At 43.0% G+C, this 102,276-nt stretch overlaps 1 protein-coding gene across 2 annotated transcripts; it reads left to right on the top strand.

Moving 5' to 3' along the window:
- The first annotated feature begins 27,072 nt into the window (after positions 1–27,072).
- On the top strand, positions 27,073–64,517 carry LOC120917246 (alcohol dehydrogenase 1-like). Of its 2 annotated transcripts, XM_040328401.1 has the most exons (9): positions 27,073–27,162; positions 32,754–32,855; positions 36,786–36,927; positions 42,706–42,793; positions 44,298–44,517; positions 45,761–46,021; positions 49,353–49,488; positions 60,194–60,332; positions 64,272–64,517. In XM_040328401.1, exons 1-9 carry the CDS (start codon positions 27,145–27,147, stop codon positions 64,294–64,296), a joined length of 1,131 nt encoding a protein of 376 aa, XP_040184335.1. In that variant the 5' UTR covers positions 27,073–27,144; the 3' UTR covers positions 64,297–64,517. The 2 variants fall into 2 exon arrangements, with proteins under 2 accessions (XP_040184335.1, XP_040184344.1); XM_040328410.1 differs by lacking the exon at positions 32,754–32,855 and having other exon boundaries at positions 27,116–27,162.
- The last annotated feature ends 37,759 nt before the right edge of the window (positions 64,518–102,276 follow it).

Here is a 102,276-nt window from a genome sequence, read left to right as displayed (position 1 = left end):
ATCACTATGCCAAGGCAACGTAGAATAGAGTTCTGCACAATAAACAGTGGCCCAGATTCAAGTAGAATTGCGCGATATTTGCAGGGGAGCAGGGCAACGATTTTGCCCTGCGCCCCCGCAAATATTTTGCGCTGCCCTCGATTCACGGAGCAGTAGCTCCGTGAATTGCTAGGGCGCGCCGGCAAATTTGCCCGGCGTAAGCGCGCGCAAGTTAAATGATCCCGCCGGGGGCGGGAATCATTTAAATTAGGCGCGCTCCCGCGCCGAGCGTACAGCGCATGCTCTGTCGGGAAACTTTCCCGACGTGCATTGCGGCAAATGACGTCACAAGGACGTCATTTGCTTCTAAGTGAACGTGAATGGCGTCCAGCGCCATTCACGTTTCACTTACGCAAACGCCGTGAAATTCAAATTTCACGGCGCGGGAAGGCCGGCTATACTTTAGCATTGGCTGCCCCTACTATTAGAAGGGGCAGTCTTGCGATAAAAGTAGCCGTACGAAAACTCCGTACCTGGCTTGCGCGGCGCCCGCGCAAGCTTGTGAATCAGTGGTAGTATGCAATTTGCATACTACACGCTGATACACAATGGGAGCGCCCCCTAGCGGCCCCCGCAAGAATGCAGCCTAAAATCTGCGAGGCATAAGAGCCTTATGCCGCGCAGATTTTAGCCTGCAGTCGGTGTAGCGAGGTTCCTGAATCAGGAGCACTCGTTACACCGGAGCAAGTAAGCACTTGCGCTGCGTAACCTATGGTTGCGCGGGCGCAAGTGCTTCTTGAATCTGGGCCAGTGCATATAAGCCTTAACTGCAATGTAAATAATATGACTATAACTAGTTTAGAGTGTACTCTAGTTGAATGGCTAGAGTATGGTGCAGTGTCCCCTAAGAAGTACTTCTTTACATAAGCAGTAGGTAAAGGTCTCTGTGTAGCAGATGTGAAGGAGTCTTTAGTCCTGACTCAGCTGGCTAGCGTTGGGGCCCTGGTGTACCGTTGGTGCACATGAGAATAGTCCCAGTCAAGCCTGCAGGCAGCAATAAGACTGGTCAGTTCCTAAAAGGCTCAGGGCCAGATTTTCAGTGGAGATACGACGGCGTATCTCCAGATACGCCATCGTATCTCTGAGTTGCGCCGTCGTATCTATGCGCCTGATTCATAGAATCAGTTACGCATAGATTTCCCTTAGATCCCACAGGCGTAAGTCTCTTACGCCGTCGGATCGTAACGGCATATTTACGCTGGCCGCTAGGGGCGTGTACGCTGATTTACGCTTCGAAATATGTAAATCGGCTAGATATGCAAATTCAGGAACGGCCGACGCAGTACAGTTACGCCGTTTTACGTTAGGCTTTTCCCGGTGTATAGTTACCCCTGCTATATGATGGCGTAAGTGCGGCGTACCAATGTTAAGTATGGCCATCGTTCCCGCGTCGAAATTTGAAAAAGTTACGTCATTTGCGTAAGTCGTCCGTGAATGGGGCTGGACGTCATTTACATTCACGTTGAAACCAATGACGTCCTTGCGGCGCATTAGAAGCAATGCACACTGGGAAATTCCACGGACGGCGCATCACGTCAGGTCACAGAACATTACCATAAAACACGCCCCCCTGTCCCACATTTGAATTAGGCGGGCTTACGCCGGCCGATTTACGCTACGCCGCCGCAACTTACGGAGCAAGTGCTTTGAGAATACAGCACTTGCCCGTCTAAGTTGCGGAGGCGTAACGTAAATCGGATACGTTACGCCGCCGCAAAGATACACAGATCTACGTGAACCTACCCCTCAGTGTCTCTACCAGGTGTTAGTAAACCCTAACAGCAGCAGCTCACCGATCAAAGCGATATTGCAGCTCACTATCTAGTCACACAGCGATTAGGGATTAGCCGAACACCCCCCCGTTCGGTTCGCACCAGAACCTTCGAACGGACCGAACGTTCGCGCGAACATGTAGAACCCTATTGAAGTCTATGGGACTCGAACGTTCGAAATAAAAAGTGCTCATTTTCAAGCCTAATATGCAAGTTATTGTCATAAAACGGGTTTGAGAACCCGCGTCTTGCCCCAGGGAACATGTATCAATGTAAAAAAAAGTTTTAAAAATGGTCGTTTTTTTCTGGAGCAGTGAATTTAATGATGCTTAAAGTTAAAAAAAAATTTAAACATTTCTTTAAATATCGTACCTGCTGGGTGTCTATAGCAGGGCAATTTCAAGTCTTGAGCCACTAGCCAGGCCTCAAGGGTTACTCGCCACCAGTTTTCCCGCACAACCCCTTCCATGCCCTGCCCCTAATTCTGCCGCTAATCACGCCCTCATAAATTATCTCCTGAAATGACACTTAAATGTTTTATGCAGAATTAAGTTACAAAAATAAATATTAACAACTTTATCAGTTCCCCTCAGTACAGCCTCACAGTGCCCACCATTGCAGCCTCACAGTGCCCCACATTGCAGCCTCATTGTGCCACCACTGCGGACGCACTGTGCCTTGGCTCCCCCACATTCCAATCCTCGGCTCCCCCACACCACAGTCCTCGGCTCCCCCACACCCCAGTCCTCGGCTCCCCCACACAGGGCCGCTGTTAGAAATCATGGGGCCCCGTACAGCCTACCTGACGGGGCCCCCTTAAACCACGCCCTTGACCCCACCCCTGGCCCCCGGCTTGAAGTGATTTACATATGTGTGCGGAGCCACCGCATGCATTTGCAATTAATAAGCATGAAGGAGTGGGGGCAGTTTAAATTTCTTTTAAATTGTATTTTATTACACATAGAAAAACAAATCTTACACTGTATCTTTACTTTTTTTTCATTTTTACTTTCACAAACAAGGGATGAACAACATCCCTTGTGATAGCATGGGCCATGACATGTCCTCTTTATAGAGAGATCTGGGGTCTTTTAGACCCCATATCTGTCCTCTGGCCTCCAAAGCACAAGATCAAACCAAGATCAGTTTGATCAGATACTTGTTCAAGCCGTTAATGGCTTTTTAAAATGAGCCCGAAACCGAAAGTGATAAAATCCTCATCACTTCCAGTTTCTGACATCACACGTGGGAGGAACGACATCCATCCTTCTCACTGTGTCCCAGTAACCGGATGCTACTGGTCACATGTTAAAAGCAGTAAGGTGGAACCCCCTTCCACTGCCTGTAAAAGTTATCCAGGGGCTTCTTAGCCACTAGGATTACTTTTACTTTGTGCAGAATTGCTGGTGTTAAAAAAATTATATCTTGATCATTGCTGTAGTGATGACCAAGATATCACCCTTCCAATCCAGCGAAGTACTGATACGTCGCTGGATGGGAAACAGTTCAAATTAAGTGTAAATTAGCATCGCACTGTTTCTTGTTATCATCAGCATTACCATTTTCACACAGGTAGCAGTAGCACTGTAATCAGGTGCTCTATCATGTCTCTGTTATTGCTTTTGGGTGCTGACTTTGTTAACTTATTGTTTGCTGTACTTACTGTATGTAACAGCCATAACAAAGTCAGCACCCAAAAGCAATGTGACAGAGAGCCATGATAGAGCAGCACCTGATTACAGTGCTACTGCTACCTGTGTGAAAATTGCAATGCTGATGATCTGCTGTGGTGTGAGATACATAATAGGACACAGTGAGTATTCTATGCTCTAATACCCACTCACTGTGTCCAGTGCAGCCACGCTGTCCTCCTGCTTTTCTCTGTCAGACTCTCAACTTCTTCACATCTTGTGAGGATTGCAGCCGGGAGAATTGCAGTATCACTCCGCCAGCCGGGACTATCAGAATAGTGGGGCGGCATTATGTACATGTGCCCAGAAAAAAAAAAAATTGCCCCCACTGCGCTCCTCTCCTCTTAACTTCACCCCCTCACTGTCCTACCTTACACAGATGGATCGGAGGGAGGCACAGCGTGTCACACAGGCAGTAGCTGCAGGGAGGGAGGCGGGACATTTCTGAATGAAGGATAGAGCTGGCCGAGTTTAACAAACAGGTGATTGGCTGCTAGAATGAAGGACGGTCCTAGCAGCCAATTACTAGTTTGTCAACCTCAGCCAGCTCCACCCTTCATCGAGAACTGTCCCGCCTCCCACTGTCGGCTCTGTAAGGATTACAGAGTGATGGCGGGAGTAAGAAAAGGCTCCTAAATTGAGATATCACGGCGGTCCTAATGGAAGAGTGTTAGTGATGCCCGCCCTATGGCATAGGCGATTGCTGGGGGAACAGCTCCCGATCAACAACAGCCGCCGGCGGTGCGCGCCCCCCCTCTCCCAGGCAGCCCAGCTCCTCGCCAGACCTCTTTTTCCACTCGCAAAAAAAGTAATTTAAAACTGCTTGTGGCTTTAATGTAATGTCTGGTCCCTGCAATATGGATGAAAATCATTGAGAAAAATAGCATGAGTTTCTGTCCCAACAGAAACAGACAGTACACACACCACGTAGCTTTAGGTGCGCACTGCAGAGGACACAGACAGTACACCACATGGAAGTACTTGCAGCAATATACCCTGCCTGTAGTATTAATATGAGCAGATCTCTGCTTCTAGGAGTAAATATGAGAAACACCAGCTTTACGTTAGGTGCACAATGTGCAGAGGACACGGACAGTACACACACCACGTAGCTTTAGGTGCACACTGCAGAGGACACAGACAGTACACCACGTGAGAATACTAAATTAGGAAGAGCGGATCTAGCTAAACTATACAGTGTAATAAATATATATACAACACCTGGGATGCATATATATCCTTTACACACTGTAATTCTAACTGACTAGCCTGCCTGCCTGCCTGCTCTATCTAACTCAATTGAAATGACACTGTCTCTCTCTGTCTTTATCTTTAGCCACTGCCGCAACACACTACACAAGGCCGACTTGTAGGCGGCCTTTTATAGTGTGGGGCGTGTACTAAACCCCCTGAGCCATAATTGGCCAAAGCTTTGGCCAATTTGGCTCTCCGTTTTTTGCAAGCTGTGATTGGCCAATCATGCGGGTCATAGTGCATGCTTGGCCAATCATCAGCCAGCAATGCACTGCAATGCCCTAACAGCGATGAGTCCATTATCTGCTCTTCAGGGGTGTCTGTTGATACCCCTGAACTCAGAACTCTGGATCCCACTCAAGCCACTCATATGCAGCAGTGATGGTGCACAATGGAAAGCGATATGGCCCCCTAAGCCGTGTCTTCTACAGCCTGGGAAAATGCAGCTTTTCCCCTCTTCTTGGCAATCTCCACTCTGGGGAATGTAGTTCCAAAGCTTTTGATCGCCACAGGATAGTCTCTGTTCCGGATTACAGTTCCCACAGTGCAATGCAGCTTGAACTCAGTCTATTCAACTCATGCTGCTCAGCAGCCCCCACCTCTTGTTGAAACAGCTGCAGGGCAACAGCTACAGAGAACAGCTACAGCCAGTGTTTCGTTCACCCTCCATTCTTAACCAAACACCTGGCTACACTTTTTTTTAACTGAATAACTAAATCTGCTGTAACCATTTCTTCCAACACTACATAAAAAACGCATCAATGTTAAAAAAATGTATGCTATATCCATAACATCTCACTGCTGTAGTTATCTAAATGTAATGTAACCTGTTTAACCCCCTGTGCATAAAATAAAGTATTATTAATGTGTACTACATCCATAACACCTCAGTGCTTTAGCTTATTATCTAACCTGTTCAACCTACAAAGAATAAAAAAAAAGTGTTTTGTGTCTTATTCATCTCTTTTCATCTTTAAAGTGTAACTATTCTCCCTTCCCCTTGCTTACTCATTGTCTCCCCAATGCAGACATACTGTATGTCCACCCACCTCTGGATGAAGTGACCATTTCCATGCGTGCAGATGTTTGCTGGGAAAATCTACCTGCCAGTTTTGTACACAATCGATACTGCTGGAACATAAAGCTCTGTCCAGAACAAACAGGACAGGCTCTACCTCCTGATGGATGTAATTCACAGCTGTAGCATAGTCTGACTCAACTTGGACCAGATGACCAGTCAGAAGGGATGAAGCAACAACTTGCTTCATCCCTTCTGACTAGTCATCTGGTACAAGTTCAGTCAGACTATGCTACATATTATAAAAAAAATTTTAATCCGAGACCTAGTTTGCACTATATGCAAAGTGAAGTTTGACAGAAGCAAAGATAGGGGCAGATTCAAAGAGCGAGTACGCCGGCGTATCTGCTGATACGCCGGCGTACTTTCAAATTTCCCGCGTCGTATCTTTAGTTTGAATCCTCAAACCAAGATACGACGGCATCTGGGTAAGATCCGACAGGCGTACGGCTTCGTACGCCTTCGGATCGCAGATGCAATCCTTCGACGTCCGCTGGGTGGAGTTTGCGTCGTTTTCCGCGTCGGGTATGCAAATGAGCTTTTTCCGACGATCCACGAACGTACGCGCGGTCGTCGCATTCTCTTACGTCGTCTGTAGTCGACTTTTTCCGGCGTATAGTTAAAGCTGATATTTTGTGGCGTATAGATAGACTTGCCATGTTAAAGTATGGCCGTCGTTCCCGCGTGGAAATTTGAATTTTTTTTTTTGCGTAAGTCGTCCGTGAATAGGGATGGACGTAAGTCACGTCTAAGTTAAAAAAATGACGTTGTTGCGACTTCATTTAGCGCAATGCACGGCGGGAAATTTAGGAACGATGCATGCGCATTTCATTCGGCGCGGGGATGCGCTTCATTTAAATGAAACCCGCCCCCAACCCGCCCAATTTCAAATACGCCGCCAGAAAAACACTACGCCACCGTAACTTACGGCGCAAATTCTTCCTGGATTCAAATTTTTGCCAGGTAAGATACGGCGGCATAGCGTATCTCTGATACACTGCGCCTGTCCAATTGTATGTGAATCTACCCCATAGTGTCTTCTGCTCTTTTTTGCAGACCTCATAACATCATATTCCATCTTCTAGCACTGTGTCTGGACCTGGTTATTGTAAACACAAACATTCTACAGGTCCAGACACAGTGCTAGAAGATGGAATATGATGTTATGAGATCTGCAAAAAAGAGCAGAAGACACTGGGCCAGATTCAAGAAGCACTTGCGCCCGCGCAACCATAGGTTGCGCGGCGCAAGGGCTTACTTGCTCCGGTGTAACGAGTGCTCCTGATTCAGGAACCTCGTTACACCGACTGCAGCCTAGGATGTGACAGACATAAGCCTCCTTATGCCTTCACATCCCAGGCTGCATTCTTGCGTTGGCCGCTAGGGGGCGCGGCCATTGTGATCGGCGTATAGTATGCAAATTGCATACTACCACCGATTCACAAAAGTTGCGCGGGCCCTGCGCACGCAAGGTACGGAGTTTCCGTACGGCGACTTTAGCATAAGGCTGCTCCTGCTAATAGCATAGCTAATAGCATATATAGCTGCGCTTCCCGCTCGTGAAATTTAAATTTCACGTCGTTTACGTAAGTGAACCGTGAATGGCGCTGGACGCCATTCACGTTCACTTAGAAGCAAATGACGTCCTTGCGACGTCATTTGCCGCAATGCACGTCGGGAAAGTTTCCCGACGGAGCATGCGCTGTTCGCTCGGCGCGGGAGCGCGCCTAATTTAAATGATTCCTGCCCCCGGCGGGATCATTTACATTAGGCAGCCTTACGCCTGGCTGTTTAGCATATCGCCCGCGCAATTTACGGAGCAACTGCTCCGTGAATCGCGGGCAAAACGCAATATTTGCGTGGGCGCAGAGAAAAATATTTGCTCTTTGCCCACGCAAATATTGCTCGGATCTACCTGAATCTGGGCCAAGATCTTTGCTTCTGTCAAACTTGACCTTGCATATAGTGCAAACTAAGTCTCGATTAGAAAAATTGTTTGTACCACTAGACAACTAGTGTTGCTCACGAATATTCGCATTGCGAATATTCGACTCGAATATAGCATATTCGAGAAATCGCGCTATATTTCGAAATTCGCGGTGAATATTCGCAATTCCGAATATTCGATTTTTTACAATTTTTTTTTTGAATCAGATCACATCCTAGATATCTCCATCGACGTCTAAAAGCATTGCTGGTATCATTAGAGACCCTGGGCCGAGTAGCTGAAGCGTTCATTGAATTTTCCAGAAAGATCGCAATGCGATTATTCGGCAAACGCAATATCGCGCGATTATTTTCCTCGCCCCGATCTTCCGCATCAGAGCGATTTTTACAGTTTCATTTTTAAAACAGATCACATCCTAGTGATCTCCATAGACGTCTGAAAGCATTGCTGGTATGATTAGAGCCATTGGGCCGAGTAGCTGAAGCGATCATTTTATATTGCCGAATATTCGCAATGCGAATATTCGGCAATAGGAATATTGCGCGATTATTTGCTCCGCCCTTTTGCATCAGAGCCAATCAGAGTTCTCCTTCCACACTCGTCACAGGTTAGCAACCAATAGGAACCTGCCTGCATGGACATTATATAAGCTCACTCCCAGCACCATTTCATTGCAGATTCAGAAGCTTGCTATAGAGTGTGGAGGCTGTTTCTGTGTTCCTGGTTTCCTGGTTTCCTGTGTCTTTGTTCTTGATTGATTTAGATCATCACCAGCATTGCTATTTAGTGATTCCAGTGGATCTTTTCCAGTATATCAACTGCTTTTTTCAAAGCAATAGACCCAAGAGCTTTTTTCAAAGCTACGTTTTGTGCTGTTTTGTGCTGTTTTTTTCATTTGTGTTACTGTTTGATCCTGCAATCCTCCCTGTTCAGTTATATTTGCAAGAGATTTCAGAACACATATTGATCTGAGCTTTATAAAAGAGCTTTTCTAAAAGCTAAGTTTTGTTCATCTTGTGTTACTGTCAGATCTTGCAGGTTCACTGTTCAGTGATATTTGATAGGCATCTCAGTTCAAATTTTGTTTAGTTTTCCCTAAAGAGCTTTTATAAAAGCTAAGTTTTGTGTTCAGTTTAGTTAAATTTTGTGTAGTAAGTGTACACACTGTTAGTGTACATTTATTTCATCTAGCTTAGCTTAGTGTGTGTTTAGTGTCTGTGTTTTGTGTTTAAAAAAAAAAAAAAAAAAAAAAGTTAGTGTTTGTTTAGTGCTTTTTTTTTTTTTCTTTAATTTTGTAGTCCTTGTCTGGTGTACTACTTTTCTTATAGTTTAGTAGCTGTCTGTGTACGTCTTTGTCTGCGTGCCTGTCTTGTAAAAAAAACACAAAAACACATTTTGTTCACATTTTCCCCCCCAATAAAGTTTAACCCCCCCACACACATATCAGCAATTATGAGCGGCATCCGTGGCCGTGGCAGTAGGGGTAGGGGAGTTACTCCCAGTGCTGGATCGCTGCCAGCACGGGGTACCTCTCGTGCCCCTACTAGTGGTAGAGGATCGGGTGCAAGGGGAGTACGCCTGATCCGGGAGTTCTTCCCATCGGGCAGCCGCCCGATATTGCCATCTCAGGCTCAAGTAGTGGTGGACTACATGGGGCACAGCAGTGCCACTGAGTCGTCGGTCCCGACTCACAGTAGTACCACCATTACACCGTTGCCTGTACTACCCCCCCCCAGCCCCCAAGAGTCCAGCATCTTACTGTTCGACAGCGACAGTGATAGGGATCTCTTGGGGGAGGCCATGCATCAGGCAGACCTCCAGCTCTGTCCTGATGGTCAGGACCTTTTTGAAGGGATGGATGAGGAGGATGGGATACCTGCTGGCAGTATCCCAGAGACATCCCTTCAAACTGGTGCTGCTGTTTTGGTGCAGGAAACAGCAGCACCTAGTCAGACCCAGGCGTGGGTGAGGGGACAGCGGAGCCAGGCTAGAGGCTCCATGTCACGTGGTTCCCTCAGACCAACACATCTCAGCCCTTGGTCTGACATCTCTGGGGGCGAAGAGGGTGACCCATCATGGTTGCCATCTGACGCGTCGGCTCACTACGTCAGTGACGACGGGGAAGGTAGGCACCCTGGTGAAACGGTGCGCCAGGTCACCACCAGGGAGACCATCGTCAGGGTCTCCACTGGTGATGGCAGCAGGAGGTGTCAGGAGGAGGAGCAGCAGCAGCAGCAGCAGCAGCAGGCAGCTCCACCTGTGCGCACCGAATCCCAGCAGGTGCAAGTAAGCGTCACCCCATCTGACAGGAGGGCGGTGCTGAAGTCACCTGTCTGGAATTTCTTTACCCTGGTGGCAGACAACCCTACCGTGGCCATCTGCCGGATTTGTAAAGTGAGGGTGAAGAGAGGGAAGTGTTTGGCTCGGGTGGGTACCACAGCCCTGAACCAGCACCTCAGGATAAACCACTGGGCGTTGTATGAGGAGATGAAGCGTGGTGGTGGTAGCAGCGCCACCACCACAAGTGAGCAGGGTACAGCAGCCCCTGCCACATCTTCATCTGTTTCCAGCAGGTCATGCCCCCCCGCTCCCTCTAGTAGAGGTACTGGTACCGGCAGCCAGACCTCTACTTCCACAGCACCCTCCACGTCTGTGTCCCGCACTGCCGTCCGGCGCCAGGCGTCGATTTCAGACGCCTTTGACCGCACCACTCCCTTCCCCCCTGGAGACCGACGTGTGCGTTCCCTCAATGGGCTCCTGGCAAGGGTTATTGCCCAACATCTGCTGCCCTTCAACATAGTTGACAGCAACCCCTTCAGGCAGATGTTGGAGCAGGCCCAACCCCAATGGCGTGTCCCCAGCCGCCATTTCTTTGCCAGGACTGGTGTCCCTGCCCTACACCAGCACATTGTTCAGAATGTAACCCTGTCGCTGGATCACGCTGTCAGCGACAGGGTTCATCTGACAATGGATGGCTGGACCAGCAGGCATGGGCAGGGACGCTACATCAGCTTCACGGCCCATTGGGTTTCCCTCCGAGGCGTCGGTGAGGGATCGTCGGCAACCGATCTTGTGGTGCCGCCCCGGGGTGTCCAGGGGAGAACTGCTGGTCTCCCTCAAGCCACTGTCTCCGCAGCTGCTGAGCCTCCCAGCAAGCGCCCCCGTAGCTACTCAAGTGTGGGGCACGTGCGCTGTCAGGCCGTGCTCCAGCTTGTTAGTTTAGGGGACCGGAGACACACTGCAGAAGAAGTGCTGAAAGCACTTCAAGCTCAGGTCCAGAAGTGGCTGACACCCCGAAGGCTCCAGCCAGGTATGGTTGTCTGCGATAACGGCAGCAACCTACTCGCCGCCCTCCATGCTGGCAGTCTGACGCACGTGCCCTGTCTGGCACATGTCCTCAACCTGGTGGTGCAGAAGTTCCTGCGCACTTATCCAGGGTTGAGTGACATTGTGGCAAAGGCGCGTAGGATTGCCAGCCACTTCAGGCGCTCCCCAACCGCTACCGCGTCCCTGTCCAAATTGCAGCGGAAGTACAATCTGCCCCTTCACAGGCTGATTGTGGACAGTGTGACGCGGTGGAACTCCACCCTCCACATGCTGAAGAGGTTGTGGGAGCAGCAAAGGGCGGTGAGGGAGTACCTGATGGAACTAGGCACTCAGAGGGCTTCACCACAACTCCCTTTCATCGCCTGTGCGGAGTGGGGGCAGATAAACCAGGTCTGCCAAGTGTTGTCCTCCTTCGAGCAGGCGACCAAGATGGTCAGCAGTGAGCAAATTGGCCTCAATAGCGTGCTGCCAATACTGTTCATGCTGGAGAGGACACTAGATCGCCTGCTCGAGGCTGGGGAGAGTGCCTTGGTGGAGCAGGAGGAGTCAGCAATGCTCCACCGAGACCAGGGCCAGGACCAGGAGGAGGAGGAGGAGGAGGAGGATGATGATGAAGAGGAGGAGGAGGTGGTTGCTGGTGTCGTCCCGGAGTCAGGGCCTGGTCAGGAGGGAGAGCCGGTGTTGGGGGCACCGATAGTCCGGGGGTTGGGCATGTCTGAGTTTGACCAGCAGCGCCTCAGGGAAGAAGAGTCGCACCTCATTCACCTGGCCAGCATTGAGGAGTCACAGCGGGCTGTGCTCTTCCCCATGGCTGCCCACATGCTCAGATGCCTCAGGAGGGACCCCCGGGTTAAGACCATCAAGACGAGGGATGATTTCTGGATGGCCACCCTTTTGGATCCCAGGTGCAAGGGGAAACTGGAGCAGTTCATCCCAGCCAGCCGGAGGCAGCACCGGATGGAGGAACTGCAGGCAGCCATTGTCAGACGGTTGGAGCAGGCAACTCCCCGGCCTCCAGTTCTCCCCCCTCATCTCACCCAGCAGGTGGCTGCACCCAGCTGCAGCCGAGCAGGGGACCTAATGGAAGAGATGAGGATGTTCTTCCAAACCGAGCGACCCAGTACCACCACCAGCAGCAGCAGCAGCAGTCACCACCAGCGGCTGGCCCACATGGTGGCAGACTACATGGCGTCCGTCGGTGCTTCTGACAGTATGAGCACCGACGACCCCATGGAGTACTGGGTTGCCAGATTGGACACCTGCCGCGAGCTCGCTCAGTATGCGCTGGAGTTATTGTCTTGCCCCCCCTCCAGCGTACTATCTGAGCGGACATTCAGCGCGGCAGGTGGGGTGGTCACGGACAAGAGGACCCGTCTGTCCACAGAGTCCGTGGACAGACTCACATTCATAAAGATGAATGAGTCCTGGATCGGCGGTGACTTTCTGGCACCCGTCGTCGGTTCAGGGCGCTGAAGGGTCCCTTGCCATGCATTCCCTGATGAAGCCCCGGACCTGATGTATTTACAGTGCTGAATATAACTATTTCAACATCAGAGAAAATCAATGTTAATATTTGGTACAGTAGGCTTTCTTTGCAATTACAGCGGTCAAAAATTTCTTGTAGTTTTACACCAGCTTTGCACACACTGGAGGAGGGATTTTGGCCCACTCCTCCACACAGATCTTCTCTACATCAGTCATGTTTCTGGGCTATCGCTGAGAAACACGGAGTTTGAGCTCCCTCCAAAGATTCTCTATTGGGTTTAGGTCTGGAGACTGGCTAGGCCACGCCAGAACCTTGATATGCTCCTTACAGAGCCAATCCTTGGTTATCCTGGCTGTGTGCTTTGGGTCATTCTCATGTTGGAAGACCCAGCCTCGACCCATCTTCAAAGCTCTAACTCAGGGAAGGAGGTTGTTGCCCAAAATCTTGCAATACATGGCCCCGGTCATCCTCTCCTTAATACAGTGCAGTCACCCTGTCCCATGTGCAGAAAAACACCACCAAAGCATGATGCTACCACCCCCATGCTTCACATTAGGGATGGCGTTCTTGGCATGGTACTCATCATTATTCTTCCTCCGAACACGGTTAGTGAAATTATGATCAAAAAATTATATTATAGTCTCATCTGACCACATGATTTTCTCCCATGACTCCTTTGGATCAGTCAAGACAATTATGTCAGCAGTTATTTCACACCCTATATACTCTTATTAAGACTGCTGTACATCATGGCAACTCCTGCCCATGTGATATGACTCTGTATCAACTACTACTGTTAATACTACTACTGATACTTCTGCTGCTGCTGCCGCCCAGTCAATACACCTATGTCAGCAGTTATTTCACACTCTATATACTCTTATTAAGACTGCTGTACATCATGGCAACTCCTGCCCATGTGATATGACTCTGTATCAACTACTACTGTTAATACTACTACTGCTGCTTCTGCTGCTGCTGCCGCCCAGTCAATACACCTATGTCAGCAGTTATTTCACACTCTATATACTCTTATTAAGACTGCTGTACATCATGGCAACTCCTGCCCATGTGATATGACTCTGTATCAACTACTACTGTTAATACTACTACTGCTGCTTCTGCTGCTGCTGCTGCCGCCCAGTCAATACACCTATGTCAGCAGTTATTTCACACTCTATATACTCTTATTAAGACTGCTGTACATCATGGCAACTCCTGCCCATGTGATATGACTCTGTATCAACTACTACTGTTAATACTACTACTGATGCTTCTGCTGCTGCTGCCGCCCAGTCAATACACCTATGTCAGCAGTTATTTCACACTCTATATACTCTTATTAAGACTGCTGTACATCATGGCAACTCCTGCCCATGTGATATGACTCTGTATCAACTACTACTGTTAATACTACTACTGCTGCTTCTGCTGCTGCTGCCGCCCAGTCAATACACCTATGTCAGCAGTTATTTCACACTCTATATACTCTTATTAAGACTGCTGTACATCATGGCAACTCCTGCCCATGTGATATGACTCTGTATCAACTACTACTGTTAATACTACTACTGATGCTTCTGCTGCTGCTGCCGCCCAGTCAATACACCTATGTCAGCAGTTATTTCACACTCTATATACTCTTATTAAGACTGCTGTACATCATGGCAACTCCTGCCCATGTGATATGACTCTGTATCAACTACTACTGTTAATACTACTACTGCTGCTTCTGCTGCTGCTGCCGCCCAGTCAATACACCTATGTCAGCAGTTATTTCACACTCTATATACTCTTATTAAGACTGCTGTACATCATGGCAACTCCTGCCCATGTGATATGACTCTGTATCAACTACTACTGTTAATACTACTACTGCTGCTTCTGCTGCTGCTGCTGCCGCCCAGTCAATACACCTATGTCAGCAGTTATTTCACACTCTATATACTCTTATTAAGACTGCTGTACATCATGGCAACTCCTGCCCATGTGATATGACTCTGTATCAACTACTACTGTTAATACTACTACTGCTGCTTCTGCTGCTGCTGCTGCCGCCCAGTCAATACACCTATGTCAGCAGTTATTTCACACTCTATATACTCTTATTAAGACTGCTGTACATCATGGCAACTCCTGCCCATGTGATATGACTCTGTATCAACTACTACTGTTAATACTACTACTGATGCTTCTGCTGCTGCTGCCGCCCAGTCAATACACCTATGTCAGCAGTTATTTCACACTCTATATACTCTTATTAAGACTGCTGTACATCATGGCAACTCCTGCCCATGTGATATGACTCTGTATCAACTACTACTGTTAATACTACTACTGCTGCTTCTGCTGCTGCTGCCGCCCAGTCAATACACCTATGTCAGCAGTTATTTCACACTCTATATACTCTTATTAAGACTGCTGTACATCATGGCAACTCCTGCCCATGTGATATGACTCTGTATCAACTACTACTGTTAATACTACTACTGATGCTTCTGCTGCTGCTGCCGCCCAGTCAATACACCTATGTCAGCAGTTATTTCACACTCTATATACTCTTATTAAGACTGCTGTACATCATGGCAACTCCTGCCCATGTGATATGACTCTGTATCAACTACTACTGTTAATACTACTACTGCTGCTTCTGCTGCTGCTGCCGCCCAGTCAATACACCTATGTCAGCAGTTATTTCACACTCTATATACTCTTATTAAGACTGCTGTACATCATGGCAACTCCTGCCCATGTGATATGACTCTGTATCAACTACTACTGTTAATACTACTACTGATGCTTCTGCTGCTGCTGCCGCCCAGTCAATACACCTATGTCAGCAGTTATTTCACACTCTATATACTCTTATTAAGACTGCTGTACATCATGGCAACTCCTGCCCATGTGATATGACTCTGTATCAACTACTACTGTTAATACTACTACTGCTGCTTCTGCTGCTGCTGCTGCCGCCCAGTCAATACACCTATGTCAGCAGTTATTTCACACTCTATATACTCTTATTAAGACTGCTGTACATCATGGCAACTCCTGCCCATGTGATATGACTCTGTATCAACTACTACTGTTAATACTACTACTGATGCTTCTGCTGCTGCTGCCGCCCAGTCAATACACCTATGTCAGCAGTTATTTCACACTCTATATACTCTTATTAAGACTGCTGTACATCATGGCAACTCCTGCCCATGTGATATGACTCTGTATCAACTACTACTGTTAATACTACTACTGCTGCTTCTGCTGCTGCTGCTGCCGCCCAGTCAATACACCTATGTCAGCAGTTATTTCACACTCTATATACTCTTATTAAGACTGCTGTACATCATGGCAACTCCTGCCCATGTGATATGACTCTGTATCAACTACTACTGTTAATACTACTACTGCTGCTTCTGCTGCTGCTGCTGCCGCCCAGTCAATACACCTATGTCAGCAGTTATTTCACACTCTATATACTCTTATTAAGACTGCTGTACATCATGGCAACTCCTGCCCATGTGATATGACTCTGTATCAACTACTACTGTTAATACTACTACTGATGCTTCTGCTGCTGCTGCCGCCCAGTCAATACACCTATGTCAGCAGTTATTTCACACTCTATATACTCTTATTAAGACTGCTGTACATCATGGCAACTCCTGCCCATGTGATATGACTCTGTATCAACTACTACTGTTAATACTACTACTGCTGCTTCTGCTGCTGCTGCTGCCGCCCAGTCAATACACCTATGTCAGCAGTTATTTCACACTCTATATACTCTTATTAAGACTGCTGTACATCATGGCAACTCCTGCCCATGTGATATGACTCTGTATCAACTACTACTGTTAATACTACTACTGATGCTTCTGCTGCTGCTGCCGCCCAGTCAATACACCTATGTCAGCAGTTATTTCACACTCTATATACTCTTATTAAGACTGCTGTACATCATGGCAACTCCTGCCCATGTGATATGACTCTGTATCAACTACTACTGTTAATACTACTACTGCTGCTTCTGCTGCTGCTGCTGCCGCCCAGTCAATACACCTATGTCAGCAGTTATTTCACACTCTATATACTCTTATTAAGACTGCTGTACATCATGGCAACTCCTGCCCATGTGATATGACTCTGTATCAACTACTACTGTTAATACTACTACTGCTGCTTCTGCTGCTGCTGCTGCCGCCCAGTCAATACACCTATGTCAGCAGTTATTTCACACTCTATATACTCTTATTAAGACTGCTGTACATCATGGCAACTCCTGCCCATGTGATATGACTCTGTATCAACTACTACTGTTAATACTACTACTGCTGCTTCTGCTGCTGCTGCTGCCGCCCAGTCAATACACCTATGTCAGCAGTTATTTCACACTCTATATACTCTTATTAAGACTGCTGTACATCATGGCAACTCCTGCCCATGTGATATGACTCTGTATCAACTACTACTGTTAATACTACTACTGCTGCTTCTGCTGTTGCTGCTGCCGCCCAGTCAATACACCTATGTCAGCAGTTGTTTCACACTCTATATACTCTTATTCCTACTGCTGTTCATCATGGCAACTCCTGCCCAAGTGATATGACTCTGTATCAACTACTACTGCTAATACTACTACTGCTGCTGCTGCTGCTGCTGCTGCTCAGTCAAGACAACTATGTCAAAAGTAATTTCCCACTCTATATACTCCTATTACCACTGCTGTTCATCATGGCACCTCCTGCCCAAGTGATATGACTCTGTATCTACTACTACTACTACTACTGCTGCTGCTGCTGCTCTGTCAAGACACCTATGTAAAAAGTTAATTCCCACTCTATATATACTCCTATTACCACTGCTGTTCACTGATACCACTGATAGTTAATTTATCCCTTAACTACCCCCATTTGTGAGGGTCGGGGTTTTCCTTTAAAGTCCCATGCAAATCAATGGAAAATGTATGTTCCCACATAACTTCTGTACGCCTGGAGATATTTCAATAATACCCGCTATACATATTACTTATATGCCAAATAAAAATATATAACAGTTAAATTAACCCTTACCAACACCCTTATATAAAAGATGGGTATATTTATATTACTATGATTTTCCTCCCCAAAAGGTTAAGATAGGAAGACCGGGCAACGCCGGGTATTCAGCTAGTAATAGTATAAAATGTTTTCGGTTATTATTAAGCTAGATGTGTTGATGTTGATGTTGATGTGTTAGATGTGAAGTTAGATGTGAAGTTAGATGTGTTTAAAAAACTAACAATTTCAATAAGAAATGAAACCTTTGCAAAATATAACATTTTTTATTAAAAAAAAAAAAAAAAAATTAGGACATTAACTTCTGAAGCTCTGTCACCTCATCCATGTTTTTCGCCAGTTGTTGCACCAGTTGTTGATTTTGGCGCATCAAAAACAGTATCTGCTGCTCATTTGCCATTACTCTCTTCGTGAGGTTTTTCATGGCAGCTTGCTTCACCTCTAGCTTTTTTAGAACTGTTAGGATATAAGAAAAAAACATTTGGATTTCAAAGACCGTTACGAAAGATTATTTTCAGCCATAAAAATAATAAAGTCTGACTTAAGAGACTCTATGAAAGAGGATCTGGCAGAGGCAATTCTCTTCCTTAGAACTCTACATTGCATTTATTTGCATTTGCTAAGCCTAGAACTACATTTCAAGATTAATATAAACCATTTCTAGGTTTTTCATATTTTTTTTTTTGGGTTCATTATAGATAAGCTTTGTTTTGGTTCTAAAACAGCCAAATAATGTGGTCTGTATTTTTGAACTGTTAAAGATCATGTTCCTGATGTTTAAGCCTGCTGCTACTATCCAGTCACTTGATTGTTTTCATTGTGTTTGTCTTTTGCTTAAACTGTGCAATACAGTAGACTGTTGGCTTCCCAGCCAGTAGTCCTGTGGTAGTTTGCGTTTCTTTCCCTCAAGGAATCTATAAAATACATTTGCATATTAATACAGAGGAGTCGGAGTCGGGGAGTCGGGGAGTCGGAGTCTGAAGTACATAAAACTGAGGAGTCGGAGTCGAAAAATTTATCTACCGACTCCACAGCCCTGCTTTAAATGCTGTCCATTTTTAGAGCTACATTTTATTGTTGAAATTTTATTAATATATGTGCACATATTTACCCTCCTGATTGACGGTATAATTAACCGTCTCATCCTGCTCCTCTTCCTCGTCACCCACTACTCCACCAGAAGTTTCGGGGGGGGGGTGCAGCTCCTCCTCTTGCTCCTCCACAGGAACTGGGGGTGGTGATGTGGATGGCCCTGGCTGCTCCTCCTCATCCCTCTCCTCCTCTTCCACATCCTCCTCCTGCTCCTCCTCTGCGGCCTGTCGCCTTGTGCGCTTGGGGCGCACAGTTGGTAGCGGAGCTCCTATAATAACACAATGTTCATATATTATAAAAATGTTTTCTAATGACGTATGCAAATTCTGTGTACTCTACTGTATTGTATATGAATACAAATTAATTTATATAGACAGTTAACCAATGGGACAATGTTATATTAAAGGGTCTTGTGGGCACTACAGGGGACTGAGCGTGAGCTGGGCTGCCACCATGGTAAAATGAGCTGTTTTTGTCTCCTTTGTTTTGTTCAGACGATCTCATGTTAAAAAAAAGTACTTGATGGAGTACACAGGATTACTATAACAACCCCACGCCTAACACAGGAATTTAGTGGGAATCTATATATATAAAACTCAACGTGTGTGTGCATGTATGTATGTATGTTCCACCATCACGTCCAAACGGCTAAAGATATTTACATGAAACTTGGCACACAGGTTACTTATATGTCAGCCACAAATATAGGATTGGTGGTTTAACCAATACACACCCCCATTTGCCTTGGTCAGGGTTTTTCTTTAAAGTCCCATTCAACTCTATGGGAAATACATGTTATTTCATAACAGCTGTAGATATTTCGATAACACTTGGTCACATGTTATCTATACGTCCACTTAAAGTATAGGATCGTTAATTTATCCCTTAACTAACCCCATTGGTGAGGGTCGGGCTTTTTGTTTAAAGTCCCATGCAAAGCAATGGGAAAAGTATGTTCCCACATAACTTCTGTGTTCCTGTCTGCTGTCCCATGTTTTTTTCCAACAGTACTATGAATACCTTGGCTGGTGGTGATATATGTTACAACAACATGGCGTCTTGGTTAACAACATCTGACCTTACATTAATTACATATGACCTTCCATAACTGTCCCCAAGGGACCCGGGCTGGCTCAACGCGATTGCCACTGCGCTGACAAGCCATTCACCTCTGCAGCTAGGGGTTCGGATCCCGCTCTCGGCTACATGTGAATTGAGTTTGGTGGTCTCAGCTCGGCCCCCGGTGGGTGTGCTATGCGAGGTAAGCCTGCGCTTAGTATGCCCACCTCCCTCCCACAAAAACCACCACACTTACACACGCACTCGCAATTGGGTTAACATGCACGCACTCTGACCATGCGGTCTCTAAAAAGAGAGGCGAAGGACTAACGGGGCTGGTTGAGCGGGCAAATCCTCTCACTCCCTTATAGGGAGTCCCTCTGCCCCGTGGGGCTTCGAAGCGGAGCAGGTAGGACGGTCTGTGTGGGAGGACCCCCTCACACCCGCCATTGCCACCCGGGGCATGGAGAAAGGTGGCAGATTACCTCTGGGGGAGGCCTGCCTACTCCCAACTCCTGCAGTCCGGCTCCTCTCTCGAGTACACGCACAAAATACACTTTAGGGAAAAAAAAACATAACTGTGACCAATAACTTACCAGGATGATATTTATTCCGGATACGCCTGACCCGGTTCATCTGGCGCCTCTTCAGGTCGGACCACTTTTTGAGGATCGCCATGCGAGTGTGTTCTTCGCCTAGTTCCTCAATCAGGGAGCTTATAACTCCCTGTTTTTCTTGCTGCCTCCGCAGCTCATCGTATCCTGTTTCCAGGAACTTCTGCAAGATGAAGAACAAAGTATATTGTAATACTTTTGTTGACAGCCTTATGGATATATGACATAAATGTATGCTATTCAACAATTGGAAGCATTCTCGCCTTATTAATCAATGACAGGGGTAACATGACAGATTTTATATACTGCCATTTCCGTCGCCACCTTTTTTACATAAATATAGCAGCCATTATCATTTGCATAATTATGAATATATACTAACTTTTAAACTAGACTAAAATGCAGTTGAAGATAATGAAATAACAGTGGTCAAAATACTTACACAAATCAGCAACTTTTCCTCAGATACAGTGAAATTACTTCCAACCATCTTGCTCTGCGATTGCGTTGCGATCATAAAGTTGGAAACTGGCAAGGGTCCAGGAAATGGTCGCGTGTTGTTCGCGTGTTGATTGCGCTGCTTGGACCGAGATGGGTCCATATGGCTTCGGCTGTATGGACCACAGTAACTCTTTTCCCTGTCAGGAGCCTAACGCCCCGGGGGGTCAGAGACGGGACCTTTTCGGAGGACCACTGACGTATGCAACCGTCGCAGTTTTTTGTGATGTCACTCTTTAGGTGTGTGCAAATTTTTCCTTGCACCGGGTGGAGTTTTTGGGTTGTGTTTTGCACGCCACAGGCTTTTCAACAGAAAATAACCAGCTGGAGGCAGAATGGTTGCAAAACACTACGGGTTTGTTACCTAACTCTGGGTTTCAAGACCAGTCCACCTCCAGCTGTTGCAAAACTACTACTCCCATCAGCCACGGTCTTTCAGTGCATGCTAAGAATTTTACTTTTGCTGCATCTAGGGTGCCACAGTTTAGAGACCCGTGCATAAAGGCCTGAAAAATGTGGGCCTGCAGAACTTACAATACTAGAAGTGCCAGCATTCCCAGGCATGCTGGAAGTTGTAGTTCTGCAACATCTAAAGGGCAATATGTATTCGAACGTCCTTGGGCCTTGAGGACACTGAAGTCAGGACGTTCGCATACGTCCTATGTCCAAAAAAATTTTAAATTCATTATGCTAAATAACAAGGAAAAGTGCCTAAATACACATTTGCCAACCAGGGTGTCTGCAGCTGTCCAGGCATGCTGGGACTTGTAGTTTTGTAAAAGCAGGAGACACATTTTTGGTTAAATACTAATATCTGATCATATATACTAACTTTTAAACTAGACTTAAATGCAGTTGAAGATGATGAAATAACAGTGGTCAAAATACTTACACAAATCAGCAACTTTTCCTCAGACTTTGAGAAATTGCTTCCCACCATGTTGCTGTAATATTGGGAAACTGGCAAGGCTCCAGGAAATGGTCGCGTGTTGTTCGCGCAATTGCGCATGCGCGATCGAAAAATCGCAATCGCAATATGTATTTTGGTTAAAATATCATACATATTCGATTTCAGAGTGCTGCTACAGCAGTTTTCGAAATATCTGCAATAAATTTCGCATTCGCATGTTGCGATATTTCGATAAAATATCAGGAATATTCTGAGCCAATCAGAGCGCTCCTCCAGCATATCTCGAAATTGCGCAATAAATATCGCATTCGCATGTTGCGATATTTCGATAAAATATCACGAATATTCTGAGCCAATCAGAGCGCTCCTCCAGCATATCTCGAAATTGCGCAATAAATATCGCATTCGCATGTTGCGATATTTCGATAAAATATCACGAATATTCTGAGCCAATCAGAGCGCTCCTCCAGCATATCTCGAAATTGCGCAATAAATATCGCATTCGCATGTTGCGATATTTCGATAAAATATCACGAATATTCTAAGCCAATCAGAGCGCTCCTACCGCAGTTATTAAAAAATCGCAATTATTTTCGCATTCGCAATAGCGAAAAATCGCATTCAATTAATTTCGATAAAATATCACGAATATTCGAATTTAGCGAATATATCTCGAATATTCGAATATATATTCGAGATATATCGCGAAATCGAATATGGCATATTCTGCTCAACACTATAGACAACTACACTTCTGTTCGCCTCTCGACACATTGCAGACAATGAGAAAGTTTTATACCTTAAGCAAGGGTGTGAACCTTTAAGAAAAATTCCCAGAATTACTCATGTCCCTGCAGGCTGTGCTCTAGAATTATCAGGATTGAGTACACTGCCACAATACAGTTTCAGTGGTAAAAAAGAAAAATCCGTGGAGGCCCGTGTAGAGAAAAATGCCTCATTGAAATTTCCTCACTCCGGTTCACAGATATGCGATGCGGGAACCAACGCGATTCCAGTGCCGGTTCCCGGATCGCATCTCCCTCTCAGGCAGTTCACACTGTGAACCGCTGCAGGTGTCAACACAAAGTTAATGGCACCCCCAGATCGGTTCACGGATCGCAGTGCGAACTGTGAATTCGGACAGGAATCAGATTGCATAAGTGTGAACACCCATGCTATCCAATTCCAGTGTGGGGGGAAAAAAAGGTTCCTGCTCTATTTCCGTGCAAATCCAATGCAAGTTCAGCCATACAACTGTATGGTTGAACTTGCATTGCACATACATCGCATGTGATCGGCACAGCAATGCAGTGCAAATCACATGCAATGTCTGACATTGCATATGTGTAAATGAGTGATGGGAGAGTAGTCTGACAAGGATATGAGATGCTAACACGTACCATGCAATATCCAAATCCACAGCCAACTGCTTAAATTACGTTATGGGCCGTTCGCTCCAAATTCGAGTAGCGTGTCACGCCCCATAATTCACTGTTGCATCGCAGTGCATTGCTGGCTTATGATTGGCCAAGCATGCACTATGACCCGCATGCTTTGGCCAATCACAGAGCGCAAACAATGGAGAGCCATAATTGGCCAAAGCCAGGGTGGCTTTGGCCAATTATGTCTCAGGGGAATAAGGGCATATTGAATAAGGGCATATTGTTGCTGTATATGCAAACATAATCTGAGATCCTCCATTAATTTAACACAGAATGATAGGCAAGGTATATTAGCCAGATTGAACTTGCATGTGCATCTATCTTTAAAGGCCCTTCATCAACCCACCATAGAATTATTGTTTGTGCAGGGTCTAACATGTTAAAGAGAAGCATGAGTTCTGATAAATAAGTTAATGACATGCAGCTTCTGCTCCATATTTTAGGATCTTTAATTTTCCTATAAACTGCCAGGAATCCAGACTGTAGATGAGCTTGCCTAAACGCAATGCACAGGCCCCAGTTAATCAATAGACTTATGTTAATAAGCTCTAGATGAAAATCAAAAAGTACTGCATCGTGTACAATTTGCACATTAACCTTAGCTAATCTTTACATGGCAAAAATTATGCAATTACAGTTTTAAGATATAGCTTCCAGGCATCCCTGGGTAATATACGTGTAGCGCTACCCCCTCAGAAGCCGCTGGTTAGATTTGGGATCTACTCTCGCTAAGTGATTCACCCCCTTTAAGTGGCTCGAACTCTCCCTTGGCACACCTGTCACAGGCAATGGTATTGTGTCCCCTACTTGGCTGGGGCCACAATAGCACACATGAAATACGCAACAATAATAATATACTGATGTTACCTTATGTAGATTTGTTACTTCGGAAGTGAACACACCCGACACAAACCATGTAGTAAAAAAACAAAGAAGTAGCTTTACTCGGTATATGTAGTAAGGAGGGTAAGAAAAAGGGTGTCAGGGAACTCCTGTAAGACGTTTTGCACATAGACGTGCGAAAGATACGGGCACGCGCGCACACGTATGAGCCTAATTCAGTTTGTCGCCAGACAGCCGATTTAAAGGGAGTCTGGGCTCTTGTGCCTTGCTGACTGATCTTCAGCTTGTTCCTGAATCCTGCTCTGATCCTGTATGTCTTTCCAGTATTCTGACCCAGCTTGCTCTTGACCTTGGCTCTGTGTTCGGTTCCTGTACTGTTGTCCATCCCTGACCCGGCTCCATTCCTGACTCTGGCTCTGTCTATGATTCGGTACCTCACTGCCCGCTTGCTGACGAACCTGGCTATCCCTGAGACCTTGCTCCTGTCTATGTTCCTGGTTGCTGTTAACCCTTGGTTACCTGCCTGGCTATCACCTGTTCCTGTGCAACTCATCACAGTCTGCTCCAGGCTGCTGAACCCTGCCAAGCTGTTCTCCCGGGACCCCCGGCTCCAGGCACTCGTGTCCCTCTTGTCCTTCGGCTTCCTCTGTCTCACCTTCAGCAGAGCCAGGACAGGAGATATAAGAGAGGCCGACCTCATCAAATCAGTCTCCCATCCGATCCCTGACAAAGGGTAAACAGCAGTTTAAGCATACAATATTACATGTACAAGAATGACCCTGCAAGCGTCCCTGCAGTAGTCAGCAAATAAACCGAAAGAAAAGAAAACCCGGGTAACTAAAATGAGTCTCTAAACAATTATAAGTGATCTATACTCACAAGCTCCCCCTAATGGGCAACTCTGTAAAACACGAGTGCAGGAAAATTAGCTTCAAAGTGTTCCACAAGGACGGAGTCTATGGTGAAGCGTTGGTGCACTTATATAAATTGTAATCCAAAAGGGGAGAAAGAAAGTTGAACTCAGTCTAGGGGTATGAGGGATACAACTGCGGATGGACCGATTATCCCATCAGCGTCCGTCAATTCTTCTAACGTAACTTTCAGGCCTTAGGCCTTTCCGATAGATCGGTAACCAACTCGTGGCCTCAGCTCAGGAAGTTCTATAGTTTATAGGCTGGGGTAACAGTAAAAGTTGGGCATGTGCCTTCTCACCCGAACGGGCTCAGTCCGCCTGAGGCCTTCATGAAAAGCACGTCAGTCAATCTCTTCTCCGCAGTACACGATCTCCGGCTCTCCGCTGCTACAACTCCCAGCTGGCGAGTCCCTTACGATCCCTTGGAAGCGCAAACTGGAGGCACTTGGTCTCTCTCCACTGGGGTGACCGGTCCTTCTGTGGATCCAGGCCCAGGCTTCAGGCCTAAATCCTCAGATGTGGTACTCTCCACAGCTCCGCAGAGGGAGAGATGCCGGTCCCAAGAGAGCAAACCCAGCTCCTCCCTTCCTTTAAGTCACCTCTCCCATCAGGCTATGCGGAGGCGTCATGTGCTCCAAAAAGGCATGGCATGTAGTCTCTTCCTATTAATTGTCAATGGAGTCCGTTTCTCCTAATACCTTCAGTCCCACAATACATTGCTTGGGAGGAAACAAATATAAACACATATGTACAGTATAGATGGAAACCAGTGAGGATTGAAGTCTGCATCGCTATCAATAGTCTATGATGGCATGACCCCGCTACATACAGTATTGTGGTGGCGGCCTATGTATGATTGACACAATGATGCTATGGAGTAATTTAAAAAAGTGAAGTTTGCTTTAAATATCCAGTGATGCAAAATAAATAAAATTTTTGGGCCAGATCCACAGCCAGCCAGCGCAACGTAACTTTTTCCATTTAAGTTACACTGCCGCAAAGTTACCAAGTTAGGTGCCGATCCACAAAGCACTTACCTGGAAATTTGCGGCGGTGTAACTTAAATCCGCAAGGCGGGCCAATTCAAATGGGCGAGTCCCATTTAAATTAGGCGCGCTCCCGCGCCGGACGTACTGCGCATGCTCCGTCGGGTAACTTACCCAACGTGCATTCCACTAACAGACGTCGCTCCGACGTCATTTGCTTAGACGGTAACGTAAATGGCGTCCAGTGCCATTCACGGACATCTTACGCAAACGACGTAGAGTTTGAATTTTCGACGCGGGAACGACGGCCATACTTAATAGGGCTTAGTCAAATAGGACTCAGCCCTATTTTTACACGGCGTAACTCGACGTAAACGACGTAGAATTAGCGCGACGGGCCCGCCGGAACGTTCGTGGATCGCCGTAAGTGTTCATTTGCATATTCTAGGCTGGCTGCAATGGCCTCGCCACCTAGCGGCCGGCCTAGAATTGCATCCTTAAGATCCGACAGTGTAATTCAATTACACATGTCGGATCTTCTGCCTATCTATGGTAAACTGATTCTGTGGATCAGTTCCATAGATAGAAACAGGGATACGACGGCGTATCAGTAGATACGCAGGCGTATCCCTTTTGTGGATTACCCCCATAGTTCTTGGATGTTAGAAACAAACTTAACCTCAGCTTCCTTCACATTGGTAAATCACTCCTATGATGCCAGTTTCTATGATGTATCTATGATGTGTTATAATTTGGTGTACAGTATATGCTAGAATCACAAAATGTCTTGTTTGTTTTTTTTAGTTTATTGCATTAGTTTTGACTCTGGTTAAATAAAAATACTCTGATAAAGCAAAGTTCATATCCACAAAGAAAATATCTGCTTGGATAACATCCAGTCAGTTAATGTTAATCAAAGTGTATAGGTTGATCTAAGAGATCAAATCCAAAGTCTTCTTGCAAATGTGGGAAAACAATGCAATAAATGATTATGTTGCAAAAGTTCAATTAAGGGCAAAGGTAACATTTTTTTTTGGATGTAGCAATGAGTGGGAGTGTCCTGATAAAGCAACTGTTATAATGCACAAATTTGGTTGAACGTTTCTTTTGCTAACAAGAAGACAGTATTTTAACAATGAGTACTACAGCAAAGGTAACAATTTTGCTTTTCAGCTTTATTATATACCTCTCATAACTTTTGCTTGATACTCTTATGCCGCGTACAGACGGTCGTTTTTTGTGATGAAAAAAAACAACGTTTTAAAAAACATCATTTAAAATGATCGTGTGTGGGCAAAACGTCGTTTTAGGTCTTCAAAAAAACGACAAAAAAAAATTCAAACATGCTTGAATTTTTTGTGTCGTTTTTCAAAACGTCGTTTTGTGCTACACACGGTCAATTTCTGTGAAACAAAAAACGACGTTTTGAAAAACGACACAAAAAATTCAATGACGTTTTTAAACCCGCGCATGCCCAGAAGCTAGTTATGAAGTGAGCTTCAATGGGAAAAAAGTGGTGAACGTAACCTCGCTTTGCTAGAGCATTGTGAAAAAACGATGGTGTGTAGACAACGTCGTTTTTGAAAATGAAGTTTCAAAAACGTCGTTTTATTTCATGATTTAAAACGTCGTTTTTTTTCATCACAAAAAACAACCGTCTGTACGCGGCATTAGAATTAGTTATGACATGTGAACATCACTGTAAATGTTCAGACCTCCGTGGCAAAAAAATAAAATAAAAATCCTAAATTTAAATCAGGTCTTAAACTTGTATCCAGTAAAAAAGCTAATTAAGGGCCAGATTCACGTAGAATTGCGGCGTAACGTATCCTAGATATGTTACACCGCCGCAAGTTTTCATCGCAAGTGCCTGATTCACAAAGCACTTGCGATGAAAACTACGCCGGCGGCCTCCGGCGCAAGGCGGGCCAATTCAAATGGGCATGTGCCATTTAAATTAGGCGCGCTCCCGCGCCGGACCTTCTGCGCATGCTCAGTTTCGCAATTCCCGTCGCGCTTTGCGCGCCGTGACGTCATTTTTTCGAACGGCGACGCGTGTAGCGTACTTCCGTATTCGATTGCTGAGTAAAGTTAGGGCACCCAAAACGACAACTAACTTTGCGACGGCAAACTAGACTAGCGGCGACGTAGCGAACACGAAAATCCATCGTGGATCGCCGTAACTCCTAATTTGCATACCCGATGCTGGTTTACGACGCAAACTCCCCCCAGCGGCGGCCGCGGTACTGCATCCTAAGATCCGACAGTGTAAAACAATTACACCTGTCGGATCTTATGGATATCTATGCGTAACTGATTCTATGAATCAGTCGCATAGATAGAAACAGAGATACGACGGCGTATCAGGAGATACGCCGTTGTATCCCTTTTGTGAATCTGGCCCTAAGTACGTATTTAACATCTTTAGTTCTTATAAAAATAAATCATTTTTTTTTCTCTTATATTTTCCCCTTTTTGTCACTCAGTACACTTTCCCATCAGAACTGATTTCATACACTTTATACCTCCGTACCACTTTACCCTTTTTCCTCCCTTCTTTGCCTCTTCTTTCCCCCCTTACCTTTGAAAACTCACCTTTGGTCTCCCAATCTTTCTAATATCACCTACCACACTTGCAGTGATACCCTACCTTTTCCTAAAAGCACACTATAGGTTAAGCTCTACAAATTCTTTTATATTACAGAGTTGTATGATTCCCATTGTGCTAATAATGAATAAAGAATTCCCCAAAAAATGTATTTTCACGGGAATAATATTTTTCTGTTTTGAGAAAAGTTTTTCATGTGCTAGTAATAATCTGGAAATATCTTGAAATGGAACAAATGTGATTTAACTGATTTGTCATTTTAACATGGTGTATTTTCACTTTACGTTTTCATTTCTGTCTATGTCCTCATTTGAAAAAAAAAAAAAAAACATTCTCATAATATCTATTGATTGCAGATTGAGTTTTGTGTGTAATAGACAAGTGTTTTTTTTTTCACTTTAAAAACACTGAATATAGCTAGTTGCTAAGGAGCGGGCCGGGAAGCCAGCTTCCGTGTCCTTAGCATCTGGGTTCCCCGCTGCTTTGCCAGCAAAGAATTTGTGAAGAAAATGGTGTGGAGTCCCCCTCATATTCATACCAGGCTTTTCGGGTCTAGTATGGATTCGGAGAACCACATGCCAAAATTTAAATCCATACCAGACCCTTATCCAGAGCATGCAGCCTGGCAGGTCCGGAAAGGGTGGGGACAAGCGGGTGCCCCCCCTCCTAAACCATACCAGGCCACATCACCTGAACAAGCCAGGGTACTTTTTTTAGAAGGGGGGAGATTATCAGAATCTAGAAGCCCCCTTTAACAAGGTGGTCCCCAGATCCTGCCCCCCCCATATGACTGAGTATGGGGTACATTTTACCTCTACTCATTCACCAAAAAAATGTCACTTAGAAACAAAACATTAACACAGTTTTTGAATATTCCTTTATTAAAAATCCAAAATCAATGTCCCCCGATGGCTCCCAATGGCTCCCACTGCTTTCAATCAGTCAGTGAGCCAATGAGGAGAGAATGGGGGCTGGAGCCAAGCCACGGTTCTGTGTGTCTTGTGGACACATAGAGCAGCTACTTGGGAGTGAGCATGCAGCGGTGCCCCCAGGGAAAGCAGCTTCCTCTGAGGGCACTGCTTGAGGGGGAGGAGCCACAGTGGGGGCCCTGAAAATAAAAGGATCAGAGCAGGTAAGTATAAGATGTTTGTTATTTAACTGCATGCCGCTGCATGCAGGATCACGTACTGTATATATACTTGATCCTGCACCTCCGGGTAGCAGGTGCGAGTGTGCACCCCCGGCGGCTCGCTTATGTTGTGATTATTCACAGCGGGAGCCTATGGGCGGGTACAGCGGACCCAATATCTTCCCCTAGTACAAGCCCCTCCCACACAGTTAGAAAACACCAGTTAGGCACACATTTAACCCTTTGATCGCCCCTGATGTTCAACCCCTTCCCAGCCATTATCATTAGTTCAGTGACAGTGCATGTTTTTAGCACTGATCACTATACTAGTGTCACTGGTTCCCAAAAAAGTGTCAGTGTCCGATTGTCCGCCGCAATATCACAGTCCCGCTGTAAGTCGTTGATCACTGCCATTACTAGTAAAAAATAAATAAAAAATTCCCGTAGTGTAGACGATGTAGACGCTATAACTTTTGCACAAACCAATCAATATATGCTTACTGGGATTTGTTTTACCAAAAATATGTAACTGATTACATATTCACCTAAATATATGAAGAAATTGTATTTTTTTTTTTATTGGATATGTTTTACAGCAGAAAGTAAAAAATTACTAGTAAAAAAAAAAAAAAAAAAATGCCATAAAATGAATTTCCTTATTTTGTAGATGCTATAACTTTTGCGAAAAACAATCAATATATGCTTATTACGATTTTTTTTACCAAAAATATGTAGAAGAATATATATCAGCCTAAACTGAGGAAGAACATTTGTTTCATATATTTTTATATATCAAAATATTGTATTTTTTTTTCAAAATGATTGGTCTTTGTTTAGAGCGCAAAAAATAAATAAAAATGCAGCAGTGATCAAATACCACCAAAAGAAGGCTCTATTTGTGGGAAAAAAGGACATACTTTTTATTTGGGTACAGTTTTGCATGACGGCATAATTGTCCGAGACAGGTTATATGGAGTCATGACGTATGTATCATATATGCTTCTGCTTCTTTACACACAACAGTCACTTTACAAACCCTTCTAAGGGGCTTGTGATTGATTGATGATTGGCGCCAAGAGGTACAGGTCCCTGTCCCGCTCTTTATATGATAGGGCAACAACCCACCTGCTGGATGTCCTTGACTTCTGATTCTTATGCCAGAGGCCTTTACATGAAATCCCCAGCAATTAACCTTTATATTCTAAAGAAAGGAATGTCCACACAAATGATATAGTTTCTGCACATTACTGGTGTTTTTGTAATGAACAGTGGAAAATCACATCACATGGGCATACTATCCTGGGTCACTTGACATCAATCAGACATATGATGGACAGCAGTCATCATGTGAAAGCAGCACATTACATATCACTCTTAAGCCATTGTCCCTTTTGCAAAGTCTTGCTCCTTCCCAGGTTCATTAATACTCACTCAGAGGGCTCTGACTTGCCATAGGATCCTGGGGCCAAATTCTCAAAAATCTTGCTTAACGTAACTTTAGGGAGTTAAGTTACACTGCCGCAATTTTCCGAAATTAAGTACCGATTCTCAAAGCACTTACCCGGAAAATTGCGGCAGCGCAACTTAACTCCGTCCGTCGCAAGGCGTTCCTAGTTTAAATGGGCGATTCCCATTTAATTTAGGCGCGCTCCCGCGCCGGACGTACTGTGCATGCGTGTGACGTCATTTTTCCCGACGGGCAGCGCGCAAACGTAATTTACGGCGGGCTTTGTGGATCGCGACGGGACAATAAAGTTGCGTCGGGAAAAAAAAAAAATATGCGCCGGGAAAAAAAATTCAAATTTAAAAAAAAATCGCGGCGATCGAAAAAAAGGTCTGATTTTACATGGTGGACTAATTTTCCACATTGTAAAACCAGCCCTAGTTTTGCGCAAGCAAATCGGAACTTACGCAGAAACCACAATGCTTAAAAGCTTTGTGGATCTGCTTAAGTCCTCATTTGCATACGCAAAGCGGCATTTCAATGAGAAATGCCCCCAGCGGCGGATGCGGTACTGCATCCTAAGATCTGACAGTGTAAGTGTCTTACAGATGTCAGATCTTCTGCCTAACTTTGGAAAAATCCTTTTGAGGATCGTTTCCAAAGTTAGGCACAGAGATACGCAGGCTGAACAGCAGTTCTGCCTGCGTATCTCTTTTGAGAATTTGGCCCCTTGTATCCATCTCTTGATTCCCTGGATGTTGTTCCAGAGACAGGACGGCTGCATCTACTTCTCTAGCTCAGTACACTTCCCCCAGGTCCTCCAGGGGGATAGAACTCACTGCTATTGCCCTAGCCTCAAATGCCTTTTTGCAACCACTCTTAGCCCCCACCAATCATAAGGAGACAGGAAAAATACAGCTGATTGATGTCTGATGGAGCCATGGCTGTACAGACAATGCAAATAGGGCAGTTGTCTGTGCCCATTGCAATCCTTATCAATGTCAGTTGAAGAGATAAGGGGCAAAGCTGCTACCTTTCCTAGAACCACATTCTGCCCTAATCTATCTCTGGTTCTGCCCATTTCACCATTGTGGAATACAGAACACCTGTCCTTATATTATAAAGATGAGGAGTGGGGGGGGGTACTGTTCTGTAGTTCAAATCAGAAGCGAGCAGCCTAGTGTTTGCTGAGTGCGTGAAATCCTAGGACATGCATTGTATAAATGGCAGGATCACCAGGTAAATATATATTGAAAAAAATACAGCTAATAAATCTAAGAGCTGGTAAGCTGAAATTTAATACATTTTTGTTCTCGGGTTTGGATGACCTTTAACAAAGTTAAGTTATGTAAATAGAAAAATGTGCTGTGGAAACTAAAGAAAAGCTAATTTTACAACAGTTGTCCTCATGTAAAACATTTCTGGTGTTGCCTATAAGTGTTCAAATACCTGTGCTTTTAGGGTCTAAATTTAAGACTAAGATCAGGTTTTATTTTAGAATGATTCTTTATACTACTTTACTGAATAAGCTCTTTTATAGCAGGGTGTATGTTTTGCTTATAGGTTATTAAATGTAAAGCTGCTGTGGCTTGGGCCCTAAATCAGCCACTGGAAATTGAGGAGATTGAAGTACAACCACCAAAAGCAGGTGAAGTCCGGATTAAGGTAAAGTTTTCTTTCTATACATGGGTTAACTATTTAGTCTTTAGTCTTTCTTTAATACTGATATCCTGTAGGGAGATTTTCAACTGGACTTCCTGTTTCCATCACTGAATTAGTTGTGCAATATACTGCTCCCTTTGTCCCAAAGTCCAACCATAGCTGCTAAAGCACTAATGTCCCGTATACCCACAATGTGGCAGATCCACAAAGATCTGCCCCGGCGCATCGTATCCGAGATACGCTACGTCGCCGTACCTTACCTGGCTTTAAATCGAATCCATAAAGAATTTGCGCCGTAAGTTACGGCGGCGTAGTGTATCTCAAGCGGCGTAATGGCGCGAAATTCAAATTGGAGATTACGGGGGCATGTTTCCTTTAAATGAAGCGCGTCCCCGCGCCGAATGAACTGCGCATGCGCCGTCCCTAAATTTCCCGCCATGCATTGCGCTAAATGACGTTGCAAGGATGTCATTTTTTTTAATGATTCACGGACGACTTACGCAAAAAAAAAAAAAATTCAAAATAAACGCGGGAACGACGGCCATACTTAACATGGCAAGTCTAACTATACGCCGCAAAACACCAGCTTTAACTATACGCCGGAAAAAGCTGACTAGAGACGACGTAAGAGAATGCGACGGCCGCGCGTATGTTCGTGGATCGTCGGAAATAGCTAGTTTGCATACTCGACGCGGAAAACGACGAGAACTCCACCCAGCGGACGTCGAAGTATTGCATCTAAGATCTAAAGGCGTACGAAGCCATACGCCTGTCGGATCTAACCCAGATCCCGTCGTATCTTGGTTTGAGGATTCAAACCAAAGATACGGCGCAGGAAATTTGAAAGTACGCCGGCGTATCAGTAGATATGCCGGAGTACTCGCTCTGTGGATCTGCTCCAATGAGTTTATTGGACGAATGATCGTCCGTTTTTTTTCCATCATGCTAATCTCACGTCGAAACTGATGAGTTTACTAATGTCGCGAAAATTCTCGTACGGCAGAATAAAAATTCGGAAGTGATGTCATGTGTTGTAATGCAAACAACAAGCTGTACTCATTAAACGAAAATCGTACAATCTGGCATCGTATGAAAAAAAATTCTGTGCATATCCGATAGAATAATATCAGATGAACTGTCATGATCGGCTCTCAAATGCTCTGTACTAATGATCCGATTATCGTACGATCGATTCAAAAGCTGCATTTTTCATACGTTTTTCGGATTGTGGGTATGAGGCATAAGACTCAACAGTGGAAGCTGGGGTGTAGGACATGACAAAGTGCTTCGATCTCCTACTGCCTTCCTAATATTTCCTGAATCTTTCCTCCTTCTGCACTTAAACACTCCTCCCTTAAAAATAACAGAGAGCACCATCCGGTTTGGTACCCTTCCCTCTGCTACACAGCTCATTTTGCCGTTTTCTGTGTGTCTTTTGGTTTTTGGCCTTTGCCTCTCCTGGCACCCAGCCAGGACTCTTCCAAGACTCCCTATTGGTCAATATTACATGGAAGTCCCATTTGGAAAGCTTAAGAAATCAACAGGGGTTTTGAGAAAAGTGCAGCTTTAAAAAGAAAACCTGATATTATACAATAGGTTAAAAAAAAAGAGCACTAGTTACCATTGTATAGTTTATTCAGTAAAGCAATGTGCAGTGAAGGTGTGTGAAACGCATTTGCTGAACTTTTTGAGCTGGCGGCATTTTATGTCATGTTCTCGTTTTTAAATTAATTTTAATAAAATAATAATTTTATGCTGAAAGTGCCACCACTCCTTTCTTCATCAATGTGCAGTCAGTCCACCTAAGATACTTTGATGACACAGTTTGCTTGACAAATGCTTTTTTTGTAGAATAACTCTACAAAAAAACACTTTTAGAGCATGTAGCCCTGTACACACGGCCGGGAAACCCGTCAGGAAAAAACGTTGGTTTTCCCGATGGGATTCATGGCAGGCTTGCCGTGCATAGAGACGGCCATTCAAAAGAACCGCCGTTCTTATGAATGGCAAGAACGCAGTGAGTCATTGACTACGACGAGCCTGCGCTCGTCACATTCGATGCCGTCGCCGCCATCTTGTTACACCCCACAGTAAACTTGTATGCTACTGCGTATGCGTCGACCTCTTATCGAGCATGTGCGAGTTTAGCATGGAACAGGTAAGCATACAGACGACCGGTTTTCTCGGCAGGAAACACTCTGCCGTGAATCCCGACAGGAAAATAGAGCGCAAGTTCTCTATTTTTCCTGTCAGAAAAACTGCTAGGGAGCATACACACGGCTGGGATTCCCGGCCAAATGCTCTCCTGGCAGTTTTCCTGGATTATCTATTCACAGGGAGACTGAATAAAACAAATGATATCTAGTCCGGCGTGTGGAACTTTATTTTTTTTTGTTCCCATTGTGTTATATGTGGGGCTGGGAGAAGCCAAGATTGGAGTCAGCACCTGGTTCTGAGTAACTGGAGCATGAGTATCTTGAGTATTGAAACAGTGGCATCCTTTTAATAGGAAAAGCTGATGTTTTCTTGTAACTTTGGATTCTTAGATCTATAGATGCAATGATTATAGTGACATGAACTTTTCTGTCGTTCTCTGTTTCTATCTATATATATTGCACTCCCAAATCTTCACAGTTGAGTCAGAAAACGGTCCAGTGCTTTTTTTTGTTTGTTTTATTGAGGGATTCAAATTTGGATAGGGACTGGGAAATTAAGGGATGCCCACTTACCTTAAAATCAACTTCAGGGACAACTTCTACTATATACCGTCTATATACACTCCTTCTCTTCCTCCAACACTAACTTGCCTGCAGAACTCCAGCTCAAACACTCATGGTTAATCCAACAAAATGCAGTCATATTTTAAAGCAATAACCCTTTACAGGCAGGAACCTGATGCCCCCTTTAGGTGTGTAGCATACATCCCTGTGGCTACTGATCCTAGCACCACCTCTTCATGCACTGTCAACCTGCCTGGCTGCAGCTGTCCCTTTTACTAGCCCTCTTGGCTAATTTCTCCACAGTCCTCTCCAGACTAAAACACTCACCTGCCCACCTGGCTGACTCCTCAGGAGATCTCCCAGACATGCTGAACCTCTCCAGCTATCCTCTCATTGCTCCTGTGCCTCCATCTGACCCAGATTAAACCCAGGCCTGGCTCTCAGCCAAGCCAAATTTACCTACACTAACCATTAACTATGTACATCTAGCACACTTGAGGGTGCTACAAATACAGTTTCTATTTTAAACTAAATAGGTTGTTTTACAAGATGAAGGTTTACATATAGTTTAAAGCCGAGGTTCACCCAAAAGTGAACCTCCGCTTTTCGGAACACTCCCCCCTTCCGGTGTCACATTTGACACCTTTCAGGGGGGAGGGGGTGCATATACCTGTATAAAACAGGTATTTGCACCACTTCCTGGTATAGACTCCCACGGGAGTCCGGCCCCTCCGCGTCACTCCCCCCCCCGCTGTGTTCTGGGAAACACTCGGCTCCCAGAACACAACGGGGGCCAGTGGGAACCACGCAGCGCGACTCGCACATGCTCAGTAGGGAAACGGGCAGTGAAGCCGCAGCGCTTCACTTCCCCATTCCCTCACCGAGGATGGCAATGGGGGAAGCCGAAAGCCGAGCTGACGCTCGGCTTCGGCTGCCGACGTCGCAGGCGATCTGGACAGGTAAGTGTCCATTTTTAAAAAGTCAGCAGCTGCTGTATTTGTAGCTGTTGGCTTTTAAAAAATTTTTTGCAGGTGAACCACAGATTTAAGTTATAAAGTATGATGCATAAATGGTTTCTGAACAGTAAAATATTTCAATGCAATTTATACCATACAATGTAAATCCATATCTAAACATACTGTATGCTTATTTTGTAACCAAGCTTTGTTTAAAACCAACTTTTTTCTTTATTTTTGTTTTATAATATGTTTAGATGATAAGTACAGGAATATGTCGGACAGATGACCATGCAATCTGTGGTACATTTTCAGGGTTGGATTTTCCTATTATTTTGGGCCATGAAGGAGCTGGAATCATTGAAAGTGTTGGAAAAGGAGTAACTGGATTAAAACCAGGTATTTAGAAACATACGTTTGTTTACAGTTAAAAATGTGAAATTAAAATAACTATTATTTTACTATTATTTTTGTTATTATTCAGGATTTATATAGTGCCAACTTACAAAATAAGGGTGGCAGTACAGTTACAATACTACTCAGTACTGGAGGGTTCAGAGGACCCTGCTCCATGAGAGCTTACAGCCTCTAGGGACAAGCGATACAAAATATATTAATGGGATATTAATGAGGGATGAGTTGATGGAGACAGTAAAAATTCATTTTTAAAGTGGGATAGGCTTCCTTAAAGAGATACGTTTTCAAGGATTGCCTAAAGGTGGACAGGTTAGGAGATAATCGTATGTTTTGTGGTAGTGAGTTCCAGAGGAAATAACAGGCTTCAGAGGAATCATGGAGGCAAGCATGGGAAGAGGTGACAAGGGGACTAGAGAGAAGGGGATCAATCATATCAAAGGCTGTAGAAATGTTATAATAGTATGAGTATAGAGTAGATAGAGTAGTGGTGAATGTTTTTTGGCAGTTAGTAAGTTTTAGAAAGGCAGTTTCTGTGGAGTGTTGTAGGCAAAAAATAGATTAACAGGGGTTGGGACAGTGAGGAAGTGGCTCAGATTGTTGTAGAATAGGCATTCTAAAAGTTTGGAGGTAAGTGGGAGCAAGAGTTTTAAAATGTTTGGACAGGAAGGGTTTTTTAAGAGTTTTTTAAATATGGAGATGACCAGTGCATTCTTTAGAGGGGTGGGCAAGATTGATGAGCTGAACCCGCATTCAGAGGGTTCGGTGAATGTAACTAAATTTCAGGTGTCGAATCCAAACCACATTAAAGTCTTTGGGACCCGTATTTAAAAAAAATTGTCAGGGAGGAAGTGTAGAGTGAAACATTAACCACTTCCTGACCGGCGACCAGCCTCCGTCATTGTACTGCGACAGATCGGCATGTTCCTGTGAATCTCCGTCATTGTACGTCGGCTCGGGAACTCTAGTTTGTGACTAGCAGGGAAATAATCAACAGGTGGGGCGGACTCGATGTCTGCCGGCCACCCATGATCGTTCCCCGCAGTGACAGAACAGGATCTGCCTGTGTAAACAAGGCAAATCTCCGTTAAGACAGGGGAGATCACACAGATCCTGTCTTTCTGCTATGCAGGAAGACGGATCTGTGTGTTTCCCCAGGCAGCCCATCCCCCATGCACTTGGAACAGACCTGCAGGGAACACATTTAACCCCTTGATCACCTCTGATGTTAAGCCCTTCCCTGGCAGTGTCATTAGTACATTAACAGTGCATATTTTTAGCACTGATTACTGTTATAATGTCACTGGTTCCCAAAAAAGTGTAAAAATGTCAGTTATGCCCTGTACACATGATCGGACCTTTGTCTGACTTAATTCACATCGGAATTCAGACGGAATTCAATCGGAGGAAAAGAGAACATGTTCTCTATGTAATCTCCGATGGAATTTCTCCAATGGGGCATACACACGGTCGGAATTTCAAATGGAAAAAGTCTGTCTCACTTTTTCCATCAGATATTCAGATCGTGTGTACAAGGCCTTAGGTGTCCTATCTGTCTGGCGCGATGTCGCAGTCCTGCTAAAAATCGCAGATCACCGCCATTACTAGTAAAAAAATATAATAATAATAATAATCAAAATGACATAAATCTATTTCCTATTTTGTAGACGCTATAGCTTTTGTGCAGACAAATCAATATATGCTTATTCCGACTTTTTTTTAGCAAAAATATGTAGAAGAATATATATTTGCCTAAACTGAGGTAGAATTTGTTATATATATATTTTTTAGGGGGGATATTTATTATGGCAAAAAGTAAAAAATATTGCTTTTTTTTTCAAATTTTACACTCTTTTTTTGTTTATAGCGCAAAAAAAACCAAATGTGATCAAATACCACCAAAACAAAGCTCTATTTGTGGGGGAAAAAAGGACCTCAAATTTGTTTGGGTACACAGCATTGCACGACCGCGCATTAGTTAGTTAAAGCAACGCAGTGCCCTATCGCAAAAAAAGGCCTGGTCATTAAGGGGGAAATCTTCCGGTCCTTAAATGGTTAAAGAGAAGATACTGTATACAGCATGTGTAGTGTGTCACATCAAAAATTAGACTGGCTAAATTATGCTAAATATTGGGTGTGGCTTATAGGAGCATGGTTAAATAGAGTTGGAGCCTACATAATGTATGTACTGCACTCACAACATAGAATGCAGAGTAAAGAAATTAGGTCTATGTACTTACTACACATCACATTAAGTGCAGCAGTCAAGACAATGCAATTTACAACAGAGTGCACCATTTACATTGCAAGTCAGCAGCAGTAAAATATGCCGTATTGTCAGCTGTGTGCCCTGGAATCAGTGGTCCCTTGGAAAAAAACCCCCTTGATTAGTATGAGTAAAAATTCCCAGTGTTGCTTGTGGGGGAAAAATACCTGATGTAGTAGAAGGAAAAGATGCCCATATTTGGTGGTGAGTAAGGGAAAATATATCTGGAGTTAAAAATCAGTGGGAGGACAAAATATCTTAAGTTGGTATTTAGTGGGAAGAATTTTTTTCCAGTGTTTGTGTCTGTGGGAGAAGAATGCCCTGATGCCAGTGTTCAGTGGGGAGCAGGCAAAATACTTTGATGCATTGGTGTCAGGGGGGAATGGTAGGAGGCATTGGTGCTTAGTATGGGTTGAGGGAGCTTCACTGTTGCTCAGCAGGGGGTGGTAAAAAAAACTGTGCTAAGCAGAAGGTGGAGGAACAATAGGGCCAATGTGGGAAGGAGGGGACAATAGGGCTTAGCAGGGGGGACATTAGTGCTTACAGAAGTGTGGGGGGTGCAATAGTACCCAGCAGGAAAGTGGAAAAGAACAATATGGCCCAGTGGGGTTCGGTAAAAAACAATGGTGCCCAGTGGGAGTGAGGCGAAACAAACATGACCATGGAGGGTGGAACAATAATAGTGTCAGTGCACTGCATACTAGCACATTATATAGAAAATTGGAAAGAAACTGCGCTAAATACTAAAAAGAAAAAAGAAAAAAAAGCTGCAACGCAGTTACAGCCTGTTCAATCTGAGAGCTGCAATTACCATGTAAACAATAAGTACAAAAAACAGAATAAGAAAATATATAACCTCTTAACCATGTGAAACACGTGATAAAATCACAAAGCAATAAACATATCAACATTTTTTTTTACATAAATAATGCGTGATGGCATATGGTGTATATCACTAATATGCCAAAAACAGGAGATTGGTTGCCATTTTAGAGCACTCTTATACCAATCAATAGATGTGAGTCAGTGATAACATTAATAATGTGAGAATATAAACATCAAAATGAATAATAAAAACAAAATTAGACATTCAAATTGACCCACTAAAGCGAAAACAAAATTAAATTGGAAAACTATAGAATGTTATAACAAATAAAGTCCATAAATGTTTAACAAGTGAAATGCTAAACACCCGTGCTCTGTGCCAAATTACAGAATATGTTGAAAAACGTGTCCAGAGAAAAGTGATGCATCCTCCACCAAACAATGAATTGGCTCCTTACCAGATCGCCATGATCGCTTTTGACAGGGGATCATGAACAGCATATAATGGATTAACACTTCCAGCCATGCAGTTCAAACAGATCCGATCTTTAAATTGAGTCTCATCCAATAGTGATTGCAGGTCACCAGCATAAATGCCCACCATGTAAAAAACAACAACAGCTCCACATAGCGCATTAAATGAGTAGAAAATGTTATTAAAAAGTTGTATTGCACTTACAAGTATGCAGTAAAATAATGCCTCAATCCTGGTGTGCCGGCCGGTACACAAATTTACAGACACCCGTCCTACTGGGGGATTGTTTGGAGCTCTTGGGTGAGGACAATCGGCATGGGTTCCCCCTCCAAGAGCATACCAGGCCCTTGGGTCTGGTATGGATTTTAAGGAGAACTCCCTACGCCGAAAAAACGGCGTGGGGGTCCCCCCAAAATCCATACCAGACTCTTATCCGAGCATGCAGCCCGGTCGGTCAGGAAAGGGGGTGGGGGCAAGCAAGCGCCAATTTAATAAGTGCCAATAGTCGGAAGAGACCCCCGAAGTCGGAAGAAGACCCCAGGAGCTGCCTTATAAATTACTTTAAAAACCTGTCTAGTGTGTTTTTTTTTATTTACACTTTCTTCCCCAGGTGAATGGGTAGGGGTGCAATGTACCCCATACTCATTCACATAGGGTGGGGAGCCAGGATCTGGGGGCCCCCTTATTAAAGGGGGCTCCCCGGATTCCGAATAAGCCCCCCGCCCACAGACCGCGACAACCAACAGCCAGGGTTATCGGGAAGAGGCTCTTGTCCTCATCAACTTGGGGACAGGGAGCTTTGGGGTGGGGGGGCCACATGCGACATGAGCTCCCAATGTCGGAGCGTTTGTCGCACCAGTGTGAACCTAAATGATTCATTTGAAAAGTGATTCTTATGCCACGTAGACACGATTGGATTTTCCAAGGTTTTTCAGACGGAATTCCACTCAAGCTTGGCTTGTATACACACGGTCACACAAGTTCTCTGAACTTTCGTTTCGTCAAGAACGCGGTGATGTACAACACTATGATGAGCCGAGAAAATTAAGTTCAATGCTTCCGAGCATGCGTCTAATTGTTTCAGAGCATGCATTGGAACTTTGCGTGTCGGAATTGCTACAGACGATCGTATTTTTTTCCGTCTGAAAATTTGAGAACCAGCTCTTTTGTTGGCGGAAATTCCAACAGCAAAAGTCCGATGGAGCATATACACAGTCGGAATTTCCGTTCAAAAGCTCACATCAGACTTTTGCTGTCGGAATTTCAAATCGTGTGTACGGGGCATTACGGGTTTTAGGGGAAGTATAAAGATAGCAGTTCTTGTATCAAGCTTTGGAATAATGTTGTAGCCCTTGTTATCCTAAGCATCAGTAATAGTTAAGTTGCACAAGTGTTTGTCTGGAATGAAAGTGTCATATTTTTATCAACACTAAAGCTAAAGAGTGGTAAGTTCCCATTCAAAGTAAGAATAAGACTGTGCATGATCAACGTTTGTTTCCTCTCAAGTGAAGCATCCAGCAAGGCCAATATTGCCAAATGGGTTTCTACTGATCTTGCTTTAAAAGCAGCATATGAATTGGATAGATTATTTAAAAAAAAATCAAGCACCAAAAAATGAATATATGGCTAAACGTAGGCTGATCTATGGCTGTCAAGGCCAAAGGGCCAGTTCAGTCTGTTTAATCCTTGTCAAGTGCACCGTAGTTTTATAGATAGGCATAATAGTCCGAAGGACCGTTGTCATCGGTTAACCGATGAAGCTGACTGATGGTCTGATGTGCCTACACACCATCAGTTAAAAAACGATCGAGTCCAACGCGGTGATGTAAAACACATTGACGTGCAGAGAAAAATTAAGTTCAATGCTTCCAAGCATGCGTCGACTTGATTCTGAGCATGCGCAGGTTTTTAACTGATGCTTTTGCATACTAACCGTCGGTTTTGACCTATCGGTTAGGCATCCATCGGTTCAATTTTAAAGCAAGTTATAACATTTTTGACCTATGGGGCCCACACACGATTGGTTTGGACCGATGAAAAGGTCCTTCAGTCCAGTTTCATCGGTTTGGACCGACCGTGTGTATAGGGCTTTAGATCTAACAAACTTGATTTGGTACATTAACATGTATATAAAGTTAATAGTACTGTTTATAAATTTGAGCTGAATGTACACATGTATATTTGTTATTGTTTTTAGGAGATAAAGTTATTCCACTTTGCCTTCCTCAATGTGGAAAGTGCAGCTCTTGTCTCAATCCAAAGAGCAATTATTGCTTTAAATCACAGTAAGTATTCAATAAATAGAAAACGTTTTCTTTCGAAATGTCAGGGTTTTTTCTATTTTAAAATATAAAATATGAAATTGCCTGGTTCTCAGAGGAACTCAATATCACAGGATCACATCAATGTTTACCAGTCTCAGGGCAGGAAAACTGGTTTTGTAAGACACAGAAACCCGAGTTTGCTTTTCCCATATTGCAAGGACACATTTAAAGCGGAGTTCCGGCCACAATTTCACTTTTTAAATATAAATACCCCTGTAATACACAAGCTTAATGTATTCTAGTAAAGTTAGTCTGTAAACTAAGGTCCGTTTTGTTAGGTTGTTACAGCATTTAGACACTTTATAAAATAGAAATTGACTGGGGCCATCTTAAGTGTGGGCATCATGAAGCCAGACTGTATGACTTCCTGGATTTCAGCCTTTCAGGTCTCGCACATGCTCAGTGCTGCACAAGCAGTGTCAGATCAGGTTTTAGCACCTGTGCTGTCCAAGTCACATGATTCTTTGAGACTGGGGAGTGCACAGACTCCTGGAAAGTTACACCCACTACATTCCCAGGAGTCTGTGCGGTGTAGGTTAGGAAGCATTAAGCACCTAGGTGCAGGAAGTGGGAAGATTAACTATTCTGCCTAGCAACAACACTTTGAAGGCATCTAAAAAAAAAAAAAAATTCGTAAAGGACTAATGACATTTTTTTTAAAACTACTGATGTAATGTTGTATTTATTGGTGGAACTCCACTTTAATTCAGTTGACAATGTGTTATAATTGTGCTCAAACACCACCCATATAAAGAGGAATCCTTTTTTAAATTAAAACTGGTTCAGACAATATGTAGGCTGTTTATGGGAAAGACAATTACATATCCTCTTCTCTTTGCAAGGCATTAACAAACTAACCTGTTTTATGGCAGAGAAAATCAATTTCGGACTCGCTATTTACTCAGATAGCCTAGACAGGACACTTTTTGTAATATGTCAGTTTGTGGTATTGTTCAAGACTAATAAACTAAGAGAAAAGCCAAAAATTACACCAGGGAACCCCGCTGACAGCTGATGACTCATCGGTTGTTAAGGAGCGGGCAGCCGCTGTGTCCTTAACAACCATGATGTTCCTTAACAGCGTCTATTTATTAATGTAAATAAATACGCTGGCTATTGCCAGGCTGTAAATTACAGCATGTTTCCACTACTAAAATATCACAAGACTTCATAAAATAACTCACACTGTATTTTAGTAGCTTTTTTTGTGCATGCCAAAAAACGCTGAGCGGTATTTTACCGCATTTTTTAGGGGGAAACATACCACTTTGTGAATGGAGCCCATTGATATCTATAAAAAGGTATCCCAGGTTTTATCAATAACTAAAAAGAGTTACGCTTTAACTATCAAGAAGATTAACAAGGGCTTAGATTATTCGGTTGCTATAGCATTAAACCTCTTTAAACAATGGCATGTCAATGACATTTTTTATGATCCACTGTTTTCTTTTAATTTTAAAAATAGCTTTTCTGAATCACAAAATGTAATGCTTGACAAGACATCAAGGTTTTCATGCAAGGGAAATGTTGTATATCATTTTCTGTGGACCAGCACCTTTTCCGAATATGTTGTGACGCCTGCTCAGTCAGTTGCAAAGATTGATGATGGAGCACCCATGGATAAGGCCTGTCTTTTTGGATGTGGCTTTCCTACTGGATATGGATCTGCTGTCAATACTGCCAAAGTAAATCTATTAATGTTTAGATTTGTTTGATTTAACGCAATTGTAAACCTCATTTAATGCATGTATGCCTATGAAAGTGTCCAGACATTGCTAGCATAGTAAATATTTCCTACATAAACAAAGAGCACACAGAACACAGCAAACAGTGCTAATGAAAATTCAACAGGGATCCCCTAGGGACGAATCCATAGTGTAATTTTCATATTCCTTCAATGCCAATGTCTAAACTGTCCTAAATCAAAGTATACCGTATATCTCATCAGTTGTGTGAATAAGGTATATTTTTATTGATCAATACTTTTGATGATTGGTATCGTATCATTTTTATGTTGGGCACATGACTGTGAGAATTTTGCAGCTTCTGGAACAGGTGGTCAGAAGAGTGTAAGAATATGCTGCAGAAGGGGAATAAGAAATTAGTGTTAGGTTAATGTTGACATCAGGGGATTTATCTTAAAGGGGTGTTCCAGGCTTTTTTTTATGTTTATTAAAAGTCAGCAGCTACAAAACGTGTAGCTGCTGGCTTTTAATAAACATACACTTACCTTACACTGGCGCCTCCACTGCAACTGTGGGCACCCGGCCGTGACAGCTTTCGGCTTCACAGCCGGGCACCCACTACGCATGCGCGAACGGCGCAGCGCTCCCTGATTTTTACAGGCGATCGCCTGGGACCTGTCACGTGTCCCAGGTGATCGCCTACAGGGAGGGGCCACTAAAAGGCGATATGACGTATCGCCTTAGTGGTCCCTGGGCGGAAGGAGGAAGTGGGACAGGAAGTCCCACTCCTCCTGAAGCCCCCACTCCCCCCCCCCAAGAAAATTACATGCCAAATGTAGCATGTAAAGGGGCAAGGAGTGGATTAAGCGGAAGTTCCACTTTTGGGTGGAACTCCGCTTTAACTTCTAATTTTAACGTTGCCATTAGGTGTCAGGAGGTTAGTGTTGCGCAACTTTTAAGGTCGGGTTAAGTATTCTGGCTGAAGGGCTAGTGCTAGGGCTTGGAAAAGGGTTACTGTAAGTGTTGCATGGGAGATTAGAAATTAAGGGATTCCTTCCAGTTAAGGTTAGGTTTTGTTCAGGTGTTGGGAATTTAGGGCGCAGAGAAATATAATACCAATGAAATTCCAATTTCATCAAATAACTAAACAGACACTTCAATGGCATAGTATAAAACACTGAACTTATTTTTGTCTGGACAGCTTACACAAACGGAAACGTTGAACTTTTTGTTTACTAAACAGGTGGAGCCTGGTACTACTTGTGCTGTATTTGGATTGGGTGGCATTGGGCTGTCCGCCATAATTGGATGTAAAGTTTCTGGAGCATCAAGAATTATTGCTATTGATATAAACAGCAGCAAGTTTGAAAAGGCAAAGCTGTTTGGAGCCACTGACTGCATCAATCCCAATGATTATGCAAAGCCGATTCAGGAGGTGATCATGGAAATGACAGGAGATGGAGTACATTATTCCTTTGAATGTATTGGCAATACAAATATTATTGTAAGTAGTTTTAAATGTGATTTGCCTTTAATCAAAGGTCCACTGGGAAAATTACAGATGAAATTATATTTTCAGCTCCCGTATTACCGCTGATAGGAATCCTTATTCTGCTTTGATCGAGAGAACAAAGCATACCCGGATTATACTATTGTTCCTTGTGGATGGGAGGCTATCTGCTGGTGCTGGTGTATGCTACGAATCCCGACCATGCTGATCAGACAAGAGCGTACATCCGCCTATAGCCGATAATGTCCTTGCAGAGCGAACATATCCCCTCTAGACGATCGTCTGTGCTAATACACAGAGGCCCTTCGTCGGCAGATATATCCCCACTCTGCAAACGTCTCTCTCCAACCTCAAGACGTTTTCCACTACCAGACGGGACTCAACCAGCATCAGTCTGCCCCAGTCAGCTCTTTAGAGCGGGTTGCGGGAGAACTAACACAGGGTGACACTATGACAATACATATTAAATACATCTTCATAAAATATCCACAACACTCTTTGCAGTCATTCACTCTTTAGATCAAATCAGTTACAATTTGGTTTATGATCGTTTGGTATGCATTACTGCAGACTAAACTGCTTTACTGTAAACAAATACAACAGGGTTTGACAAATTTGCTTGGAATCTAGGAGCCAGCTAAAAAAGTTAGGAGCCAGATATGCGCACCTTCCCACCAAGCTTGCGTGCAAAAGCGAACGTATACGTGAGTAGCGCCGGAATATGAAAGCGGGGGTTCAAACTACACATGCGAGGTATCGCCGCGATTGGTAGAGCGAGAGAAATAATTCTAGCCCTAGACCTCCTCTGTAACTCAAAACATGCAACCTGTAGAATTTTTTAAATGTCACCTATGGAGATTTTAAAGGGTAAAAGTTTGTTGCCATTCCACGAGCGGACACAATTTTTAAGCGTGACATGTTGGGTATCAATTTACTTGGCGTAACATTATCTTTCACAATATAAAAAAAAAATTGGGCTAACTTTACTGTTGTCTTATTTTTTCATTAAAAAAGTGTATTTTTCCCCCAAAAAGTGCACTTGTAAGACCGTTGCACAAATACGGTGTGACAGAAAGTATTGCAACGACCGCCATTTTATTCTCTACGGTGTTAGAATAAAAAATATATATAATGTTTGGGAGTTCTAATTAGAAGGAAGGAGATGACAGTGAAAACACAGGGGAAGCTCCATTAATCTTGCCATGCCAAAGGCCACCACAAGATGGCGCCAGATCACAGAAGGAAGCATAGGTCTGCAGAAGGCCGCAAAGCCGCGGCGGGGGAGGTGGGGGCACACGGAGACACAGGATAGGGTCTCCGTGCGCCACCACCTCCCCCGCGAGCGATCGCGTCGGGCCGCGCAGGCCGGTAATTGAGGCCGCGGCTTTGCGGCCTTCTACAAGCCTATGCTTCCTTCCCCAGGCTCCAGGTCGCTAATTTTAGTCGCAATTGCGACCTGGCGCCCGTATTTCGTCGAGCCCTGAAATACAAAATATAAATGTTTAAGGTAGCAGTACATACAGCAGGGATATGCAATTAGCGGACCTCCAGCTGTTGCAAAACTACAAGTCCCATCATGCCTCTGCCTCTGGGTGTCATGCTTGTGGCTGTCAGAATCTTGCTATGCCTCATGGGAGTTGTAGTTCTGCAACAGCTGGAGGACCGCTAATTGCATATCCCTGACATACAGAATACTCATTATTTTTGTGTCAGGGAACTTTTGGAGCTCCATGAGCCTGAGCATGGTGGGTGGTGTGGTGCAAACTGTGAGAATAAAGCCTCGTACACACGATCGGACATCAAACAAACTTTCCCTTGGATTTTTGTTCGAAGGGAGTTGTTCGTTCACACCCATAGCATACACACGCTCTGACTTTTTCGGCAACAAACACGAACGTAGTGACGTTTCAACGTACTGATGAGAGTTTAAATGAGGAAGTTCAATTCTCCAGCGTCACCCTATGGGCTCCTACTGCTAATCGAGAGTTAGTAGAGGTTTCGTCTGTGTGCATTCGCGATTTTCAGTTCCGTGCAATTTTGTTCATTTCTGAACGTCTGTTCGTCAAGCACACATGTTGCGCAATGGGGTTGTGCTAACTTGACCCACAAAAAAATATATAAAAATATGTTTGATTCATATAAGCAAAATACACTAATCCAAAGTAAAGACACTTGTTTTTACTCTGTCAGTATCACCAGCAAAGCAGCTTTTAGTATTATCACATTATAAAGAAGAAGAGAATGTGCACTGCTTTTCTTGATTTCAGAACTTGACGCATCACAAAAGTGCTCTTTCAAATAAGAAAGCTAGTTTTACCAGACAGAACGCTTCCGGCTGGTCTTTGCTTCTGAGAATGCGCGTTTGTACTTTGTACAAAAGTCCAATTGCTTTCTGTACACATGGTCTGACTAGGCACCATCGGACTCTAGTTGACATAAAGTTTGTCCGTTCGCAGACCGAACTTTTTGTCCAATGAAACCCGAAAAAGTTTGTCCGATGGAGCGGTCGGAGTATTTTCAAAACTTGCTCATTTTGAAGTTTGCTGGCAAAAACTCAGACCGTGTGTATGGGCCTTAATAAGGACAAACCAAGGTAATCATAACATCATTACTAGTAATACATGGGCTGCAAAAAAGCAATCTTTACAGCAATTTTACAATACCTGGGCAAAAAATGGGCAATTGTTACAATATGCAGGCAATAAGTGGTTAATTGGTATATTACATATTATATTACATATTACATATTACATGAAAAATACATGTGCAACAAGTAGCAAATTGTAACAAAATGCAGGCAACAGATAAACAATATTTGCAGTATAGGGCCAATATGTACTACTATATGCTGCCAACAAATGTGTTTACAATCAATGAGCACCAACAATAAATCTGTACAACGCACAGGGGTTGACAATAACAGTAACAAAAAAAATGGAGCCCTGCCTGCCCTCCTTCTTCTTTCCTTACTAAAGGCTTGCAATGTGCATCCATCTGCAGTTACTAGAGGTAATGCTGGAGAACAGAGAACAATATTTTGACATTAGCATGACTCTGTATATCAGTAAGCTTCATGACAATGTTGTATAGCCTGTTGGGCATTTTCTGCAAATTCACATAGTTTTCCTGTATCACTTCAGAGAAAGGTGGATTCATTCTTGAAGGGTATAGCAATGCAAGCTACTATCCAAATTTAAAGGCTGATTATATAACCAAATTAAAATAATTCCTCACCTATATTGTTTAATGTAAATTATAGGTATTTGAATATTAGTTCAAAGTTATACTAATCTTCATTATGATTTTCTTTATCCTCTTATACTAGGTAGCAGCACTGGAGTGTACTCATCCAGGATATGGGACTAGTGTGGTTATAGGTGAAGCTCCCCCAAATACAAACATCACATTTGATCCTCTTCTGCTTCTCACAGGGCGCACATGGAAAGGCAGCTTCATTGGAGGTACAATTTACGATAAACCATTGATGAAATTAGCTATTTTCAGATGTTTTGCACTTTGCACTTTGTAAAATGACAAGCATAACAAGAAGCCATATTTGTGACTAGAGATAGGCTGAACACCCCCTGTTCAGTTCTCAGCAGAACTTCCGAACTGGGGAAAAGTTCTAACCCGAACGGCGAACCCCATTGAAATCTATGGTAGCCGAACAGGAAAAAACAAAAGTGCCCATTTTGAAGGTTTATATGCAGAAAGTTGACCATAAAAGGGGTCTGGGTACTGCCCTGGGGGACAAATATCAATGCACATTTTTTTTTTTTTTTAACAATAATTTTTTCAGGAGCAGTGATTTTAATAATGCTTAAAATACAACAATTAAAATTCCTTTAAATATAGTGCCTGATGGGTTCCCCTTAGTCTGCCTGTAAAGTGGTGCATCTATAGCATGTATAGAACATACTGCAGCAAAAATTACATCTCTAAAAAAAAAAAAAGAATGAAATTACATTTAAATTCCTGGAAATACAATACCATTGCTGGCAATAGAAAAATGTTAAAAAAAACTGTATGGGGTCCCCCCCCAAAATCCATACCAGACCCTTATCCGAGCAAGCAGCCTGGCAGGTCAGGAAATGGAGGGGATGAGTGAGTACCCCCAACACCCCAAAGCAGCTTGTCCCCATGTTGATGGGACAAGGGTCTCTTCCCCACAACCCTAGGTGGTGGGTGTGGGAGTTTGTGGGCAGGGGACTTATGGGAATCTGGAAGCCCCCTTTAACAAGGGAGCCCCCAGATCCCACCCCCCCATATGAATGTGGATGGGGTACATAGTACCCCTACCCATTCACCAATAATGTGTCAAAAAGTAATAAAAACACAGAGACAGTTTTTGACAATTCCTTTTTTTAAAAATAAATAAACAGTGTCCCCCCCGATGTTAATTCATTGTCTATCGCTCTGACTAACACACCTGAAAAAATAAAAATAAAAAAAAACCTCCCGCCATCCATTAAGGCCGAGCTCCTACTGCAGGCTCTGCCGTTTGACAGTTCTTATATAAGTGAAGGGCCACCTGGTGATGTCACAGGGGGGCGGTGCCACTGGGTGGGGCCATGCTGATTTTTTTTATATTTATATCAGCTGTCAGCAGGGAAGCCCATTGACAGCTACTGACTCATCGGTTGTTAAGGACGTCGCAGCCAGCTTCCCAGTCCCGTTTCTTAACAACCAGCGTTTACTGTGCCCTAATTGGGTAAAGCTTTGCACATGGTGCAGAATGTGCTGTGCAGTGCATTGCAGGGCATTCGGCGAGGCGAATACCCGCCTAACACTCTGCAAATTTGGGTGATCATCCAACAATGCGAACAGCCAATGTTCAGCCTGAACTGATGCTTGGCCTGATCTATTCACCCAACTCTATCGTCTGCTCCCTCTCATCGGGAGCAGTGATCAGTGTCGTATCACAGTAAGCCCCTGCCCCCACACAGTTGGAATCACTCCCTAAGACACACTTAACCCCTTCCTAGCCCCCCAGTGGTTAACCTCTTCCCTGCCAGTCACATTTATACAGTAATCAGTGATTTTTTATAGAAGCTGTATAAATGTGAATGGTCCCAAAATAGCATCAAAAGTGTCCGATGTGTCAGCCATAATGTCACAGTCACGATAAAAATCACTACTCACAGCCATTACTAGTAGAAAAAATATTAATAAAAATGCTATAAAACTATAAACGCTTATTGCGATTTTTTTTACCAAAAAATATGTAGAAGAATACGTATCGGCCTAAACTGAGGGAAAAACAAATGTTATATATATTTTTTGTGGATATTTATTATAGCAAAAAGTAAAAAATATGTTTTTTTTTCAAAATTAGCTCTCTTTTTGTTTGGGAGCCACGTCGCACGACCGTGCAATTGTCAATTAAAGTGACGCAGTGCCGAATCGCAAAAAGTGGCCGGTCATTTGGCAGCCAAATCCTCCGGGGCTGAAGTGGTTAAGATTCATTACTGCAAAAGGAGAGAATAGTGGGATTATGACGGTGCTAAAAAAATAAATAAAAAATAGTAACATAACCATGATTTTAATTGTTTATTTAAAATATCATGAATTATAAAGATCACATGGCAAACCAGTTACTAAAAACATATGTTGTGTTACAAACAGGTAGTATTTTTCTGGGTCGCTGGAAGTCCCAATATGAAATATGCTGACGGTCAAGTGAGATGTTATTTCCCAATATATTTCACAATAAATGGCTACAGGGGTTACACAATAACCAGAAAGTAGGCAACCAGCTCTATTGGAATAGAGAGTAACAAAATATAAATCAGACATACATCTATATATGAACATTGGCATATAGCATATTGACATCATATAGATAAGGACAAAAAAGATGAACTGTCGCCCCAAATAGGAACCACCTTAATCCTGCCAGAAATGAGGAACCAAAGCAGAACTCCAGCACAATGGCCGTAGAGCCCTGGTCCAATCTTGAGCTGTTAAATTGGGCCCAAAGCTCAGTCGCAGGGAGAAAAAAAAATCATTACTAATTCATATATTGCAATTATCTTAGTACTTTGGTTGCAGAGCCCAGTCTACTTCTGTCTTGTAGATATTGAAAATGCTCTTTTCATGTGGACTGCTGAATTTTTTTTCAGAATTGGTCCTGTTGGTCAATCAGTCTAGGTTTGTCTCATTGATCACTCCGAAGCCTCGTACACATGCTCGGTTTACTCGGCAATAACCAGCAAGAAAACTGCTGGCAGAGCTTTCTTGCCAAGTATACTGAGCGTGTGTACAAGGCTTTCAGGTTTCTCGACAAGAAAACTGCCCAGAATCTAGACGAGAAAAATAGAGAACATGTCGTGAGATTCTCTGCAGTTTTCCTGCCAGGAAACCAGAGAGTGTGTACACTTACCTGGTCGCCGTGGAAACCCGCGCATGCTCAAAATGACTTTGACGCATGCGCGATAGCTTCCACTGTATAGGTAGGGTGAAGCAAGATGGCGGCGACAGCATCGAATGTGACGAGCGCATGCTCGTCGTACGCGATTACGTCACTGCGTTCTTGCCTTTCAAGAGAACCTTTCGGTTCTTTTGAAAGGTCTGTCTGTACACTCGGGCGGCAAGAGATTCTTGCCAAGAATCTCGTCGGGAAAATGACAGTTTTTTCCTGACGAGATTCTTGTCCGTGTGTACGAGGCTTGACTCTCTCAGAAGTGGACTGAAAACTCATGGGGCCCCTGGGCAATAGGAGATCATGTCCCTCCTCTATGTCTCCAGCCCACACTCAAGCCACACCTACACAAAGCCCATACTACATATTGCACTGCACACATTACATGCGTTCATCACAGATCTTCTCTACACTTTGTTAAAAATAAATGTTTGAACAGTTAAGAAAAAAAAATCTTAAATTAAAGAAAGTGCAATAGTACGTATCCAAAATATACCAAAAGTGTGATCCATACGATACAGTATTAAAAATCTGAACACAATTAAAAGCTAATTAGAAACAAAATAAATATTATTAAATATTAAATTGCAGATTTTCAGAGTCCAATGCACACTGGGCTTAAAAAAAACGTAGGCTTCCTTGGCAGAAAACACATTTACAGAACCATTTTTGTACAGGAGTTTAGGAGCATTTAGCGTTTTTTTCGACCAGAAAAATCTCAAACGCAAACCAGATGTTTTTTTTTTTTTGCCTGTAAACGCTGAGCTAAATATATACCTCTAAAAATGTCCTAATGTGCATGGACACATAAGATAACGTTAGTTCAGCTACTGCTACAGACAAAACAGAAAACTCCCGTAGAAGCAGCATTTTTTTTAAGCCCACTGTGCATGGACCCTAAAAGAGAACAACATAAAACACAATAAATAAAATGGACAAATCCTTTGCTGAGCAAGCAGACTCCTAGTGGAGTCCACCCAGTGTTAAAGGGGCCAATTTTGCCTGGTTTAGACTAGAAAACTCACTTGCTTTATAGAGGGGTTGTAGGGACTGCAGCACACGTCAAAGAGGCGTTTATGGTAAAAGGTCCACAGAGCATTTGAGCTGACTCCCATACACTATTTATTTTGAATGTGAAAAAATTTACTGCGCCTATTATCCAATATACAAATATCCAGTGGCGTAATATATAACAATAAAATCTTCATATACAGTGACTAAACAAAACTTTCATATGTGTCCAACTTTTCTTCTATAGATTATACAATCCTTACATTCTGTTTTTCTTCACCCTTGTGGGTCTTAAATGGCATAAAGTGAATCCCACCATCGTTCACCTTCATTTTAGACCTGTCTCCATGTCTAAAAAACCTTCCCCTGCTGGGGTTCAAATTCCACCTCATCAGATACTCAAATCCTTTCTGTCCTCCTTCTCCTCTCCCTGGATCCAATTATACTTGCGGGACTCTTATGCTTTGGGATCCTCCATTCCTCAATCAAACAAATGCTCCCAATAGTGTAGTATGCAGTAAGTATTAAATCCACACAATAGCACACGTACATTAAAAAGGCAGTCTATAGCTTCCACATAACATTCCAACGGAGCGGCGGCTCCCATCCCATTCGCTCCACTTGGCCTCCACAGTGCTACATCACCTGACTCCACCCAATACATCACACCCACGTGACTTTCTCAGGGGTCCTTTTTTCACATTCATTTACTGTCAATTTTGGGAACACATTTTTGGTGATTTATCAGCCTGTTTATTTGTTTATTTGTCGTTTTGCACAGTATAGTGTGTGGGATAAAACACCATTTTTTTTTGTTTACTCTATTTATTTTGTGGATATATAGCTTGGTATGAGACTGAATGCTAGTGATGGTCAACTGATGAGCTTTTGGGTACTCCACCTGCACTGCAGCCCTTGGCAAAGAGTTGTGCACATTATTTTGTGCTGAACATACTACAGGAGACGGTCAGAAACTTCAGACATGCTACAAGAGGTGGTTAGAGACTGCAGACAAAACACAGGAGACAGTCAGAGACTGCAGACATACTACAGTAGACGGGCAGAGACTGCAGACATGATATAGGAGATGGTTAGAGACTGCAGACATGCTACAGGAGATGGTCAGAGACTGCAGACATGATACAGGAGATGGTCAGAGACTACAGATAGGATACAAGAGGTGGCCAGAGACTGCGGAGAGGATACAAGAGATGGTCAGAAACTGTGGACATGATACAAGAGATGGTCAGGAACTGAAGACATGATACAAGAGATGGTCAGAAACTGCAGACATGATACAAGAGATGGTAAGAGACTGCAGACATGATACAAGAGATGGTCAAAGACTGCAGGCCTTTTACAGGAGATGGTCAGAGCCTACAGGCATATTACAGGAGATGGTCAGAGATTGCATTTATGAAATTATGCCTAAACCCTGACCCCCTAAAAGTGTATAATATTGCAGGGCATCTCCACTCTACTCCAGCTCCAGCAAGATCAAGTCAGTAATCCTCCTTACAAAGTACATCCAAGTGACAGAAGGCAGCAGCACTTCCAATTTCTAAAAATAAACTTGGAGGACAGTAAATAGTTAAATAGTCTGTAAAGCTGCTAGTCGGAACCAGCAGTAAATCCTCCAAAAGCAACAACAAACAAATCATGCAGTACATACAGTGTACAGAATTCTAACTGAAAGAACTCAATAGAAACAACTGAAGATCATCAGCAGTGATGTGTCACACTGTCACTCGTCACATGTAATGACGGACAGCTACAGCTTCTTTAAGAAATCTAATCAGTGGTAGACAAAATACACACGGATCAGGGCATGCTCACTTGTTACTCATTTTTTTTATAACTGCCTTACCTAACCTGCATACTGCACACTGCCTGAACTGATTAGATTTCTGCTGCAGCTGTCCAGCATTACATGTGACAAGTGACAGTGTGACACATCGCTGCTGACAATCTTCAGTTGTTTCCATTGAGTTTTTTCAGCTAGAGTTCTGCATGATTTGTTTGATGTAACTGATCATATCTTCTTCTCGTAGCTTCTGGGCTTCAGGTACTTTGTGACTCTCCCTCCCTGGCGCTCCCATTCAACCCAACTCCAGCTTCCAGCATTTTCCGTTTACAGACAAATGTTGGGGGCTGGAGAAGGGGGTACAGTGCTTGCTGATTGGCTAAGGATGGAAGGGAGGAGGAGCAAAAGTCGCTGCAGCCAGTGTAATGTATTTGCCTTGTCGGCAGGCCCTCCCTCATATTCAGATAAGCAGCGCTATTGGCTCAGTGGTTCCTATTGGCAACGGGCCCTCAGGTAGTGCCCAAGTACTCATATGGTCAGTCCACCCTTGGACCCTATAACAGTCAGGGTGCGATAGATGCCAAGTGAGTGATAAGTACTTTATGAAATATCTATTCAAAGAGTAAGAACAACAGTCCATTTGCCAGATTCTTTTAAAAAAAAGTGCATACGTAGCTGGAAAGTGTAACAAGGGACCTGTACTAATTTAAAAAAAAAATAAGGTAAAAAGTGCATCAAAAGACTTCTATTAAGCCCTGAAAACCTTGCCATTAAGACTTTAAACAGTAATATAAACTTCTTTGGCAGGCCATAACACTAATAGCCTTGTAAATTAGCATGCCATAAAACTTTTGGTTAATTAGCAATCATTGATATTATGAGGACAGACCCTGGAAAACCTGGCTTTAGCTGGCAGTTAAGATTAAGTTAAGAAACATTCCAAAGTCTGGTGTTTTTTATAAATTACTGTAATTGTCCATCATAAAGCAATTTAGCAGCTCTACATTTGAAACCTGGACAAAGGTGACCTAAAAAAAGTACACCTTCAAACTCCCACTCTCAAAATGTACACATGATTCATAAATACTGATAGGATCAACTTGTATTCATAACAGGCATCTTTCTGATTGTATATCATGATTAAATTGATACTAACAGTACAAACAAACAGCAACTGCCCCAACCTATAACTGGCCTTAACAGCAAGGAAAACATGGAAGAGTCAAACAACAAAAAAAAATTCCCAGCTCAACTTGCCAGCCTGCAGCAAACCAAACTGTCCTGCTCCTACTATGGAGGCTCTCAAAATTTATAAAGTTAGGGCTGCAGATAATGCTGGGGTGCCTTGTGACGGCCTCTGCGGCTTACACATGTATTTGCAAATGTGTGGAAACTGCAAACTGTTAGGACTATTCGGTTTGTTGCAGGTTGATTGGTAAGTTGAAATGGAAATTTTTCTTTGTTGTTTAATTTGATACTAAACATGACTATGCTATCATCTACAGGAGCATGTGCATTGCAGTGTGATCTAGATATCTGATGTATATAATATTCATACTCTATAAAATGGTATTTTCATGCTGTAAAGTAATATATGGGTTATCTGACTGTAGCATGTGGTCAAATAAATATATGACTGCATTTTGAAAACTGTCATTAAGAGGGGGCATCATAATATCCTGCTTCTCACCTCCTAATGTCGCGTACACACAATTGGAAATTCCGACAAGAAAACCGTGGATTTTTTCAGACGGAATTTTGGCTCAAACTTGTCTTGCATACACACGGTGGGCCTGATTCACTGACGAAGTACGCTGATACACTGATATGCTGGTGTACTTTCAAATTTCCCGCGTCGTATCGTTGTTTTGAATCCTCAAAACAAGATACGACGGCTTCTGGGTTAGATCCGACAGGTGTACGTCTTCGTACGCCTTTGGATCTAAGATGCAATACTTCGACGTCCGCTGGGTGGCGTTTTCCGTGTCGGGTATGCAAATTATCGATTTACGACGATCCGCGAACGTACGCGCGGCCGTCGCATTTTCTAACGTCGTCTGTAGTCGGCTTTTTACGGCGTATAGTTAAAGCTGGTATTTTGCGGCGTACAGATAGAATTGCCATGTTAAGTATGGCCGTCGTTCTCGCGTCAAAATTTGAAAAAAAATATTTTTTGCGTAAGTCGTCCGTGAATAGGGATGGACGTAACTCACGTCTAAGCTAAAAAAATGACGTCCTAGCGACGTCATTTAGCGCAATGCACGGCGGGAACTTTCACGACGCATGCGCAGTTCATTCGGCGCGGGGACGCGCTTCATTTAAATGAAACCTGCCCCCAACCCGCCCAATTTCAAATCCGCCGCCAGAAATACACTACGCCGCCGTAACTTAAGGCGCAAACTCGCTGAGGATTCGAATATACGCCAAGTAAGGTACGGCAGCGTAGTGTATCTCTGATACGCTACGCCGATGCAATTGTATGTGGATCTGGCCCGGTCACACCAAATTCCGTCTGTACAACACTACGATGAGCCGAGAAAAATTAGGTTCAATGCTTCCGAGGATGCGTTGACTTGATTTCGAGCATGCGTAGAATTTTTCTCTTTTGGAATTGCATACAGACGATCAGAATTTCCGACAAGAACTTTTCCCGTCAGAAAATTTAAGAACCAGCGCTCAAATTTTTCTTGGTGGAAATTCCGACAGAAAAAGTCCGTTGGAGCCTACACACGGTCGAAATTTCCGACCAAAAGCTCACATCTGACTTTTCTTGTCGGAATTTCAGATCGTGTGTACGCGGCATTAGAGTCATATTATTTCTGCAAATGCTTTCCTTGGGGGCCTCCAAAAGCTGGTGCAACTGCTGATCTGAGCTCTCATTTTTCCATCAAAACTACACACAAGAGTGACTTTTGAGGGCAGTGACTCTGCCAGATCTGACTTTTGCTAAGGTGATTGAACACTGCTAGAGCAACAGAACAGGCAAAACCTTGCTATGTACTTTTCACTTTTTCTGTATATAATAAGTTAAGCGCTAATATGAACGCAATCCAAATAACATATAAATACACATAAACCTACTCAAAAATATATATCTCATATAGAGTGTACATCAAACTCAAATACATATGCTTCAGCTCATTTAGCAATAAATCATATTAGAAGCTGTGTGTCAATTACTTAAAAAGTCTGTGAGTACAAAGAGAAATCAAATGAAAGAGTGATAAATACATTTTTCTTATTCCAGTGCTTTTTGTGATCTATAATCTCTTCTGCGCTTTACACCACCACACCGTATCATGATCCAAATCTGCTCACCTCTGCATTGACATCTTAAAGGAGAAGTATAGCCAAAGCTTTTTTGGCTATACGTCTCCTATGGATCACAGGAGTGCAGTTTGTTCTGCACACTTGTGACCCATTTTCAGCTGACAGCGGGCTGAAGTCGGTCAAGGCTCTGAAAAGCCGGATCATGGATGGCACCTGACTCAGCCTTTGCCAGCCCTTCCCACCCCCTCCATAGCCCAGCGCTTACTGAAGGCTTTACTCAGGGCAGAGCAGAGAGCTGGAGACTAATAGTTCCAACTCTCTCCTAAGAGAGTCTCCTATATATAATTTCTGTGTTAATCTTCCCCAATGTTCTCCGCCATGCTCTCCTATTGATTTTTCTGTTGTTGTTATTGTCTATTTTGCATTTTTTTTCCAGTAAATATTTTGCCTGCACTGTTTTTCTTTTTCTTTCATTGAGAAATATTTTAAAATCTACATGTCTTATCTCTAAAAGCTCTAAATAACAACCTAAAGAGTCCTTAGGCAGGCCATACCACGGTGTTTCAGGAAAAATTTTTGCACGATTTCCCATCAACACAGACAGTGCTGACAGGGGAATATCCCTCCTTCCGAGCAATTGTCTGCTCCTGGCGGGGGAAGCCATCCCTGCTGGGAGTAGACAGTGATTATCGCTAGCGACTATAGAAGCCTCTAGTGATAATCGTAAGAGAGTCCGGCAGGCTGATTGTATCCAAGTTGTCCATTTACGGTTTGAATCTCAGTCAGTTCAGCAGGAACCGTGTATGGCCGGCAGGATTCGCTTTATTCTTTTGAAGAACTTTAGCATTTTGTAACTTTTAACTGTGTGACATTGTGTATTAATCTTAAAAGGCAAAATTCTTACAGCAATGGTGCATGCTTCCATTAAAAACACATAATCACAGCAACTATATGTGTGTAAAAAGTTAACTGCTGATGTGAGAATAACTCTCAGTCCATTGGCACTTAGATTGTCGTGCTGCAAGCTGGACAACGTCTGTTCAGGGTGAGGCTAAGGCCCCATACACACGAGAGGATTTATCCGCAGATACGGTCCAGCGGACCGTATCCGCGGATAAATCCTCTCGAGGATTTCAGAAGATTTCTATGCGATGGCGTGTACACACCATCGCATTGAAATCCGCGCTGAAATCCTCTGCCGATGACGTGTCGCGCCGTCGCCGCTATTATGACGCGGCGACGGGCGCGACGCTGTCATATAAGGAATTCCACGCATGCGTCAAATCATTACGACGCGTGCGGGGAATCCCTTTGGACGGATGGATCCGGTAAGTCTGTACAGACGAGCGGATCCATCCGTTGGAATGGATTCCAGCAGATGGATTTGTTGAGCATGTCAGCAAATATCCATCTGCTGGAAATCCATCCCAGGGGAGATTTATCCACGGATAAATATCCGACGGAGTGTACACACCATAGGATCTATCCGCAGAAACCCATTTGATGGGATTTATCTGCGGATAGATTCTATGGTGTGTATGGGGCCTGAGAGTGCCATATACTGTAAATGTGTGCTTGCCTGATACATAACACATTAATATAGTTTAATTATATTTTGTATTTCATAGTCCTGTATTAATCAAGAATCTGAACTTTTCAGGTCTTAAAACTAGGGACCAAATCCCAGAGTTGGTATCTAGCTATATGGCAGGCAAATTTGACGTGGAAGGTTTAGTGACCCATACTTTGCCTTTTTCCCAAATAAATGAAGGATTCAAACTTCTAAGATCTGGAAAAAGGTTGGTATTTGTATTAATAAATTTAATTTTTAATTTTTAAAATGTACTTTTTTTGAAAGGAATTGGATTGGTGGGTATGCTAGAGGCTGCGGCCTAGGACACCAAGGTCTATGCTTAGCCACACCCAGTTATGTTGATACTACTGCATGTTTAAACTTTGTATTGCTGTCTTTTCCTTGTTAGAGAGAATCTCTTATACTCTCTGTGACAGTGATGAGGATCGCTGTTATAGAAAAGCCCTAATGCATAAAGAAATTATTTTCTTGTAGGGTGAATGCATACAGAAATTCCCAGCAGATCACCCTTGGATATCTGTCTAGGCTGGGTAGATTCTGTCCTGTATGTAAATTTCGAGAGGAAACATCATTGAGAAACTGTTATTTTTTTTTAAAGGAGCATTCCTAAATACAAAGCATAATTATTTTAAGCAGAGTAGTTTCTGGTTAAAGCTCAACTCTTGATCAAAGGACACAGGGAGGTAATTTTTTTAACCACTGGATTATGCAGCTACCTTCAGGTAATTGGACACTGGCAAATCAATCAAAGCTGCAGGACACCTCTATGTAACCCCTCCCACTGCCTTTGTTTTTTTCCTATTGACATAAACAATTACATCCTCTATCAGCTATGAGAGAAGTACATCGGTTTACAGACTCTAGTATATTTTCCTACATGCTTCTCTAAGCTACTGCAGTGCCTCCAGCAGCTATCCAGATTGTTTTTCTCCTCAACAGTGTCTTGGTGAATCATAATTGCACCTTGCTAGATGGAATGTATAAAAAGAGGGAGGTAGGGTACCTGATGACCATTAATGGGATGAGGTGCTTTTTCAATCTGAGGATCTGTTTGTCCATATAAATACTGACTTGCTAGATGGAAGATGTAGGACTGGCCTGTAAATTGCTTAGCCACTGGACCCTGCATTTGGCACCCACCTTGGCCAGCGTGCAGCGTGTGGACTGGCTGCAGGGTACCCTACAGGTTCAGGGCTTTGGTCTATCTAGGTTGGATTGGAGTCTGGAAAGTCCTTCTTCCTGATGATTTTGAAGGTGCTCATGATAGAGGAAAGCCTATCAAGCTGGGGCAGAATCCTAGAGGCTCTCTTGGTTCAGATGACTTGCTTGTTGGTGGGATCTCGACTCCCAATCAGGGTCTTGGATTTCAGGGTGAATTGATTGTCTCTCCAATGCTTATCTCTCTAGTTACAGGGTCACTAGACCAGAATCTACTCAGACAATACCAATACTGTGGCTTACATTAACAATCAGTGAGGAACCAGAAGCCACGCAATAAAAGATAAGAGGGCCTGATTTTGGCTTTGATGGAACTTCAGGTTCTGGCCCTGTCTACCGTGCTCATTCCAGAAGTGAAATACTGTTAGCTGGTTTACCTTAGTCTGAACCCCAGAGAATAGACCCTTCGCCTAGAGGTCTTTTAAGGCATTTGTCGCAGGTGTGGGGACATCAGATATGGACCTCCTTATGTCCAGGTTCAGATTTGTCACCAAAAACAGGAATCCTTGAGCCTTTACAGTAGATATCTTGGTAAGTCTATGGGATCAGTTCAGCCTGATCTATGCCTTGTCACCTCTGAATTGCCTAGAATATTTTGCAGGACCAAGAGAGAGAACACCCAGTGATCATTATTGCTCCAAACTGGCCCAGGAAACTGTGGTATGTGGACCTAAAAAGACTTTTGGCAGATTCTTCATGGGCAGTACCAGATCATCCAAACATCTTGTCCCAAGGACCAGTATTCTACCCTGCTTCTCGGTCACTTGTTAAAAATGGCATGGTTGTTGAAACCCATGTCCTGAAAGACATAGGTCTTTTAAATGCTCTCGCCCCTACCCTCCCTAGAAAAGTAGGAAGCCAATCTCTCTTATGGCCTACCATTGCACCTGAAAGGCTTACTTCACTTTGTGCAAAGCAAGGAAGTTCCATTATAGGAAGTACTGTGTGGGATGCATTTCATCTTTCCTCCAGTCTGGCCTGGGCCAGCATTATGTGCCATCAGGAGTCAGATATCTGCTTTGGTGATTTTCTTTCAGAGATTGGAGGTATCTTTCTAGTAAAGTTTTTTTATGCATTGAGTTGCCTGTATTATTCCCCCTGTACATGGACTGGTGACTCAGAGGGACATCAACTTGGTTATGTTGGATCTGCAGAAGCCATCCTTTAAACCACTCAGAGATATCTTTCTGACCTATCTCACATACAAGGTGGCTCTCCTTGATGTCTTCATTTCTGCTAGATGTCTCGTCTCCTAAAATGGCGTCTACCTTTCATCTTAACAAGAACATCATTTAACCCTCTTGCACCAAAACATTTGTCTCCATTGTCTTGATGAGGATTATGCTAGAGGTGTCAGTACTTCTTGGCCTTATACCGTATCAGGTTTCTGTTTCCCAAAGCATTAAAGCTGCCACCTGGTAGAAATTTCAGTGCTGGGTAGCAATGGTTTTTGTGCTGGGGGTGGGAGATTAAATGTAGGTGTATGACGTTTTTGCTGACATGGGTATAATTGTTGATGACAGTGGGGATTCAGTGCTGGGCAGCAATGATTTTTGTGCTGGGGGTGGAGGTTGATTTTTGGCTTGGCAGAGATATTTGTGCTGGGGGGGAATGTCATTTTTAAGTAGGGGTGAGTAGGGTTTTCTTGGGGATGAGGAACTTAATCTGATGGGTTGAGTTTTCTTTGTGGGGGTGTGAGATTTTTGCTGTCAGGCATGCAGAGATGTTTTCTTGAGGGATGGGAGATTTTATCTAATGGTGTGAGAAGAGATTATCTTCAGGGGTGGAGAATTTTATCCGATGGTGTGAGAAGGAATTTTCTTGAGGATGAGAATATGTTTTATTGGGGGTGGGAGATTTTAATTGATGAGACAGGAAGGGGGGCTATTAGGGTGTGTGAAGTTTTTGCTGACATGTGTGAGCTTGGTTTTCCTTGGAGGGTGGGTGGTTAAGGATTGTTGCTTTTCTTAAGAAGGGGGTTTGCTTGGAAGAAGGAAGTTTTGGTTTTGTGCTGGAGGTAGGATTTTTGCTTAGAGAGGGGTGTTTAGTTGCTGATACATTCTCCCAACCTTGTACTCTGTACATGACATACTCCTGATTCCTGCATGCTGTACAATACACGCTCTTTACTCTGTATGTTAAATTATACTTAACATGCGTCATATTTTGTATGTACAAGAACCGTGGCATATGTATGAATAGGCTTAGGTTCTATTTAATTATGCCTGTTTAAGTGTTCACACTGTTAGTGTCCTATAAACCCACACAGCCTACATGGCGTCTGTATCATGCTGTTTTGCAGCACCACAGAGTAGATCATCATCCCCAAGTAAGCATGTGACCAAGCCATCCAATAGAATCCTGACTATGGTGCTCACTACAGTAGCTCTTCTGCAGTGTGAACATTTACAACAGGAAACTTTTTAGCCATATTGAGGTTGCGAATAGAGAAGTGGAGCACAAACCAGCAGGTGGACAAATTATGGATGGCTGGGCTTCTATGGCAAGCATTTCTACTTTGGCTCCTCATATCTTTGCAGCTTGCACTGCCAGGTGGCAGCCCATCTGTTCTATTTATGGGTGACCTTTGTCTTTGCAGAAACTGGCAGAGGTGTTACAGAAGGGCAAGAATCGTGTCTCTGATGTCACCTTTTCAGATTTAGTTCAAATAAGTTTCTCACCTCACTTTTTTTTTTTTTTTTGTTGCTGGCTTCCTAGAGAACACATATGCCATATACTATCTCCTTCATTTCTATTATGGGCAGTAAAAGGTGATGGTGTATGATGAACCTACAGTGTATGCATCTACAAACTATATGCCACACTTGTAAAGGCTTGGGTCACATTGTAACAAGAATAATTTTGATTATTGATTTGTTTTACATGTACACTATTTTAACATTTTCTATTATTTATTTTTTTATAGCATCCGCACAATCTTGTTGTTCTAAATTGAAGAGTTTTCTTGGACCAGTATCACCCATAATGGACTCGACTTAGACAAATAAAAATGGCAATCTTTACTTAAATTTAATTTAATTGATTTGTCAAATGTACTTTTCTCGGCACAAGCCAAAATGAAATGCTTTACATTTAGTTAAAAACTGATTCCAAATTGTTAATGTAAACAGCATATTTATAATATAGTAGGTGTGACATTCACCAAACATTTTCCGGCGGTTAATCATTCTCTGTAATTTAAAATGCATGCACCATGAAAATGTACATGTAGTGAATATTCATTGAATATCACATTCACTGCCGTGTAGACTGCCTTTAATATGACAGACAAGTTTCAAGCTAATTAGAAACAGAAAAAAGAATATATTTGTCTTGCAACAAAATAAAGATAAAAAGACTGTGATACATATGATAGAACTACCATAGGCCTCCATCCCTGTAAATGGATAGAAGGGGGGGAGGTTTTGGGACTTTAAATGAGATGCGTTTTTAGCAGTATACAATTAAATATATATATGGAATATAAAAAATGTTTCCATAATAGCCAGGCTCAAAATTACCAACCAAAGAAGCAATAAACCAAATTAACCTGTCTAGCTGTAGGCATTAAAAACGGAGATGCCTCATGTAAAGTCCCAACCTTATCCCCCCGTTTTTTTACATTATGCAGGGATGGAGATGCGTTTCAGGAGTGGAATAACGTGCCTCCACAGATCTACCACTGACAGTTATTTATGCATTGTCATTTTTTGACTAGCTGACCCAGGTTGATGTAGTCCGTTTTTGGTTTGGTGGTGTTTTGGTTTGGTAGGCATGTTTGGTTCCACTCTTGTATTTCTTTTGTTTTTCCAGTGCTCTTTTTTGCTAGACCAACTATAGGTAGGGGCATGGCCAGGTGATCACCTGCCCCTTATCTATTGATTAGCACTCCTGTGCTCCTATTGAGGAGACTTTAAAATTCATAGTTAGGACTGCAGTAGACAGAGTGCCTTGACGAGGCCTGCAGCTTACACAGGTATTTGCAAATACATGCAACTAAACCTCTGTTTGTAATGCCTACAGCTAGACAGGTTAATTTGGTTTATTGCTTTTTTGGTTGGTAATTTTGAGCCTGGCTATTATGGAAACATTTTTAATATTCCATATATATATTTAATTGCATACTGCTAAAAACGCATCTCATTTAAAGTCCCAAAATCTCCCCCCCCTTCTATCCAAGACTTTGATACATAAACTTTAGTTACAGCAATAGAGGTATAAATGCACAAACATAAACACAAATTGCCTAAAAATGTTGGGATGTATAGTGGTTTATTTATTTTTGGATTTTATGCTCCAAGTTGTCAACTTAAATACATCTCACAAGCCATCTGTATATGGAACCATCCCAAAAGTTCCAACAAACCTACATTGAAGCTGTCACAGCACCACACTGACCACATGTAATGCAATCAAAGATTAGTGATTCTAATAACGTACGTCTATGTGCTCACACTCGGAGCTTTAAGCAGTATATTGCTAGTATGACAGTTTATGTGCATGAAGATAACAAAGTATACACAGATCAGCCATATTATTACAGTATGGCCACTCGCCATAACCCATTGGTTTCTGGACTCCACTAGACCTCTTAACCACTTAAGACCTGGACCTTTATGCAGGTAAAGGACCTGGCCAGTTTTTGCTATTCGGCACTGCGTTGCTTTAACGGACAATTGCACGGTCGTGCGATGTGGCTCCCAAACAAAATTGGAGCCATTTTTTCCCCACAAATAGAGCTTTCTTTTGGTGGTATTTGATCACCTCTGCGGTTTTTATTTTTTGGGCTAAAAACAAAAATAGAGCGATAATTTTGAAAAAAAAAATATTTGTAACTTTTTGCTATAATACATATCCCCAAAAAAGATATAAAAACACATTTTTTTTCTCAGTTTAGGGCAATACGTATTCTTCTACATATTATTGGTAAAAAAATCGCAATAAGCGTTTATCGATTGGTTTGCGCAAAATTTATATATTGACACTGGTCAGCATGGGCATCCTGACTGGTTCTGACCCATTTCTATTGAAAATAGCATTAACTTTTTCAGCAATTTGAGCTACTGTAACAAGCCAGACTACACAAGCCAGCATTCGCTCCCCACATGCATCAATGAGCTTTGGCTGTCCATGTCGCCGGTTCCCCCAGTTTTCCTTCCTTGGATCACTTTTGGTAGGTCCTGACCACTGCAGAATGGAAACATCCCTCAAGAGCTGATGTTTTGGAGTTGCTCTGACCCAGTCATCTAGCCATTATAATTTGGCCCTTGTCAAAGTCACTTAAATGCTTGCCTATTTTTCTGCTTTCAACACATTAACTTCAGGGTCAAAATTGTCACTTGCTGCCTAATATATCCCATTCACATTCAGATGTAATTTTAAGTAAATAATAAATGTTATTCATGTTGCCTGTCAGTGGTCATAAAGTTATGGCTGATTGGTGTATCTCCTCACTGTTAAAGTTCCCAGGTTTGGTATACTGTAATATACATAAAGCCTATTCCTTGGGAGTGGGCATTCATGTGTAATGATAGACACATTAATACAGTACTCTTTTTTGGCATCTTCCCTGTGTCCAGCATGTATGAAGGCAAGACTCAGTCCTGTAATAGAAACTAGCAGTACAGTAGGTTTGGCTTTCATCAAGCAACTGTACTACTGGCATCAAGAAGCTACTGCTTGAGACAGGGATTTCCCATATTGCACACCGTCAGCAAGAATTGTATCACATTAAAAAAAGGAATGGAGCTTGCACATATTTAATAAACTCCTGCTATGACTACAAATGGTCTACTATGTCTGCATACCAGGGGTATTACTTCAATACCTCACTTAACAGTGCCTAAATTAACCCATATACAATATACACAATAATGGGTACTGCCAGCTGAGACAGCTAATCCACAGGTAAAGAGGATAGCCTTCTTCATATCAACCCTCACCAAAGGACAATGCCAAAATTTAGCTCCTAGTGGTTGCAATTCATAAACGCATAAACACTCCTGTATTTAGAGTAGTATGCAAAAAATCCCTCTCTGTGCACTGATTTTTAGTTTATAAACACCTTTAACTTTAAAAATTTTAAGAGAGCTTTTATGATGAGACGCAAAATGTACTGTCACGGGACTGCTCTCTTTTCCAGAGCCAATGTCCCCTATCTGTTTACAAAATCTTGTCCTCAGTTTTGTTTTTCCCAATGCATTTTGAATTTCTAGGACAAACTAACAAACTAACTGATAAACTGAGAAATATATAAAGTCTTGAATCTGAAATAGACCCATCATAGCTGGAAAACGTTAATTCCTCCTACATATAGGACATCCTCCCCATTTATATATACCTTTTGTGCTTCTTCCACTTCTTTTTTAAGGGATGCCTGAAATTCACTTTTAACCAGCAGATCTCAAAAGGTTTCATCCCAATGTAGTGCTTACCCCCGCCCGCAGCAGCAGCATGACATATATGATTTATGTGAATGAATTCATATTAGTATCACTTTAACTTACGTTGCAAGAAGGCTAAGCCCCATTGCACTAGTCCACATAGTATCAGTACGAGACCTTTCACACTGAGCCGTGTCGGGCATTAGTGGCGCTTTACCGTTGTTTTAGTGGTGCTTTTTGGCCAATAGCAGGGCACTTTTAACCCCTGCTAGCGGCCGAAGAAAGAGTTAAGGCCACTCTCACATGGGCGGCTGTTCTGCCGCAGTTAAAAGCATGTTTTGTTATTTTGAAATTCAGAGAATCCTGGCACAATATTCACTTGCAGTTGTACATTGCGATTAGCTGGGTTTTACGTGTGTTTACGTGCGGCTGCGTTTGAACATTCTTGCCATTTCTGTTCCACTGTTCCATTGCTTTCTATTGTTTTTCTTTCCTTGTTGCCGCTGCTATCTGCAAGTGACATTGTACATTGCAGATAGCTGCATTAAATCGTTCCTGGACGCAGTCAAATACATTTTTTCTATTCACACCAAACCCCCATGTGTTAATTGGGGACATAGGAAAGCGTTGTCTGAGTTTCTATCCGCCTGTGTTAAAGGGGCCTTAGCTGCGGATAGATTATTTTCCAGATTAAGTTATCTACCGCAGCTAAATTCAGACAATGCTTTCCTATGTCCCCATTCATACACTGTGTTTAGCAACGGTTTCATTACATTGGGTTTGGTGCGGATAGAAAAAATAAATTTGACTGCGTCCAGGAACGATTTATTGCAGCTATCTGCAGTGTATTATGTACAACTGCAAGTGAACGCTGTGTCCACAATTCTCTGAATTTCAAAATAACAAAACATGCTTTTAACTGAAAAGCGGCCTAAAAGCTGAATTCTATCCGCCCGTGTGAAAGGGGCCTTATGAGCAAGGGCAGTGGAAGAGCGGTGTATACAGGGGAGGCATTTTCAGGCGCTTTACAGGAGCTATTTTTAGCCCAAAAGTGCCTGAAAAACGCCCCAGTGTGAAAGGGGTTTTAGACTAGCATCAGCCATGTAGGATAAATGGCATAACAGTAACCTCACTAGGAATAACTAACTAGTCATTAATTAAATACGTGTTTGTAGCGGGTTACCTTGCCAAGTCTGGTTGTCTTAGTTTAATGTGTTTTTTTTATTTTTCCTTTATTCTTGAATACATTTTAACCGTTGAGAAGCCGAGAAGAGGTCACTGCGCCTCTCATTTTTCTGTCCTAGGACTCTCCCTCACTGTAGTTATAGTGTAGGGGGCCTCCTCAGACAGACTTCGTGCCTCTGAGCTTCTGTCATTTTTGAGCTCAGAAAGCCTACTTTTTATTTCTTGCTATGGATTTCAACCATCTCAATCTAATTAGATTACTGTCTATCATCTCCTTTTTTTTTATCCTATTTTTCTTATTCTTTCTCCATTTTCCTCCCTTACTCCGGGTTTTGTCTAGTACCACAATTTACATTTGATATGTACTGTTATATTTTTCTCAAAACTCTTATATGGCTCCCTTGAATGTACTTACCCTAAATGCACAAGGTCTAAACATACCTCATAAACATACTAAAGTTTCAGGTCTCCAGGAGACTCATTTCACTGAATCCTCCACCCCTAAATATTTTGGTGCAAGTTACCCCCAGCTTTATACAGCCTCAGCCAAGTCCAAACACAGAGGAGTGTTAATAGTATTTCACCGAACTACACCCTTTTCCCTAGAAACAGAAATCAAAGATCCAGAAGGTCGCTACCTCATACTTATAGGCAACCTATGCAATATCCCAATCACAGTGGTCTCATATTACACACCCAACAAAAGACCAACATAATTTTTATCCCACCTTCTTCAAGTTATTGATACGCATAAAGTAGGCACACTCCTAATTTGTGGAGATTCCAATCAAACAATTTATCCCTATTTAGATAAATCACCATTACCCCTTACAACAACATTCATTAACAGATTCCTGGCGTGAAATTAACCCATCCAAAACGTCAATACTCCTTCTATTCTCACCCTCACAAATCCTTTTCCCGTATTGATCACATTTTAATTTCTATTTGTATGTCCTCTGAATTGCTCACCTCATATATCAAACCCTATACATGGACCGATCATTGCGTTATAATTTCCACCTTTAACTCATTACTTCCAAAAGCACAAGACTCAACGTGGCAAATAAACAACTCTCTTATCACACCCTTCACTCTCTCAAGACCTAGAAATTGCCCTAAAAGAATACTTACAAAATAATAAATCCTCAGATATATCCCCACTAACATTATGGGAAGCACATAAGCCTGTCCTTAGAGGGTATTGCTTACATCAAGCATTGCATCAAAAGAAAGAAAATAAAAAACTGCAACGAAAGGAAAAAAATGACTAAAATTAATGTCTGCAAGGTAGACAGACAGAATAGTGTAATGATTCTGTTAAAAACTAGTAAATACCTATTAAATTCCTTCATCTATATCACCCCTGGCATTCTAGTTTCTTTTCTCTCATTCACTTCCTGGTTTGCATCGTTTGTTCATGTAAGAACTACAATTCCCAGTATGAATTGCGGCATGCCCAGTAATTCACACCTCCTTGAAGTCTCTAACACGTAGAGAGTGTCCTGCCACGCAGATGTAGTTCCCAGGAGGGGGTGAGCACGTTACTGACCACCGCAGTAAAGCCTCCCATCACGGAAGTCAGTAAAATCAGACAAGCAGGAAGTGAACAGAACAGAGAAGAAATAGAGCAACTTCTGAGCAAAAACGAACAATGAGGAAGTGAAAAGAGAAATGTCTGCAGGTAAAGGATGCTTATTATGAAAAAAAAAAATTTCCTTTACAACCCCTTTAACTCTAGACCTATTTTTATCAGAATCAGTAGATAAAACTCTTCGTAAATCCAAACAAAAATACTACTTCCAAGCCAATAAACCTGGCACTCTCCTTGCACGTGCACTTAAAAAACTAAACAACCCATCCAAACCAATCCGACTGAAAATCTCCCATGATAAATATACAAGTAATCCAGTCAATATCCTTCATACCTTCCACAAACATCTCACCTCCTTGTATAAAAAAGAGGGCTCTTTCGACCAATCCTCAGCAGAAACTTTTTTTTCACAAATAAAACTCCCTACTCTATCCCAAAGTCATTATGAAAGCCTTCGAAAGCCCCATCACTCCCATTGAAATTGAACAAGCAATCAAATCCCTCAAACCTAATAAGCGTCCGGGACCAGATGGGTTTTCAGCCCTTTACTATAAAAAATTCTCACATATATTAACTCCCATGATGTTAGAAGCATTCAACTCCATCATTAATAACCACCAATCATTTAGATCTGAAACTCTAACGGCAATTATATCTATGATTCCTAAGCCACAATCTGATGACTCTTCCTGTGCTAATTTTAGACCTATATCGCTCTTAAATCTAGATATAAAATTATTAGCGAAAGTGATTGCAACCCGATTGAATAGCATAATAGGTACCTTAATAAGTAAAGACCAGGTTGGTTTTATCCCAATGCGCCAAGCAACTGATAATGTTCATAGGGCCTTGTTGCTGATCCAAGCAGCCAAAAAAATAAGAATCCCTAGACTAGACATCAAAAAAGCCTTTGACACGGTAACGTGGCCCTACCTACATTTCACTTTACAAAGATGAAGCTTTGGCCCACATTTCCTTAGTTGGGTCACATCTTTATATATTAACCCAAAGGCATACATCAAGTATGCAGGGTATAAATCAGCTATGTTCAAAATTAAAGGAAAACTAAAAGGTTTGTTTTTTATTAGTTCAATTGATTGCTGTAAGCTAGAGCATTTAAATATCACTTACCTCGTTTTTTCTTTTGACCTCCAAAATACAGTAATCCAGGTTTGAAAATGCCATTTCCTGTCTCTCCTCTTCTTGCTTTCCACCAGCATCTGAGCCGTTTTGCATGGTGGAAAGCAGAATGTGCTCACCCCCTCCCTATGACTACTGCCCTGCGTGAAAATGCTCTCTTATCCCTCACAGGCATGGAGGCTAAGCCTAATGGGAACTGTAGTTCCCATTAGGCCGTGATGTAGCAAGAATGAATGCGCACCGCAAACCAGGAAGTCAGTGAGAATAATGATTCAGGAGTGACGGAGGTGAATAAAACAGCTCGATTTCAACAGGTATCAAACTAGTTATAATGCAAAACATTACTTTTTACTTTATCAGCTTCTGTCTTTACAACCCCATTAACAGAGGCACTCGCAAGGGGTGCCCCCTCTCCCCACTGTTATTTGCCTTATTCATTGAACCCCTAGCTCAAGCTATTAGAACAAATCCATCAATTAAAGGTATAGAACTGGCTGGCTACCACCATAAACTCTGCTTATTTGCTGATGATATTTTAATTTTCATGTCCTCCCCCCATATTACAGCTCCCAATGTTATAAACAAACTTGACCATTTTGCCCAAATATCTGGATTAAAAATAAATATGCAAAAATCTATAGCTTTAAACGTTTCTTTGCCCCAAGATATACTTCAACAAGCGAAGATATCCCTCCTTTTTACATGGTCCGCGACACATCTCTCATATCTAGGTATTGTACTTATCCCTGATCTAAAAGATATTTTCTCCGCCAACTACCCTCCACTGTTACGGAAAATTTCAAATTATTTAAAGCAATGGTCCACTCTCCCCTTATCTTGGTTAGGTAAAATAAATGTTATAAAAATGACTATATTACCCAATAGAGTTTTACCCATTCCTATTCCAGCCTACTTCCTCAGAAACCTACAACGAAAAACACAATCATTTATATGGAGCACTTTAAAATCTCGAATCTCTCCACACACCCTATACCTCCCTAAACTTAAAGGAGGTGTAGGTTTCCCAAACTTTGCCATTTATTTTCATGCTGTGCAAATAGCAAACATTCCCAAATACCATGTAAGCCATGAAATTCTACTATGGGTAGTAATTGAAACCATTGATAGCGACCCAATCTCTATACCAAATCTCATATGGTCCACCTCCTCTAACCACAAAATAATCAACAATAAGATTACTAAACATACAGAGCCAGATCCACGAAGCGCGGCGCTTCTATCCGTCCGGCGTAGCGTATCTCTGATACACTGCGCCGCCGTAACTTACAGCTTTCTTTTGTATCCTCAAAGAATTTGCACCGTAAGTTACGGCGGCGTAGTGTAACTTTGGTGGCGTAAGGGCTTGCAATTCAAATGGATGTGATGGGGCGTGTTTTATGTAAATACGTCTTGACCCGACGTAAACAACGTTTTTTTTTAACTGCACATGCGCCGTCCGTGGGGGTATCCCAGTGCGCATGCTCAAAATTAACCCGCAACAAGCTAATGCTTACGACGTGAACGTCATTCTACGCAAAGCCCTATTCGCGAACGACTTCCGCAAACAACGTAAAATGTTCAAATTTCGACGCGGGAACGACTGCCATACTTAACATAGGATACGCCTCATATAGCAGGGGTAACTATACGCCGAAAAAAGCCTTACGGAAACAACGTAAAAAAAATTGCCGGCCGGACGTACGTTTGTGGATTCGCATATCTAGCTAAAATGCCACCTAGCGGCCAGCATAAAAATGCACCTTAGATCCGACGACGTACTATGACGTACGCCAGTTGGATCTAGCACAGCTTCAGGCGTATGTTGTTTTGTGGATACAAAACAAAGATACGCCGAAGCAAAATAGAAGTTACGCGTCGTATCAATAGATACGCCAGCGTAACTTCTTTGAGGATCTGGCCCACAATCTCTATTTGGGAAAGATTCAAAATTACCCAGGGTTTACAATCCCCACATGTACCCCTTATATCTTTTATGAGAAACTCAAAGTTTTACCCAGCCCTCACATTTCCTAGAACCTTCACAAGATGGATTTCAGCGGGTCTAATACAATGTTGTGACTTTTTATCACCTGCCTCATTTAAAACATTTTCAGAAATACGTGAAAGTCATAAACTTCGGGCATCAGAAATTTTTTGCTACTTAGAAATTTAAAACTTCTTTGCACCATATTTACAAGGTATAAATAAATTGAGTGACATGACGCAGTTTGAACGAATATGTAAACGAGATCCTTATTCAAGAGGATAGTAATATACCCAACTAAGTACTAAGCTTAACGCAAAATTACCTTCATATGCTGAAAAATGGATGAACGACCTTGGTTTCAATATAAGAAAAAAGGGAAGAGAAGGCGCCTCCAGGTTAACGACAAAGAGCTTTAATAAATTATAGATAAACAGCATCCACTTACATATAAATATTGAAGATCCGGCATGTAGATCCTGTAAATGATCCCTAGAGTGGCGTCCTACCGCGCTAGATGTTTTAGCTGTTGTTGCTCTCCTCCCCGCTCTGTGTAGCACCATCCATGTAGCAGCACAGGCCGCTAGTGCGGTCAAACTGTTGAAAGCGAGGCGTGGAGCGCAGCGTGAGTCGCAATGACGTCACTAGAATGCGATGACGTTTCGGAGCTAGCGCTTGTGATTGGCTAAGCACACTCCTTTTTCAAGCATGGGCCCACACTCCTAAATTTAAAACCGGATTCTATTTCCTATGCTCAATTTAAACTGTTCCTACAAATCACCACAGCCGCAAAGCAAACCATCTCCAAAGCTTGGAAAACAGCTACTTTTTCTTGTTTCTGAAACCAGGAATAGAGTACACCAAGCCATGTTCCACTCAAAATCAGAAGCCATAACCAATGATTCCATAGACATATATGAATGAATGAATGAATGAAAAACTTATAAAGCGCGGCGCATGCGAACTGAATCGCTTCTGGGCGATTGTATATGAAACAATATGGAACCCATGGGCGACCTATAATATCTCATCTAACCCAGATGATTCTCTATTGAGACCTTGGTAAAATATTGTAAGCCAGTAACATTCTGGATACAGTTCATTGATATTATTACTATTTCTATTATGTAACGATCCCTGAGCCTTTCCTCTATCCTGTACTCCCTTTCCTATCCTATTGTTTTCATCACTTTCCATTTTTTATACTCCACATTCTGTCCTTTTTCTTTGTTTTTATCTCTCACTTCTTCAAATATATAACTCAAGCTATCTCAATACAGGGAGTGCAGAATTATTAGGCAAGTTGTATTTTTGAGGATTAATTTTATTATTGAACAACAACCATGTTCTCAATGAACCCAAACAACTCATTAATATCAAAGCTGAATATTTTTGGAAGTAGTTTTTAGTTTGTTTTTAGTTTTAGCTATTTTAGGGGGATATCTGTGTGTGCAGGTGACTATTACTGTGCATAATTATTAGGCAACTTAACAAAAAAAAATATATACCCATTTCAATTATTTATTTTTACCAGTGAAACCAATATAACATCTCAACATTCACAAATATACATTTCTGGCATTCAAAAACAAAACAAAAACAAATCAGTGACCAATATAGCCACCTTTCTTTACAAGGACACTCAAAGGCCTGCCATCCATGGATTCTGTCAGTGTTTTGATCTGTTCACCATCAACATTGCGTGCAGCAGCAACCACAGCCTCCCAGACACTGTTCAGAGAGGTGTACTGTTTTCCCTCCTTGTAAATCTCACATTTGATGATGGACCACAGGTTCTCAATGGGGTTCAGATCAGGTGAACAAGGATGCCATGTTATTAGTTTTTCTTCCATAATACCCTTTCTTGCCTGCCAAGCTGTGGAGTACTTGGACACGTGTGATGGAGCATTGTCCTGCATGAAAATCATGTTTTTCTTGAAGGATGCAGACTTCTTCCTGTACCACTGCTTGAAGAAGGTGTCTTCCAGAAACTGGCAGTAGGACTGGGAGTTGAGCTTGACTCCATCCTCAACCCGAAAAGGCCCCACAAGCTCATCTTTGATGATACCAGCCCAAACCAGTACTCCACCTCCACCTTGCTGGCGTCTGAGTCGGACTGGAGCTCTCTGCCCTTTACCAATCCAGCCACGGGCCCATCCATCTGGCCCATCAAGACTCACTCTCATTTCATCAGTCCATAAAACCTTTGAAAAATCAGTCTTGAGATATTTCTTGGCCCAGTCTTGACGTTTCGTTTGTGTGTCTTGTTCAGTGGTGGTCGTCTTTCAGCCTTTCTTACCTTGGCCATGTCTCTGAGTATTGCACACCTTGTGCTTTTGGGCACTCCAGTGATGTTGCAGCTCTGAAATATGGCCAAACTGGTGGCAAGTGGCATCTTGGCAGCTGCACGCTTGACTTTTCTCAGTTCATGGGCAGTTATTTTGCGCCTTGGTTTTTCCACACGCTTCTTGCGACCCTGTTGACTATTTTGAATGAAACGCTTGATTGTTCGATGATCACGCTTCAGAAGCTTTGCAATTTTAAGAGTGCTGCATCCCTCTGCAAGATATCTCACTATTTTTGACTTTTCTGAGCCTGTCAAGTCCTTCTTTTGACCCATTTTGCCAAAGGAAAGGAAGTTGCCTAATAATTATGCACACCTGATATAGGGTGTTGATGTCATTAGACCACACCCCTTCTCATTACAGAGATGCACATCACCTAATATGCTTAATTGGTAGTAGGCTTTCGAGCCTATACAGCTTGGAGTAAGACAACATGCATAAAGAGGATGATGTGGTCAAAATACTAATTTGCCTAATAATTCTGCACTCCCTGTATATAAAATGGTAAATTTGAATATGTAAATACGATATCTAATTTTGCTCCTATTGTTTTAATAATTAACATGAATAAGATCCTTCCCCCCCCCCCCCCCTATTTCGGCCAGTTTTTGAACCGATTAATTGCTAAAATTACAATTGCTCCATAGCTATAGTTCATATCATAATTATATCCGGTTCCGTTTATATCATAATATTCTATAATATATATATATATAGTTCAAATGTAATAGACTAACATGATTGGTTTGACTATAACCTGCTTTAACCACTTGCTGACGGCCGTACGACTTTGTATGGCCTCAGCGCGGCTCCCAATCTCTAACAGGCCGTCTTTTTACGGCCTCCCCTTTGCACGTTCCCCGCGCGCGCTCCCGAGCGCGCAGCGGGGAACTGCTGTGCTGGCCGTGTCCCTTGGACACAGCCAGTCACAGATCGCCGTGAACGGCCAATCGGAGCGGCCGTTTCCTAGGCGATCTGTGCGGCCAATGAGAGATGATCTCATATGTTTACATATGAGATCATCTTTTATTCCCGGCTCTCGCAGACAGCGGTGCTGTCAGGGGAGAGAGGAGACGGATCTGTGTCTCTTGTACATAGAGACACAGATCGGTCACCCCCCCAGTCACCCCCCCTCCCCCACAGTTAGAACACTAATTAGGGTACACATTTAACCCCTTCCTCACCCCCTAGTGTTAACCCCTTCCCTGCCAGTCACATTTATACAGTAATTAGTGCATATTTATAGCACTGATTGCAGTATAAATGTGAATGGCGCCAAAAATGTGTCAAAAGTGTCCGATGTGTCCGCCATAACGTCGCAGTCCCAATAAAAATCGCAGATCGCCGCCATTTCTAGTAAAAAAAAAGCATTTATACAGTAATTAGTGCATATTTATAGCACTGATTGCAGTATAAATGTGAATGGCGCCAAAAATGTGTCAAAAGTGTCCGATGTGTCCGCCATAACGTCGCAGTCCCAATAAAAATCGCAGATCGCCGCCATTTCTAGTAAAAAAAAAAATTTATACAGTAATTAGTGCATATTTATAGCACTGATTGCAGTATAAATGTGAATGGCGCCAAAAATGTGTCAAAAGTGTCCGATGTGTCCGCCATAACGTCGCAGTCCCAATAAAAATCACAGATCGCCGCCATTTCTAGTAAAAAAAAAAAAATAATAATTCTGTCCCTTATTTTGTAGGCGCTATAACTTTTGCGCAAACCAGTCGCTTATTGCGATTTTTTTTTTTTTTTACTAAAAATATGTAGAATACGTATCGGCCTAGACTGAGGATAAAAAAAAAAACGTAAAAAAAAAAATTGAGCTATTTATTATAGCAACAAAGTAAAAATATTTTATTTTTTTTCAAAATTGTCGCTCTATTTTTGTTTATAGCGCAAAAAATAAAAACCGCAGAGGTGATCAAATACCACCAAAAGAAAGCTCTATTTGTGGGGAAAAAAGGACGTTAATTTTGTTTGGGAGCCACATCGCACGACCGCGCAATTGTCAGTTAAAGCGACGCAGTGCCGAATCGCAAAAAGTCCTCTGGTCAGGAAGGGGTTTAAGTGCCCAGTAAGGAAGTGGTTAATGATTCCTTTAATATTTCTCATAGGATCTACAAATATTTATGAGATTATTATATGTTTCAAATACTCTCGTATTACATGGTACCATTTTTCTTTTTCTGTAATCTTTTATTGTCAATTGTATCTACTGTTTTCTCTTTACTTTAAACCCAATAAACAAATTTGACAATAAAAGTAACCTCACTGTGATTTTTGGTAACAATCAGAAATAACTGCAACAATCAGAAATAACTTCTTGAGCACTAGGGTTATCGGTTTGAGTCTCCACCATGATACTACATAGAGTTTGCATGTTCTTCTTGTGCTTGCATGGGTTTGCTCCAGGTGCTCTGGTTTCCTCACATAATTCAAAGATGTACTGATAGGTTGGGTTCTGTAAAACTAAAATAGTAAACATGTTATACTTACATGCTCTGTGCAATGGTTTTGCTCACTCCTGTGCCCATAAAACACACAGATTGAGGCTCAGCCCTTCCCCCACTCTCTCACCACTGGCTCTGATTGAGCCAATGAAAAGCGAGAGAGCTGAGAGAGACTCTGCTCTTGTGCACATTGCTGGGCCAAGATTGGGTTCAGGTATGTATTTGGGGGGGGGGGGGGGAGGAGCTGCATGCTACTGTAGAATGCAGTAAGGTAAAAAAAAAATTCTGGCTTTACAACCTCTTTAACCTCCCTGGCGGTATGATTCTGTCTGAAAAAACATGCTGAAAGCGGTACAATTATTTGCAAGGAAATTTGGTGTTTTATACTGTAGGCCTGTGATTTTTAGGAATAACTCACTTAAATCTGACCAAACAAGAATCTAATAGGCATCTCGGGTATGACATTTTTTTAAAAACAAAATTTTAAATTATAATATAATAAATAATTATAAATAATTATAGAAAGTAATAATATAATTAAAATAAAAATTATTCAATAATGTAATCAAATTAAAATCACTGAAATTTTCTCAGTTGCAGAATTGTTGCTGTCATTATTTTTTTTTTTTTATGACGAATTTATCGCACAATTCTGCAAGTGATTATAATTTATTATCGCTGTTTTCTAGCTGATCTAAAACCATTTTTGATATAAAAAGACACTTTTGGTTGCTATGGACAATCTACAGTTTTCAGGCAGAAAAAAAGGTTTTTATTATATAAAATGACATGCAGGGCACTGGGCAGACCACTAGGGACAAGGGGGGAGTGTTTTTTTTACATACAGTACTGTAATCTATAAGATTACAGTATACTGTATGTAATGTGTTTGTTTACTTTTTTGAATTTGGCGCCGATCTCCGCTCCCGTGCGTCGTAACGTCGCAGGGAACGGAGATCGGCGGCACAGGAGGATGCTGTGTGAATCGAGCGAGGTCCCGCTCGCTCACACAGCGTGGTGACATCGCTGGATCCAGGAGAAGGTAAGCCAGCGCACGCTGCAGGCTCTGCATGTCTACCCCGAGCGTGACTCGGGGATACCGATCGCAGCAAGAAAAACCCACCCCGAGTCACGCTCGGGGTTACCGCCAGGGAGGTTAAGTGGCTCCTGTCTAAATAGACCCTAGTATGTGTATGTATTAATGTTTGGTAGGAACTTTAGATTGTAAGCTCCTTGAGGGCAGGAACTGATGGAATTGCACAGTATATGAAAAGTGCCTCCTGAGGCTGGGTTCATACTATTGTGGACTGGATGTGGGTTTCCACCCATACAATTCGCATGTCAGGAGATTATGACCGGCTCTCTATGGAACTGCTTTACAAATCTCCGCAGTGTTTCCGGCTGAATTGCACAGAAGTCTTGTGCGTCTTTTGGTCCATTTCAGGTCTGAATTCAGCCCAAAATTATTTGGGCTTCAATCAGACTTGAAAATGCGAATGGAGACATACCGAACTCCTGCTGTGAGCCACTGCATTCTCAAGTGGGAAGCCAGCCTAAAGTATCAGTACTATATAAAAACCTATAAATACTAATAAGATAATACGTTTTTTCTTCCATTCACGACTTCTAGCTACTGAATATAAAGCCGGGTACACAATATTCATTTTTTTTCAGTTCAACCCTGCGGTTGGTCAGAGCCAATGTACTAACCATGCAATGTTTAGTTTAGCAATCTCCCCTGCTGAGCTGTTGTGTTCTGACATGGGGACGGCCCCCCGCCAGAAAACTCAGATCAGCGCTCTCTGCCATTGGCTGAGAGCACTGATCGGGAATCAGTCGAATGTTGGCGGCTTCTGTCGGACAGACCGACCGACATACACATGGGCAGAATGTCAGACGTTTTTTCTAACCACCCGTTTTCTCCCAGCATTCGGCCCGTGTGTACCCGGCTTAAGATTGCCTCTTATGTGTACAATATCCTATTCTTTTTCAGTAATCAGTTAACTGTAATCAACCTTAAAAAAAATCTGAAATGTTTACCCTGATCATATTTCCCAAAAGGGAAATAGCCTCTTATTCCTTTATCCCTGTTCTGTTCATGTTGCAACCCTATTAAAGTGAACAAAATTGGAGTTCATCTTACCCCATCAATTTCAGCCCTCCTCTCTCGTAACTATATGTCCTTGCTACTTTTTGCGGATAGGGAAGATTAACATACCTGTAGTTAAAATGTCAATCTTGCCAAAAGCCTGTTCATTTTTTAGATGATACTATTGAGTCCTCTTGGACCTTCTTTAGAACGCTAGAAAAAATTATAAATAATGGGCCAAATCCACAGCCAGCGGCGCAAAATAAGTTTTTTCTAACTTATGTCATTTAAGTTACGGCGCCCTAAGTTGGTGTCGTAATTGCCGTATCCACAGCGCATTTGCGCACAAAATTGTGCCTGCCGTAACGTAAATTCGGAGGCGTAAGGCGGGGTTATGGCAAGTGGGAAGGAAGTGGGCGTGCTTCATTGTAATGAGCCGTGACCCCATGCAAATGAAGGTCCGGCCGTACTGCGCATGCGCGCACGAATCTGCTGCTCACTGCGCATGTGCAGAATTTTGCTTGGCGCAATCAGTGAGATAGGTAAAAGGCCAAGTGTACTTAGTTTGAGGATCGCACTGTGCTTAACTAGCTCCAGTCAAACACACTTCATTTGCAAAAGTATTTCCCTGTGTTCCCTTCCATGAGCAATTTGCTTCTGCTCTTAGTTTGTCAGTGTTTGTTGGTAAGTTGTGTTTGATAGAGTGTTGGAGGAGTAGTAGATAGTAGTTGTTGTTTGTTTGTGATAAGTGTAATTTTTGTTTGATTGTTTCTGCTAATTTTTTTGTTTGTTTTTTTTCTGCTTGGATTTTGTGTTTGGTTTTTGTGTGTTTGTATTTGACTTTGTAGTAGCTGTCTGCGTCTGTGTGTATTTTTGTGTATTTGTTTGGTGTGTATTTTTGTGTGTTTGTATTTGACTTTGTAGTAGCTGTCTGCTTGTGTGTGTATTTTTGTGTGTTTGTCCTGTTTGGCTTCTTGTTGCTGGGTGGTGTCTGTGATGGCTCCCAAACGCAGGAAGCTGAATTTTTCACATGTTGAAAAGCAAATCCTTGCTAGGTATATCATCCAATATGGAAGATATTTACATGGGCCTGATAGCCGGAACACCTCCCCGGCCCAAAGGAAGAGGATCTATGCCAAAATAACAGATCACATAAATGCGGCGGGGGGAGGGGAGACGAGGACCCCCGCTGGCATTAAGAAAAAGATCAATGATCTGAGGAGCGTGGTCCGCAATAAGGTGGCCAAGCTCACTGCGCATAGGAGGGGCACTGGAGGAGGGGGACCATGCCCCATCCGGCTGACTGAGGAGGAATGGGCAGTGGCCCGGTGTTTCGAGCCAGAGCAGGTGGTGGGCCTGCCTGGTTATCAGTCTGATGTTCCTGTGAGGCCAGGTAAGGTTTTTTGTTTTTTTATTTGGTGATTAGCATGTGTGGGTGGGGGAAGGGAACATGTGCCAAGTGTGTGGATCCTCAAACCTGTGATTGTTTGGTGTCTTCCACAGATGACCAGGAGATTGCTGGGCCATCAGGCCAGGCTGCTGCACCACCCCAAAGACAGGAGGCTGCTGAGGAGTCCCCAGGGGAGGGGAGTGGCCAAACCTCCCCTCATGAGGAGGCTGAGGGGGAGGAGGATGAGGGGGAGGAGGATGAGGGGGAGGAGGAAGAAGATCTCCAGATTGGCCGGGAAATCATTATTGCCACAGATCTGATGACATTTGACGATACCCTTGAGGCTAGCCTTGAGGCTCCCCTTGAGGCTACCCCAGAGGCTCCCCTTGAGGCTACCCCAGATGCTCCCCTTGAGGCTACCCCAGAGGCTACCCCAGAGGATCCCCCAGAGGCTGGCACCAGTCAGGCCACCATCAGGGGTAGCCCCTCCCACTCCTCCCACAACATGCCGCAACCCACAAGGGTCACTCTATCCCCTCCTACCTGGCCACAAGCCTCAGGGGCAGGCAGGATGGCGACCCAGGACACCAGGGTGGGGTCTGAGCATATGCCGGCCAGTCTGCTGAGGGACAATGCCAAGCAGACCCGCAGTCTGGGTGACATCAAAAAAACTATGGCCAAGATGGAGCACAGCCTGGATGTAATGAGGGAGTCACTCAGTGATGTGGCCACCAATTCATTGGGTGTCATCACCTGTTTGTGGTCCCTGCATACCACCACAACAGACGTGGGTCAGGAGGTGACTGCCCTCACCCGGGCTGTGCAGGACAACACCCGGGCTGTGCAGGAGAACACACGGGCTGGCTAGGCCAATACGGCTGCCATCACTGACTGCCTGACCAGGATAGCAGTGGCCTTGGAGGGCAGGCCAGCCGGAGGTCAGACACCAGGGGAGGCTCCTCCCTCCCCTGCTCCCCCCCCCAATGAAGATACTCCCTCCCCTGCTCCCCCCCCCAATGAAGATACTCCCTCCCCTGCTCCCCCCCCGTGAAGATCCTCCAGGTGCCCGTGGCCGTGCCCGTGGCCGTGCCCCTGCCCGTGGGCAGCCTAGACGGAGCACTCGCCGCCGGACTTAAATACCAGGGGTACTTTTTTTTTTTTTTTTTTTGCTTTTAAAATTTTGGTTATTATACTGTACTTATGATTTGGTTTATGTGTGTGAATGATGTGTGAATGTGGGGGGTGGCATTCCTGACAAAATAAGGGTGTCACCCTCAGTTTTGGTGGAGAAGGGATCCCCAGGACCAGGGAGAAGTCATCCTAGGTTCCTGAATGGTGTATGAATGCACAGTGACATAATTGGAGCCGTGGCGGGGCGTTACTGCTCCCAAGTACCAAAGGGGGGGGGGTACTTGGATCTAATCCAATTCGATGTGCATGTGATGTGTTTGTGCTAGGGACCACAGTGGTGTGCATTCATGCATTCTCATTGTGACCTAAATCATGTGCGTTTCCAGAGACAAAAACATTCTCAATGTGTCATTAAACATGTGCGTTTACTGTGCAAAGCAACATTCTCATTGTCACATAATTCATGTGCGTTTGCAGTGAAAACAAATAATAACATTGTCACATAATTCATGTGCGTTTGCAGTGAAAACAAATAATATCATTGTGACATGATTTCTGGCCATTTACTGAGAAAAGATGCCTTCTGCGAGGCGTCTCCTGGCTACTGTGCCCTCAGTAGACCGGGTAGAGTGGGCTAGGGGGGGATTGCCTGGGTGGGGGGTCAGGTCAGCACGTAAGTTAATCTCCAGTCCCCTTCTCATTGCAAAGTTATGAAGAATGCAACAAGCCCCTATTATTTGGCACACAAAGTCTGGGGAATACAGCAGTGTACCCCCAGTCTTGTCCAGGCATCTGAAGCGGGACTTCAGCAGGCCAAATGTACGCTCCACTACTGCCCGGGTGCGAATATGAGCCTCGTTGTAGCGTTGCTCTCCTGGGGTTTGGGGGTTCCTGAATGGGGTCATCATGTGAGGGCCAAGGGCATATCCAGAGTCACCTGGAAGGGAAAAGACAGGAGGATATTAGTCATGCATGTGCCCCATGTGATGTCTGCATCATGGGGGGGGACAGTCATACCTGACACACATGTCACTCACCAACCAGCCAGCTGTCTCCATACACGTTCTGCTCCAATTCACGTGCTATGTTGGTCTGCCTAAAGATGTAGCTGTCATGGCACGAACCTGGAAATTTGTCACACACATGCCAGATGAGGCCATGGGCATCCACGATTACCTGGACATTGATGGAATGCCAGTTTTTGCGATTCCTGAACAGGTGCTCTGTATCATGGGGGGGCTGTAGTGCCACATGGGTACAGTCAATGGCCCCGATGGTCCGTGGGAATCGTGCAATCTGATAGAAATCAGCCATGCTCTTCATTCGCTGGTCCTCCTGGGTGGGCTTTTCAAATTGACTGCCCATGCGTCTCAGTATTGCAGGGACAACCTGGTGCACACACCTGCTCATCGAGGACTGTACCATCCCAGCCAGACCTCCACATGTTCTCTGAAAAGACCCAGTGGCCAGAAAATGCAGGGTGGTCATAACTTTAATGTGAGCTGGCAGGGCATGGGATCGTTGGGTTGGGGTGTTCAGATCATCCTGCAGGATCCTGGTTAAGTCCAGGATGGCTTCCTGGTTAAATCTGAAGTTGCCAATGACCTCAGACGCAGTCATGCCAAAGAGATCTTGGCGTGGGCGGTATATCCTCTCCTGTGCCCTCCTCCTTCTCTGCGCCTGTAAAGTTGCGAGTGCCGTTATAATCATTGATGGCCCAGGCATTTTGGCAGTCACAATGAAGTCAAGCAAAGAAGTGTTGGCAGCTCTTCCTAAATGGTGTTGCTTCAGCAGACCTTTACAGGGCTGGTGTAAAATTAGGGCTGCTTTTATAAAGTCTAATTTTGCTCCAGAAAACTAACAGGTGCGCACAGGGCGTTATCTACGGCGCACAGGGCGTAATCTACGGCGCACACACTTAATTTTGAGGATCGCCCTATCTCCCTCATTTGCATCTTTGCCTATCAAATAAAGCGGCGTGACTAGCGTAATTTGCGTCAGAGGATGCGCCAGAGTAATTATTTTAAGTAGGACGGAAAAAACGGATTTTTCGTTTTGAGGATCGGGCGCAAAGATACGCGCGGAGTAAAATTAGAAATCTCGAGTTAAGTCGGCGCATCTGCTTTGTGGATTTGCCCCAATGTTTGTAGGGGAATAGGATCAGCCAAGAATCTCCCATTTGTTCCTGGCTAGTGGGGTTGGTGGTACTGGATGTTGAAAGCTACTATATAGCCTCCAACTTATATTTTTTTATATATAAGAGTTATTATCTGGACCTTCATCAGGTCACAAAAGAATTGAGTCAAGTTGGAGGAAAAACTTAGCAACTGTTTGCACTCAGACATGGGGGTTGATTTACGTAAACTGAAAAGTGTGAAATCTAGTGCAGATGTGCATGGTAGCCAATCAGCTTCTAACCTCAGCTTGTTCAACTGAACTTTTTTAAAAAAAAAAATGGTTTCTTTGAGGAGCTGCACCAGATTTTGCACTCTCCAGTTTTAGTAAATCAACCCATGGTGTGGATCCACAGACATAACAAAAATCTACAGGCACCCACAATTACTTTAACTTACTATTCTTTAAGGGAATTGGACACTATTCACAACAGATGTAAATAAAACCACGCACTAAGGCCAATTACTGGTAATGACTTCTTAAAGCTAAAAAAGATTAATGCTACCATGAACAAGGAATGACACCATTTCGAGCATACATCAACAAATGGGAACATGATTTGTAATTAAACCCATCTTACCTCAAGGAAATTTAAATATTACAACTATACCACACATGCTCCACAGGTGCAAAAACAGCAGAATTGAACCTCAAGTTGTGTTCCAGGTGGTATAACATCGTAATCAAACTGCATGCAATGGTCAGTACAAAGTCTAAGACCCCATACACGCTATTAGATTTTCTGCAGATTTTTGTCTTCAGATTTACCAAAACCATATAATATGAGGTCAAACCTTAAATAGTTTCAATTTGTATGCAATCAGGCAGGCCCTGGTTTTGGCAAGTCTGAAGACAAAAATCGGCAGAAAATCTAATGCCGCGTACACACGACCGTTTTTCATGTCCTAGAAAAAAAAGTTTTTCTCAACGTGATTCTTTTCAGTCTTTGTGCTTTTCAGTCTGTTACAGCGTGACGAATGTGCGATCTCCATTACAAACGCTCGTTTTACCAGAACGAGTGCTCCCGTCTCATAACTGGCTTCTGAGCATGCGTGTTTTTTTCCCATCGTTAAAGCCTACACGACGTGAAAAACAACAATGTGAAAAACAACGCGAAAATTTAGAGCATGTTCTAAATTTTGAATGCCCATTTTTCACTTCGAGAAAAATGTTCTGGGGCCCACACACGATCGTTTTTAATGACATTTAAAAAAAATGCAATTTTTCACGTCATGAAAAACAGTCGTGTGTACGTAGCATAATAGCGTGTATGGGGCTTTATACATGTTGGAATGGTTGTAACCAGCCTCACATCTGTGTTAATTTTGGCAGCAAATTTCAATTCAGTCTTAGGCCTAAAATGGCATTTTAGATTTAGTCCCATTTTAGTCTTCTGTAATTGTTTTAGTTTTTGTCGTATTTAGTCAACTAAATCTCCAGTAGATTTTAGTTGACTAAAATGTTCTACGTTTTAGAGGACTAAAATCGAAAGTACATTTTAGTTGACTAAAACTAATTTTAGTTGTTTAAAATCTAATGGTTGTAATTAAATTGTAATGCATTAGTTAACATTTCTCTACAATTTCCAAACTCATTATATACTGCTGGAGTGAAAAATCGAATATGATATTATTAAGGCCCCATACACACGATAGAATCCATCCGCTGAAAAATCCCAGCGAATGGGTTTCAGCGGATAGATCCTATGGTGTGTACACTCCAGCGGATCTGTTTCCGCGGAGAAATCTCCTCTGGGATGGATTTCAGCAGATCGAATATTTGCTGTGCTGCACAACAAATCCATCTGCTGGAATCCATTCCAACGGATGGATCCGCTCGTCTGTACAGACTTACCGGATCCATTCGTCCAAAGGGATTCCCCGCACGCGTCGTAATGATTTGACGCATGCGTGGAATTCCTTATATGACAGTGTCGCGCCCGTCGCCGCGTCATAATCGCGGCGACGGCGCGACACGTCATCGGCAGAGGATTTCCGCGCGGATTTCAATGCGATGGTGTGTACACTCCATCCCATCGAAATCAGCGGAAATCTTTGAGAGGATTTATCCGTGGAAACGGTCCGCTGGACCGTATCTGCGGATAAATCCTCTCGTGTGTACGGGGCCTTAATGGTATTGAGGTATGAACATGCACTACAGACCAGTGCTAATTTTGAAGTCAAATTACAATTTAGTTATAGTCTAAAGCCCTATACACATAATTGGTTTGTCTGATGAAAACGGGCCGTTTTAATCAGACAAACCGATCGTGTGTGGGCCCCATTGGTTTGTTTTCCATCGGTGAAAAAAATAGAACACGTTTTAAAATGTTTCCATGCTTCTCTATGGAGCGTTGGATGTCAGCGGTGACACGTCTGCTGACATCCCATCCGCTAAAATCAGACAGATGGCGATACGTCACAATCCGTCTATGGCGGATCGGATTGGATGAAATCTGATGAAAATGGACACGCTGTCCAATTTCATCCGATCTCTCCATAGGAGACAGCGGCGCTCGACAAGCCCCTCCCCGCTCAGTGAGCAGAGAGGGACCTGTCATCCGCCGGCTCAGCGGAGATCAACAGAGAGATCTCCTGCTGAGCTGGCAGACCGATGCAAGCGGATCCGCCCCGTGTGGAAGGGGCCTTAGTCTTTTGACTAAAATGGCATTTTAGTTTTAGTCCCATTTTAGTCTTTTGACTAAAATACCATTTTAGTTTTAGTCCCATTTTTGTAATCTCAATTGTTTTAGTTGTATTTTAGTTGACTAAAATAGTATTCATTTAGTCGACTAAAATGTTTTAGTCGTTTTAGTTGATGAAATTAACACTGCCTCACATATGGTAGACCTGCCTAAGGGTTATGTCATACTGGAAACATATTCTCAAACTCTGAAAAAATAAGTGGGGCTTTTGTGCCTTTAGGTTATTGGACTTGTCTGTTCTATGACCCATCTCCCCCTAAGCACTTATATGAACACATCTTCTAAATGCAGCAAAAGCCTTAATTCTGTAAAACTTTTAATTTAAGGACTCTTCTACCATACCCATAATCAAGGTACAGCTCCAAAAAGTGGGAGACAAGTGATAAGGCAAGTGACAAAAATGTGTCTTAGATACAAAAGCTTATACACTAAGTACAATGATAAGGCAAGTGGAAAAGTGTCTTAGATACTAAAGCTAATACACTAAGTACAATGGGCCAGATTCACAGACACTTACGTTACTCCGCGGCGGCGTAACGTATGCCATTTACGTTACACCGCCGCAGGTTTACAGCGTAAGTGCCTGATTCACAAAGCTCTTACCTGTAAACTTGCGGCGGTGTAACGTAAATGCGCTCGGCGCAAGCCCGCCTAATTCAAATGGGGCGGGCACCATTTAAATTAGGCGCGTTCCCGCGCCGAACGTTCTGCGCATGCTCCGTTAGGAAATTTCCCGACGTGCATTGCGCGAAATTATGGTGCCCCGATGTTTTTTTTTAAATGTGACGTGCGTTATGGCGTTTCGTATTCCCGGACGTCTTACGCAAAAAAAAAAAATCGAAATTCGACGCGGGAACGACAGCCATACTTTAACATGGCTGATCTAAACATAAGCCATGTTAAAGCAGGTGTAACTTTGCGAGGGGTAAAAAAACGACTAGCGACGACGTACGGGATTGCGACGAACGTGCGGATCTTCGTGGATCGCCGTACTAGTCATTTGCATATTCTACGCCGACCGCTATGGAATCGCCACCTAGCGGCCGGCCTAGAATTGCATCCCAAGATCCGACGGTGTAAGTCAATTACACCTGCCGGATCTTATGGCTATCTATGCGTAACTGATTCTATGAATCAGTCGCATAGTTAGGACGGGCGGATCACAGAGATACGACGGCGTATCAGGAGATACGCCATCATATCTCTTCTGTGAATCTGGCCCTATGAGACTTGGGCTTGCTGGATTATTTCAAAAGCACTCAGGATAGCATTTCATTTTTATTCAGGACATAAATGTAAGCCTTCATCCATCAACCACTTAGATACTTGTTTCTCTTCACCAACTAGACAATATTACTTATCGCCATTTATATATTACACAGTAAAAACTGTTGGCTGACAGATCCCAACATCTTTCCCTTCCTAATACCCCATCTTTCCAATTCTCTCTTCACCTTTTCATGTCTAGTCTTGTATCTGTCAGGTCTATCTTGGTTTATCCTCGAGCATGACTGTGCTTAACAACACTTTTCACCTGTCAGTGGTAAAATGTCATTACCTCTTTGATATCTGTAAAATGTATCCCTTTAATGATTATGACAAAGTTAATAAATACAAATCTAATAACTAAAAAGAAAAGTTTTGGCTGTATATACTCTTTTAATGGGTCATGCCCTAGACACGCAGAATGCAATCGTTTCAAAGAATAAAAAATGAACTTCAGAACATGACTGTGAGTAAATGTTGCTCAATGTGTCCAGATTATTCAGAGAAATATAGCAAATTCAGCACAAAGCAATGACATTGGATTACATTTCTATGAGTGTGTCTAAATAAAACTGTTAGCTAAAGGGTAAGTTCACCTTTACAGAAAAATCTGTAAGGTGAACTTACACAGGACCCCCACTCACCTGCATGACGGTGATTGCCCATATAGAGCCCCGGTATAGCCACCTCTCGGCTATACCGGGGCAGTATGAGACAATGAGATAATGAGATAACTATGGAGTTGCCCTTCTCAACTTTCTTTTAAAGGCTGTAGCTCCTGTGTGCATATGTGTATACAGTGCATACGGAATGTATTCACAGTGCTGCACTTTTTCCACATTTTGTTTATGTACAACCCTATTACAAAATGGATGGATTTTTGTTCCTCAAAATCCTACAAACAATAAATCACAATGCCGATGTGAAAGAAGTTTGTTTGAAATCTTTGCAAATCCATTACAAATAAAAAAAAGAAAACATCACATGTACATAAGTATTTACAATGACACTCAAAATTGAGCTCAGGTGCATCTTGTTTCCACTGATCATCCTTGAGATGTTTATTCAGTTGATTGGACATGATTTGGAAAGACATACCCCGGTCTATATAAGGTTCCACAGTTCACAGTGGATGTCAGAGCACAAAACAAGCCACGAAGTCCAAGGAATTGTCTGTAGACCTCCGAGACAGGATTGCATCAAGGCACAGATCTGGGGAAGGGTACAGAAAAATGTCTGCAGCATTGAAGGTCCCAATGAGCACAGTGGCCTCCATCATCTGTAAAAGGAAGAAGTTTGGAACCACCAGAACTCTTTCTAGAGCGGGCCAAACTGAGGGAGAGGGGGAGACGGGCCTTAGTCAGGGAGGTGACCAAGAACCCAAAGGTCACTCTGACAGAGTTTCAGCATTTCTCTGTGGCGAGAGGAGAACCTTCTAGAAGAAGAACAACCATCTCTGCAGCAGAGTGGCTGGGTGGAAGCCACGCCTCAGTAAAAGGCACATGACAACCTGCCTGAAGTTTGTCAAAAGGCACCTGAAGAAATCTCAGACCATGAGAAACAAATTGCTCTGGTCTGATGGAACAAAGATTGAACTCTTTGGCCTGAATGGCAAGTGTCATGTCTGGAGGAAACCAGGCACCACTCATCACCTGGCCAACACCATCCCTACAGTGAAGCATGGTGGTGGCAGCATCATGCGGTGGGGATAATTTTCAGCGGCAGGAACTGGGAGACTAGTCAGGATCGAGGGACAGATAATTACAGCAATGTACAGAGACATCATTGATGAAAACCTGCTCCATAATGCTCTGGATCTCAGACTGGGGCAAAGATTAATCTTCCAACAGGACAACGACCCTAAGCACACAGCCAAGATAACAAAGGGGTGGCAACAGGGACAACTCTGTGAATGTCCTTGAGTGGCCCAGCCAGAGCCCAGACTTGAATCCAATTAAACATCATTGGAGAGATCTGAAAATGGCTGTGCACCGACGCTCCCCATCTAACCTGGTGGAGCTTGAGAGGTCCTGCAAGAATAAATGGGAGAAACTGCCCCAAAATAGGGTTACCAAGCTTATAGCATCATACTCAAAAAGACTTGAAGAAGAAAAGAAAAAGGCGCACCAGCCTAGTGTGTTACCGTTATACCAAATTTAATAGAATCAAATGTATAAAAAACCTACTCACAATGGTAGTAGAAAGAATCACAGTATAGGCTTAATCGACATAAGCTGTAGTGGATTACCCTCGAACCACACTCCAACAGGGGGGTCACCGCCGGCTTACGCGTTTCAATGCTCAAAGCCTCTTCATCAGAGCCCAGCCTCTAGGATATCTCCATCCATGAAGGGCAGCAAGGCCGGTGGCACCGTTGTTGGTATTTTTTCCATGGACCATTGATTGTTTGACAATCCACTCGTGCGCAGGAGAGTTTGTTTTCTGTGTCAAAAAGACTTGAGGCTGTAATTGGTGCCAAAGGTGCTTCAACAAAGTATTGAGCAAAGGCTGTGAATACTTATGTACATGTGATTTTTTAAATTTTTTATAAATTTGTAATGATTTCAAACAAACTAGGGCTGTGGAAATTAAAGATTAATTCCTTGATTAATCTTTAATTATTTTGATCGATCAAAATTCTTTTGATTGGTACTAGTGGTGCAATGAATCGTAAATGATTCATGATCCGAATGGGTCACCATATACAGATCGGCACACCAAATGATACGCGGAGCTCCGCTGCTGCCACGGCCATAGGAAAGGCGCGGCCTCGGCCTAGCTCCCGGAGCGGCGGCCATCTTGGTCCACCCGGTGGCGGCCTAGGTGAGCCTAGAACGGCGCGCTGACGTCATCACCCGGCCTCAACTGCTCGTGTTCGGCCAGCTTCTTTGGTAAGACTAAGCAAGCACTAATCTTCCTATACAGTGGATATTACAGTGGGGAGATGTCTGTGGATATTACAGTGGGGGAGATGTCTGTGGATATTACAGTGGGGGAGATGTCTGTGGATATTACAGTGGGGGAGATGTCTTTGGATATTACAGTGGGGGAGATTGTGGATATTGCAGTGGGGGTGATTGTGGATATTACAGTGGGGGAGATGTCTGTGGATATTACAGTGGGGCAGATGTCTGTGGATATTACAGTGGGGGAGATGTCTGTGGATATTACAGTGGGGGAGATGTCTGTGGATATTACAGTGGGGGAGAGGTCTGTGGATATTACAGTGGGGGTGATTGTGGATATTACAGTGGGGGAGATGTCTGTGGATATTACAGTGGGGGAGATGTCTGTGGATATTACAGTGGGGGAGATGTCTGTGGATATTACAGTGGGGGAGAGGTCTGTGGATATTACAGTGGAGGAGATTGTGGATTTTACAGTGAGGGAGAGGTCCATGGATATTACAGTGGGGGAGATGTCTGTGGTTATTACAGTGGGGGTGATTGTGGATATTACAGTGGGGGAGATGTCTGTGGATATTACAGTGGGGGAGATGGTGGATATTACAGTGGGGGAGATGTCTGTGGATATTACAGTGGAGAGATGTCTTTGGATATTACAGTGGGGATTATATATGGTGGTGATCCGAAAAATGTATGTGCATTATAATTAATCGAAATTAGTCGATTAATCGATTAAAAAAATTGATTAATCGAACACGAAAATTTTAAACAGTAACAGCCATAAAACAAACTTATTTCACGTTGTGATTATGGGGTATTGTTTGTAGAATTTTTAGGAAAATGTATTTAATCAATTTTGGAATAAGGCCGTGACATAACAAAATGTGGAAAAAGTGAAGCGCTGTGAATACTTTTTGGATGCACTGTACTTACCTCAGGTCAGTGATTTAGAAAATGATGAAGCCAAATTGTCAGCATGCCAGTACCTCTGCTTTCCTATTAAAAATTGACCACACTATGCTGGGAACTTAGTGTGCTCTCCTCCAAAGATCAGACCCATCCTGACAAACCCCCGCTGCACAGCCATTCACTGGGAATCAGTGTTAATTTCGTCAACGAAAACGTTTTTGTCAAAGATTTAGTCAGTGACAAAAACTAAAAGTACAGAACATTTTTGTCCACTGACAAAAACTGTGATGAAAATCAGATCCATTTTAGTTAACGAACAAAAACGGGATGAAAATGTGAGGCATGGACATTTACCCTTGTGAACTAACTTCCGTTTTTTACGGAGCTCTGCCTGCCTCCGCAATCCGCTCCCAGTAATCAAGAGCACCATGACGAGATGACTGCCAGAGACCTGGGAGTGAGAGCAGCACTGCGCATTACAGGCCAGCCAGGCCTCCCAAGTCCGGGCTCCTGAAAAGACGACTGTGCCGCCAAGTACCCAGATCAGAGCAGACTGTGAGTGTACAGCAATAACAGTTGTTTTACATTACAATTACAGCAGGCATGAGGCCTCCCCTCCCCTCAGACCCAGAGTACACTGTGCAACTGCGCAATACAGGCCTCCTCTGACCACTGGCAGTGGCATCAAGGCACTGTGCATTACAGCCCATCCCTCAGATGACCACCATCTAGCACTCTGTATTATAGGCCTCCTCAGACCACTGTCCAGAGCACTGTGTAGCTTTACAGGTCTCCTAAGACCATCCAAAGTGGCTAAATCTGTATCTGTGAGTTTGTTTAAACTTTAATACTATAAATAATAACATGATATTTTTTATTTTTATTTTTTATAATGAGTTTGGAAATTCAAGAGAAATGCTTAAATAATGCATCGAGTTAATTTTGAGCACATATGGGTCCATCACTTATCACTTCTGGACTAGCCCCTTGTGCATGGTCCAACAAAATGTTTTACAAGATCATTTTGCTCCTGCTGGTGAGCTAAGTCAGCAAAGAGAAAAAATTAAATTTTTGTGAAAAATTATCTGTTTTCGGAATTTCTGTTTATGAACATAGGGCCAAATCCTCAAAAGGGATACGCAGGCGGAACTGCTGTTCAGCCTGCGTATCCCTGTGCCTATCTTTGGAACTGATCCTCAGAAGCAGTTTTCCAAAGATAGGCAGAAGATCTGACATCTGTAAGGCCCCATACACACGAGAGGATTTATCCGCGAATACGTTCCAGCGGGACGTTTCCGCGGATAAATCCTCTCGAGGATTTCAGCGGATTTCTCTGCGATGGAGTGTACTCACCATCGCATTGAAATCCGCGCCGAAATCCTCTGGCGATGACGTGTCACGCCGTCGCCGTGATTATGACGCGGCGACGTGCGCGACGCTGTCATATAAGGAATTCCACGCATGCGTCGAATCATTACGACGCATGCGGGGGATCCCTTCGGACGGATGGATCCGGTGAGTCTATACAGACCAGCGGATCCATCCGTTGGGATGGATTCCAGCAGATGGATTTGTTTAGCATGTCAGCGAATATTCGATCTGCTGGAATCCATCCCAGGGAAGATATATCCGCGGAAACAGATCCGCTGGAGTGTACACACCATAGGATCTATCCGCTGAAACCCATTCGCTGGGATTTTTCAGCGGATGGATTCTATCGTGTGTGTATGGGGCCTAAGACACTTACACTGTCAGATCTTAGGATGCAGTACCGCATCCGCCGCTGGGGGCATTTCGCATTGAAATGCCGCTTTGCGTATGCAAATGAGGACTTACGGAGATCCACAAAGCTTTTCAGCTTTGTTTTTTCTGCGTAAGTTTACGTTTGCATACGTAAAATTAGGGCTGCTTTTACAAGGTGTAAACTGTTTACACCTTGTAAAAACAGACCTTTTTTTCGATCGCCGCGATTTTTTTTTAATTCTGAATTTTATTTTTCGGCGCGTAACTTTTTTTTTACCCGACGCAACTTTATTGTCCCGTCGCAATCCACAAAGCCCGGCGTAACGTAATTACGCGCGCTGCCCGTCGGGAAAATGACGTCACAAGCATGCGCAGTACGGCCGGCGCGGGAGCGCGCCTCATTTAAATTGTCATCGCCCCCTGCAGAAGAGGACCGCCTTGCGCCGGAGACATTTAAGTTACACGGCCGAAAATTTCTAGGTAAGTGCTTTGTGGATCGGGCACTTAGGTAGAAATTTTCCGCCAGTGTAACTTAAATGGTAAAAGTTAAGTTAGGCTACGTTTTTGTGGATTTGCCCCATAAAGTGCAAGAAAACTGAATTTGTTGTGTTCTTTGAAACTTGGAATACAGTTTGTGAAATAAACTTGATATTCTTCATTAACACATATCAGCTGTCTATTAATAAAAGCTTGTAAAGACGTCTCAGTGTTTTTCTCTGTCATGATTAGTCAAACACAATAAAACATTTTTACCACAAGATGGGGCTACATGTCTTTTTCAATACACATAGAAAATAGTTATATGTAATAAAAAAAATGGAGCACATGGCACATGGCAATGCAATTATTACAGCAGGAGATATTTGATAGAAAAAGCAGCTTATGCAGAGTTCTTTGCAAGCACAGTTAAATGCTGCATACCTAAGCACAATATGACAGAGAAAACATTTTGTCTGCTTGACAGTTGACTCCAATCTCTGATGTGTTCAGCGGCTATTTCCTTTCAGGCTTTTTTGTTTTGGTTTGAATAATTTGGATCATTAGTATCCCTGAGCTCTGGACATAGTTGCATGGAATGCATGAATTCTTCTGGTTTAAACTTGACACGTCTAGGTGGTCTTCCACTGAGCTACTTTCATCCTCCATGTTGTGGCTTTTCCTCCTTTCATCAGTGTCTACAGGATTTCCTGACTCCCAGCATGCAACACTGAAGTGAACAGTTTGATGCATTTTCAATTTATTTAAATAAAGAAAAAATAATATAGTGTGTACAATTGCTATACAAGTCGTATTGTAATTCAATGTTATTATAAACTACCTTTCCTTTTCAATCTGTAATTTTCTATAAATGAAATGCAATATGGCTACCTGGAGTTGTTCTATACACGTTGGGCCAAATCCTCAAAAGGGATACGCAGGCGGAACTGCTGTTCAGCCTGCGTATCCCTGTGCCTATCTTTGGAACTGATCCTCAGAAGCAGTTTTCCAAAGATAGGCAGAAGATCTGACATCTGTAAGACACTTACACTGTCAGATCTTAGGATGCAGTACTGCATCCGCCGCTGGGGGCATTTCGCATTGAAATGCCGCTTTGCGTATGCAAATGAGGACTTACGGAGATCCACAAAGCTTTTCAGCTTTGTTTTTTCTGCGTAAGTTTACGTTTGCATACGTAAAATTAGGGCTGCTTTTACAAGGTGTAAACTGTTTACACCTTGTAAAAACAGACCTTTTTTTCGATCGCGTAACTTTTTTTTTACCCGACGCAACTTTATTGTCCCGTCGCAATCCACAAAGCCCGGCGTAACGTAATTTCGCGCGCTGCCCGTCGGGAAAATGACGTCACAAGCATGCGCAGTACGGCCAGCGCGGGAGCGCGCCTCATTTAAATTGTCATCGCCCCCTGGATAACAGGACCGCCTTGCGCCGGGAGAATTTAGGTTACACTGCGTGAAATTTCTAGGTAAGTGCTTTGTGGATCGGGCACTTAGGTAGAAATTTCCCGCCAGTGTAACTTAAATGGGAAAAATTAAGTTAGGCTACGATTTTGAGGATTTGGCCCGTTATGTGTACTGCACACTTACCAGAAAATGCTTTTACCTGAAGCATGGGAATCGATGAAATGTAAATCTACTGCAGACAACTAATAAAACCATAGAAGCAACAGATAAATAATAATATAAAATCTCCTTAAATAAATAATTTCCACAAATGGCTTTTTGTGGGCCTATTCAAAGCAAATTTGCTACTTGAACACAATGCATGTCAACACCCATGAAAAATAAAACTTTAAGTTACAATATCTGAAACATTATACCACAACTGGTACCATAAACATTTGAAATTTAACCAAAAATAAAAATATAATATTTTGAACCACAACTCAAATTAACATTTTTTTTTAGTGGGAAGGGTTAGCACCTCTGTTAGGCCTAGTACACACGAGAGGACTTATCCGCGGATACGGTCCAACGGACCGTTTCCGCGGATAAATCCTCTCAAGGATTTCCGCGGATTTGGATCCGATGGAGTGTACTCACCATAGGATCGAAATCCGCGCCCAAATCCCTTCGCGATGACGTGACGCGGCGACGTGCGCGACGCGGTCATATAAGGAATTCCACGCATGCGTCGAATCATTACGACGCATGCGGGGGATCCATTCGGACGGATTGATCTGGTGAGTCTGTACAGACCAGCGGATCAATCTGTTGGGATGGATTCAAGCGGATAGATTTGAAAGCATGTCTTCAAATTTTTATCCGCTTGAAATCCATCCCAGGGGATAAAAATCCGCGGAAACCGATCCGCTGGGTTGTACACACCAGCGGATCTTTCCCTTGGAACAGATCCGCAGATCAATTTCAGCGGATAGATCCTCTCGTGTCTACGGGGCCTCAGACTTTACATGCTGAATATAACAATATACAGGGAGTTTTAGGTGTCTCTCCCCCAAAAAAAAAACAATAATTAAATACAAAGATACTCCCAAATCCTTAACGCAAATTGCCATTTGCCTTTGAAAGAACCTGTGCATAAAATTATAAGCTCAATAATAATTGGTAAAAAAATGTATTGAATACATAAAACAAACTATAGTTTTTTTTAAAAAAAAACAACACAAAAATCATTATGAGATAATACAAATATGATTTTACAATATATTTTATTATTATTTATCAAAAAATAGATAATAAAAATTCACTCAATGTAAAATCTTGTGCCACAATATTATATAGAATTTTGTAAATAAAATAACTATTATTTACTCTGGATGTAGCACCTTTTACCACCAAATATCACTATATGCTGTTCTTTCTTAAAAAATCCTCAAATTATATTATATTATTAAATTATAATTATATATATTATATTATCTAAATGTATACATAACATCTACAAAATAACCCTCAATGTAGTGACCAATGCTGAGTGAAGTGTTATAAACAATTTGTCAAGTGTAAAGTAATCATTTATTGGTTCAACCAGTTCTCAACAAATTGTTTCGTATATAACTTTTCTCAGTATAGGTCGCTATGTTGAGTGTTAATTTGCAGACTGGATGTTATGGATAAGTATTTTTTTGTTAACCAATTACTGTTAAACGAATTCTGAACATTGGTTCTTTCCAGGGAATGTGGCAGTTTGGCATTTTATTTTTAATTACTTTTAAACTTTGGGTTATGAATTTAGGATACATTATAGAGACAGTGTTGGGGTAGACCATTCGACATGAATGACGAAGATTCAACGAAGCAACGAAAAACATACAAACGTCAAATCTGTCATTGAAGGCTTATGGTGTCTGTCAAAAGTTCTAAGAAGATTTGACAAGCAGCTAAACTGTATGACGCCGCAATCGTACATTTCCGGTCAAATGCTCGGCCCATAGGCTATAGAAGAATTCAAATGTTGGTTGACTAGTAATAATAATTTATAAATATAATTATTACTAGTGTCATACAACAAAATAATTCTTCTATAGCTGGTAGGCGGAACATGCAACCAGAAATGTACGATTGCAGCGTCGTACAGTTAACTGCTCCGTCGAATCTTCTTAGAACATTCGACAGACACCATAAGCCTTCAATGACAGATTCGATCTTAATTCGGATTTTCGGAGGAATGCATTTTTTAACGAAACAAAATAAATAAAAACAAATTTAGAGTAACTAAATAAATTGATTTTTTTGGACGAAAAATGAAATTCCGAAATGAAATATTTCAGCGTGCACATGTCTAGTACACATATTGGACTTGTGTGTTTTGGGTAGAGTGTCACTGAAGATTGAAGGTGTAAATGAAGATAATTAGCCTTGTCACTATTGGATTTTTGGAGCAATGGACTTCCTATATTTATATTCACTAGATGCATTCTTTTTGGTGTGTATTTATGTTTTGTAGTTTGTTTATGCTGATTTAATAGAGAGCCACACTTTTTATATGTTTATGGAGATTTATAGGTTGTGGAATTTACCAATTAGTACATGCAAGCTGTATGTTTAAAAAAACATTTATTGCACTGCAGGAGTAAAATAATAGTCTTCTTAAAAAAAGACTTGAAAACAGCTAATAACTAATTTTGTTGTTTTTTTTGTTAATTAGTGGGACTGCCATTTTTCTGCTGCAAAGTATGTTTTTTTAATTTTCGCCAATCTCTATAAATCTTTCACCTTGTACTAAGGTATGTGATTCTTGTTACAGAATTGTACAGAATTGTATGTTTCACTTTTAACCAGTCTGTCAGGATCTTCCCAGTACCCTGTATAACGTCACCACTTGTAACATATATTGTTGTTCCTTCTGTCCCCTTTGAATTCCACTATAATCTTAATGCCCCTCAGTTGTTTAATTAAAGTTCCACAGGAGGCTGGGGACCCCCTCCAGGGAGGGGCATTAAGTGATGGGGGGAGGGGCTGTCACAGATCAGCTTTGTGGTTTCACAGATCAGCAGCGATGCTGTTCTACCACTTGTAGCTCCACAAATATGTCAAATTTTTTACTAGTAGTCCTACAAGTATATGGTCTGGCCTTACCTCACAGGACAGCACAGGACTGGAAGCTATAGGTTTTTCCACATCTCATCTGTTAATTAGTATAGCTTGCTAAATGCCCACTTCCTGTCCAGGTTTTCTAGTCTACCTCTGTATTTAAACTGTGCTCAGAATGCCATCTGGGGCTTGAGCAACAGGTTGTGTTCCTAGCCACAGGCAGTAGTTCTAAGGCCCCGTACAGACGACCGAACATGTTTGCTGAAACTGGTCCGCGGACCAGTTTCAGCAGACATGTTCGGTCGTCTGTACAGCCGAGCGGACAGGATTCCAGCGTACATTTGCCCGCCAGACTGTTTTCGAGCGAAACATGCCCGCTGGAATCCTGTCCGTCGGACATGTTCGGTCGTCTGTACAGACTTACCGTACATGTCCGAGCGGCCGCCATCCCTCGCATGCGTCGAATGACTTCGACGCATGCGTGGAAGCATTGAACTGCCAGGGCCGCGCATGTCGCTGCGTCATCATCGCGGCGACGGCGTGGCTTCGTCGCTGCGTATCGTGTACGCGCGGATTTCTGTATGATGATGTGTACAGCCATCATACAGAAATCTCTGGGCGGGCATGTACGCTGAAAACGGTCCGGCGGACCGTTTTCATCGTACATGTTTGCCCGTCTGTACGAGGCCTAATATTTCAAAGTGTCCCTGACTTCTCAGTGAACCTGAATTACAGCTTCTATTTCCTGTGATCCCAGTGCTTCCAGCAATCCCTGCACCTCACTGCCTCCAGTGATTCTGTTATTCCTATATTTCCAGCACCCCAGTGTTGCAAGCGACCTTCAATCTGTGTTATTGCGTTCCTGGCATATCAGTGCTCCATTTGACCTCTGTACACTCATGTGATCCCACTGTCTCTAGTAACCCTTGCACTCTTTGCCTCAAGTGACCTCCGTGTCCCTCAGCGTATTTATGTTCTTGAGTTGCAGTGTCCCTGAGTTTTTATGTTCCTGTCTCTTGAGTTATCAACCATAACCCGGTGTCTAAACCTGCATGTCTGCTGCTTGCCCTAAACTTTGTCCTGCACTGATAAGATTGCATATTGATTTGGTACAGTGTTCTGATTCTTTCAGCTTCTATCTGCATTGGTAACCACAACCTGGGAGCTGTCATGCAGCAAAGCCCCTTCAACCCCTGCGGATGCACTGATGAATACCAGGTAGCTCCTTAGACTCTGCTCCTTTGCCCTTTTTGGAGCTCACACCTCCACCAATTGAGTAGATAGCCCAGAGGGACCACAATGCCACCAGCTCATAATACAGCCAAATTGCAGGACTCTATGTCTGTGAAAAGCACATGATGGAATTATTAAGTGTATGTTCAAAATAAAAAAAATTACGTTTAAAGACCCTGGTACATTTGCCATGATCATCCTCTAGCTCAGTGTTTCTCAACTCCAGTCCTCAAGGCGCCCCAACAGGTAATTTCCCTCAGATGAAACAGCTGTGGTAATTACAAGGCAGTGAAACTGATCAAATCACCTGTGCAAAATAATGGAAAGCCTGAAAACATGACCTGTTGGGACGCCTTAAGGACTGGAGTTGAGAAGCCCTGCTCTAGCTGACCCTTTGCTACATGGTGCTGCCAAAAATTGATTTGAAGAGGCGAAAGATCAGTTCAAAAGTTATAAAAACTTTTTAATATTGCTATTGTTCCCTTCATGATAACCCAGAGCCTTAAGATGTTTTCTCCCCACTTTTTCTGCTGCCATGATAACACAGGTGATCTTGTTAAAGCATGAACTTGACCAGAAAAACCTTTATTGAAGGCCAGATTAAGCCTGCAAATATTACCTTCATCTAAGGTGCTCAAAGAAATGTAGCACTACCCCCGTAGGAGCTGCTGGTTAGTTTTTGGGTATCCCACTACCCCACTGTTCACCATATTAGCTCAAAGTCTAGGGTTAAGAAGTTACATAGAACACGGTGGCCAGTCATGGAGTCTTTTCAATGCTTTTTATTAAACACAACGTTAGCAGAAGAGGTGTGGAGAATTAGGGGAATTTAGGTACCTTGCACAGATCACTGAAGAACTTGAGATCCTGGGGACAGGTACACTTGCTGTCACTGGATCTTGCTCACACGGATAGGCCTCTTTCACCGGCCTAACAGCCGGGATGATGCACGGACAAAAAAAAGAAAAGATGTCTCTGCCACAGACTTGGTAGTGATAGTAGCTGTTGAACGATCCTCTGCCACAGGATTCAGTAATCAGAACTTCCCAAAGCGAACACAACTACACAGTATAAGGAAGTCCTTTAAGCCGACCCGGCAATACTGAGAAGTGGATTTGTTAGGATGCATTCTCCAATTAAGGCATCAGGCTCCTCTCGAGATACCAGCCTTCCGCTGTGTCCTCTCTAAGATGAGTCCTCTCCTGATTCCTTCAATTGCTTGGCTGCTTCCCGCAGGACAGACAGCACAGGACCACTCTCGAACCAGTAGACCCCAGATAGCTTCTGGGCCTACCTCCAGTAACGAAGCC

This window comes from Rana temporaria, chromosome 1 (assembly GCF_905171775.1).
Source record: "Rana temporaria chromosome 1, aRanTem1.1, whole genome shotgun sequence".
NCBI classification, from domain to species: domain Eukaryota; kingdom Metazoa; phylum Chordata; class Amphibia; order Anura; family Ranidae; genus Rana; species Rana temporaria.
This window is presented reverse-complemented; position numbering and strand designations above follow the sequence as displayed.

What these genes read in the sequence shown, in the direction of transcription:
- LOC120917246 (XM_040328401.1), top strand. An exon ending in CAGGTGAAGTCCGGATTAAG is followed by an intron (nt 32,856 to 36,785) that starts GTAAAGTTTTCT and finishes TAATATGTTTAG; the next exon opens with ATGATAAGTACAGGAATATG. An exon ending in CTTCTAAGATCTGGAAAAAG is followed by an intron (nt 60,333 to 64,271) that starts GTTGGTATTTGT and finishes ATTTTTTTATAG; the next exon opens with CATCCGCACAATCTTGTTGT.